The sequence below is a fragment of the Sabethes cyaneus genome, chromosome 2 (assembly GCF_943734655.1).
Source record: "Sabethes cyaneus chromosome 2, idSabCyanKW18_F2, whole genome shotgun sequence".
Taxonomy (NCBI): domain Eukaryota; kingdom Metazoa; phylum Arthropoda; class Insecta; order Diptera; family Culicidae; genus Sabethes; species Sabethes cyaneus.
Window position 1 is genome coordinate 77,441,519 of NC_071354.1, and position 144,179 is coordinate 77,585,697.

Sequence of the window (144,179 nt, forward strand, 5' to 3'; positions counted from 1 at the left end):
TATTATTATTTTTAGCAATTTCCTTCGGTTGACAAATTTATTACCTCGAGTTGGGTGGACAACGCAAGGAGTAAGGGAGGAACTGGCAAATGGCTATTGGTTAAATTGTCGGTATCGTAAATGTTGAGTCGCCAAAATTTAAACAATATATTTTACGTAACAATACGCAGCAGACCACAATTAATTGGAACATGAATAGTTTTTAATAGTGTCTCATTTAATTTTTGGCAGACCATACTTTTTATTTTTCGGTTTTGGTTATTAACCAATAGTACAATTGGATAATATTACCAGCAGTCATAGAAGGAGAAATTTATAAAAGGAATTACCATGGTATCAATTTTCCATCAGCTGTAATATTCTAGCGAACGACATTGGATGATGCAGCGTGTCAGTAACACACCCCGTCAGGAGATAAATTAATCCTCTTCGTTACGGTAACTTTAGACTCGACCGTTGTATTACAGCTGAGCTCTGGGCAGCCACCGGTGAAATCGGGTCAACCCGAGAAATTATTAATTAGTTAAAAATTACACACCTTGAACCTTTTTCTTTACCCCTGTTCGCGGAGAAGGGTAAAAGCCGAAAGGTTCGGCTTGGATTGGGTTCTTTAATTGAAGCCATTTACAGTGGATCTGGGATTTTCTTGTAAAATAAGATCTATATTGAAAATTGTGTGATGATGAAAATTCGAAAATTAAATTATATAGTTTTAACGCTAAAAAAAGTGAAAACCATTTGAATAGATTTTTTGATTCTAGTCCGAGGAAAATATACTAAACCCAAATGAGTCGAGTCGGCTTTTGCTTTTAGTTCGAAAGTTTCATTATCCTGTTAATGTTTCAATTTCTCGCCGGAAGGCTAAGCTAGCTCGATATTGCAAGAAAACAAAGGAGTTATCTCGACCAGATTGCCATGATTCTTCCGGCGATGGATGCGGATTTTTGTTTTTATAAGACGAAACGTGGGGAAGTGAAAATAGGAGGAATATTGGTATAACCGTTATTATACAGCGCAAAAACTCGCAGCCACAGTTAGCAATGTTCGTAATGGAGTTTATCTGGGCTAGAAACATGGCTGGTTTGCATAAGGTCAAACGTTGTAGGCAATTTTACCGGCCGATTTCACCCAGTTTTGATTAATGGTCAATTATTTTCTATTATTATTGTTCTATTAGGAAGCAATAAAAAATCCAAAATGATAGATGTTTTCAGACTGTGGGTTTTTGTTAAATGGAAGAGACTTTGGTAGTAAGTCTGCCTGTGAAACACACTGTTGATGACAAATTTTATATAGCGAAACCTTAGGCGTTTTCCATTCAATTCTAATATTTTCAGCTTCTACTAAGCCCCTGAACAGAGGAACTTTAGACAAATTTTACATTTTTATTGAAATAATTTTTGTTACTATGAAGCTTGACTTATGAATAGTACATTCATTTGGTTTTCATAACTTATTTTATTGACCCAATGAGAAAATTTAAAATTGAACTGGCACTTACAGCGGGAAGAGGGGTTTCGAACCATCATAAGTAACTGCTTCAGCTCCAAAAACCCCTTCATACAAATTTTCATGCCGATCAGTTCAGCAGTTTCCGAGTCTAAAAGGGTAAGACAGACAGACAGACAGACAGACAGACAGACAGACAGACAGACAGACAGACAGACAGACAGACAGACAGACAGACAGACAGACAGACAGACAGACAGACAGACAGACAGACAGACAGACAGACAGACAGACAGACAGACAGACAGACAGACAGACAGACAGACAGACAGACAGACAGACAGACAGACAGACAGACAGACAGACAGACAGACAGACAGACAGACAGACAGACAGACAGACAGACAGACAGACAGACAGACAGACAGACAGACAGACAGACAGACAGACAGACAGACAGACAGACAGACAGACAGACAGACAGACAGACAGACAGACAGACAGACAGACAGACAGACAGACAGACAGACAGACAGACAGACAGACAGACAGACAGACAGACAGACAGACAGACAGACAGACAGACAGACAGACAGACAGACAGACAGACAGACAGACAGACAGACAGACAGACAGACAGACAGACAGACAGACAGACAGACAGACAGACAGACAGACAGACAGACAGACAGACAGACAGACAGACAGACAGACAGACAGACAGACAGACAGACAGACAGACAGACAGACAGACAGACAGACAGACAGACAGACAGACAGACAGACAGACAGACAGACAGACAGACAGACAGACAGACAGACAGACAGACAGACAGACAGACAGACAGACAGACAGACAGACAGACAGACAGACAGACAGACAGACAGACAGACAGACAGACAGACAGACAGACAGACAGACAGACAGACAGACAGACAGACAGACAGACAGACAGACAGACAGACAGACAGACAGACAGACAGACAGACAGACAGACAGACAGACAGACAGACAGACAGACAGACAGACAGACAGACAGACAGACAGACAGACAGACAGACAGACAGACAGACAGACAGACAGACAGACAGACAGACAGACAGACAGACAGACAGACAGACAGACAGACAGACAGACAGACAGACAGACAGACAGACAGACAGACAGACAGACAGACAGACAGACAGACAGACAGACAGACAGACAGACAGACAGACAGACAGACAGACAGACAGACAGACAGACAGACAGACAGACAGACAGACAGACAGACAGACAGACAGACAGACAGACAGACAGACAGACAGACAGACAGACAGACAGACAGACAGACAGACAGACAGACAGACAGACAGACAGACAGACAGACAGACAGACAGACAGACAGACAGACAGACAGACAGACAGACAGACAGACAGACAGACAGACAGACAGACAGACAGACAGACAGACAGACAGACAGACAGACAGACAGACAGACAGACAGACAGACAGACAGACAGACAGACAGACAGACAGACAGACAGACAGACAGACAGACAGACAGACAGACAGACAGACAGACAGACAGACAGACAGACAGACAGACAGACAGACAGACAGACAGACAGACAGACAGACAGACAGACAGACAGACAGACAGACAGACAGACAGACAGACAGACAGACAGACAGACAGACAGACAGACAGACAGACAGACAGACAGACAGACAGACAGACAGACAGACAGACAGACAGACAGACAGACAGACAGACAGACAGACAGACAGACAGACAGACAGACAGACAGACAGACAGACAGACAGACAGACAGACAGACAGACAGACAGACAGACAGACAGACAGACAGACAGACAGACAGACAGACAGACAGACAGACAGACAGACAGACAGACAGACAGACAGACAGACAGACAGACAGACAGACAGACAGACAGACAGACAGACAGACAGACAGACAGACAGACAGACAGACAGACAGACAGACAGACAGACAGACAGACAGACAGACAGACAGACAGACAGACAGACAGACAGACAGACAGACAGACAGACAGACAGACAGACAGACAGACAGACAGACAGACAGACAGACAGACAGACAGACAGACAGACAGACAGACAGACAGACAGACAGACAGACAGACAGACAGACAGACAGACAGACAGACAGACAGACAGACAGACAGACAGACATTAGTATTTTTTGAATCGTATATGTTTTAACTCATTATAAACCCTTTATTAAGATCAAATAAATCCAAGCGATTTTAGAATTGTTACCTGCGCGTAAAATTCAATTTCCATTGCAGTCAAAATGTCGTAGAATGATATAGAATAGAATAACATTAATTTTATTGGAAAAGGTATGAATCCACCAACTTGTCCAGAACCAGATTTACGTACCATCGAAAAATCGAAAACCGTGACAGCTAATCCAACTCCAATTGAAAATGCAGTCCATGGTATATCCAGCAATGTGTTAAACATCGGTAGTATCAGCTCTTCAGACGAAGATCTTTTTGCTGCAATCGGCTGGACCTGAAGGACTTCCGACTATTGTGCTAAAATGATGTGCGAAGGCCTTACGTGCTCACTGAAACTAATTTCAATTACTTACTGTCGCAGGCGACATTCCCAACGCGTTGGATAAAGTCGATCATGTTTACCAACTTTTAAAAATCTTTTAAAAAGGCGACAAACAAAATATAGTAAATTATTGTGTAATTACTTCCCACTACGCGGGTTCTAAGCTTTTCGAAATATTAGTAGGCAACGTACTGTTGTCGGAGGAAAAAGTGTATATCTCATCGAACCAACATGTCAGGCAGATCGACAACTAAGAATTTAGTATAGTTCACATCGTATTGCATTAGGTTCATGGAAACAGGATCTCAAGTAGATAACGTGTATACAGATATAAAAGCGACATTTGAACTCTATCTGTAAAAATAGGAAGCCATGAATCACAAAGTTTTACTAATTGCTCGGGTGTACCACAAGGGAGTAACCTGGGGCCATTACCATTTTCATTATTTTTTAACGACTTCTGCTATGTAATACCTTCAGATCGATTTATTATTCATGCTGACGATCTTAAACTTTACTGTACAACACAGACGGCTGATTGTATTCGAACTACAACAACATCTGAATGGTTTCCTTGATTGGTGTGCTTGAAATGTGTTGGTCGTGAGTATGCCTAAGAGCCACTTAAGTGCGTTGTGATTTCATTTTCATGTGCGAAATATCCAATCTAATGAAATTACACTATATCCGAAGAGACAGTCAACAGAGTAATGGTAGATAGAGACTTAGGCGTACTCTTAGACATTCAAATGACTTTTAGAGATCATTATTCTGATATAATTGGCCAGGCGAATAGAAATTTTGAAACTTGGGATTTATTACACAGGTCTGCAAAAAATAATTTTTTTACAGATGCATGAGATACTTTAGGTGAATTATATATTTTTTGAGGTGCTGAATCCAAAACTGATTTCCGTTTCTCTCCATCACGTACAGATTTTTTGCAAATTATGCTTCTTATATGGAAAAGTCATAAATTGGGTGCAAAAATTATTACCACAGATTCGTAATAAAGACCCTAAATAAGGTCTTTTTTCTTGTTTTTGTAAATTTTTACTTAATAAATACAGGAAAAATACTACTGGACTGAAATATTTTACCTTTACTATTTTTTTCTCTTCAATTTTTTTCTTCTTCAGGGTTGCTTTACGCAGGTACGCTAACTTACGCATATTCAACTGCAGTGTCTCATAGAAGCAAAATCTGTAAAAAACATTTATGAAGCATTCGTATAGCTGAATGTAATCTACAATTTTGCTGAATAGAGTAGTGCGTTTTTTTTCATTTATAATAGAAACGGCCTTTAAACCTTATTATATAAATATAATGTTAGTTCGCGTTAAGGATGAAGTTGCAACACTATTACTACGTAAATACAACAGATAATGCAGTACTCCATTCAGAAAGATTGTAGATTGCGTACAGCTCTACAAATGTTTCACACATGACTTTTACCGAATTTGCTTCTATAAGGCAATACAGTTGACTGAGCACAAGTGGGAGTATTTGAGCGCACCAAATCTTCTACTTTAAAATAATATTCTTCATAGTTTCTCCATCATATATGGTTTTCTTCCAAAATATGGAAGGGTTTACATTAATAAATACAATTCTGATGTAATGTAAATGTAAATTACATTCGGGATATTTCTGCTGCTTTATGTCTAAAACCAACTTTCAAGATTATTCAACAAGTATTGCATGAAAACGTGACGTGATGGACAATTTTTGTTATTTTTTCTGAATTCAGTGGACAAAAATCTATAAGAATCAGTTGCAAAATCCCATGCAGTTTTTTGATGCAGACCTGTGTTATTAGTGTTGCCAAAGGGTTTACTAGCCCATATTGTTTCCGAGTTTGGAACGAGCAAATAGAATAGACTTCAATATGTGACTTTAGAGTTAAATAACAAATTGAAAGAAACTGTTTAAATAACCTAATGACATTAAATTACGTTGAAAAAGTAAAACCGTGAGAAGATGGTGGCCGGCACTTCTTCGTTTCAATATGGCATCGTATATGACTGACTGCTAAATTTGTTCATAACCAAGTAAGAAAACTTGCCCCTGCAAAAAAAACGTACAAATTGACAAACTTTTCCCATCAACACTTTGACTTTCTTTCGTCTATGATCTGCACTCTAAATCCCCGGTTCGCCTGCATTCTTCTGCGATGATAGCGGTGCAGGATGTGTTCTCAGTACAGTACTATTGTCTCCGATAGCTTCTTGCGGTAACGTGCCTGCAATAGACAATGACGAGAATCAAACTTTTCCTACTGCATAATTTTATCGCAGCATAAGTTCCTTAGTGCTACCAATTGAAACGAGATATCGCTAACAAAGGTATTGTTCGCATTGGCACATATATTAGTATTGTGCTGTTTGATTATGCATGAGCACTGATGATATTGCACTCCATGGTTGACTAGTGTTAGAAATATGAGTAATAATTTTAAGTACTTGAAATTTTTGTGGATGTATGGATACTATCACTGGTCTGCAATACTTCGGTGAAAATCGCTAGGGACACCTATACCCTTTATTAAATTAATATTTTTTGCTGCGTATAAATTTTTAAAACTTTTCAAATCTTCTCTGTTTTGCAGAACCCTCCATCAATCAGCGTTCGGTGAACCGAGCAGCGATAGACTAACCAGCAACAGCAGCAACGGTGTCAGCACGACGACGCAATGGTGCTGTACGAGAGGACAACGATCGACAGCTTTCTGTCACGGTACACGGCTGTCACCACGCTACCGGGCACCGGAACGACAGGCACGGGCACGGGCACGGTTGAGGATTTATTCCTTAACATCACCACGACGACGGTGGCCAGTACGGTCACCGTCGGAAACGATACGGACAACGGAGCGGAAACCGAACCCACCTACTCACTGGTACAAATCATCATCCTGGGTATTATCGCAACCGTGCTGAGTATACTGACGGTGGCCGGTAATGTGATGGTGATGATCTCGTTTAAGATCGACAAACAATTGCAAACAATCAGCAACTATTTTTTATTCTCGCTCGCAATTGCGGATTTTGCGATCGGACTGATATCGATGCCCTTGTTCTCGGTTACGACCCTGCTGGGTTACTGGCCGTTGGGGCCCCACATATGCGACACGTGGTTGGCCCTGGACTATTTGGCGTCGAATGCGTCCGTGTTGAATTTGCTCATCATTAGCTTTGATAGGTACTTTAGCGTTACTAGGCCTCTAACATATCGAGCAAAGCGTACAACGACCCGAGCAGCGATTATGATTGGTGCCGCGTGGGGCATCAGCTTACTGCTATGGCCACCGTGGATATACAGCTGGCCCTATATTGAGGGCAAACGGACGGTGCCGGAGAAAGAATGCTACATTCAGTTCATCGAGACCAACCACTATATTACCTTCGGAACGGCGATAGCAGCCTTTTACGTGCCAGTGACGGTTATGTGCTTTCTGTACTACCGGATATGGAGAGAGACGAAAAAGCGACAGAAGGATCTGAAAAACCTTACTGGTGACCGGAAGAAAGATTCCTCCAAGCGGTCCAATTCAAGGTAAGTTGCACTGCGATGTGTAGTGGAATTATTCAAATTTGCAGCAGTCAGGCGGGAAAGAGAAGCCAAAGCTCATGTTGCCGGTCCGTTCAGTGTTCTTGCAAATTCATGCGGAATGGCAGTCCATTTGCGCGTGGAATTGTTTTCCTCGAACCTGAGTCTAAGTGCCGATTAGAATCGTGAGGCTTGACGTGCTTCACAATAGTTCTCTTTCTCTGGTGCGGCCCGAAGGAAGCGATTCAGCATAATTGCTACCGTTTATGCTTCCGACCGATTTCGATCGGTCTAGGACGGAGGAAGCGCGATTAAAATTCTTCTCGATGCCGCAAGGTCCGTTTTTGTTCCGCCCATTTTCACCTACCTTTCTGGCTCGCAGGAGCTTGTTGTAACTGTTGTTGAACATTTTTGAAATTAAACTCTGACAAACAATGGCGGAAGCGGGCAGATGCCGCACCGGCAGTCGTAAAATACGGGATTTTTATTGCTTCGAGAAAGCTTGTTGTACAAAGTGTAACTGCCGGAAACGTAGTACCTACCTACCTACCTACCTCTTCGACCGGCTAGAGAGGGTGTAGTTTGTTTTAAATTACGTTAGCAGTATTTATGGTGCGACAAACGTTTCCGGTCAGCTGCAGATGTGGCTTGCAGGATAACGAGTTCACGGCAACAGCAGCAGCAATAAATTGAATATTTTGTTTTTCAAAGTTTATATATAAATATACAGGCGGGGTAATTCATTAACAGTTAAATGGCTACACACTTAAACGATTCGGTAAAATTTACCGAAATCTAAACAGCTGAACGTTCGGTAAAAATTTTTATTGCACCATACATTACTAATGATCTGTAAACGTCGATTGGCACCATCGAAATTTTTACCGAACGTTCAGCTGTTTAGAATTCGGTAATATTTTACCGAATTCGGTGCTTTTTGTTAAGTGTGTAACGAATGTAACGGTATGGCGTTAATGGTTGTTGAAGACTCTGTAGCTAAACAAACTTGAAGGAATAGAAAAGATTAATTTTCTTAGAGTTAGAGTAGTTAATAACCCACACAATGACGAAAAAAGTTTGAAAAAAAATCTGGTGTTCTCTTGGAGACTGGCCGGCCTTGAATTATTTAAGTACTGTTTTTGGATTTTAATTCTTTAACTATGACTGGTCCGTGGCACAAAATTTCATCCTCCGATTCAAACCTGTACGAAAATTTTGCCCTTCTTTCACATTTTATTTAAAAAATAGCGTTGTATTGTACCACATTCCAACCGTTAAGCTTTCTTTACATGATGGTGTGTCTAAAACCACGCAAGAATTTTTATCACTCCAGAACTTATATAAAGATGCTTAAATTAATATAAATGAATTTTGACTATAATAGGTGCCGGCTAGTCCTCTGTTTCTCGGAGATAGCCGGATCGCTTTTTGTACTAACAGTCTTGGACTTAGTTGTGACGCATGCTTTCCTCACTCGCAGTCACTTTTCCGAACTGAAAACTAAAGGATAGCCCACAGGTATCGGTAACCCTAAGATTTATTTAGATAAATCATAAGAAAAATTGCAAAAAAGTATTCGAAATTTTTATTTGTTCTGATGAATTGCTGTCTGCTATCTTCTTTTCAAGATGATTTCATTCAAACGTGGGTCTTGGTTAATCGTTAGGTGACTATTTCGCCTGGTATCTCACGAACGAATAGTGTATAATTGTCTTCCAATGCCCTAGTCGTGTCCCGTATAGACAAAAAAAGTCTGGAGGTATCAAATCACTCGACCTAAGAAATCTGGTTTGCTATGAGCAGGGATGGTTGTAACTTTTGTAGTTACGGCGCTACAATGCTAGTACCTCTTTAGTAACTAAATGAACGTTCATTTAGTTACTAATGAGGTACTAGCATTGTAGCACCGTAACTACAGCAACACTTTATTCAGCAAAATTGTAGATAATAACTTGTTGTACAAATGTCCCATACATCAATTTGTCAAATTTTGCTCGGCTGAGACGGTAATGTCAAATGAATCAAAATTGAGTCAAAGTGATCGAACCATCCCTACACTGATAATAAAACTTGGTTTATAGTACGAAAACAAGCGTTTGCTTTTACGAATTTTTTCGTTATTTTCGACCACGAAGTAGATTCGTAAAATCAATCCTGAATGTTTTGTACATATTAACAAAGCTACATTCGTACGAATTATTGCATTTTACAAAATGGTTCGTAGATTTTACGAATGCACGAAAAGGCTGTCGATAAAAATAGTACTAGATTTCACTATTTTCCGATAGGTGTCAGTATGCTACATTACCGACACCTGTCGAAAAATAGAGAAATCTTTATTATCTCTGAAAAAACTGATTTTATCGGGAATCGAACTGAGGTCGTTGCCGCAAACCACAGAACCACAGCTACTGTATACCAAGAAGGACATAATTGCACAAGTCTATTTTCTCTTCAAACAATCTTCGCATCCCGTTTTCGTCGATAATGATGCCAGACAACAACCGTGCACCAAATGGGTCTTGATGCTAGACAACCACGAATGTGCTTTCGTAAAAAATACGAACCATTCGTAATAACAACATTTGCGATAGACAATAAGCCTACGAATGTTTTTAAATGATATGAAATTATTTGTGCCAGCTATGAATATAGTTTTACGAATGTTTTTTCAAAAACAATACGAAACTATATTCTCAGTATATGAGAGATTGAAAACTCAACAAACTCGTCTATTAATTGGTCCATTATATATCGTATTGTGTGGCAGGTAGCGCCATTTAGATTGAATATTTTCATTTGGGGCAGAGCAGTACCCTGACTATTGATTCGATAGCGAGTCAACATGGTGGCCACCTTTCTTTCTAGTAAAATGCGGAACTTCAAATTCAGACCAAATTCTAAGTTCAGGTCCGGGGGGGGGGGGGGGGGCCTGTAGCCGCAAGGTTACCCAGCCTGCTTTGACAAGCGAGTGGTCGTGGGTTCGAATCTTAGTAGAATCAGGCCATTCGATGTTAAGTGTCTTTAGCATGGGTTTATTCTCAGGCCCCTCCACATCCTTCCTACTGCATTCTGCATTTACTAACAATGAAAGCCTCTTGCCAGGGCAAGTTATAAGAGTGGTACTTGCTTGAGGTGCGAATGAAGCCTCTTGTTCAAAGGCAAATTATAGCTTGTTCCGCTTCCTGGTTCTAGGAACGAGATTGGTAATGCATAAGTAGTAAGGAACACATACATACACACATACACACCCTCACTCTGTGCTGAACTCTGCTTTACTTTAGTCGGGACTGGTTATAAGAATGAAACTTACTCGAGGTGCGAATGAAGCCTCTTGTCAAAGGACAAATTGTAATTATTCTCCGCACTTCCTGGCTCTAGAGCTAGATTGGTTGAAAAGTAATAAGAAGCGTAGAAGGAAAAAGGAGTGAAAACACACCGACACTTTAAGCACGGATAATAAGCAGTTCGCTCACTCTATAGCGATACTGCAATAATAACGAAGTGCGGAACAACACCTGGATAAGATCACAATAGATCAAAATGCTGGTCGTAGTGATAATATCCACGCACACAAAAAAAAGCTCAGGTCCAAATGCAAGTTTAGATCCAAATCCAAGCTCAGATTGAAGTCCAACTTAAGAACCAAGTCCAACTTCAGAACCAAGTCCAAATCGAAGTTTGAATTGAAGTCCAAGTTAAGATCCAAGTCTTAGATGCAAGTACAACTTCAACTCCAAATCTACCTTCAGATCCAAGTGTAACTTCAGATCCAAGTTGGTGGATTTCAAATCAATTTCGCCGATTTTGCCGACTAATAAGCCGCACCATGTGGTGCATTTTTTAGTATGCATTGGCAGTAGTTGTGAGCCCTCACACCAAATGCGACCATAGACTTCGATTGGACTAAGACTTGGATTTAATGTTGAACTTGAATCTGAAATCGGACTTGCATCTAAGCTTGCACTTGTATTTGAACTTGAACTTGGAATTCGATCTAAATATGGAGTTGGACGTTGATTTGGATTTGAACTTTGGCTCAGATCCGAAGTTTAATTTACTTTTGAAGTTGAATTTTGATCTGAACTGGGACTTAGATCTTAACTTAAACTTGAGCTTGGATCTGAACTTGGACTTGAATTGGAGTTTGGACTTGGATCTGAAATCGAACTTGGATTTGAAGTTACACTTGGATCTGAAGGTGATTTGGAGTTGAAGCTGTACTTGCTTCTAATCTTAGACTTTGATCTTAACTTGGACTTCAATTCAAACTTCGATTTGGACTTGGATCTGAAGTTGTACTTGGTTCTTAAGTTGGACTTCTGAGCTTGGATTTGGATCTAAACTTGGATTTGGGCCTGAACTTAGAATTAGGTCTGAATTTGAAGTTGGACTTGGATTTGTAGTTAAATTTGGATCTAAAATAGTGCTTTGATCTGAAGGTGAATTTGCATCTAATGTTGGACTTGGATCGTAAGTTGGACTTCGATCTGAAGTTGGACTTTGATCTTAACCTTCCTAATGCATTAGAAAAAAGTTACATATTATGCATTAAGGGTCGAAAACGACCCAAGTTTTGAAATTGCTCTCATTCATCCATTTTCAATCCGAATTTCGTTTTCTTTACCTCGTTTGAAAGCTATGGCCAAAAACTAGCACCCAAAGTATGTTGGGGAATATTTGTTGACTGATGGCCACTTCTGCGTCGGTTCCGGAACACCCACTACCAGGTCCCGGGGAACATTTTTATATTTTGAGATAATTCATTTTGCGGCACATCAAATCACATTGGCTTGATAAAATAAGATTAATGGAAGTACAATGGGAACATTTTGGACCCAAGCGGCCATTTCCTCATTGGTTCTGGAACATCCGGTACCCGGTTTTTGAGGACAATTTTAAATTTTAGGATGATTTATCTTGCGACACGTCAAATTACATCAGCTTGATAACGTAAGACTATTGAAAGTATAATAAAGACATTTTGAAGGCAAATGGCTACATCAGCATTGGTCCCGGAACATCCGGTACCCGGGTTTTGGGGCCATTTTTGTATTTAGGATAACCCATCTTGCGACACATCAAATCACATCGGCTTGATTAAATAAGACTGATGAAAATAAAATAAGGTCATTTAGAAGCCACATGGTCATTTTACCATCGGTTCCGCAACATCCGGTACCTGGTTCCGCGGGATATTTTTGGATTATGAAATAATTCATCTTGCGGCTCATCAAATCACAACGCCTTGATCAAATAAAACAGTTACAAGAGCTATGGGGACCATTTGAAGACAAATGGCCATTTCATCATTGGTTCCGGAACATCGGGTGCACGGTTTATGAGAACATTTTTGGATAGGATAATTCATCATGCGCCACATCAAATCACATTGGCTTGATGAAATAACACTAATGGAAGTATAATGGAAAAATTTTGGAGCCAAAATTACCATTTCACCATCGGTTCTGGACTATCCGGTATCCGGGTTTTGGGGACATTTTTGGATTACAGGGTAATTCATCTGCCCCGAGTTACCCCGTTTTACGGTTCATTATAAATACCGGGTGCGACTGACGCCATTATACATTATATATTATATACTTATAGACATTATACTTCCATTGTTGTTATTTTATCAACGCGATCTGATTTGAGGTGCCGCATGGTGAATTATCTCAAAAGCCAAAAATGTCCCCCGAAACTGGTACCGGATGACCCAGTACCGATGGTAAAGTGGCCATTTGGCTTCTAAATGACATTGTTTTACTTCCATCAGTCTTATTTTATCAAGTCGATGTGATTTGATATGTCGCATTATGAGTTATCCTAAAATACAAAAATGTCCCCAAAAACCGGGTACCGGATGTTCCAGGACCGATGCTGATGTGGCCATTTGCCTTCAACATGTGTTTATTATACTTTCAATAGTCTTATGTTATCAATGAGATGAAATTTGACGTGCCGCAATAGAAATCATCCTAAAATTCAAAAATGGCCTCAAAAACCAGGTACCGGATGTTCCGTAACCGATGGGGAAGTGGCCATTCGGGTCCAAAATGTCCCCATTGTACTTCCACTAGTCTTATTTTATCGAGCCAATGTGATTTGATGTGCCGCAAAATGAATTATCTCAAAATATAAAAATGTTCCCCGGGACCTAGTAGTGGGTGTTCCGGAACCGACGCAGAAGTGGCCATCAGTCAACAAATATTCCCCAACATACCTTGGGAATTCGATTGAAAATGGATGAATGAGAGCAATTTCAAAACTTGGGTCGTTTTCGACCCTTAATGCATAATATGTAACTTTTTTTGCTGTGGCTCTTCTAGATGTCGCTGAAAGCTGAAACTCCCCCACAATGCTAATTTTCCAAAGTTAGGAAAAGTCAGAAAATTTCAAGTCTCTAGCTCGTACCGTTACTGAGTATCAAGCTTTGTAAGTATGCCGATGGGTCGAAAACGACCCCAATGCACTAGGAAGGTTAACTTGGATTTGGATGGTAACTTAGATGTGAACATGGACTTGAACTTTGACCTACACTTTAGAGATGGTCGGGTAGCGGAAAATTTGCCTGAAACCCGCACCCGTACCCGTACCCGCCGGGTCGGGTCGGGTTCGGGTATTGAAAAAAAAATAATTTGCGGGTTCGGGTCGGGCACGGGTTCTTAATTTTTGTTTTTGAAACCGGGTACGGGTCGGGTCGGGTATCTCTATTGACTACATTTAACACTAAAGATGGTCGGGTACCCGGGCCCGTCCCGTACCTGACGGGTTGCGGTAGGGTTCGGGTATCAAAAATAATAAATTTGCGGGTTCGGGTCGGGTACGGGTTTTTAATTTTTTTCTTGATCGGGTACGGGTCGGGTCCGAGTATTCAAATTTTCATACCCGACCATCTCTACTACACTTGTCTTTGGATTAGGACTTGGATCTAAAGTTGGATTTAAGTCGGATTTGGATCTCAATTTGGACTTGGATGACTTGGATCTGAACTTGGACTTTGACTTGAATTTGAAGTAGGACTCGGATTTGAAGTTGGAGTTGAAACTCAACTTGAACTCGGATCTCAACTTGGATTTGGCTCCGTCTTAGATATCGCTACTGGAAAGATTACCCGCATAAACTACATATTAAATTCTACTATATCATGCATCTGAAAGGATGGAGTTCATGGAATAGCTAACACCATATCCACGTCTAAGGTCCGTCGTCGAAGCCCGAGATAAACCCCTAACTCGAGTTCAGGCCCAAGTCCAAGATTTTGATCTAAAGTTGGAATTGGATCTACACTTGAACTTCGATCTGAAGTTGAACTTGGATTTGAAGTTAGACATAAATCTGAACATACATTTGGATCTGAATTTAGACTTGGGCTTGGATATGAACTTGTACTTGGATCAGAGCTTATATGAACTAGGACTTAGATTTGAACTTGAGCTTAGATTTGAAGTTGGACTTGAATCTAAAGCAGGACTTGAACTTGGTCTTCGGCTTGGGCATTGGGTTAGACTTAGACTTAGACGTGAACATGACCTTGGCCATAGCTCCGACGATCTCCTTCCTTCCAAGTGACTTCCAGGATGTAGTAGGAATATGTAGTTTGTTCGGATGTCTTTCTAGCAACAATATCTATGTCGGATTACCACTGGTGGGGTCAAATTTAGATCGAAGAAAAACAGCTAACGGCGGGAAGAGAGGCTTACTCACATTCTTGTCGAAAGATCACCTTTTTAAGCCAAATTATTTATCCATGTCAACGTTTGCTGCGTTCATTATAACAGTTTTTTGCTGCTATTATGAAGTATACTAAAGTTCAACACCAAAAACATTTTTTAAGCGTGGCCAGTTTGCCATATTCTAGTATTTGGTGTTAGCTCGTAGTAGTAGTAGTAGTAGTAGTAGTGGAAAGCCACCATCATTTCAAGGACTTGCCAATGTATGTGGGTAGAATTACAGTAGATCCAAATTTGATTATCAAATGAATTTCACATTAATGCTGTTACAGAAGGGCCAAAAGGGATTGGGCGGACCCACAAGCAGAGGCACTTGTGCGCATTCCGGGGTTATAAGAGTCGTCTTCCAGCATTAGGATCCTTCCATGTAATAATCAATTTCGCTATACCAACTTTAACCCACGTGATGATTTGTTTGTTTTGAATTGAGAAGTGCCATATTTGCTTCAGACCTTAAGGATTCAGGTTGGCAATCCACTCCGTCATCCAGCCTTCCACATTTATGATATCAATAATAATACTGTTAATATACACACTTAAAAAAAAGCGCCGAAGTCGGCTAAATTTTGCTGAGATTTGGACAGCCGAGCGTTCGGTAAAATTTTTTATGATGCCAAACGTTAGTAAGGATCCGTAAACGTCGATTTGCAAAACCGAAGTTTTTACCAAACACTCGGCTGTCCAAATCTCGGCAAAATTTAGCTGACTTCGGCGCTTTTTTTTAAGTGTGTATGATATGATATTAAGATGAAATGTGGTATAAATGATAAAAATAGAACAATCTCACCAGCAGTCCTTCGTATGGAATAGAGTAGCGTCCTTTGGGTTCCATAAATGCTTCTTATTTAATTTTAATTTTTAAAAGTTAATTTAATTTTTCATTCTGGTATCCATGTGCAGTATTAAAACTCGTTTTGGCCAGTTTTTACTATATAGCAGGAGATGCTTCATAAGCTAAAACGAAAAAAATAATTAAAATAACTTATTAGGCTTACCTATTAGCTAGGCCGTGTGGCTCCGCCGTCTGCCCAAAACCGCGGTTTTGAGACCAGGCAGCCGGGAACCACCCAGCAACGCACCTCCTAGCTTGGCTACTCAACAGAGCATTACCAGGTATGGCCACGTGGAGGCGCTAGGTAGGGGCTTGGGATGGCTAGAGCTATATTGGACGCTCATTTGCCTTCCCCATTTCATACCCATATTCTAGTATTTGGTGTTAGCTCGTAAACAAAAATTCATCAAAGTAGAGTGTTTCGCAGAATGAAAGTTATTATCAGTCGGTTTTCCTGTCACAGGAAGCAACTAAAATGATTCTACTATAAATTGAGATTGACTAACTGAATAGATTTATTTTGTTAAAGCAACCAGTTTCCGAAAATTGCAAAATTTCACTGGTGCGTTGATTTTCTCCACCATCATGCGCGATAAAATTTATTGCGCACATGCTGGAAACGAACTAGGACTGCTTAAAATTCAAGTTGACAAAGCTGGCGAACTGATTTAGCTTTTACCAGAGCGAAAAGCGCTTTACCAAATTATAGCGGTGACTGTCAAGCACCGAAAGCTTAATCGGTTTTATAGCTGCTTTCAGCAGAGCGTGATACGACTACTTGAGCTGATAACTCGATTCTTAAAGAGGTTATGAAAACATTCTGAGGAGTGGGCCACTTGCTCATAAAGCAGTTATAGCGGTCATCAGTAAGTTGTGGTAAAGCTCATATTAACGGTTTTATGGAATTGGTCATGCAAACCACTGTACAAACGTAATAAAACTTGTAATTGTTACTTGGGTTCTCAGTTTGAAGTGTGATGATTTGTGGTCAATGACCTAGAATTGTGAAACCACTGTGGTTATTTTTGGTTATTAAACTGAACCATTTTGGCTTCCATAACTTGACTGCAAAATCGTGTTTGTGTTTGTCAAATTGGTGTTGTTTGAGGTTGTGACTTTAGAACTTACGGAGACAAGCCGTGATTGTTCTTGCACTCCTTCACAGTACGGACGGAGAGCTTTGAGGGCAGTTTCCAGGGGCATTTAGATCGTGAAGTTCATAAAATTATCACAAATGTATGAGTTCAAAGATAGGCGTCAAAGTGGTTTCCGTCTCAACAATGGTACTGATGAAACTAAAAACATTGGAAAAACTTGCATAGATGCGACCATAAAATTGATGCCAGTAAAGACTGTACTTAAAAAAAAAATTGGCTCTCATAAGGTTTAGGGAAATTATGGTGGGTTTGTTCTCCAATACCTCAGGCACAGACAAACCGGTACCGATCAAATCGTTATTTCAAATTTGGGCTTAGTTGGAAATGTCTCCGTTTTGGTCAAAGTGGCGCTTTTTGACGAAAGAACGGGAATTCCCCATAAAAAATACTTGCTCCTTCGAGGAATACCCATGTTGCTATTTGATATTTGGGAATGTCGATCATAGATGGTGCTAGTGTTCAGGCTAAATGTGAGGAACGATAATTTTTGTAGATTTTTCTTCCAAGAGTTATGTTTGTTTGTCTGTGCCTTAGGTATTCAACGAAGTCTGGTTTTCATGATCGCCTCGGACTTCTTAATCGGGCGGAATTTCGGAGAGTTCGGTGGATTGGCGTCCTGCCTCGGCAACTACTTTGTGTCCGCCTTGAAAAGAAAAAAGGGTAAAAGAAGTAAACTGGAAAAAGAAAGAGGGCAAACGAGGAAATTGAACAGAAAAGCACGAAGAACGGAATAGAAAAGAAGAAAAATGAAATAAAAGAAGGAAGAATCCCAAATAAGACGAAAAAATGAGGATAAACTTGACAGAAAAAGAGAAGAAAAACGAGATAAAAACGAGATAAAAACGAGAAAAAGAGGAAAAGAAAACAATGAAAAAATAAAAAAAAACAGAAAAGCAAGACATAATAAGAGACAGAACGAAGCTGATGAACGAAAAAGAAACGAACGACGAGGAACGAAAAACGAAAACGAGTTGAAAATCGAAAAAAGACGAAAACCGCAAACGAAGCAAGCAAAAAATCGAAAAGGCACAGAAAATACCAAAGAACGAAGATAAGAGAAGAAACGAAGCAAAACACGGGTACAAACCGAAGAAGAACGATGAAAGACAGAACAGATAAAACTTGGGCCTTGGAAAAAGGGCGAAAAACAGAACAGAAAAACTAAAAAAGGAACTGAAAAAGACGAAACAGCAGGCAGAAAAAGGAAAAAACGAAAGGGAAAAAGGGAGAATAAGAGGGAAAACTAGAGTATAAACAGAAAACGGAACAGAAAATAAAAAAAAACAAAAAACAAAAAGAAGAAATGCAAGAGAGGAAAAAGACTACTGATAGGGGAACCGCCAACAACGGGAAGAAGAGATCAGACGGGATATAAAGGGTGAAATAAGGAACAAAACACGGGAAAGTGGAATAACGAGGTCAGGCATAGAAGAAAAAAGAAGAGAAAAAGAAGAAAAGAAAACAGGAAAAACGAACTGAAGAAAAAGTTAAAACGGAAGAGAAGAAGACGAAAAACAAAAAATGAAAAGGAAAAAGAGCGAAAAGAGCAAAAAGTAGCAGCAAAAAGAGGAAAACGGTGTTGACGAAGACGAAAAATGAGAAGGAAAGAAAATAAAGAGATAGAAAAATATGAAAATTGGAAACGAAAGAAAATGAAAAAAGAGAAGAGAAAAGACTGAAAACGGGAAAAGAAATAGCAAAAAACAAGTGAAAAGCAAAGAGAAAAACAGGACTGAAAATAAAAAAAAATAGAACAGAAAACGTAGTAAAACTGAACAATGATACAGAAAACACGGGATAGTAAATAAAGGAAAAACGAATGAAAAATGAGAGCAAAAATCAAGGAAACGGTATAAAAACAAAAAGTGAAAAAATTTACCAGTAAAGGGTTTACCCCTTAACAGAAAAGTATAACAGAAAAGAGGTAAAACGTGTATGAGAGTAAAATGAAGAATGCCTTTTAATTGTCTTTTAATTAGGGCATTGAAGGACATTGTCGGAATGCTTCTAATTAGAATTATTGGGCCTACTCTGTTTTCATGTTACCTGTACCTAAAGAACCATTGTACTGTATATTGGTAAGAGTTATTGATTATTTCTCCCCTAGGGTAGGCCCAGAGGGTAGGCCCAAAATAGAAACATGCCGAAAAACTAGTGCCGCAACCTTGCAAGTAAAACTTCGTGTCCATACCCGGTTTGAAGTAAAATTTCAAGTTCCAATTAGACCAAATTCAAGTCTAGTTTAATGTCCAATGTCAAGTTCAATTGCTTGACTGATTTTAAACCCAATTTTAAGTCTAATTTAGTTCCAATTTAGGTTCAATTTTAAGCCAATTTTAGGTCTGATTTCAAGTTCAATTTCAATTCCAATTTTAAATTCAATTTTGATCATAATTTCAAATCTGCGTCAATCGTCTGAAGTTTTTGGAGTGTCTTAGTAGAATACGAAATCTGAAATAAAAGAAAAGAAGAAAACATTTCCAAATTAAATTCTACTCTTAATATGCGTCAATCGTGCCTCCACCCGTCTGAATTTGCGCTAATTTTAATATTTAAGACATCGAAAACGGTTTGCCTGCTAGATAGTCCGTCGCGTTTTTCGTGGAAATAATATGATACTACATTGCTGGTGGGTATTTTATCTATTTGTTTTCATCCGTGTTCGATGCTTCGGTAGGGGATGTTTACATTCGTTTTTTATACCTACCTAATTATATTTTGCTTAAATTGTTGCTGTGGGGCAAAATTCCATCGCACGTGAGAAGAGCCTGAACTGTCACTGCTTCTATTCTCATTTTTATGATAGATGTTGAAAATAGAATGGCCAGGTTATATAGGTGTAAATAGATATTTGTTTGCCCGACACCTAATAATAATCATTGATTTCTATCACGCATCATGTTGACAGACAGTGTCTGTGCGTATGTGTGCATGTGTGCATTGCGATTCTATTCTGTTCGATTCACCTGCGGCGAGAATGTGTTTCAATAATAGATCGTCTCATAGATATCAGAATAAAATACCTGCTGAACAGTGGGCGTCCCGCAGATTCGAATTTATCCGACTGAGCAAACATTTAGTGATCTGAATAATATTCACTGCGTCGTGGGAATCGGCAATTGCTGGTAGATGTCTTTTTTTTCTCTAGAAAACTTTTTAAGAAGTTCGCATGAAAATGAGAATAATTACAGTTTTTTTGTTGTATTTTTTTTTGTTGGTTTTACGCTTCATAAAATTTCATATAATTTAAGTTTGGTATAACACTGCATCGATTTAATGCAAAATAAATAAATTCGGCAAGCAAAATATGTACAACATTCACCCACTGGAAACAACATTACGCAATGCTTACGAATTCGGTATTGTTCCTGGCAGCTCAGCCACCCGATTTGACCCGAAAAATGAGCAACTAAGAGGAAATTTTTGCAATTTGAATTTACAGCATTTAATGCTGAATAGTGTTTCCTGATATTTACGCAACGATGAAGTTATTGCAAAATGTATGTGTACCACATCAAGCGTGATGTGCAGATGAGTCAGACGAATGGAAATCAGCAGCAGCACATAAAGGTTTCCATGGGGTCATGAACATTAAACTACCATAGTGTGTGTGTTTTTTCATCTATAAAGTGCATTTATTTTCCCGCAAACTATCTCTATAATGCTATAAAATAGCGTAACGATATCCGGAAGGAATGTTTATCGTTTCATTAAGATTATTTTACGCGTTATTTGCTCCAGCACCACCCTATATCATCAGTGTGTTGCAAGCAGGTTGTGACCGCACAAGGGGGTGAAGCCTTTGGCTGATTATATGGTAAATTTAATTAAATTTGCAATTCCTGTCTGCTGATAATAATTTATCGATCCCATGTAGAGAGTGCTATCAATTTATCGAGCTACTCGGAAACAGTTGCTGTAATTCGGAACAGCTGTCTCCAGATCGCTAAGCTTTATGTGTAATTTTAATTTCAAATGGGGGTAGAAACCCATTATGGAATGAATGTGTGACTTTAAACTGCAGAATGGACAATAACGTGGGACATTAACATTCGTAACATATGTTGCGGTTGTATCATAAAATTTTAAAATAGTGGACAATGGTGGCCTTTCGTCTTCCCAGGTCAACACTGGAAACAAAAGTATTGAGTACAACCCAAGTAGTACACTTTAGGTCCATTTAGTTGAAGTAACCGAATTACGACTGAAATTAGTCATATTTCGGTTACCGAAACAACTTTATAACAACCGTGCTGGTAGGGATTCTATACCTATACCTATACCTAACTATACCTATAAAAATAGATTTCTGTCTGTCTGTCTTTCCGTACGTTCCTTATAGAATCAAAAACTACTGAACCGATCGACGTGAAAATTTGCATGTAGGGGTTTTTGGGGCCAGGGAAGGTTTTTATGATGGTTAGAGACCCCTGCCCCCACTAAGAGGGAGGCTCCCTTACAAATCTATACCAATAAAAATGGATTTCCGTCTGTCTGCCTGTATGTTCCTTATAGAATCGAAAACTACTGAACCGATCGGCGTGAAAATTTGGATGTGGAGGTTTTTGGGGCCATAAAAGGTTCTTATGATGGTTAGAGACCCCTCCCCCACTATGAGAGGGGATACATATCTATACCTATAAAAATGGATTTCTGTCTGTCTGCCCGTATGTTCCTTATAGAATCGAAAACAGAACCGATCGGCGCGAAAATTTGCAAGTAGGGGTTTTTGGGGCTGGGGAAGGTTCTTATGATGGTTAGAGACCCCTCCTCTAAATAAGAGGGGGGGCTGCCATACAAATAAAACACAAGTTTCTGCATAACTAGAGAATTAATCTCGCAAATGGAATCAAATTTGGCATGTGGGTGTTTTTGGATTTTTTCTATAGTGAATTGAGATCCTCTTTAAGAAGGAACTATGACCCTCCCCCTTTTAAGAGGGGGAGCTTCCATACAAATGACATACAAATTTCCTCATAACTTAAGAACTAATCAATCAAATAGAACTAAATTTGGCATGTGGGGGTTTTTGAAGGCAAGAATCGTTTCTATGATGAATTAGGACCCCTTCCTTTTTCAGGAAGGGGGGCTCCCATACAAATGAAATACAAATTTCATCATAACTCTAGAACTAAACTAGCAAATGGAACCAAATTTGGTATTTGGGTATTTTTTGAGGCAAATTTTTTTTCTATGGTGAGTTGAGACCCCTCCCCTCTTTTGAGGGCCCCACCTATAAGAGGCTTCCATAAGCTTCCATACAAATGAAATACAAATTTAATCATAATTCGAGATCAAGCAAATGGAACCAAATTTGGCATGTGGGGGTTTTTGGAGCCAAAATCTTTTCCTATGGTGTACTGAGACCTCTCCCTCCTCTAAGAAGGGGTTCCCATACAAATGAAACACAAATTTCTGCATAACTCGAGAACTAATCAAGCAAATGGAATCATATTTGGCATATCCCCCATATGAAAGGCATAAATTTATTTTATGATGGTTTGAGACCCCTCATCCCTGTGGTAATGGGAGCGGACTCTCATACAAATGAAACAGAAATTTTTGCGTAACTCAAAAACTAATCGACTTCGAGAAATTTTAGACTCTTCCATAAAACATTAGTCAATAACAAGACCACCAGAAACTACCTATAGTAACACTAGATGATTCAGGGCGAGACGGCCGCAGGCCACGAGTATTGTCCGCGACCTACCGTTGGAAGCGCAGGTCACTGCGGGGGGTAGCACCCAGGATTTATATACAGCACAGTTTCATTTTTGGCAATACGAAGTTTGTCGGGCCAGCTAGTGAATAATAAAAGTTTTTCAGCGTGTTGTTATTAAACTGCACAGAGAAATATACGGGAATATGAACCATTGTTGTGGGTTGCACAATGTGTGCTGTTATGTGTTTTTATTATCGAATGTTTTTAGAACGTCAAAATGATTAACTTTTGTTGGACTTCTCATCCAGCAATGCTGACATTTTATAAGTTATTTAGAATAAATTTTTGGTAAAATTGAAACCAAAGAGACTGCAAACAAGGATGGAAGTATAGCGGTCGGTTGTTGATTATCTATTTATCTTTGGCGGTTTGACAAAACGATAAGGTTTCAAGTCCAACTGGTTGCATTTCAATCGAAAACTAATGTTTTTCCATTAATTGACCTTTCAACTTCGCTTCTGCATTTTCCCGTCTCTGGCGCTTCGTTGTTCTACCCATCTATGTGGGATCATGTTAATCAATCTTATTCTACTCCACGTATATATCCATGTTTCCATGTCTTCGACACTGAAACTTCGATATAGTGGAAAATGCTACCCGCAACGTGACAGACACGTGGTTTGTTGGTCGTAATGTTCTTATGGCATAAAAACAACATCCTACCAAATGTTAAAAAAATTCGCTAAATCTTTCCGGGTGGCATTTGCTCAGAAAACTTCGGTTGATGGTGTTAAAATTCAAGCGATAATAAAAACCAAGAAAAATATATTTCTTTAAGGGTAAAAAAATTTCGGATGGTAAAACTTGACGAAGTGTGGGAAAATTGCGAAAAAGTTTCCCCTCTTGCGCTTCCCACCACCGAAGGTGGAAACTGTTTCCACGTGGCACTGCTTGTGAATGTTGTAAAACGTTCCCAACCAGGACCAGAGGTAATTTATCGATGCTCGGGTTGCATATATTTCTCCCGGTTGCTTGTGCTGATAGTACCCAGAGAGTTTTGGTTCGCCCACACCAACCGAACCAACAGACGACCGACCGCGCCCCATAACTTGTTTTCCGGCTCGGCTGCATGTCGACCACTACACTAGCTACCTACCTACCTACTGGCTGGTGATAGTGCTGCTGGCAAGCACCGACCGATGACGACCGGCGCTCGTTTTGCTTTTATGCAAAGTGAAGATTGCCATTCCTTGCAAGGCTACCGTAAGAACGTGCCGAGTTCGGTGGTAATAAATGTGGAATCGCCAGTGATTCTGAAGTCGAGACAAGTGTTCGGAATGAGAGGAAATTTGTTTGAATTACATATTGAGGTGTGATGTTTCGTCGTATGATGATGTAGCGAATAACTTTCAATGTGATTGGTTCGCTTTATCATCATTTGAGGTTGCTGAATAATTAGATGTTTAAATGTTTCCTGCCTCATTGAGTTCTAATTAGTGCTCTAGTTGTTTTGCTACCACATTTGTCAAGTCTAAATACTGGATACAACATGGCCAGGGCCGCTGTTGGAAAGCATACCACAGTAAGAGACTAATTAGGGAAACAACAAACAGGTTGCATCATCAGAATTTTCACCCAAGTTAGTTCATTCCATACCTAACTATACAAAACTAACTAAATAAACCAATCCAAACCTGTATCTAGAACTTATAAGAAGTTATGGGCAACCCGAAGAAAACTGCGCACTGAATTCCACAATATTCCGGGATTTGAGAATTGGAACATTCGTGTCCAGATGTTTCTAGATGCGGCGTCTGTGTTGCAGGTGCTAAGAGAAGCTGTTCCTTCAGCGGGAGCAAAGAACAGATATTTCTAGATGCGGACGCGAAAGGTAAAAAGTTGGATAGTTGGATTTTTAGTTGATACAGTTTTGGAAGTAGTCCGAAGGAATAAGCGCATAGCAAGAGAAATGTGGTTAAGCTTTTATGAAGCTTTTGCCAAAAAGTCGGTAGCCAGCCAAGCGCTGGCTGTTGGCAAATCAACTTGCCAAGACTGCTAATGAAGGAATGCAAGCCCACATTTCGGCCTTCGATGATTTGGCGAGCTGGTTGAAAATGGTTGGTGCAGAGCTTGTGGAGATTTTGTGTCACAGTTTTTTCTGATACTGTCAAACTAGTATGAAACGTTCAAGGAGGAAGAGGATCTTACGTTGGATACGGATAAACAAAACTTCCTGGCTGAAGAAAAGAAACGTGCTAGTCGAATGCAAGTTTCAACTGAAAAAAAAAAAAAATAAAGCTGGTGGCATTTGCAAGTACCTAATCAGCAGAACCAGTGTAGTGGCAAATTCAAGGGAAAATGTCACAAATGTAGTAATAGGGACCACAGGAGAAGGAGTTATTGGAAAGCAAAACATGGTCAGTTTCACGGTAAGTCGTGATGGTGTGGAGGAGTTCCGCAGGAGATTCGTAAAAAATGTCTTGCTTGTAGAACCAAGATTCTTGTATGAAAATCCCACAGTTGGAATCCCCGGGGTTCCTATAACTCGGTATAGGCATCGCCTTTACTTTAAAATGATTCAAAATTCAAACAACAACAAACCACACGTCAAAACATTTGTCTAGATTTGTTTCTTGAGGTAGTAGAATTCTGCATCGACACCAGTTTCTTCAAATTCGATGGTCACTGTTACAAACAAGCTTTTGGTATAGCTATGGGCATCGCGCTATCACCTGCAAAAGCGGACAGAGATTTTATTAGACTGCGTTTTAAAACAATTCAATGTATAACTACCGTTCATCAAAAAGTATGTGGACGACTTGGTTAAAGTTATTTCACCGGACAAACTGGATCATGAGTCGACACTTTCAGTTACAAATTCAATTCACTTGTGAGATTGAGGAGAACAACCGGTTACTCTTCTTGGACATGGTGGTAGTGGAACACGAACACATCTCTACCGAATGGTATTAATAACCTAATGCGAATGACCGTTTCCTAAATTATTTGTCAGCCCATCCTTCACGTCAAAAATAAATATGGCCATCAATTTCATCAACAGAGTCGACAAACTGTCACCCGGTCTGTCAGAAGCTACGAAGTTGGAGATAATGCACCGACATTTGGAGCTGAAAAATTATTCGAAAAGGCAACGCAACCGTTTCATCAATAGAACGAATATGACAAACTAACTACCGGTCTGATTAGCGTTTTGTACATCGTCAGCTCTGTGCGGCGGCGTATGCTCCTTGATCGAAGCGTCTTGCGGAGGGAAAAGTAGACTCGATTTCCAGCTTGAATGCGTCGTTGGATCTCCTTACTCGTATTGTTGTCGGCGGTGACCAGAGATCCCAAATATACGAACCCATCAATCACTTCCAGCTCATCGCTGTCAATAGTCACTGTCCGTGGGAGGCAAACATTGCTTTCTCTGGAGCCTCTTCCTAGCATATATTTGGTTTTCGACGCATTGATTTGTAACTCTATCTTTCTAGCCGCCGTTTTTAGTCTGACGTAGATTGCCTCTGCTGTCCCAAGGTTTCTGGTAATGATGTCGAGGTTGCCTGCAAAGGCTAGGAGTTGGATACTGTTGCTGAAGATCGTTCCTCTCGTTTCGATGCCCGCTCGTCGGATCACACTTTCAATAGCGATATTGAATAACATACAGGATAGTCCATCCCCTTATCGCAACTGTCTGAGCGATTCGAATGGATTCGAGTGTGTCCCCGAAACGCGCACCTAGCGCATCACTCGCTCCAGGGTAGCTTTGATCAGTTGCGTCAGTTTGGCCGGGGAACCGTGATCGTGCATTATCTGCCATACCTGTTCAACTGTATCGTATGCTGAAATTCACGAAAATCCACGTTGTACTGTCGACATTTCTGGAGGATTTGTCGGAGAGTAAAAATTTGATCCGTAGTAGCAAGGGTCCCAAAAACTTATTAAGTGAAGTGCCGTTGTCAGCGGTTCATGGTCATTTTTGTAGAGTTCTGTTGAGAGTCGGTTCTTTTCGGCGGCACTATTATTCTTCAGCTGACTGATTTCTCGCCGGATCTCTTCGAGATCGGGAGCCAGCACGCTGTTGCCGTTTGTAGACACTCCTAGGTTAACTTCCGTGGCGTCTCCTTCTGTTATATCGCCGTTGCTTATCGAAGAACTGCTTCCACCTGTAGACCACCTCGCGCTCGTATGTGATTAGATCCTCGTCCTACACATATCAGGTTTAGGTGTGTAGCTCGTAGAAGTTTGGTTCACCTTCTCGTAAAACTTGCGCATGTCATTAGTCCGAAATAGTCGCGATCTCTGTTCTCCATCTGGCACTTTTTTCTCGTTAGGATCGTGATCGATTCATTCCTTGCTGGTAGATATTTGGCCAAATTCTTTCCCGTGGATATGCTTAGATAGTTTTTCCAAGGACTTTCTTTTCCTCTCAATCGCTTGTTGGCATTCCCCGTCAAACCAATTATTTCGTGCGCTCGAGGTTTCCTCACCTAGCACCAGAGGTGGCATAAACCACAGCGCAGACCAAAAGACACACATTCTTAAACAACACAACACTCGCCATGCGGTGTGTGTTCGCCCACAAATTCCCTTCAGTGTCTCTTTTGCTAAACACGCTCTTTCGTGTTTTACGCGCACCAAGAAAAGGCAGCCGCAAACGCAGAGTAATAAATTTGCTGCGTGCTTTACCACACCAAGAGCCGCACTCTGCGCGGCTGGATTGTACACCCTGCGCTGGGTCAGTTGAAGTGGTGTGATTAAAAAAAAGCATTTTTACTGTTGCGGTGCCTGATCCGTACTAACTTAACATAGACCATATTAGTTGTTCAGTGCAGCGTGTATTTTCACTTTTAAAAGGGCAGAAAATTTGTAAATACAAAACAATTTTTTTGCGCAATTCCGCACGGAGTGTGGCAAAGGGCAGCACCAAGTGCTGTTTGTCACTCACTGGGCGATTTTCACCGAGTGCTGTTGTTCGCTCCCACTCCGCTTTCGCTCGTACGCTGTGTGCATATTAGCTGTAGAGGTGTGTTGCCGAATCGCTCTGTGCGACAAGGCATAATATTGGAACATTGGGCGCATAGTGTGAGCGAATGACAGCCCTGCCTAGCACCGGTGTTGAGGCCTCATTGACGGCCGACCATATCATACTCCATACGTTTTCTAAGGTCAAAGCATCTAGCTCCACAGAGAAAGGTAGAGCTTCATCCAGTGCGCGCGCGTGGTTCTGGACAACTCGTGGGTTGTCTAATTGCCGAATTTTTAACCGAGGAGGGCGGCTTTGTCACGGGGTATGAGCGTACGTTGGTGATGTTCGAGAAAAACCAGCCCTCGATGCGAATATGGTTGATTTGGTTCGAGGTTCGTTGGTCAGGTCATCTCCAGGTTGATATCTTTGTGAGGAAAGAAAGTGCCTCTCATCACCAAACCTCGGCAGGTTGCAAAGTGGATATATCACTGGTCGTTATCGTCCATGGCGGTGTGCAGGCTATGGGGCCCGTTTACCGGTCTCTACGTTGCTTCCCTGCCAACCAGGGCATCCGATCCGATCGTATTCTCGATAATGATCTCGAAGTCCCGTGGTGATCAGCTGTTGTATGTAGCCTCCAGTCACATCTACAGTCACATGCTAGTCGAATTCTGTGCTGACGAGTTCATAATTCAGCTGGACGTACCTATAAACCAATGAACTCAAAACCAAGAAAACAAAAAAAAAAATACAACAAGAAAAAATCAGCCTTGTAAGTGAAAATTGAAGAAATACAAAGAATAATTGCACTTTGTTTCATCATTCTTCCAAACGGGGGTGACGTTGCATACAAAGCATAATATAAACTAATAGCCTACGAACGGTAGCGTAGTGTGTAAAAAAAATATTATCGAATGATAGAACTGTGTCTCTTGCGTGTAGCTTTGATTACCTCTTTGCGCATTGTACCGTTAACAAAAACACCTACTTGCTTCCACATTTGATCCATCTGTCCTGTTAGCTTCGAGGTAGGGTATTGTCGTTATCGTCGGGCCACTGTTATGGTCGGGCCATCACGATTTTACAGTTTTAGTAACTCATGATATCTATGATACAACCGTTGTAAAATTTTTTAATGTGATAGCTAACTTTTCACAATATTATGAGTTGCAATCGTGTATTCAAAACACCCGTACTGAATTCAGCGACTAAATCTTCAAAAAAAGTTTTCTATGTGCCATGAACTTTTCTTCAAGAAATGATTCATGAAATGCAATTATCGAGATAAATTTTAAAAATGTATCAAGTGTGTTGTGCTGTACACGAAGACTATACAAAAATCCCCTCGAGTAAGGTGTTTGGGAAGGCTAAGGTGAAATACTAACAAAGCGCTATTTGTAAAGGTCGGGCCACTTGAGTAGTCATGGTTGGGCCACCATAATTTTAAGCGCAGAAGCGCAATAATCGCTAGAGAATGTCAGTCACGTAAAATGTGATGAAATAAAGCAAAATTAATACGATAAAAATCTAGATTTTTGTTTTTTTTTTCATTGCAGTTGTAAAGCGATTGTAGCATTATTGATTTTACAAGATCGCCAAAATTTCGCAAAAATGCAATTAAAAATGGGGTATTTGTACCTATATGAGCCGTTGTTCACGAAATTCATTCTTTTCATGTCTCTATATAAAATTTCAACACGTATGTCTTAGATTTTCTGCGGATTTTCCAACCTGTACAATATGGCCCGACTATGACAACATTTTTTGCCTTCACATAAATGCCTACAACTTTTTTATTTTTCAAGCAAGCAGTTCAAAACTTTCCGGAAATATACCTTATTCTTAGACCTTTGCAACGATGTATTTAGATTTCCAAAATTCCTTTTGAAACGGAAGTTATGGGTGAGTTCCGAAACGTGGCCCAACCACGACACTTCCCTACTGGTCTAACAAGCCAGTCGAACTCGAAGTCAAGTACGAATCTTGGCTGGGCGATATTGCTAGAGTCAGTAGGATCGTTGCACTAGCCCTGTAACTGTCCTGTACTTTAAGAGCAGGCTGCAAAGTCTGACGCTAAAGAAAGGTCAAGTCTTAAAAGACGTATGAGCCTAATGCTTTGCTTTGCTTACTCGGACCGACCCCATCGACCTATGGTATTTTATATTTGTGAAACTAATGCTTTTAGTAAGCTGGTCCGTAGATAAGATACAATGCATTCTTTTTCTTGTTAATTTTTAGATGCCATCATTAAAAAAATCGGTGCATTTCTTTCAGATCATTTATTGCACGCGATAGTAATCTCTAGCTCTCTGTGACTGTGCTCGAGTAAAACGCATTAACAGTAGCGGTTTATGTAAATGATATAATCATTTAACCAGCGATTAGATTCTGCAAAAAATATTTTGTTCAGATTTCATCGCATCTCGAATCTCGATCTCTGCACAAAAATTAAATATCATTCTAGCTAGTAACTTTGTTTGAATTTAAGTTAACCAGTAAAGGCACTTCGCTAGAAATGTTGCAGCGAATGTAAGACATTGTATGCTTTCGACAGATATTCCAAGCAGAACTGCAATAATTCAAACCCTGCCAGACTTATGTATGTCTAGAAGGAAAAGTTTAATTTATTCATCATCCCCTTCCGCTGTTGGCTGGAAACCGGCTTCCTGTTGCCTTCGAACCGAGAGCTGGAAGAAGCTATTTCGAAACATTTGCAGAATCATCCGCTGATGTCAACATAAAAGTGACGGTGACAAGTGATGTAGGTTGTATTCATTATTTTTCCAAAGGGGTCTTCTCGTTCAAGCATGCAAACCACATTTGTGACCATAACGATGCAAATTTACGAGATACATTGTAGAGCATGTTGTAGCTAGCTCAGTGACTTGGTGATCTTCTCGTCTTCAGACAGGAATTAACGCTTCAGATGAAAACTTTGGCGTTAACACTGTTTCTGGCTAAAACAATGTAATGAACTGTGATGTAAGGTTAGTATGGGTTATACACCCTTATTCTGTATTTCGACGGAAGTTAATTTCGACCGAAACTGTTTTGATCGAATAGTGTGTCCATTTGATTTTGCTTTCTTTATTTGAAAAACCGATTGGTAAAAATAAGGGTAATAGTTACTGAACCTACACTTCAAAAACAACTGTCCTCACTTTCAGAAGTGAACATTTCAAACAGTACAGTTCTTAGCGCAATTGATTAACTTTTCAGGAAATTGGGTCCTAATTCAACCGAACAATCACTATAACAAGGAAAAAACCTTAATAATTTTCGTCGTTTATTTCTTTCTGCACGTTAAACACACTCAAAGAAAAATTTTTTCAGTGAAAAACTTCAATTCAAGAAATTGGCAACTGGTGCATAGCTCCAGTAGAGATAAGCGTAGAATGCAATTCAATTTTTGGAACGCTCTCGAACAGATTCCCCCCACAAGCTGCCAATGCCAGAAGTGGACTTAGATTTTGTTTTTTACAATCTACGTAAACGGTATATCGTGTTGCACGGTTCATTGCTGAAATCTGGTAACAACCAGTAAAAGGAACTTCGGTATGGTGAAACACATCCTTAGCAGAGACAAAACCGCGAAAGTTTTTTCCTGTAACCGCAAGCGAATGGAGCCATTTGCATGCATCATTCTGCTTGAAGGCGTCCTCGTTACACTGTAATAATGGAATGTAGTAGAAAAAGTTTTTTTTCAACAAAAACATTTTCTTCTTTGTTTAGTAAAACAAGAAGGTAAATCGATTTGAAAACAATTGTAAAATTTGGAATGGTTGAAAAACATCAACGCAATCATTTTTATCAGTGCTGCAACAGTCAAGTCTGGTCGCCGAACGAGCACTGTACAACAATAAGAAGCTTTATTGAAACCAAACCACGAGAGAAAGTATAAATGCTGTTATCCCAGGCTTCCTAATTGGATGGGGAATGCATGATACGTATGTAGGTACATAGGTATCCCCCCGAATGCACAAGGAAACTACTGGAAAAGGAACATTTCTTTTACTCTTCCCAGAAACCGACGGATTTTTTTTGTGGCACGTTTTCCTTTCTCTCGTCCAACCTCTCGAAGCCAAATCATTTCGCTGAAATAATTTTTTTAGTCGTTTTTACGATTTTTAGTACGTTATTTCTGCACTCTGGCAATAGCAAAATAGCTGCCGCCGAAATAAGTGATGAAGGCGTTTGTGTCTGCCCAACAGCCATTGTTTTTTTATCTTATTTTTTTTATTTTTTTGGTACAAAAGATCTCCACGGAATAATTATAATAGAACGGACGTTGTTTATAGGCTGACGGTTGCCAAAACGGACTCCAGGCTGGCAGCAACTGGCCTACCATAAAGAACTGAATTTACATGACGTTGTGATTGGGGGATGGAAACTTTTTGTTCGTTTGTCTGCGAATGTGGTGGGCTCGCGATTATATAGTCAAAATAGAACCACATCGTCTCGCACTTGTGAAATGATGATACATGCAAGGCAAAGCAATATAAGGCAAATTATTACTTTATACTGTCATAATGGTAATGATCGTATCATAACATTTCACATGAGTAATATTTCGATCAAACGATTAGTTAGTGTTCCATGAATGAATTGTTCAGGTGTTACATATCAATTTTACTCGTTTCAATTAATATAGAAAGGCAATATTCACAGATGCACGGATGGCACATATCCATTTAGAAAATATCATCTAAAAAGATAGTATTAGTATGGGACTTTAATTAATTGTTCATACAAATATCATAGGTTGGTCTTGAATTGATTTCAAACTTAAATAGTTTACCCGCAATTCCGAACTGGTACTGTCATATGTAGCTGTTTCCTTTCGACTGTATCAAATGCTGCCTTGAAATCGACAGCATATGTTACAGTCGAAGGGGAACAGCTATCATGAGCACAGACATTGGCATCTATACCTATAAAGAAGGATTTCTGTCTGTCTGTCTGTCTGTGTGTCTGTCTGTCTGTCTGTCTGTCTGTCCGTATGTTCCTTATAGAATCGAAAACTACTGAGCCAATCGGCATGAAAATATGCATGTAGAGGTTTTTTGGGGCCAGGAAAGGTTTCAGTGATGGTTAGAAACCCCTCCCCCCACTAAGAGGGGGGGCTCCCATACAAATGAAACACAAATTTCTGCATAACTCGACAACTAATCAAGCAAATAGAACAAAATTTGGCATGTGGGTGTTTTCGGTGACAAGAATTTATTCTATGGTAAATTGAGACCCCTCCCCTCTTTATAAGGGGAATTATAACTCCTCTCCTCTTTAAAAGGGGGGGCTTCCATACAAATTTTCTCATAACTCGAGAACTAAACAAGCAAATGGAACCAAATTTGGAATGTGAAGGTTTTCGAGGGCAAGAATATTTTCTATAGTAAATTAGGACCCCTCCCCACTTTAATAGGGGGGGCTCCTGCTCCTCCAAAGAAACACAATTTTCCTCATAACTCGAGAAGTAATTAAGCAAATGGAACCAAATTTGGCATGTGGGTGTTTTTGGAGACAAAAATTTTTTCTATGATGAATTGGGACCCCTCCCCGTTTTAGGAGGGGGGGATCCTATACAAATGAAATACAAATTTCCTCATAACTTAAGAACTAATCAAGCAAATGGAACAAAACTTGGCATGTGAAAGTTTTCGAGGGCAAGAATATTTTCTATGGTAAATAAGGACCCCTTCCTACTTTAAGAGGGGGGGCTCCTATACAAACGAAACACAAATTTCCTCATAACTCGAGAACTAATCAAGCAAATGGAACCAAATTTGACATGTAAGTGGTTTTGGACGCAAGATTTTTTTCTATGGTGAATTGAGACCCCTCTCTTCTTTAGAAAGCGAGTTATGGCCCATCTCCTCTTTAAGAGGGTGGGCTTCCATACAAATGAAATGCAAATTGCCTCTTATCTCGAGAACTAATCAATCAAATGGAACCAAATTTGGCATGTGGGAGATTTTGGAGTCTTGAATTTATTTTACGATAGTTAGAGACCTCTCACCCCTGTGGTAGGGGGATATGGACTCTCATACAAATAAAACAGAAATTTTTGCGAAACTCAAAAACTAATCGAACTCGAGAAATTCGAGACTCTTCCATAAAACATTAGTCAATACAAGACCACAAAAACTATCTATAGTAACACTAGATCATTCAGGACAAGACGGTCGCGAGTGTTGCCGGTGACCCGCCGTCGGAAGCGCCTTCCACTGGGGGTCTTGCAAAACTCGAGATTGTGACAAAGATCATCCGAGATTCATGATTTATGTACAACACAGGTTAATTTGTGGCAATACGAAGTTTGTCGGGTCAGCTAGTAATTTAATAAAGCTGTTCACTTTTCGTTCTGGTCAAAGCTAAATAAGTTTTCAACTTGAAAATACATCTGTGAGCAGCATAGTTCAAGTTTTACTGTCAGATTATTCTGATCGACTTGATCGATTTGGCTTATAGCGACCACAATAAAATATCCCATAGCAAGCGCGCATTTAATTTTATCGTGCATATTGATATGATAGGTGTATAAAATCAACGTGCCACTGAAATTTTGCAATTTTCGAAAACTGGTTATTTTAATAAAATAAATATATTCAGTTAGTCAATCTCAATTTCTAGCAAAATCATTTTTGTTGCTTCCTCTGACAGGAAAACCGATTGATAATAACTTTTTTTTCTGCAAAACACTTTGCTCTGATGAATTTTTGTTTGCTAGCTAAAGCGAAATACTAGAATATGGCAATAAGGCCTCGCATAAAAAATGATTTTGGTGTTGAACTTTAGTATTCTTCACTATAGCAGCAAAAAACTGTTTGGTAAGTGTGTTACCGTTTCAATAGCTCTGTAAAACTAACAGATTTATTGCGGTTTGACAACAATTTTGATTGGTGCGCCATTTTTGTATTGCTACGCCACACTTATGGTAAGTTAAGGGGGCATAGTTCTTTTTACACCACATTTTTGGCCTTATTTCAAATATTTTTTTCTCGATAACGCGAAAGGCGAATCGATTCGGTTTTTTTTTGCATTGTAAACATTGTATTTTGTACTAATATTTACAATTTTGTTTACATATGGGAACCTCTTCCCCCTCCCTTACGGCTCCTTGAACATTATCATTCGAAAAAAACATGAATTGCGGTACCATGGATTGGCGCTCGGGGGCTTATCAGAAAAGAAAAATTCCAAAACGACATGAAAGTACATTAAATTATCTTGTCTTTGACCCATCCTTTTTTAAAATTCGAACGCATAACAAAATGGCGGATATTCAAACATAAAAGTCAGTTTTTTAGCCGAAAAATTGACTTTAAACTTTTCTAAAAAATACATAAATTGCAACATCGAAAAAAGGATGGGTCAAAGACAAGACAATTCTATAAGCTTTGAAACAAAAAAAGAAGCTAGAGAATCGCTTGAGCTGTTTTTGAGATATTTATGGTACCGACTTTGTAAACCTGGTTCCGAGAAAAACGGCATTGAAGTTTTTATGCGCTATGCAATCGTTCCAGACATGCGCGGTACAAAGAACTGTAACTTTGTCATTTTTTAAAATTCATTGAAACGGCTTCAAACGCATATGCTAAAAATGTTAATCTTTTGATATAAACAATAAAAAAATTTTGATTTTTTAGAATTGAAAAAGTACTATGCCCCCTTAATAAGAGACGTGGTGCAGCCAACAAGTTTTAACGTGGTAATATAAGCATCTATAAACAGTTTTATTATGGTTTTATAGCTAGCTATAACTGTGTTTGGACCTCTATCCTCTTGGTATTGCGCAATACCACAATAAAACCAGAGGTAATGATTAATACCGCAATAAAACCTTTCAAGTAAAACCGAGTGGCTTTAGAATTGTTACTTGGGAGAGCTATTCATTTGAGAATGCTATGATTTCTAATGAAAACATGCGGTGCGCAGAGTTAGGTGCATTTACGGCGTGCCGAAAATTCCGACCGGACGATTAGGTTAAAATTCGGACCATCTGAGTTGCACCATAAATATATTTTTAAAATGAATTTTATAAAGAAGGCCGAAAATGTGATCTTGGTGGCGCGCACTGATGTTGAAGTCCAATAATATTAAACCTAAAATTGGACCTGACATTAGATTAGAATTTGGTTTTGAGTTTGAATGCGAACTTGAACTTGATGTTTTATTTAAAATTGAAATGTGTATTGGATTTGATACTGGGTTCGAAATTGTACTACAAATTATAGTTGAAATTGGAACTGAATTTAACTGGAAATTGGCCTTGATATCGGTTAAAATAGGTTGTGTTTTTTATCGACTCGATTTAATTGTAACTATTAATATTTGGCAGGGCAGGCTGCAGAGAAATTTATCAAGACTGAGGTTTGATGTTTTCCCGCCGTCTCGACATTCTGTTGGTGTCTTTTTCAAGGGGTAATATCATTTACGTCTTTTGTTCTATTTTAGAGAGTGTACATATTACGGTCATGGAGGGTAGTAGTTGGTACTTAAGCTTGAATTATCAAAAAACTTTTTCCTGCTTTGTAACTGTCCTGAGAACACTAAGCGCTTCTTTTTGAATCTGATATTACCTCTTGAAAAAGACACCAACAAAGTGTCGAAACGTGGGGAAAACATAAAACCGCAGTCTTGATCAATTTCTCTGAAGACTGCCCTGCCAAATATTAATGGTTAAAATAGGAATTAAGTTTAACTTGAAAATGTCCTTAAAATGGTGCATTAAATCGGACGTCAATTGGGCTTGAAATTGCATTTGAAATTGTACTTGGTGGAAGGGTTTGACTTGAAATTGGAATTAAAATGGTACTTGAAATTGAACACGAGATTGGACTTGAAATGAATGACTTAAAACTACGTGAATTGTCACAGGTTACAGAAAGTTCAAACGATTTTTATTGACATTAATACTAACATTAAAATTCGTCATTAAAATTCGTCAAATACCTGGTTAAACACTAAACACATGCCTCTAACAGGTTCGTTTTGCGCGTTTTTTGCTGTTCTATAAATATTCAGTCTAAGGAACCATCGAAACCGTAGATTTCCTGGAGCATCATTAATATTAATTTGACTCAAAACTTGAGCAGTACCTATCTATTTCACCTAGAAGTACTACGAAAACTGCCTTGGCAATGTTACGCCTTTCTTCTAGAATATTCATGCCAAGTAGCGCGCATCGATTCAGGTAAAGTGGCATGTCGCTTGGGTTATTCTAGGGTAGAAACCTAAAAGCGTATCGTATAAATTTCTTCGGAGCTGCTTGAATTCTTTTATAACACTCGTCATGGTATAGACTCCACACTACAGCTATCGCTTCAAGCGTCGACCGTACCAGCGAGTAGTACAGTTCCCAACGACAAACGACAGTAGATCGTTAAATTCCTTAGAAATTCAGAAGATGAATCCAAGATTATGACTGGCTTTCGCTATGATGTAACAGTAATGCTTCCTAATCGATAATTGTGCATCAAGTAAAATTCCAAGGTTTCAGGGCTTTTTACGAATGAAAGAAATTACTACACATTTTTTACGTTGATTACAATGCGATTTGCAGAACATCAATCTGCAAACAAGTCGACCATCCATTGTAGGTGGTTACAATCCTCAATGCAGGGATGATTCCTCCTCAGAATAAAAAAAGAGAAGAGAAAAATTCACACTTTACTCAGTCACGATTTCTGTTGCTCCGTTTTGTTTGAACTTTTTTCTTTTTTACTGATCGCGATTGCTCAGCAACCTGCTCATTGTTCTTCTCATTGAGGAATAAACAGAGCAACAAAGTTGTTATACACTTTTTGGCTGCCCATGATATTGCACTAAAAAAACTGTTTAGACTTCTCGCAGCGGGAACAGTGCAAAAAATGTTGCATATGACGATGGTGGATAATAGATATGGCAACAATGTAATTCCCGTGCCGTTGCTTGCTGCAGTACGAACGCACAATGAGAATCTAAAGTTTGATTATATTTCTCTTTATTTTTGGTCTGTTTCTCATTGTGTGGATGTATTTCTCATTTGTGGCAGCAGTTCTGCTCATTGTGTTGAATGAAAAAAGTTGCGCTTTTTGCACAATGAGTGAGGAAATGGCAAGCCTGCCTCAATGGACCACACACGCAAGAAAGTTTTCTGCGTCATCTGCGTAGAGCAGTCTCCCAAGCAACACAGCTTGTTATAGAATAGTATAATATTACATACATCAGAACTTCTCTATTACCAGAAAAGCGCAAAAAATTGAAGCCTAATGAAACAACAATTGAAAGAAGTATGTATCAGGTTATTTCATACCATTATAAAATGTTATTATAGCATAAGATACAACTTGTTCTTCCAGTAGTTTAAATTTAGTAATGGAGACGTAATAAAAACTTCGTGTTGACATGTTGACAAAAACAAACATTATTCATTTGATATGAGCTGTCAAATAAATTCATGTTATCACAAAACACCTCGAAACCTTAATAATAACGACACATGTTTTCAAAGTATGCTTATAGTACTCTTAAACGACTACTTTCCATGAAGATTATTTTCTAACTTGTTTTGTGTGTTACTTGGGCTGCATCCGTCGGGTATTACGAAGCAAACTTCATTGAGGAATATGGAGAAAAGCAACGGTCCGAGATTAGTCCCTTGTGGCACATCAGAAAGGATATCAAAACCATTCGATTTGCGAAATCCAAGTTTCACACACAAACGGGTGCGTGACATTAGGCATACGGAGGCTAAGTAAAATGGATGTTAGGCATAAGGGACGAGAGGCATATTGGATGATAGCCTTAATGGATGGTAAACATAATGGATAATAGGGATAATGGGTGGTAGCCATCCTTTTTCCCCTACTAGCGGTTACAATTGTTTTTAAAACTGGCAATTAAGTATGAATTGTGTTTACGTATGACGAAGAGGGTCCTCACCCTATTAATCCTCAAACTACTAGAAATCAGTTTGCCGACACCGAAGATTATGTGCTATCAACCTATTCAATTCGTTCAAAATCGCGCCCAAGCAGTTATTAGATACCGATAAACATTTGTTGTTATACGAGAAAGCCGTCCTGAGACAAACGGGTTTATTTTCGAAAACCACAGCTGCATGAGATATCTTTTACTCCCTGGCTACTTTATCAGGGAGCTGTTCGAAAGCTATCTAATGCTTGATATTCAATAATCATATAATGGAAATGACGCGCACGACGTTCCTAGGTAACCGATTTCACGACTCCAATGCACAAGATACCTCGTTTATAACGCTTCAATATAAGTCTCGGTTTGTAAGCACGTCATTGACTAAAGTTTTTAGTTCGAAAACAGTCACTGAGGAAGCCTGCAAATCGTAGGCGAAATACGTAGCTGTCAAGAATAAATATACATAGTAGAATTTAATTGGATTAGTTTTCTTTTTATTCAATTCCAAGTACGTCATTGTTAAGTGCCCAAGTTGATTCAAACTTTTAAAAACAAGCACTCCCGGAAAAATGCAACGAGTGAGGCACGAAGGCAAACGATGCCGAATTGCCTTACGAAACGATACTATGTAAGCACCAGTTATATGAGACTAGGCTGGATATTCGAAAGTTTTCTCATAAAGCCAGTATTACGAAAATTTAGATATAAAATATAAATTTAGTAATATCGATCCGTCCCTGCGCTTTTATCAATTCTACCAGATTCTACCAGACGCATATCACGAGTCTTTTGCTTTGAAATACCAAAAATCCGTAGGACAGATACAGGACATACTAAAAGGTTCTGCAATATGATGCAAAAGTTTGTTATCCTACCGCATTTGTCAAAGTCTGGCACGTCACACGAGTCTGCACTCGATTGATGGCAAGGGAAAATCTCCACTACACGGTTTTGTGCATGGAGCATTCACACGTGGTTTTGCATTGTCCCAATCTGTTGCTCCCCTATCCTTAATAGCCTTTAGCATGAACGACTGTAACCGGGGAGGCGCGAATCTATCGCGAGTGCAGTGATTCAGTCTCGTCACTGATGGTCGTTGGCTTCGCGTGGGAAATACTGATGCTGTAACCTCCAACAAGCGCAGCAGTGTCGATGTTGTTTTACCTCCAACGGCTGCGTTGCGTTGCGGCTGGCAACTTGTCTTCTCGAGAGCTACATATGCATATGCTAGCTCAGGTTGTATTATAAAAGGTACGAGCATGAGTCGGGAGAAAAACTTCGCATGGAGTCATATTTGTGAATGAATAACATGTAACCTTCCAACTTATCATACCTGACATTTTTATTATTTCGTGTTCATTGTTACTTTGGTGGTTTGCAGCGGGTATCCCTTACGTTGAATGTCATTTATTTCTTTTTATTTAGCAATAACTGATGCATGGGAATAATGACCTTCAATTTACGTTTCAATATTTACTAAACGTATTGCGTGTTGCGTCCCTTTTTAAGAGATGACTGACACAGCGTTACAAATGTTTCATATGACAGTTGATTTGTTAGCTTCAGAAAGGTTAGACATCAGTCAATAATTTTCAGTTTATTAGTATCGCTTTTTGTTTCATGGCTAAACCCTGTCGAATGTTGAAATGTTTAGTTTTGTGGAAACTAAGCGGCATTTGCGGGTCACACAGCTAGCTATTCCTGTGGGATTAACATTCCTTTTGGAATAATCTAGTTTTTGATTTTGGTATAATTTATTTTTACTCCCAATAAGATTAAATTTTTTACAATTTTTGCCTTTGTTTATGATATGGATCTTAAGAGCATACAATCTGTTCTGAATATGAAAGATTTATTGTCCGGAAATAGGGCATATTCTAATAAATTATGGTGTCACAGAATATTCTGTAGCAAACACGTGGAGATGTTTCTTAATAAGGGAGATCGACGAGGTTAAATTTGCCATCTACGTGTTGTATATTAACGCAACAAAATAGAGATTTAGGTTAAAGATAAATCTCATTCGGTAACTCAGTTTTAGCAACTTCAGCAATCTTCGATACAATCATAAGCTTTGCTAAAAAAAAATAGTCTCATCGAACTTTAAGAGGGTCGATGAATAGGAAAGCCTATAAATCAATCTGTTGTAGTGCCCTCCACTAGTTCTAGTTAATATGTAGGTATCAATTGTAAGGGAGGGATTCCTTCGCATTTCCTTTCCCACCGTCTAGGGTGTTAACGACAAACGAAAGCTTTCCGCTGTCAGAAATCAGTGGGTGTAGTGTAGATCTTAAGCTGAATGTCAATGAGCGATACTCGGAAATTGAGAACGCTAATACGGTCAGCTTACGATGCGGTTTTTCGTTCTAGGAAATTTGTGTTAACTCGACTGTCTAATATTGGATCCAGCCACGCACTTACATCGAGTTTATTTATGAGATGGGCTGGGTACTGCGAGAACCTGTGAATTGCCATGGCGATTGGCAGTGCTCTCACCGCCTTTGAAACCGCCTCTGAAGGATATAGACTGCTTGAGGAGGGTGCTTCGAACAGAGCGTCAATCTGCGTTTTTGGAGTGGAGAAACATGTTTAAAAAAATTGTTGGGTTGTTATACATGACACATTTATACGATTTTATGTGAAAACAACAAACGATTAGAGGTTTTGGTTGAAATACCTTTTTTATGAGCAGTAATTTGTTACCACAGTCTGTCCGAGTTCATTTGATTTAATTAACGTTCATCGATTAAAATTTTTGGGAATTTAGATTTGTTTAAGTTGAACTTGTATCCATGAATAGAAAGTAGGAGAATAAAAATTAAAATAACATTATGATTTACCATACCTAACAACCAGGTACCTACAGGGAACATTGAGTGTTTCTGTTTTCAATGCAATTAAATCTTTTTCAACCTGAACCATTTTCTTTGCCGTTTACTCAGAAGCACTGCTTCCCGTAGGCATCAAACCACTTAGGTATGCTTTGTACAGAGCCAAAGCGGATCATATACGAACCAGCAGTACAATAGCAAAGGCTATGGATATGAAGACTATGAAGACTAACCGGTGTGTCGGAAGAGGTTGAATAACTGGTTCGTTCCGGGAAAGCAAAAAAAAAAAACGAAGAGTGCTTCTACCGATTTTGTATGGGTTCACCTCAGTTTGCACAAGTTATTCACTAAAGCTACTGTAATATCATATTGTATTTTCGAATGGGTGGATTCAATTGTAGTTGGGGATGGTTGGAAGTCTTTAGAGAGGAAGATATTTTGTTACATTATGTTATGTTATATTTTACCGTCATAACGTCATTATGATATTTTACTTTTTCACGCTATGAAAATGAAATTAAGAGTGTATCGGAAGCTATTCTGACACATGATTTTGACCCATCCAGCGTCGCTCGAATCAGCGTAATTAGTTTCGTCGGAAAACCCTGTTCTAGTATTATCTGCCTCAACTCATTTCGTTTGACTAAATCGTGCGCTGCCTTAAAGTCCACCAACAGACGATGAGTCTGCACGTTGTAATTCCGGGAATTTGTCTAGCAATTGAAGTAGGGTAAACATCTGATCCGTCGTCTTTCATGATGCCATTTTGCTTATCGAAATTCATCCTTTAAAGTATATTTTTTTCAGTTTTGTTCGGATTTATGCCCAATCAAATCATTCAAGAATCAGTCAACATTTTTGCATCGTAGCACTAGTCTCGCAATTATTCTATAATCTAACAATTAGCTGCAAAGTTTGTATAATAAAAATAAAAGTCAGATTCGAGAGTCTGATTTCATTCCTAGATAGTTAACATAATAATATGTTTTCTATAGTCATGATGGCCTAAGAAGTGCTTTGTTCTATTCACAAAAAATGGCATCGAATGATCAAGATTGAGAGATTGAATAGGACCAATATTGCCCACGACTCGTGGGCCACGAGAAAATTGAATCTTCACTGGGTCAAATCCATACCAGCGATGTGATGGATGAAAATTTTCATGCTGCGACTGCATACATATGAAGTGATTCCTTTTTCAAACAAAACCACTTCCTCTCCAGTCAAGATTAATCCCCAATTGTATTGCTTCGGAAGGAAACCTTTACCCATGGAACGACCCCCCGGACAACGTTGGGCCTTTTTCTTTCCCTTAACTCAAAACCATAATCCTTTCCACGAGTTGTGAACGCCGCGCTGGCTGTAACAACCAAAAGAACGACCGTTGGCGAGGGCGCTCTTTCTGGTGATGATGATGATGATAATGATGATGGTGATAGTGGCAATGGTGATGATGTTTATGATGATGATGGTAATGACGCTAATATTGTAGCCGATTGAATGGGCAGATGGGAGTGTTCTGTGACGATCACAGCAATAGCAATAATAATGTCATCAAGAAGCTCTAGTTTTGTAGCGCTTTTTTTCTTGGTTTTTCTTCAGCACTATTGATGCGTCACAAATGCGTGCCGGAAGCCGAGTGTGCACTTGGAGCGTGAAATATTGGCCATCATTTCAAGTGGGTGATTTTGGCACTTTGATAGAATTCATTCTCGTGAACATGTTGGTTATCAGGGGAATTATTCTGGTAATTGGAATTGCGATATATGCTGGTTTTAAGTTAGTTTCAGTGCCAATCTGTTTTGAGTAATTACCAAGTCAATTGTAACAAGAATGATTGGTAGAAAATGTTTCTTAGGCAGGTGTCATATATATTCATTGGGTTTTAATTTGATTTGAAAATCCAATTTTCAGCTATCTGCATTGAATTAATGCGTTAACTATTAAGGATGCACAACTTGATCGATTATCTATTAATTTTTCAAAAAATGTTTCTATATTCAGTAAACGTCCAAGATTTCTATAATTCTATAACCAAGATTTCTTACGTGGCGTTTACATTATTTCAAATAAAAAATTGATAGAGTTGCCATTCCTGTTTACAGCAAGACATAAATTGGGTTTTCTTTCCATAATTATTTAGATCTTAGAAACAACATAGGTTTAAAGGTAATAGTATTTATATGAATATACACATATAGTCTCTCAACAAATTTAAAATCAATAATTTTTTTAAGTTTATACCAACAAATTCACTCTAGCATTTGCCAAAGTTTTGAGGAACTTTGTAATATACCTCTCCATATACCATCTTGCGCCCTGAGTATGGTGTGTATGATGTTGGCAAATGATTTTCACAGTGTGATGGTGCTCGGTAGAAGCCAAATTTGCCCCGGAAACCATCCAGTTGGAAAATGTTCTTCTATCCGGCTCGGCTAGTCTACTACTGGAGGTGGAGAAATCTGAAACCAATCTTCCTCTACCAGTATCCTTCGTACGCACGCATCAGTTAGTGGCTCTAAGGCGAACTCATTCTGAGTGTTTGAGCTAATCTACCCACGCGCGATTTTCACGCACACGATAGATGAAAGAACGCACTGAATTTTGCGTACGTAGATACACATATATTTATCAAATATCAGCAGCAGCGGAAGGAAACAGCCTCAGGGTACGGTAGGATGGTGCAACAACCACCGTCCGCATCGGTCAAAGTTTCTAAAAAATGATTCCGATAAAATTTAAGATCTAAATTGGGTTGGTACATCTTTGGAAGTGAACTTCTTTTAAAAACTTTTTTTTGGTACTGTGTCGATAAATAATAATGCGCCTCTATTATTTATTCACATGCGATGGAAGTGCACTGTATGTCACAACTCAGTAGTGGGTAAACAGTAAAAATAGTAGCAAAGTTAAGTCTTGGCGCTACATTCTTAATGAAATTTAGACTTTTGTTCGACGGACTTCACCACCAACTGTTAGTATACAGGACAATTGCGGGACTCGCGCGATGATTCTGTTGACTCTAACAGTTTCTTTCAGTCGAGATCCGAATATACGACGGATGACCTGTCAGATCAGTGTCACATCTCGAGGTCAACTGGGAGGCCAAGTAAAATTCATTTTAATGGCAATATGGCACGCTAGTGGAAGAGTGTACTTTTAATGAATGGGTATTGTAGAACTTCCCGAGCAGGAGCGAAGAGCAAAATAATATCAAAATGTGTTATTTGAAATCGAATAACTCATATCAAAATTTGGTCTTGTTTTGGTTGACATAGTTGCTAAATAACAAAAAATAATATCAAAATTTTACTCCTATAAGGCCAAAAGAATAACTACTTGTGTTATTTGAATAACAAAGCAATAACATGACTGTATTCAGAGTTTAGAATAACATATTTTAGTATTATTAAGGTATTGAATAACAAATGCAGTAGTATATGAAATATTAAAAAATCATTGTATAAAATATTTATAATCTAAAATCTCTTTAATCAATAAAAAAATTGTATGAAATATATCGAATTCATTTTAAGGCCAAAATAAGATATGATAACAAAATCAGTTATTAAACTTATCTTACAAGCACTGCTTTATATATCTATTCAATAACAAAATGTGTTATCAATGTATCTCCATATCTATTCAAAAACAAAATATACCATTATAACACAGTTTGATATTGTTTTTATATTATTTTGCTCTTTGCTCCTGCTCGGGTTTAGTTACGTGCATAATTCGTTAATAATAGAAAATAAAGCTGGAAATCACTCTGCTGCTATATTTTTATTTGAAAATCGGCTTTGATCCCGCTATCCACTGTAAAACCTGTCTTAGCTTAATCTATTACATTGAGGAAAATATCGAATATGAACTCACAACTCACTAATTTCTATGTAGATTGCTTTTTCAGCTATTTTTACTTCATATTTGTATCGTTAAGTAACATTAAATTTATGGTATTACCTAGAAGAACTCGCATTAATCAAGACTATGAAGATCTTTCTTAAGTTTTTCTTATTTATAAATTAATTTTTAATTACTAAATATGAGGAGAACCAAATCGCCTAGGGGTCAGTCCCGGTGTAGTGGTTAGCATTCAAGGTTCTTACGGCGAGGACCCGGGACCGAAGGACCGAAACTATGTTTTTCCTAGAGCATTAAATGAGCATTAAATTATTTTCATACATGGGTAGCTCTATCTGCACCTATGAAACTATTTCCTATGAAACAATGAAGCATTAAATTCGCCGTTTGGAGCATTATAATTAGCATTAATTCAGCATCAATTAACTGAATGGTTCAGCTAATGTTCTGCTAACTTTGTACTGCCAGCTTAAGGGACATAAAAGTTTAATTTAGATAGTATTTCGCTAGACTGTACCCGTTGGGAAATAATGTCATTGATGAAGCCAAGCATTGCAAGTTCACGGCGTTCTTTGAGTGTTTGTATATTTATAAGCATGCAGTGTGCTTTATATGATGGCAAAGGAAATACTGTCCAATTCAATGTACGTAGTGCGTACAAGAAGAATAGTTTTTGGACAGATTCGATGCGTTCTTCATGTGTGATTGTGTATGGATTTCATACGACGTTACAATATTCCAGAATTGGTCGCACGTATGTTGTATATAAGAGTTGATAGCGTAAGGGTTTTTGAAATTATAGCTGAAGCATTTGATAAAGCCCAGCATGCTATTTAATTTGTTGATAATTGTGTTATAATGTTCAATAAATGTTAATTTCGAGTCTAAAATTACACCTAGATCTCTTACAATTTTACAGTTTTCTACGCGCTGGTTTCCTATGCCTGTTGAATATGTTTGTGTTTTCCGGCTAAATTCAATTGTATTACATTTTTTGACATTTAGTTGGAGCAAGCTTTTATTGCACCACGTGTAGAATACAATGATTTCATTGTGGAATGGTTCGAAGTTTTCCGCATTAGTTATTTCCATGAACAGCTTCATGTCGTCTGCGTATTGAATTAAGAAGTAAGGATATGTCATTTACGTACAGGATGAAGAGAAGAGGGCCCAGATGAGAACCTTGTGACTTGTGACTTGTACTGGTTTGGAGTAGGTATTTTGAGAGCGAACTATTTGTTTCCGTTTTGTGAGATATGACTGTAACCATTACAAAAGTGTTTCTTTTATTCCTTTTTTTCAATTTAAAGATTAGTGAAGGTATGTCAATTTTGTCAAACGCTGTACTGAAGTCAGTGTAAAGAGATTCTACTTGGTTACCATTGTCCATTATCCATTGGATTCAGAGTGAATGTCATAAATTTTAAATATTTAAGGCAGTTGATCGGCCTTTATAAAAGCCATACTGCTGAGCAGTAATTTGGTGTTTTATTTACTGGAAAATTTAATTATTGACTATTGATTCAAATAGTTTCGGAATACATAAGATAATGGCAATTGCACGATAATTTCGTAAGTCAGCCTTAGTACCAGATTTGAAAATTGGTACCAAGTAAGAAGATTTCCACTTCTGATAAAAATCCTGTTTTCAGCGATATGTTGAACAGTTGTTGTAGCGGAGCAGTTAATTCTTCTACCAGGCTTTTCAATAATACATGTGATGTTCAGATATGTGGTCTACAGATATATTTTTTTAATGAATTTCACCGCGAAAAATTAACAAAGTAAATTAATAACAACATTACGCTGACTTGAAAATCATGTCTCTTTTGTTTTAAATTCGGAGAAATCAACTTGCAGACTCACTATTTGTTTATAGACTTCAAGGCGGTGTACGATTGAGTTGAACGAAATAAACTGTAGCGCATTTCATTGTTGAGCCTGATATGTGCTACCCTAGAAGATTAAAAACTTCAGAATAGTAGTTGAGATATCGGACTCGTTTGTGACGTTCGAATATCGAATTTGCTGCTCAAAATTGCAATTCGAAGTGCAGGTGTGCAGAGAAGCGGTACCATCATCACGAAATCTCACATGCTCCTAAATATCGCGGACGATGTCGTTATGATCGGTATTAGCAGTAAAACTGTGGTTGACAAAGTGGATTCTCTCGTACTTGCATAACCAAAGTGTGTTGAAGGCACTTTATAGCCGTCGTTTAACATTGGCTCTGACGTCCCACATGGCTGCAACCTGGGGTCACTTAAACGCGTCCAAAACTAATCGTTACCGTCGGTATCGATGAACACGGTATGCGAGCTCCATCGCCGGTATACTTACACCGGGCATATTCCCGATGGTGATCTTGTTGTTCTATTGCAAACAGCTCTCGTACGGTGCCTTTTGCTGCTCGAAACACGTTTCCTCCTCGTAGTCTTGTCTATTTTCATGTGAGCAGTGTATATTAACGGTACTGTAATTGAACAAACGGCCTTTTATCGTCAGCATACCGCCTAATACCAAATTTTTCAGATTCTAGCAGCTCGAGCAGTACTTAGCCACTACTAGGGCTGTCTAACCGGTCGTACCAAAACCGGTGATATCGACCAATTTTTGGGTTTTTGCTTTTTGCTTCGAAAATATGTCTGCATCGATATTGAAGAAGAACTAAGTTTGATACAAGATTGTAAGACTCATGCCTTAGCAGTGATCGTTGAAATGTGTTCGTTTGTTGAATCTGGCTTTGGAATCAATAGTAACGCCCAGGTCCTTTATGGTCTGCACTCGGCGTATATGACACAGCACGATAGAGTATTCGTTTCGCAGGGGTCCAAGTAGTTGGTTAAAGGATATGACGCAACATTTCGTGACACCATCGTGAAAGACTATCAATATCGCTTTGGAGAGTACAGCAGTCAAGTCAGGTTTTAATTTCATGGAATATCTCTAAGTCGTCGGCGTACATCAGCTTAGATGAGCTCATAAGGCTACCCAGCTCATTAACGAAAAGTAAAAATATCAAAGGTCCTAGATAGCTCCCTTAGGGCACGCCAAATGGTATCTCGAAACAATACGAATTAATACCCTTGAAACTGACAAAAGCGGAGCGTTCGGTAAGATAAGATTAGATCCACAGTGTCGCCCAGTTTGGTAAGCCCAAGCATCTCAGTTTTCCAACTGCGAGTACGCGTGGAACTTTGTTGAATGCCTTAGTCAATGTATTATGCATCAACCTGGCTTCTCCTTTCTATACTCTTACTCAGCGAGTTGACGAATACCATCAAAGTTGTGGTTGTAGACCGTTTTTTCTAAAAGCCGTGTTGGTGTTAGGAAATTATTGGGGACACTGCATGATCACAATACCGTAGGCCATTTTTTCAAGAACTTTATTGGGACAACTTAGAATTAAAATTCCGCGATAGTTTTCAATGTCGTGGATATTTCCCGCCTTGTGTATTGCGGTAATTGATGCAACTTTCCATACCGTTGGGAAAATGCCACTATCTAGTGATCGATTGAAGATTATTGACACTGGCGAAGCGAGGGACGTAGCAAATTGTTTAATGAACTAGGGTGGCAAACTATCAGGGTCAGACCCTTTTGAGGTATCCAACGAAAGTGCTTCTTCCACATCCTGGATGGAAACGATCAAGTGTGGCAGATACATGTTGTGATACATGATGAAGAGGATGACGCTATGCAACGGTGTTCCGGTTTAGGGATGGAGGAAAAATTTCGTGAAGAGACTGTAGGAGACCAGGGCATTCAGGCAGTTTTAAAAATAAAGACATTTATTGAAATACAACCGAAACCAATTCCGACAACCCTAGCCACTACCCACAAACTTCAGCGATCCGCTCTTCCAGGTATTAGGCTTTCATTTCCTTGTGTCCTTATTTCTTTACCTGGGTACAGGTCAAATGTTCTTAATCGAATTAGTAGTCGTTATATTTGGGGCTTTACTTGGGCCACACTTTCGTGATAGTGCAGCCATCTTGATTTTAATGTAAAAAAACCATGTTTTTTTAATTCTAGCTCCGGGTCAGACGCTATCGTGAGCTTCTCCTAGCATAGAGTTCAATCGCTCCAACCTAGTTAAAAATGTTTAATCGGACGTAGTTCAGTGCAGTTCGATGGGCCTATGTCCTTGGGGATAAAATGCACCGAATTAGCCTCACACCATTCAAACACGCTTTTAGAGTAATGACATGAAGCTAAATTCAGCTAAAATGGCAGTTTTTCTTTGTGCTCCTTTGACAATATGTTTCGTCGTTTATCACACACATTGCACATTCTCGGCAAATCCTCTATGGTATAAACACCAGAATGCCGCAGTGGCAATAACATTTTTTATGTTTAGTTCTACTAGATAACAATGCAAGTTTGATAGTTCAAATACATGTGCTAAAGGCTGACGAGATTACCCGAAGAAATCGCAATATGAGAATCTGTAGAAAGATTTGTAAATTGGTCTGTTTGAAGTATTTGTCTTACCACATTTGATGGCTAAATCTTGTAGACTCCCATGAAGAAATTTTGCATGAGTTAGCTAATTAAAATGTATTACCAATTAATATTCGCTCCATAGAACGGAAAATGTGACTCTCATTAAAATACATTAATGCCCGGAGATGCTGGTATTCCAATGAACTGCTGCGATTTGATGCCGGTTGTTAGCAATCAAAATGGTACATATTATAATGGTATTCATGGAACAAATTAAAAAAACAAGCTTCAGGAAAAGCAAACTGTCATGCTCTGCTCTGTTCAGCTCGGTCGGTAAGGCTATGGTAATAGACGTGTAAAATTAATTAATTCAATTGTTAAACTAGAATGATGCAACCAACCTGACAGCTGTTCTGAGCTTAGTGCCTCGAGCCCGAAATCATCCTAATACTGTCCTCGCCGAGATAACACAAGATCGTAATAGAGAGTTCACTTTAATTCGTTTTCATGCCCATTTAACATTGGAATTGCATAATGATTAGAGTATGTCAAAACAAAGTGAACCATAAGTTGTTTTGCAGTCGTGCGTGTCCTCATATACGACTCATGACTGTGAATTATAAAGCAGTATAGATGATTGCAATATTTACTTATATTTCAATCATGTATTCAGGAGTATTAAGTTGCGTGTTATAAAAACCGCTGTATAAAATGCAAGATAGAATTAAAAATAATCGTCAAAATTTTCGCACGTATATTGCTTCCACTTTGGTACATATATGCTCTTATCTGACATGAAATATAACTTTTTCGTTCAGATATGATGTCGTATTTGTCAGTTGCAATCGAGATATATCAATCAAATGGTTTACTGGGCGGATATTTGTTTCGTTCAATACGATTAAGTCAACTGCAGTTTTTTTTCAGTTGCGTAATTAGAATACATTTTATTCTATTGCAGGAACAAATCCATTTTTTGTACGGAGAATAATCCTAGTTTGTCTTGTTACGAAATTCTTAACGAAACCGAGATTCAATTTGTTTTACAACTTGGAACTCTTGAATCAAATTGAAATACCCATGTTTGATCTTAAATGCTATATAGAAAAAAAATCTTTAGAGCGAGTGGGAAGTTAATATAAAATAAATCCCATACCTTTGCTTGAGAAACAACTCAAGTTTGATCAAATGTTTACCATCTGAAATCGTTAAACTGGAATCGGTGAACGACCCTGTTAACATCCATATCATATTCTATTAAACAAACAAATCGCCTGCCAGAAAGCCCAGTGCTTTTGAAAATCCTTCTACCAATACTTCTATTCCATTTCATTCCATCGATACCCGGTTTACCTTTCCGTCCGGATCGGATGCAAACGATGGCACACCTGTTGTTGGCCTGTAACTGAAACGGTCGGTGGAAGTTTTCTTTCGATACAATTCCGAAGCCTCTGCCATCGCCGACAGCACGTGGGCAGAACATGACGTCATTTTTTCTATCTCATACGTAGTGCCTCCTCGGCAAGGATTACCTTCCGAACATGGCTGGGGAGACTATATCCGGTATAATTTATGCAAAGCATCACCATCACCATCAGCATCATCATCGGCAACCGTTGTTGCTGTATTTCCGGTCGTAAAGTAGCCGCAGATGGTAGAAATTGAATATTGCCCCATACCGACGGCATTCATGAAACGTAGTGACAATGAAGATGAGGCCGTCTCCATGGATTTTCTCAGCGCACGGGTTGCGGATTCTCACAGTACCTATAGCTGGGACGAAAAACAATAAACATCAGGCGAAGGATTTCCAAGCCATTTCAAATTCTTTGTCTTCACAAACCGTACGATCCCTGAAAGCCACCGTCCCGCTGCTGCTGCTGCTGTACACAATCCATCTAGTTTACTTTGTGTCCCGAATCACCAGAGCAACCACACCTCAGTGTTGGTAGTAAAACTTTCGCCTCCGAGAATACTTCTTAGTGGTGTGGTGCTATTATTCACCACCACCCTGCTGGTTGGTGCAAAGCAGGTTCGAATGAAGCACAAATCTTCATTTTATACAGAGTTGCACTTCGATGAATGGGTGCACATAAAACATCTAAACATATGGATGCTTTTGCATAAAATAGAAGAAATATTATACGTCCAGAGCTGTTCAACCGCATGACTTATGTGAAGAAGGTACGAAAACTTCGTTACATATAAAAACTTTATTTTCAGAACTATGGGGTAAAGCTACAACGTTATTTTATAGTAGACTAGCTAACTCGACAAACTTCGTATTGCCACAAATTAAACTGTGTTGTACCTCCTGAATCTTGGATGACCTTTATCACAATCTCGAGTTTTGCAAGTTTCTGAGGATTTCATGGGTGTTTTAATATATAAATTCTTCTCACAGTACAATAGAAAACAATTTCCCGCATTGCTTAGCCTGGTAAAATAAAGCGGATAGCATTTAAACACTCGCCATCATTACAAACCATTTCGCTGAATACCATTTTGCGAATTCCCGGTTGACCATAAGGCGGAATATAAAGTTTCGCAGAATACCATTTCGCGAAAAATCTTACGCGGGCTGTACCTTTTCACGGAAAATCTTCTCGTAGAAAGTACCATTTCGCTGGGGTGATCCAACTGATAGTAATAGAGGTCAGTAGATCTAGGAAAATAAATAAACCTTAAGGTTTATTTTAAGGTGATCTCTACGGGGGGCTACCCCCGCAGTGGCCGGTGCTTCCGACGATAGGTCGCCAGCAACACTCGCGGTCTGTGGCCGCCTCGCGCTGAATCATCTAATGTTACTATTAATAGTTTTTGGTGGTCCTGTTATTGACTAATGTTTTATGAAAGATACTAAAATTTCTCGAGTCCGATTAGTTTTTGAGTTACGCAAAAATTTCAGTTTTATTTGTATGAGAGTCCTTATCCCCCTTCCTCAAACCATCATTAAAAAAATCCTGCCTCCAAAACCCCTACATGCCAAATATGGTTCCATTTGCTTGATTAGTTCTCTAATTATGAGGATATTTGTATTTCATTTGCATAGGAGCCAACCCCCCTATTGAAGGAGGGAGGGGCCATAATTCCCCTCCTAAAGAGGGGAGGGGTCTCAATTCACCATCGAAAAAAATCTGCCTACAAAAACACCCACATGCTAAATTTGGTTCCATTTGTTTGATTAGTTCTCGTGTAATGAGGAAATTTGTATTTCATTTGTTTAGGAGCCCCTCCCTCCTAAAGTGAGGAGGGGTCCTAATTCACCATAGAAAAAATTCTTGCCTCCAAAAACCTTCACATGCCAAATTTTGTTCTATTTGCTTGATTAGTTCTAGAGTTATGAGAAAATTTGTATTTCATTTGTATTGAAGCCTCCCTCTTAAAGGGGAGAGGAGTCATAATTCCCCTTCTAAAGAGGGGACGGGTCTCAACTTACCATAAAAAAATTCTTTTCTCCAAAAACACTCATATGCCAAATTTTGTTCCATTTGCTTGATTAGTTCTCGAGTTATGCAGAAATTTGTGTTTCATTTCTATGGGAGCCCCCCTCTCTTAGTTGGGGAGGGGTTTCTAACCATCATAGGAACCTTCCCTGGCCCCATAAACCTATATATGCAAATTTTCACGCCGATTGGTTCAGTAGTTTTCGATTCTATAAGGAACATCCCGACAGACAGACAGACAGAAATCCATTTTTATATATAAGCTATTACCCTGCAGTATTGAAATTCACAATATCTGCTTTCAAATAAAAACTGTTAAAATCTTCTTGGAAAATACTTCGATTATTATTATCATCATCATTTTCTTCAAGGCAGAAATTAACCAAATTTGGTATTATTTCTCTTTAAAGTATGTTGTTTATATCCTGTGAATTTCAACTGGCTTGTTAGAGCAGCATCGTACCTCGAAGCTAACTGGACGGGCAGAATAAAACTTTCCAAATTGCGACAAACGCCAGTAAACTATTGCCAAATCCCGTGTTAAAAATTCTGAGAGAAGTTTGGCTGTTATTTTCTCGCGGGTAATTCTAGTCAGTTGCGCAGGATAGCAAATCATGAAATATCACATTGGCGATCTACTGCCAAAATTTAATTTTCGTTGTTGCTGAGGTAAGAAAGATTAGATATAGATATAGATTTAGAGGAAATGGAAAATGGTTTGGATTTGTGTTGTTTTGCTAGAGAATTTAGGCTGCGCAAAAGGGCAAAAGTGGATCATTAGTTTGCTGTTTTTTCAACTGATGTTTTGTACAGATTTTTAGTTGTTCGATTCTCGGTCAATCGGTGCGTTTATTCGTGCTACTGGTGTTCGACTAGCAATCGTTTGGTTGTTTTACATGTGTTATTGGATGCGTTATTTCGTTCGACGGGACGAGACTGGGACGAATATACGTGTCTTAACAAAGATCAAGTACTAGTAGAACAAGAACAAGTAGTAGTGTCCATTTTAGGCCGTCAAATTACAAAACGGAGAGCGATTTCCGCACAGGTTGTGTACGCGAGTAAACGAATTTCAATATAACAAACAAGAATATTTTGACGACTGTACCAACAATGTAGATAATCTAAAATTGACTCTAAATAATATCATATACTGAATTGTTAATTTTTCTTAGGGGGAGGATGTAGCACCCCTATTTATACTGGTATTATTTGAATGTATAATGTGTGTTTTTTACATATAATTTCGGTAGTTAGCAGTGGCTGGCACTGAGAAAGTGACAGGAGTTTGGCTGCCAGCTCTCCGCGAAAACGGGTGAATGAGACAGTCGCATCAAAAGATTCAAGATTAGTCGTAGAGTAGTCGTAGGTATTTCCATCATATCCAACATAAATTATTAAAAATATCCGCGTTTTATGACATACAATGCTAAATTAATTATTCTCTAATATTTTAGTTTGTTGACTATCATACGCGATCAATCAAAGTGAGCTAAGAACTATTTGAATGTTTCTTTTCATCAAAAAATTCCTAGCAGACAAATTTGCTACGTTTTTTCGTGCGACGAAAAAGAAAAGGTCGACTAATCGTTTCAATTCCCGTCATTCATAGAATGAAAATAGCTCACGCAACGCATTGTCGTTATTCTACAGCCGGGAAAATTTGCATGACCAGCAGAAATTTTTGCAGAATAACATTTGTCATGTCGTCCTGCACAAATACATGCGCGCTAATTTCGTAAACATTGTTGGAATTTTTAGTTCGGACGAAGAAAAATTTTTATGGACGGATTTCAAAACGGTACGACGAATTTAAGAAATAAAGTCAGCTGCGTAATTTCGATAAATGCTTTAATAATCGCTTTTTAGTGAATTTATAGTGCATGGATCGGAAGGTGAGTGTGTTTGAGTGAAATCAGCACAAGAACTTTTCTAGTATTCAGCAAATCCATCCAAAAAATAATGAAAATTAGAGTGGCTCTACTTACTACGATGGGAATTAGAATTAAACCCTAATTCGATCCGCTGTTGACTCGTTAAATTACGATCATGTTACTTTGAGGGAATTTCAACTCAATTTCAATTTATTTTCAAGCTAGGCAGCAAGTCGATTACTTACTATTTTACCCGCGATTTGGTGAGTAAAATTTGATTCGCTGACTTTAATGGAGAATTGTTTTGACAGTCACGTGACGGTTCTCAATCGAACATAACACGTCATCGGTCTGTTGTGTCAATAATAAAAAGAAGGATATCTAATTTCAGTACGGAAATTGAAACCGCCAGTCCTATGTCACTGGTAAATCACCTTCCCTTCTTCGCCGTTTGCATCGAATTAAACTAGCTTCTTATTATAATGGCTTGGTAATAAAAAATTCACCACCGGTTTCTGCAAATATGACGCAAAGTAGATACGACAGTGATACCGAGCGTATACTACTAATTCGAGTTTATATTTCTTTTATATTGTATTTGCCGTGGAAAGTATACCGCCTTCTAGAACATCGCTTCGTGGACGAAGAAAAGATTCAAGTTCTGGTTTGCTTGTTTCGTATTTAAAATTATAATCACGTAAAGTTTCTCGTTTTGCTGAAATACCATTCTCAAATGCGTCATGTTTGAATTGTCACATGAACGGATTGTCGGACTACGAAATAAGCGCAGTGATAAAAGCATGAAAGAAATTGGATAACTCGAGCTATCTGATTCCATCAGTGCCAAGAAAAATGCCGCCGTCTCAAGTGCCCAAACCTTCTGCTGCGGCAAACAGCGGCTAGGCTAGGTAGAAACAAAAATAATAGGAATCATTTTTCTGCTTTTTTGTCAAAAAACGCTAAGCAGATATCTTGCTAGTGGAATCAAGGCAAGACGAAAAAGTTATTATGTCACTTGTTTAGCTAAAATTCGTCTGTCATGAGCCATCTCTGACAGTTGAAATAAATTGCGAAGAACTTAATTGTGAAAAATGACCAAATGTGTCGTTTCTCATACTTCAGCTGAAATTTAAAACAACTAAATATTCTTTGGAACTTCCCTGATCCCGTGACATTTCAATTGATTCCTTTGAGATTGTGTTCTGGTGTTCTGTGAGTGTGTTGTATTAGCGATGCTATTTTCACATCCACACGGAGTAGCACGCCGACATGTAGGATCTTCTCGAACAAGTGAATAATACCCCGGAGAAATCTATAATCACCCTAAAAGCCTGTTGAATTTCGATGCTATCGAAATATGTTCCATATCTAAGTTCAATACCGCCCGCCGCCCCCGTTCGTTCATTCGCTCGTTTCACCCCTCAAAACAACAGCATCGAAAGCAAAACAAGCCAAAGTAAATGGTTTGTTGCCGAAGGAATTTACATTGTCTCACGTTCGACAGGCGATCGCACTGGCATCTTTTCGCCCTCACGTTATTTCCTTTGCCGTGACCCGAAGGGGCCCCGTGTCTTGCCGGGGAGAACAATTTCAATCGAATTTTTCCAAGCGTCGCATCTCACTTTGTATTCCGGACAGTTTCAAGCACTTCGCCCGGGGACGGTGGTGATTCGAGATGTACCCTGGGAGAACGAGGCGAAGAGGACACCCAATGAGTGATTGATGGCAGTGAACTTCATTTTAGAAATTTACTTTTGGGATTACCGCCATTAGCATTTTCCTTCTGCTGCAGAGACGTGGCGGCTGGTTGGTGAAATTCCTGTGCTATTGCGAAATCGGTCGGGTCGGTTGGATTTCGACGCTACCAAGCAGTACCAAGAGCAGCGCCATTGTAATTACTACTACGGCCACGATTGCGCCACTTGACAGAGACTGCCCCCCAGAGGAGGAGAAGGCTTCAAACGGCTCAGCGTTTGAGGGTGGACTAATGCGCTTCGAGATGCGCTCTTTACACAGTCATCTAATCCTGCTGAAATTTGTGTCGATGTCGGTGATTGAGGAGAGTCTTTGGTATGAAATGAGGCATTTATTGCAGTTGTCGTTTTCGTAGCACTAGATCGAAATTGCGGAAGGATTCCTAGTAGATTTTTATCTCTTCGACCATTGCGGTTAGGGCGTTTCACTTTGCGGGATGTTTTTCACTTCTATGTCTATGTCTAACATTGTACTGGAATCTTAAAAGATAACAAAGACATTACGGTGTAGATAGATATAGGTAATCTTTAATTATTAATTATTAATTTAGTAAGTGTAGAAGAGAAATTGATGACAATATCTTTAATGTCAACTTTGGTCTGTATTGCGCTGTAATCCAGGGAAAGAATACTTACGTGTACCGTAAAATGGGCTAACATTGATCACCGGGTTAACATTGATCGAAAGGACCATTCGCATGAATAAGTGAAATAATCAACTTCTGCCAACTTTCCTGAATTGATCAATGTTACCCCTTGAAATTTGTATGGGAATGTGACTCAATGGAGGCGCATGGTAAATTGTGAATATCCTGAACACTTGAGTAATAGTACAAAAAAATGATGTTGCTTGAAAATTCTGTGCAATAAGCGTTTCTAAAATCACTTTTTTGTCCGCCTGGAACTGACAAGTTTAATCCTACTAATAATTTATTAATTGCGGTACAAGTTATTCGTTTACGATATAATTTTCTCTCTACTAGATGCTGTGGCATAATTGGGGCAAACTGTTTACAATACGTTTGCTGCTAGAAAACCGAATAAGGATTTCTTCTTTATTTTTTCTTTGCTACGCATCATATTGTATAACACAGCAAGAAACAAAGTTTATGATAATTTTTATGTATGAAACTTAGTTTTGTGTACGAGTTAGGTGAAAGTCAAACTCAGCTGACACTTGGCTGAAAACTCGTTGTAGCCTGACGATGACCCCGACGGGTTTTGTACAGTGAGATTAGTAAACTAGTTAGTTTATTATTTAAAAAATTTCATCTAACCTATTTGTGGTCTTAATGAATATAATAAAGATATAACACTGGATGAAAACTATCTACGCCAAAGTTGCTCTTTAAAGGCAGTACTCGTCAAATTAAAATCGAATAGATCCGCAACAGAGTTGAAGCTAGATGACATGAAGCAAATGGGGGCGTGTTGTCCTTAGGTGTTATTGCGTTGCGGTACGTGCAGGAAAAGTCGTGGTCTGAGTGATCTAACATGAGCGTATATATTCAAACAATGCAGTATTTCCGGGGAGTCGATTTCGCTGATTAATACTTTTTCGATGAACACAGCATGGGCAATGAATCTTCTTTGTTCCAGTGTTTGCATACCCAGAAGTTGACAGCGATCACTGTAAGTTGGTAGCTGCAAGAGATCACTCAGGAATCTCAGAGCAAAACGAACGAATTTTCGTTGCACCGATTCTAGTCTAGCAATCCAGGTACTCTGGTACGGACACCAAACAACAGTACTGGTTTCGAGTATCGGTCGCACTAAAGAGTAGTATAACGACTTAAGCCACAACGGATCCCGGAACTCATTGGCTATTTTAAAAATAAAACCAAGCTGTCGGTTAGCTTTCGTAATGATTTCACTGTAGTGCACTCTAAACGAAAGCGCATCATCTAGAGAAACTCCTAGGTCACGCACCTGCGTGACTTTTTTATCCGATGAAAGGAGATGACGCAACACTTTTGGATGCTGACGGTCAGAAAATTTTGCGAATACCAGTTATGAAAAACCTAAACGAGCTGCTGAAGCTCATCGCAATCCAGCCTATTTCGAACGACTTTGAATATTTTCACGTCATCTGCATAGAACTTTCGGCAACCATCCGGAAGCAGCAGCGATATCCCAAGTAACAATTTGAGTTTTATTGCACGCTCATCATAGTATTTATGACCAATTTTGGTCATAAAAACTATCATAAGAGTGTAATAAAACTTTTATTGTTACTTGGGATATCACTGATGAACAACGTAAAAAGCAGTGGTCCTAAGTTGCTACCTTGCGGTACTCCTGAGGTATTTGTAAACTGTGCTGAAAGTTGCAATCCGATTTTCACACAAAGAGTGCGGTTCGTCAGGTAAGATCGGAACCATTCCACAAGAGCAGGCGGGATTCCTAGTTTCTTGAGTTTTGCTAGAAGAATTCCATGATCAACTCGTTTGAAAGCCGCTTTCAGATCGGTATATACTGCATCAATTTGAGAACCAGCCAGCACTCATGTTCAGCAAGCAGGTTGAGCAGTATTTCACCAAGTTAGTGGCTGTCGAACGTTTGGGATAGAACCCATCGGCTTCTTCCGCTCCAGATGCCACAGAGCGAGAATGCATATGTAGAGAGCCCGAACCAATGCGGATGTCGAAGTGCCTGTGGTTGAGCTTAGAGCGGCCAATGAAGACAGCGCCCGGTCTTAACGGGATTCACGAGGCATTGAATGTGGCGATCTAAGCATATCTTGATATGTTTGGAGAGATGCTTCAGAACTGCCTAAAAGTATGCGAATTTTCAGACAACTGCTACCGAAGCCGAGGAAACCATGAGGGGATCCTTCGTCGTACAGGCCGATTGTACTTGACACGTTAGGCAAGTTACTAGAGCAGGTAATCCCAAACAGGCTAACGCCCGTTGTGACAAATGATACCCCGCTGCCGAGGACGCAGTTTGAATGCCGCAAGGGGAAGTCCACTGTCGATGCCATCAAGTCCGTCATAGAGAGTGCCGAGAATTCTATGAGACAGAAGAGGCGAGGCGACAGGTAATGTGCCATAGACACGATTGATATCAAAACGTTTTTAACAGCACTATTTCCCGTTAGCGCTGCATAGGATGTGGGTATCGGACCATCTATGCATGTTGTTTAAAAGCTACTTCGAGAACCGGACCTTAGTATATAACACGGCGGCGAAGATGCACAAAGTGACAGCGGGTGTTCCGCTGGGCTCGATTCTCGGTTGAGGCTCGAGCTGCCTACTGGGGTCGAGATCACAGGCTTCGCCGACGATATCACCCTAACAGCGGTAGGTGAGTTTCTCGAAGAGGTGGAAATGTTGGCATCAGACGATGTGGAAACAGTTCTAGATGTTTCCCGTATTCAAGAAGGGAGGAAAGCGAGACGTAAGGAACTACAGAGGCATTACAAGTCTTTCTGCTGGATCAAAGCTTTTTGAAATCATCGTCAATAGTGTAATCCTGAACAGCACCAAAAACTATATTTCAGTTGACCAGCATGGCTTTATGCCGGGTCGTTCTGTGTCGACTAACTTGATTGAATTCACCAGTACCTGCATCTCACAAATGGATGCCGGAACGCAAATCGATGCTGTGTATCACAGATATTACGACCGCGTTCGACACAGTAGATCATCAAATACTCTAGCACAAGCTCTCTAAACCGGGTGTTTCTGATAGACTGACTTCGTGGTTGAGCTCATATCTTACAGACCGTACTTTGCGTTTCAAGCTGAATTCGACAATTTCATGTGAATTTTGTAATACTTCTGGTGTCCCACAAGGTAGTAACTTGGGGCCTTTGTTTTTCGCCTTGCACTTTAACGATATTGCTATTCTGCTGTGCTCTGGATGCGTACTGGTATATGCCGATGATCTAAAGATCTATCTAGTTGTGAAATCTGTTGTCGATTGCCGCCGATTTCAAACACTGCTGGACATCTTCGCTGATTGGTGTAACAGAAACAAGCTAACAATAAGCATTACCAAATGTGTTGCTATATCATTTCATCGTTGCATTTGACTATTCGATTTGATTTATTTGACTATTCGATAAACGGAGTTGCTCTAGAACGCGTCGATCAGATTAATGATCTAGGAGTTTTGTTGGATAACAAGCTCACGTTCAACCAACAAAATACTGCTGTCAATTCAAGAGCTTCGCAGCAACTGGGATTCATCACAAAAATCGCTCGTGACTTTAAAGATCCGCATTGCAACGCAACGAAGATTTGTCCGTATCGCTCTAAGATATTTACCGTGGCGTCTACCTAATAATCTTCCCCACTACAAAGACCGTTGTCAGCTTTTAGACTTAGATACGCTAGAGAGTCGTCGGAAGAATCAACAAGCGACTTTTGTAGCCAAGCTTCTCAATAATGAGCCCCGGTTTTATTGTCTCGAATTGATTTTAGAGCTTCACGTAGACAGCTTCGTTTATCGAGTCTACTGACAATTAGATTCCATCGGACCATGAACGGATTTTATGAACCACTGACGTCATGCACTCGCACCTCCACGCTAGTCGAAGACTTATTTGACTTCGGAAATGTTACCTCACGTGTTTTCAGTAGAAGAATAACAAGGTCCAGGATGCTGCATTAGACTTAGTTTTAGATTTAATTTTTCATGTAGGTAATGTCAATTGCCAGATGAATCGACCAATATACAATAGAATACAATACAGTACAATACAATACAATACAATACAATACAATACAATACAATACAATACAATACAATACAATACAATACAATACAATACAATACAATACAATACAATACAATACAATACAATACAATACAATACAATACAATACAATACAATACAATACAATACAATACAATACAATACAATACAATACAATACAATACAATACAATACAATACAATACAATACAATACAATACAATACAATACAATACAATACAATACAATACAATACAATACAATACAATACAATACAATACAATACAATACAATACAATACAATACAATACAATACAATACAATACAATACAATACAATACAATACAATACAATACAATACAATACAATACAATACAATACAATACAATACAATACAATACAATACAATACAATACAATACAATACAATACAATACAATACAATACAATACAATACAATACAATACAATACAATACAATACAATACAATACAATACAATACAATACAATACAATACAATACAATACAATACAATACAATACAATACAATACAATACAATACAATACAATACAATACAATACAATACAATACAATACAATACAATACAATACAATACAATACAATACAATACAATACAATACAATACAATACAATACAATACAATACAATACAATACAATACAATACAATACAATACAATACAATACAATACAATACAATACAATACAATACAATACAATACAATACAATACAATACAATACAATACAATACAATACAATACAATACAATACAATACAATACAATACAATACAATACAATACAATACAATACAATACAATACAATACAATACAATACAATACAATACAATACAATACAATACAATACAATACAATACAATACAATACAATACAATACAATACAATACAATACAATACAATACAATACAATACAATACAATACAATACAATACAATACAATACAATACAATACAATACAATACAATACAATACAATACAATACAATACAATACAATACAATACAATACAATACAATACAATACAATACAATACAATACAATACAATACAATACAATACAATACAATACAATACAATACAATACAATACAATACAATACAATACAATACAATACAATACAATACAATACAATACAATACAATACAATACAATACAATACAATACAATACAATACAATACAATACAATACAATACAATACAATACAATACAATACAATACAATACAATACAATACAATACAATACAATACAATACAATACAATACAATACAATACAATACAATACAATACAATACAATACAATACAATACAATACAATACAATACAATACAATACAATACAATACAATACAATACAATACAATACAATACAATACAATACAATACAATACAATACAATACAATACAATACAATACAATACAATACAATACAATACAATACAATACAATACAATACAATACAATACAATACAATACAATACAATACAATACAATACAATACAATACAATACAATACAATACAATACAATACAATACAATACAATACAATACAATACAATACAATACAATACAATACAATACAATACAATACAATACAATACAATACAATACAATACAATACAATACAATACAATACAATACAATACAATACAATACAATACAATACAATACAATACAATACAATACAATACAATACAATACAATACAATACAATACAATACAATACAATACAATACAATACAATACAATACAATACAATACAATACAATACAATACAATACAATACAATACAATACAATACAATACAATACAATACAATACAATACAATACAATACAATACAATACAATACAATACAATACAATACAATACAATACAATACAATACAATACAATACAATACAATACAATACAATACAATACAATACAATACAATACAATACAATACAATACAATACAATACAATACAATACAATACAATACAATACAATACAATACAATACAATACAATACAATACAATACAATACAATACAATACAATACAATACAATACAATACAATACAATACAATACAATACAATACAATACAATACAATACAATACAATACAATACAATACAATACAATACAATACAATACAATACAATACAATACAATACAATACAATACAATACAATACAATACAATACAATACAATACAATACAATACAATACAATACAATACAATACAATACAATACAATACAATACAATACAATACAATACAATACAATACAATACAATACAATACAATACAATACAATACAATACAATACAATACAATACAATACAATACAATACAATACAATACAATACAATACAATACAATACAATACAATACAATACAATACAATACAATACAATACAATACAATACAATACAATACAATACAATACAATACAATACAATACAATACAATACAATACAATACAATACAATACAATACAATACAATACAATACAATACAATACAATACAATACAATACAATACAATACAATACAATACAATACAATACAATACAATACAATACAATACAATACAATACAATACAATACAATACAATACAATACAATACAATTTCCACGATATCCTGGACTAGCAAAATAATCAATGCCTACTATCATATATTGAAACCAATGCAAGGATTATTCGTTATAAAAAATCAATTACTCTTAACTATGTTAATTGCAGAAAGTTGAAGCCAAATTTAGGCTCAATCGTTTCCTTACAAGTATACCTGTAAATAAGGGCTGGTACCGAATGGCCGAAGCACAAATGGTCGAATCACGAATGGCCGAATTTCAACAACAGTCACAGAAGGCCGAATCACGAATAGCCGAACCACGAATGGCCGAATCACGAAAGGCCGAATTTTTTCGGAATACCTAAATAACTATTAAATAAAAACAAGAATTCGCAACTAGCTAACCAATAACTTTAATTAAACAAAAAAAAAAAAACAAAATAAGCAACACAACTGTTTACTGTAGAGTATAGATGATTGATAGTTCTTTGTTTCCCTAAGCGCAAATGAACTTCGTTCATTATAAGGTGCGAGACCTATTTAACGAATTAGTAGCAAATGTTTCCTAGACGATTCAGGGAGAGACTGCCGTAGGCCGCGAATGTGCGCCGGAAGCGCCGGAAGCGCCGGTCACTGCGGGGAGCAGCCCCCCTGCAGAAACCAGTTCTATTTAGGTGCATGCATTTTCCTAGATTTACTGACTAGTAGGGATTATAGGGATTATTCTTTAGTTAAGTCCGAACGAGCGACAGCGAGTAAGGTCAGCATGTACCCAACGTTTTTGCAGGTTGAAGGCCGTGAATATTTTTGGCCGAATATGACATTCGGCCATTTGTGTTTCGGCTTTTTGTGATTCGGCCATTCGTAGGCAATCCGTAAATAATGTGACAGCGGAACTCGACGGGGTCCATAAGTTACGACCGTCTATTCGAAAGAGTTTAGATGTTCGTCCTTATTTTTATCATAATTCAGCGAGACTTGGTGAACCAATAATATTTAAATAATATTGAAATAGGTGGGTTTCAACCAAATATGTCATTATTTAAATATGTCATATCGATAGGAAACAACCATGCGTGTTTTTGACATGATTTTACCGGCTTTAACCTTATTCAACATGTTCAGAAGGCCCTAGCTTTTAGCAAACTAAGAAATTAATAACCAAAACTGGGATTTAAGCTCATATGGGTATGTAGAAGAACACTTTTGAGTTATTTGATCAATTAAAAATACTTGCAATATGGGGTTTCTGCCAACTTTTTTGATTTTCGGACCACTGTGCGGTAGCTGAGCAAACTCCGGAACACGTGTTTTTACACTGTCCGCTTTTCGACTTGCATAAAAATATAAAACGAGATAACCCAGAGAGAGAAAAAAGTCTGATCAGCGAGCGCGATAGGGATAATTTGAACTTGAAAGTTTTTACACTACAAAATTGTTGGGTATTTTATGAACCAAATGGTCTGCGAACCATCGAAGTCTATTAAGAATTGGAAGAGGTGGTATTATCGTTCAAAATCTTCCTTTTTTCTTGCGACGCGAACCTGTATGAGGGTTACAAGATTGGGATCGATAAAGCACATCAAAAACACTGACTGTCAAATATAAGAATGTTAAAAATCGACTACGTTTGGCTCTCTGTCTACGATTAGACTGCCTAAACTAATCTTTGTTATCAATATTTCTGAACCTCATTTTCAGTCTTGTTGTTGTTTACCATTGCTGTCATTATTTTTTCCTCATCGTTGTTTTTTTCCTCATAAATGTTAACGATCTGCTTTTTCTCCGGTTTTCAGTGACGAAAACACGGCGGTTAATCATTCGGGTGCGATAGCACAATTGGCCAGCGCCGAATCGGACGGTTGGCGGAGGCCCCGGAGTGAATCGTCGGCTGACGCGGAGAGTGTTTACATGACCAATGCCGTCATATCGGACTCGGGTTACGGTCACGGGATACTTTCACGGCGCTCTAGTGTAAGTGTAGAAAGCTTCATTTTAACTATAATCGCTGGCGGAGCGGTACCGGCTTGGTACCGAAACTAATCGAACGGATTTAATTTCAGATTACGACCAATGGACTACCGAGGAAACCGACGTCATTCTTCGGTGGCATAAAAGAGTGGTGCATCGCGTGGTGGCATTCGGGCCGAGATGATTCCGATGACTATGGGTACGAAGTCGAGGAACCGTCGGATCTAGGGTATGCAACACCTGTATCCATAGAAACTCCCTTACCAAGCTCAGTCACCAGGTAGATTACCCGTGAACCCGTGCGGGACGGAACTTGCTTCTTTACTTTCAAATTGAGTGTTTTTTATTGTCCTAAGTTGAAAATCGATGGATTAATGAATGGTCGTTTTATGTGAATCTTTCCATTTTGAATGAGTAGATATTTATTTTTAATAGATGGCCAACAATACGTCCCGATAGTCTTTGATCGGTATTGTAACATTAATATGATTCTTCTCCATTTCACCAGATGTACATCGTTGAATGTCATTCGAGACCCGTACGCGACGACGGGTCGGGGCAATGTGGTCAGTATGATTCCGGACATCTCCCCGACGCCGATGCGACCGATTTTGCCGCCAATGTCGCATCTACAGGATATTCATGGACCAAGAGATTCACGCTCACTACCCAACAGCAATCGACTAGGCTCGCGATCAGTGAGCCAAGATTCTGTGTACACTATTTTGATACGTTTACCGCCGGAAGGTGGGTCCGGCGATGAGCGGGCGCCATCGATTAAAATGATCCAAGATGACGTACCGATGTCGATGACGGTTCCTCCAAGGCGGCCCTTACCATCCCGCGATTCGGATTACATCCTCCCGATAGGAAGAAGACAATCGACAGCCACGACGGATATACGGCTTCCACTGACGACGAAAATTATTCCGAAACCACTATCGAAGCAACAGCAAATACATCAGGCCAACTTGCAGCAGACGGCCCGCCAGGTGAAGAAGAAAAAGAAATCTCAGGAAAAGCGGCAGGAAACCAAAGCGGCCAAAACGCTGTCGGCCATCTTGCTTAGCTTTATCATCACGTGGACACCGTACAATATCCTGGTACTGCTGAAACCGCTGACGGCCTGCACCAAGTGTATACCGCAGGAATTGTGGGATTTTTTCTACGCCCTCTGCTACATTAATTCGACCATCAATCCGGTGTGCTACGCACTCTGCAACGCTTCCTTCCGGCGAACCTACGTGAGGATACTGACGTGTAAGTGGCACACCCGAAACCGGGAAGCAATGACGCGAGGCGTTTATAATTAGATTTGCTTGGTTCGTGCTTTCGGTGCGCCTCGGTGAGTAGTTTTTAAAAGTTAGAAGAAGTGGAAAAGTGCTTGCTCGTTCGGCAGGGGTTTCGCAGACGTAAACGTGATGTAATTGAATATTGTTCATTGTGCATCCATTCCGACTTTTTTTTTCGTTTTCCATTTAACGTTGTAAAAAGTGAAAAATTCTCATCGATCAATGATTCGGAACATCCGCAGGTCTGGCTCTGGAGGCAGACCCCCGTCCCTCTACCTGTTGATGTGTAATCACCCTAAAAATAGTTCATGTGCTCCATTTTGTGCGTAGTTGGTCCATTTTTGGAGGGAGGCAAAGTGCTATCACTAATTGCACCGTACGAAACTCTCTCTCTAGGATTTCATTCCATCCATCGCCCAGTGTTGGTCCAGTGTTTCGAGGAAACCATTTTGCAGCCCCGGCGTGCGTTGTTCACAGCTGGCGATGACAGGCCATTGTCAATGAATCATGAATATTGAATAAAATTTGTGAATGGCAAATATTGCGCGCTCGTCGTAATGGCGTATTCTGAGAATTGATATGCGCCGAAGGGAATTTTCTGTCCTGTCGGTATGAATGATGCATTCCGAACGTCCGAAGGCCTTCCTTCGGTTTGTTTCCGTGCTAATTGATGCATAAATTAGTGACGAAGGTTCGAAATGACGGATGATCTCCGGCAGATGAGTATTCGGATCAATGAAATGCGAAATGACATTGGAAGGCTTGTTCAGTTTTGGCATTAATGCCTAGTATTTCAAACTACCAAACATCAGAAAGTATCAATGGAAAAATATCAATACAACGTGATTCAACCTGTCACCTAGTTTATTTCAGATGGCATTCAATCTTAATATGTCTTTGAACAATCGCAAATATGGAAATAACCTTCAATGTATCGTTCAACAACTTGATTTGGAAGATTCAGTAAGGTCAACTCAAATTCTAGCGGCACGCTCGACCATCGTAACAGTAAATATTTGCTGCTGTCGCACCGTAATGTCATTCAAGTTTACGGAGTAAACAAAACGAAGAAATATGAAAACACAAGATAAACGACCCCTTCCTCGAGTCCGATTCAAGGCGGATAGTGTGATGTGTGCGAGCAAAAATGTTGAAATCACTTTTCTTCATTTCGCTAACCGCTCTGGTGGCATTATCCTTCTCGAGTCGTCCACACACTACTGCCGCCGGTACACCGGCCGGCCCGGTGTCCCCTTCTACATACCGCATACACACTTGCTGAACCTGTTAGAACGGATGAATTATCCGAGAAAGCGAGCGGACACCATCACCGTCGTTGGCTGTGACATGGCTGGCAATCAGAAAGAGAAGAAATAAAGCTACTTGAGCAACAAACGGCGGAAAAAGCTTTTCCCCTCGCGTCGTACCGAGTACCAAGTCGGCACTTACACCCCACCCGGTGTACCTACTCGAGTGCAAACTGAACTGAACGGTCGAAGTGAAGCAACATTTTGCTCCTGCTGGCTTCCGTTGGTTCTCGACGATTTCCTGCCATTCCGGTTCATTTTTCTACGGAGTTGGTCCGAAAACGAACCGGGCGGAGGAAAAAAGGGGAGGAAATGGTAATCACTTTTCGTTGCTGCGATTTAAAGCACTATCCATTGCATTGTCGATGATATGTTTCTCCAGAGCTGCGACGAAATGTGAGGCATCTGACGACGTTTCTTACGCAAAAAGGATGAAATTGTATTAATGTTATTTTTCCACATGCTTTAATTAGGATTGATGAAATTTAATAGCACGATGTGTGGTTTGCTCAAGCTGTGGGTCACTCGCCAGCTCCGTCCGGAAGTGACAATCAACAGTCAGGCTTGGAGTGACTAGTGATCGCACACAGGCACAGCCGGATTTTAGTCGAAAAGGCAGTACAATTTCGTCGGTGGACGGTAGGTACTTTGCTGGAAAGATTTACACAGCAAGTAGGCTTCGTTCGTGAAACGTAAGATACTATTTCGGTGCTGGCCAAACTGGCTGGCTGGCTATATTGCTATTTCGTGCTTAATTAAGATTAATGGCAACAATTTTCCTGAAACACATTGAGCGTTGAGATTTACATTCGGCTTGCACGTACCGGATGAAACTATATAATGGCTAATTAGAGTAGTTCGGCTAATGTGCAGAAACCGGCTCAGAAACCGCAAAATAGTTGAAAGTAACGAAATAGTATGAGCCGCAAATGGTGTACCGGTATTGACCAAGTTTAATAAATCCGAATGCGAACCGTCAATTATAGCAGGTCATAATGGTCCAGTTTATTTTATTGCATTCGTTTGCATATTCGAAAATTTTCGCTTATCCGTACGAAGTTAGTCACATGGGAACCATTAATCACTCGAAAAAAAGCATATTTATTAGAGTATGAATTGTGTCTCGATTTATCTCTACTTTCAAATAACCAACAGCATAGAGTGCTAATCTCTTACAGGTTCAGTAAAATAATAAAATAAAATTTCACATGATTTCACAAAAAAAAATTTGTGATTTAATCGTGGAAAGCAAACCTAATGCTCTAGACTAGTCAACCAAGTCAATCAAAATTATTATCTCTTTCTATTTATAATTACACACAAACGCTTGTTGAAGCCAACTCAGCCGCTATACACCATGTCTTGATGGAATTTGTCTGCGTCACGCAACAAATGTTCGTTGAAAGTATCACTGGATAAGCTTTTCGTGTTTCCTATACGTTGCAGCATATGATTTCGGAGGAAAAAAATTGAATCTGTTGAGATCGTGTGAAGATGTGATTCTAGGGTAATGATAAAGTGCTAGAGGTTTTTTTTTTTCAATAATACTCCAGTATCTTCCATGCCTTTGAGCTGGAGCCAACCACTATCAGAAATTGTTAGTACCGTTGCTGACCGTGTAGCTTTGAAGCCGGAGAAAGCATATGAAGTGGCTCCTTAAATTATCGCTCGACATTTTTTGATACGGTTTAATATTCAGTCTGTTTGTTTTCTAGGCACGGACGACCATTTCATACACCAAGCGTGTAGCTGAGGCTGCTGCTTAGTAAAGTTATTATCGTCATTCATTTGCTGCTCGATCTAAGTTTAAACTCCATCAGTTTAATTTCGTGTTTTTTGTTTGATAAATAACGCTACATACATACAACATATGCACTCATGGACTGGTTAATGTGAATTAATTTTCGTTCCACGATGGTTGCAGCCGCATTTTAATAATAAGTAAGTAGACCAGAAAAATCATGTTTAGATGGTACGGAATAGAATTAAATGGCATTTTTTTGGTGTGCCAGAAGGGTTTACTTACTTTACTTTAGTGGCGATGGTCCGCTAAATATTCTGAGCCGAAGGTAATATGGACTTCCAGTACTGTCGATCTGGGCTGCCGTTCTCCAATCCCCCCGAACACCAGCTGAACCTGCGTCATTCTCAACAGCGCACATCCATCGGGTGCGCAGTCAGACCCGAAATCTGCGACCTAGTACCTAGTTCTCTGCTGAAAATAGTTATGGCTACTCTTTCGTCAAGCATTTTGGTCTCGTGCCCTGCACAATGTACTACCTTAACTATATCAGCATATTTGTATACTTGTATACTTCAGATGGCTACATAATTCGTAGAAAGCTCAATACGTGGCTGCAATTCGTCATCTCACTTCGCGGCTTACGTCGTTGTCACATGTCACGTGTGGACCAAGGTATATGAATTCCTCCACCATTTGAACACCAACGGCACCAACTTCATTTAGGCTCCCACATTCCCTGCTACCAACCATGTACTTCATTTTGGTGGTGTAAATGGTAAGCCCAATCCCGCTGCTTCCCATTTAAAAGACCCCAAGGCCTCTTCCGCTGCTCTACGGTTGATTCCGATGATATGAACAGCATACGCAAAACCAAGAAGCATGTGAGATTTAATGATGAAAGTCCCGTTCCTTTCCACGTTTGCTCTTCGTATTTCACCTTCCAAGGCAATGTTGAACTGCAGGTTAGAGAGTGCATCGCATTGCTACAGTTCAATCAACGTCACGAAAGCGCTATACTGACGCATGATTTTCACCCACCCAGTGTCACATGAATCAGCGTAAATAGTTGCGTCTGAGAACCATGTTCAAGCCTTATCTGCAACAGCTCATTTAGTTTGACTAAATCGTACGCCGCCTTAAAATCCACAAACAGATCAGATGATGAGTATGCAAGTTGTACTCCCGAAACCTGTCTAGTAATTAATGCAGGGTAAACATCTGAACCATCGCGAGGCGACCGTCACAAAAACCCGCTTGGTACTCACCGACGACAACGACATGGCAACATTCCTGCATTTCACCGTTTTGTTGAAATTCCGTGTATCATTGCTGGCGAATCTCTGCTCTGCTCCGGCAAGCGCGTGCTTTTCCTACTCGCCTTTTTTGGACGGTGGGTTCTTTTTCCCACAGCTCTAGTCTCTCTATACCTTTCTCTGTTCTGACGTGTAGCCGCAGGATGTGGGCGACTCCTAGCCTAGTTCTTCTCATCTGCCTATCTATCTGGCATTCCGTATTCAAACCAGCTGTTACGCTGTCTTCCATGTATCGTGTCTACTACCTCTCTAGCAGCTGTTTCAATGGTACCATGTTGTGGGTTCGAATCCGGTTTCAATCTCAGATTATAGCTTGGTTCGACCCATGCACCTTTCAGCACTGGACAAAAGGTAGGAGCCACAACGACAACTTGTTAAGCGTAGCTACCTATTACCCCTCCCCCTTCTTTTCCACTCTTTCCCCTCCATTCACAAAAAAAATCCTTCTTCATTACTTTCCCTTGCCGTCCCTTCATCAATTGTAGAACCATCGTTTCAAAAAAAAATATTAAAAGAATTTAGACAAAGACGATCAACACTTTAAGCCCTGATGAAGATCCAAATCCGGATCGAAAAAATTGGTGTAAAAAGGCAAATATAACGTCTACTATAATTTAATGACTGAACGGCCAAAATCCCAATCATTCGTAACTTATTTACAGCAATCTTTTTTACGTTTAATAGTGAAAATGTATGTAAGATCAAATACCCTCGTACATTTTCTTCATGATTTGCTTGCTTCACAGGCAGGGACGACAGTTAAACACACCATCTGTTTAGTGTGGTTTCTTTTAATAAAAAAAACTTTTAAAACCTCCTCGTCCCAATAAATAGAAGATTCTTTAAACGACGTTTAAACCTATACCGATTTAATATCTGTGCTTGGGAAGTACGTCAGAGTACAAAACCACCCCTCTTCTTCAACCGATTTTTTATCTTTAAACATTATATCTAGTCCAATTTGATGTCCTGAAAGTGAAACGTCATAGAAAGGTTTGCCTTTCGCCAGTTTGCATCCATACTGCAAAAACTTATTCGGAAGTGTTGTCTTGCATGGAAACAGGGCATTTGTGCTTGTGACGTAACGCAGCAATTGCCAAAGCGAGCAAAGTCAGCGACTGTCTTATCAGTAGAATCAATATATATAGAATGCCAGTGTCGCTGTTTTTGTACAGGACTCATTGTGGTAAACATGATTCTAACAATCTGTATCAAGTTTGTGAATCGGAAACTTCATTGTCAAAGTTGCTCATTGTTATTTATCTGTGCGATGGTTGGTGCTGTCATCAGTGCGCTCATCGCTGTGTTTTTATGCCAGTGAAATGTTTTAAACGTTCTTTTTCTTTTCGTCCGGATGAATTGAATCCCACAACTGCGCCCTTTTGCGCCGATTTTTTCAGAAATTTGAAGCAAGCGAAGTTTCCAATCAAATTACTTGGCAGCCATATTTGAAATTGTAAACTGGGCAAAGTTTGAAAATGAGATTTCCCTTTTGATGAATCTCAGACACACACACTTATGCATATATAATGTAAATACATTATCTGAACATGTGTGATGTTTACCACTAGCACTGCAGTGACATATATTGATTATACTGTCTTATCCCAGAATAATTTTGGTGCGTTTAATTTGCTGCTTTGCGTCAGTTAGTTGCTTGCAATTCAAGTTTCAATTGTATTTCTGTCAAGTATGCAAATAGCTGTGAGTAGAGTGTCGAAAGGAACTAGCAAGATGCAGGCAGAGGCCGTTAGCTAATTAATATTCTAACTGGCTGTCCACAACAATTTCGTGGAAATTGACGAATGCGAATCAGCGTTGTAAATCATAACCCAGATTAGTTATCTATTTTTTTCGGTTTAATCGTAATTGTAAGCAAGCTTTTTAAGTAAGCTACCTTCGTCAACTGCATTCCAGTTTCAAGCCAGTTACTTAAAGTTGTCTAGGGTTACAAGTCATGCAAAAATTACAGTGCATTATAAATTTTTGTAACAAACTACTTAGCATTTTCAAATTGTCAAACATTATCGAATGGTACCCGCATTAGTAGTCCTACGTGTATTCCTCGTTCGTTCTCCTAGGGATAGACCTCCATACCTTTTTTCTGTTATTCTGCGATTCGTTGATCGAGCTTCCTGGTGCATCTCGCCGCTGAGCCATCTTTCGTCAACCGCTGAAAGTTGAAACGTAGTGTTTTCTCAGTGCGAGCCTTCGCCGCGTTCGCTAACCTTGCGCGAGTCTTTCATACGATGAAATAGTGGTCAGAGCAGGGATCGAAATGATTACATTTTTTCTTTACATTTACCAGCATGCAATGCCATGTCAGACTCTAACCAATACCAATACCAGCCGACCATTCATACAAAATGTCATATAGAAATGACATGCATTAGTCGCTTTTTGCTTACAGTTGTAGTTGGAATAGTATGGAGCAGTGATAGAGAATAAGGTGTATTGGGGACCTTCTCATTTAAAACCTCATTTAAATTTAAAATGTTTGGGGGAAAGCTGTATGTTTGGTTTACGTGCGCAACAGCAAAAGAGAATCTCCAGGACTGGTGACATGTTCTTCCCGGTAGTGTATGACACGTAGACCAAGATATGTTTTCGTTGTTCTTGCATTTCTTTTCGGTGCTTGTGTACCAGTAACATGTCGCAAGACTGGTAGCAACAAAGAATGGTAAATGTCTTCAATTTTTTGTCACCAATCAGTACATTTTACGTCCCTGGGTCAAAGTCGATATTGGGTTCCAGAAAAGTTCGTACACCGATGACATCCGCAAAGTGTCGACCGTCAATCAAGACATTATCGATCTGAGACTTAGAGACTCTATATGGATGTCTCCAGGTGTGTTTCCGATGTGGGAAGTAGGTGGTACAAATGGCCATTACTCTGACCGCAGCGGTCTTTATAATTTATCGACAGATGAAGGTTATGCCTTCCAATTAGAGGATGGAAGAATTCCTTTCTCCCGATCTGCGCATTTGCATCTCCAATGATAGTTTTTACGCCATGCTTTGGACTCTCTCCATCGGTCATCTCGAGCCTGTCGTAGACCACGTCCTTAGCATTTTTGGATGTATCATACATCGGTGCGTATACGTTGATCGGGCTGTAGTTAAAGAATTTGCCTTTAACACATATACGGTCATCTACGGTCCCGTGCCTTTCCCGTTGCTTTCCGAACACTGCGAAATCAACTACATGTTGTGTTTTTCTACCGCCACTGTAGTAGATGTGGTACTTTACATAAGTGCCTGTAAGAGGGTCCACTGAACGAAACTTCCTTTCTTTGGAATGCGGCCACCGAACTTTCTGAATAGCAGCGATCTTCACTTCGGGTCAATGTAGCCCTCGGGCTAGCACGACAGCTCGTGCCGGTTCTTGAAGAATTCGGAAATTCCTGATACCAAGTTTCCAATCGTTATCCATTAATCGTTTCCTTATGCTTTATCGTATTCTATACCGATTGTTTCGTTCCGTATTTCCATTGTCGTTGTTCGTGGTAAATGAGAGTTTCGGTATACTACCTTACGGGATGAGGTATCCGTTGATGTGTCTGCCATCTTAGGTTCACTTGTACGCAGCGAGTGCTGCTTGTTATAGATGAAGTTTGCCGTTCTTGATAGAGTCGTTATACTCAGAGACTAGCGGACGGCGGCTAGTAACCTGTTGATTAACCTGCTCGTGCACATTAGAGGGCTCAAGATGTTGCAGGCGACGAGTAGAGATGGTCGGGTTTCATATTTTCCATGCCCGAACCCGACCCGAGCCCGAAAATTTTTTTGCTGTCAAACCCGGACCCGACCCGAACCCGAATTTTTATTTTTTGTCAAACCCGAGCCCGACCCGAACCCGAAATTTTATTTTCAGTCAAACCCGAACCCGGCCCGAACCCGGATTTATTTTTTTCGCTAAGCCCGAACCCGACTTGAACCCGAATTTTTTTTTTCGGCTAAACCAAAACCCGATTCGAACCCGAATTTTTATATTATGTTTAATTTGATCCCGCCCTGAACTTGAAATTTATATTAATTTTTATAAAACTCACACCTCGATTTAAATCTCGGAAGTTTTCTTTTCGTATTCTATATAACGTTCGAGCTCTAATATTCATTTGAAATTATAGGTTTTTATCACCCTTCTATTTCTTTTGGAACTGAATTGAAAATTCAAAAAAATTAAAGTATACACTAGAATCGTTTCTATTACTTTTCTCGAGAATATCTCTTAAGTTTTCTATGAAACCTGTAAAAAGCGAAAAGAAAAATTTACATGAAATATTATTTTGAAATACTTGGATCTTGTTTCATTATGTTACACCGGTATCTAATAGCCGAAAGCTAGTTCTTAGTCTAAAGCACTAGCACCTTAGTTTAAAGGTAGCAAACATAAAAGGGATTGATTTCAATACTAAACATATCGACTTCACTCTACAAATATTCGCGAGAAGACCGGAAATCCCGCGATCCTCCTTCCCGGCAGAGCTGCCATAAATACAGATATTTGTGCATGCATAAATTTGGGACTAAAGTTTTCTCGGGAGTATTTTATTTTCTCGATCTAATTTTTAAAAAACATAAATAGTTTATAAAGTACTTTAAAATTCAGGAACATTAGTTAGAGCCAGAAATCACAGCTATTGAAATAATTGATGGGTCCCAAATTTATGCATGCACAAATATCTGTATTTGTGGCAGCTCTGCTTCATGGTATGTTCAGTGTTCCTGAACAGTTCAGACAACTAAACTTACAACTATTCCGAGGCACGAAACTTTTTTAAAATCGGAGTAGAAACCAATAATTTATGATAGCCGACAATTTTAGTCTTCTGTCAGTCCGCCCTATCACTAGTTTGGGCGCAGTTATGACATGATCCAACTAACGAATTTTGGCGAATTCTGGAATATATAACTTTTGGTCTAAACTCGATCTAAAACTGAAAACACTAAACCGTCTAAAATGCAACCAGTCCAGTGTAGCTGATATCTGAGTCATGCTAAATATCATTAAAGTGCGGTTTCTCATTACCCAAACCCGAAACCCGGACTTATATTTTTCACTAAGCCCGAACCCGAATATTTTTTTTTTGGCCAAACCCGAACCCGACCCGAACCCGACACCTGGTAAAATTGTCAAACCCGAACCCGACCCGAACCCGACGGGTTCGGGTTTTCTTCGGGTTTCGGGTCTGAAAACCCGAGACCCGACCATCTCTAGCGACGAGGTATCAAAATGCGACTGAAAGTTGACTGTATGATTTTCGATTCGTGGTTGATGCAAAGCTCATTTACGGGAACCCTCATTAACCTTCGCAAACATCATAGACGTGACAGGCACCGGTTATTGCGGAACTTCCTCGGAAGGTTGGTTCACACGTATCTTCGCTGCTCCTGACGCAGAAAACCCTAACTGGTTGTTGGCCCCGCTTTGGCCAACCAGTTGCATGCGAGCCTTGCCGAACATGTAATTCAGCAGGAAGCTCTGCTTGATAATTTAGTTAACCGATTGTTGGTCTACCTCCAATGCTAGTTCGACGGTGTTCTCTGTCACGCTGCGTCGAAGTACTCGTCCGCTTGTGTAGAGAAGCAGTAATTCTGATATTGGAGTAAATGAAGGAATCTCTCGCTCGAAGAATCAACGCTGTTCAGAAAATATTTATTCCATGAACAGTAGGGGACTCGGGTGGTCCTTCAAGAGAGATGTTCGTAGTAGTGCTTTATTTCATTGTTTCATAGTTGATGCCGTAGTCTCCAGCCATGTCTCTCCTTATCGGAACGAATGAGTAGTAGGTAGCCGTTCTTGAGCTGGTAGCACCTTTGCTCGCATGGCTGGAGAATCCTCTCTCGCAATGCAGTTCAGGTAATCACTGTACATGGTGTTCAATAAGTTCGAATACACTTTAAAAAATGTTTAAAAAATGGAAAATACAAGATATTCTTTTCTGAGTAAATTTTTATTGAAGCAGTATTTATTCAGAACCTTTACGACATATTTGGTGGAAGCACCCCCCCTTTGTGCTTTATGACGAGCTTGAGACGTTTCGCAAAAGAATCACACGCGGCACCTACCTGGTCCATGGGTATCTCGTTCCAGATCTTGTAAATGAGCTTCTTAAAGTGACCCATAGTCCTCACTTTATGTTCGCTCTGCTTGGCCAGCATGTACGACCATACATAAAAGTCCAGAAGATTAAGAATCGGGGAGCTGGGAGGCCACAAAGTCATATCGAGAAAATCAGTCAAATTCTCCCGCCACCACGCTTGAATGATATTTGCCGCGTGGGCCGGCATTTGGACATTGTGCGGCTGTTGCAAAATGATGATTTTCTCATCAGAAAACACGAACTCCTCACCAGCGTGCCATGAAAGCATCAGTTTTGCTCTGTACAGACTCTGCTTCGTTGTAGCCTCCGTTACCCCGTGAACCTTGCGTTTCTTGAACGGCTTACATCCTTAGGCTTAGGTGCTTCGCCATGATGGTGTGGGCAGTCCCGATCGACAAATCCAGGTCAACAGCGGTCTTCCGGATTGAGCGGTTCATTTTTCGACGAACCCGCTCCCTCACCAGCTTGATGGTTGCTGGCGTCCTCACCGAACGCGGCCGCCCGGATCTAGCACGGTCCTTAGCCGAGCCTGTCTGCTGGTACCGACGGATGATACCGACCGTTATAGATAAATTCCGCTTCATCCCGTGGGATTTCAACCACCGAAATATGTCGCCGGGTCGCTCAGCTCTAGCAAACAACCTTACTACGACGTTGCGGTACTCCTTCATCGCGCGCGGTAAACAAATAACAAATGACATCAAGTCGACACCTTGCGCGTCGGTTAGCCTATATATAAGGCTAAAGCTGACACCAATACCAATACACAGAATGCACATGACGCGCACTAACACTACGATGAAAGGTTGAATTCGAACTTATTGAACACCCTGTACGAAACCCTTCATGAGGTTTGAGTGCAGACGGCTTCTTGTTTTTCACACTCTAGGGCGCTTGGTACTTGAACTTTTTGCGCTCGGTGACAATAGTTTCCGTCGATTTTTACCGCTTGCTCTGCCCGACTGTGTGTTGCGGCGAGTAACTGTTGTGGTTGAAGCAGTCCTCCGACTCTTGATGCTTCATTCGATGTCTTCGGATTATGTTTTTTGGCTTTGTAGGGCTGCCGGAGCCAGAAAGCTTAAGATTATTGTTTATGGGAAATTCATATGAAGTCCCATGAGAGGCTAGGGAATGGGGAGCCGCCGCAACAGAACCCCACTTGATACGGTAAGGGCAAATAGGGTGCCGTGGTACTCCGCAGGCACCATCAGTAGCTGAGTTTTTTTGAGCCCTCCCAGACATTCAACTCTCAGGACGAATCCCATAACACCTTAGCTTGGGTTTTTTTTTCATTCAAGTCTCTACCTAGTTGTCATAGATAACAGCTATTACAACCATCCTGTTTCCAAGGGCTTTCCATTTGCTCTGGTTTTCGGTCAAATTTCGGTCACTTGAGCCACTCCTGCAAGGGTAAGACAAACAGCCGCTGTTACTGTGTGCAAACATTCTGCTACCTACACACTCGCAAACACACAACCTCATACCGTCCTTCTAAATAGCCCACTCGCGAGTCCAACAACTCATGAGCAACCAGCTGCCCGTTAGGGCTAGTGGTGCACTGTGATACAGATTTTGCATTAATTCTTCTTTTTTTCTTCATCTTTGCCCTTGATTCTACTCACGGGCGGGAGTGCAAGCCCTCGAGAGTGTTCGGTGTCAGTAGTTCGGGCTGCAACGACGAGCGAAAGCGACGACCGTAGACTGTTAGCTAAATACACAATCGCAAAAACTCGTCGCAGTGCATGAATAAATAACAGCGAAAGCCCAAAAGGGTTACTTATGCCGGCATGTTCGTTAGAACGAGTACGCGTGAGTAACAAAAATTGGACCACACCTAAACCAGATAAACAATACGTAATCAGTTGGACATCGGCATCGTTCTGATGACAGGCTTAGAATGCCTGAAACCGGTCCACGCGTAGGTAAAAATAATTTCTTTTAATATTGTTTTTATCCTTAAATGTTGTAAGAGCGATACGTGTTTGTGTCTTGTCCACCAATTTTATTATTTCATTAATTTATTTCTTTTTCTAAAAAATATGCACATTTTAAATGTCAAAATCGTAAAAAGTGCTGAAGATGTGCAGATCAACTTTAGTTTGGATATTTATTAATTTAAATCGAATCAAGCTAAATAGTTAAATCGTTTTATATGATTTGATCGCACAGTTTTATCGCATTTGCCCATTTTTTACACTGTAATTTTTGCTTCATAAGAAGTGAAGTCGTTGAAAAATGTGATGATTCTTGGTGCTACACGTGGCAAACGCATTAATCCATTCTGGACCCCTTTCCAGGAGAAAGTTTTCCGGATATTGAAGCCCATTTGATCATGCTTCATTTCCTCGCTGGTGGGATCCAATTTGCTGGGCGTTGCTTCTGCGAACTTCACTGGGTTACCGGTGCGATGTATCGCACCTTGAACGGGACACGTTTCTGCACACGGCAAAATGGAACGATTAGTAACGCGCAAACGAACACATAAACAATCACTTACCAGAGGAACTGGATTGGCCTGTTTTGTCTTCTATGTCCGATTAACTTCGGCTTCACGCTTCATCTGGTAGCCGTGAGGTAAAAGGCGTTCCTGCAGCACCTTTCACCTTTCAAAGAGAGAAGTTTTCAGTTTCCACGACACGTGCCGAATCAATTTGTTTGATTTTTTTGTGCGCTATATTGCTAGTGATCATCTCTTTTGTTCTTATTTAGGGGACGAAAACGACGCCAAAGTTGAAGCGTAATCAAAAAACTTTTTTTGTCGGAAAGGATATTGGAAGAAGAAAGAGCGCAGAACTGGATTACAATTTCTTTCGAACGAGCAAGCAAATCCTTACAGCTAGATTAAAGTGAATACAAAAAGTTCAAAAGTGAGATTAAATATAATTTTAGCATAGAACCAGGAAGGTCAGAGTGTTTCGTGAGGAAAATCCTTGTCTGATTGATGATATCATTAACAAATATATATGATAGAGATTATGGCGACGCAAAAAGATAACTATAATTACTGAAGTTTATGACTTCGGTGATAAAAGTAGTCAAATAGTAGAATCAAATATGTGAATGTGCTAAAAATTAATTTCCTAGATCGTGTTAGGTAGGTTGTAAGGTCTCACGTTTATCATCATGATGGCACCTGTTTTTGTATTTTGAATTTTCCACCTTCACTCCTAAAGGCGATTGGTTGTTTTACGGCCTAAACATTGTTCAATCAAACTCATGAATTCAATCGCCTCTCATCACTCAGTCCTTTTCTTTTGAATGTGTAGATATGTGTTATTTTGCTTGAGCAGAGGCATGCAATGTTTGTGTTTTGTTGAGTTTTGTCTAGTTTGTTGTGTGGTGGTTCATGTGAAGAGATCATTTATCATTGAAGTTACACTTGTTGGTTGTGTAAGTAGTTTAAAGTTCGTTGGAAAGTATTTGAAATTAATTAGGGTGCAATATTAATTAGGACTGAAACACAAATTACGTTGATACAATGTGTTCTATATAAGCACGAAATTCCATAGGTCACGTATTTATTCAGCTGTTCATATCTAATGATTTCATGAATACAGTCTAAAGCTTTTGTCGTCTCTCACGCGTTGACTATTGTGTCCCTTTGGGAGTTGTCACAAGTTAAAGCCGTTCATATTGTGTTGTTGAGTTGTAGTCTGGTTTATTCTTCATTGACCAGTCTGTCAAAGCTATCAAGTGATTATTATTGATTTGGTTAGATTATGCGTTTCGCTTAAGAACAAAATTCAAGAAATTTCTGTGCGACTAACAGAATGTTTTGGCCAAGCAGGAACCTTTTTGTTTTTATCCTTTATACTCATTATCATGAAATATTTTTTTGTTTCAAAGTTTCGTTCCATTATACCTTACAAAATCGATCATTTCAAATTTGTATTTACACCCAAGTGAACAGTCGTCATTGAGAATTGATGACCACTTTAACAAGAAAACTGACAGTACTGCCAATATTGTAGGTAACACTGACAGTGGGTTGATCTTCCGGCTAAGGAGGCGTCGTGTTTTGAAGAGAACATATTTCGTAGCACCGCGGTAACCTCACGACTTTCACCAGGTGTATAATGGATATGTCTCCAATGATTACCTGCAGTTGGTTTATGTGCCTACACCACTCTCCGCTTTCCGTTTGTATTCCGTCAAAAATAGTCCACAAAAACTTTCGTTCTAATACAGAAAGTGCATGTAACATGAAAGTTTTGTAACTAAGTTACAGTCTGAAGAGCGTAAAGGACCATCGCTCAACTAACGGTTTTCATTTCAAAACCAGCCAAAATAATACCACAATAAGACTTCAATAAAACTGAAATTCTTATTTGGGATCATGCATGCGTTTTGAATATCGTTAATTTTGTATAGAGGCCAATGTTTCTTGTAAGGCTGTGCGAGATTTCGCGAAATTTCGTGTTTATCGAAATTAAAATAAATCCCCTGAAATTTATCTTAGATTTTATGGAATCACTATTAAGTTACGGTTAAGTTGATGTTGAAGTCTGTTAAGTTGATGCGGCGCTGGTTATTATGGTTCATATACTGGCTATAGGGCTCTGTTACTGGTATATCCCAAGTAACCAAAAGTTCGAATTTTACTTAAGGAACGCACTTGGAAGTTCAAATTTGGTTTAAATTTAGTTCCGCAGAGCTTTCTTGCTGAACAACCAGACACTACATTTGTAAACCGAACATCATTCTCAAAAAAGTACCGTTAATATATGCAGCAACTTGAAAGTTCAACGCGCAGCTTGAAAGTTCAATGTGCAACTTGAAAGTAACTAAGAGTTCGGATAATGGTGTCTAAGGAAGGTTAACAAGCTTTATGTCTATAGATAGCAATGGATCTTTCTAAGCAGCTTTAAGTAACCTGTAAGTAACCTGTAAGTAACCGGCTGATCAAGCCAAAAAATGTCCTTTTATCGAAACTTTTGGTTACTTGGGATTACATCATTCGCTATCAGCCTGAACGGCCATAATACTTCAGATGTTGACCTTGATGGGCTCAGAATGCATTGCGTCTACCTTCGTGTGAGCTGTGAGCAGTGCATCTTGATGGCACTTCAGTTTAAGGATTTAAGGAAAAGGCTTTTATTCACAACAGACCTATCATCTCGTTGATCGCCTTCCAGTCCATTACGCGATGTTGTATGAAGTCCAACACTACAAAGCCTTCTCTACAGTTCCAGGTAACAAGTTTTCCTTCCATTACTTTCGTTCGTTGTTCGTGGTTTTCATATTTAAATAGATTGCCTTACTAGGACTGCGCAATCGAGTTTGAGACAACACATCTTAATTCAGTCGCACGTGCCGGGTCAGACGTTATCGTGAGACGCTCCTAACATGAAATGCCAGTGTTCACTAAGATGGGCAAACGATATTTTTTGCACTGGAATGACCCGCAAGAGCCGCTTGTGACTGGCAAGTCTACTCCTCGTGCGATGTTTAAACTTAATGAATTCATTAGCATAAATGGACTAATTTCAAGTGGCGATAAAAAAACTACAAAAGATAATTCAATTGAACGAATTATCTTTCTATCTTTCTTAAGCGTTCGTTTTCTATCAGCCGCTGCTGGGGGACATTGAGAGGATGGCCGGTCTTCGGTACAATGCCGGTCCATCTCCTTCAGTGATGATCTTGGGACCCGAGGCCAGGTCCGGACGAAAATCACACCCTCTCACTCATGATTTTTCATAATAAAGGCAACAACCTGCTATATAGGCACACTGCATATCCCCGGTTCACATATACATATATATATATATATATATATATATATATATATATATATATATATATATATATATATATATATATATATATATATATATATATATATATATATATATATATATATATATATATATATATATATATATATATATATATATATAACCCCTCTCGGAACTACCGTTAGGTTTTACTTCAGGAGGAAGGACGTGCATAAGCACTCCGTTGTATCCGTTGCTTGTGTGGATGCACACAACACCCTTGTCACTTCATACCGCCACTACCCTTCACCTAGGGCCTGGGCTGCCCACTCAGCCCATTACTGATCCTAGCTAAGCTATGTCAGGCCCTGTCGTTGCAATCGTTCTAGCCCTTGCAACGCAGTTATCACGTCCGTTGCCGCGCTATCGACGGTACCCCATGCGCGCTGTTCAGCGCATAGAACCATAGCCGTTCGGCATGGTCTTGGACAACGCAGTAACCGTAACCGCTGTTGACGCTTTACCACAAGAATAATCCACATGACTGGTGAAGTTCAGCCTGTTGTCAGCCACAACACCCAGGTACTTCGCACTTCGTTTGGAGACAGTCACTTGTCCTCCAACGATGTTTTTGGCCTCAAAAGCCGACTTGCGGTTACTGATTATAACCGCTTTCGTCTTATGATGGGCCAATCGTAGATTGACGCCCGCCATCCAACCCTCTATTATGCTTATAGCGTCCGATGCCAGCATTTCCACCTTCTCTAGAAACTCGCCTACCACTTACTTACTTATGTGTCCATGTCCGCCGGTCCGGCAGAACAAAGGGATGAAATCAGAGATCTCCACTGCTGACGGTTACCCGCCATGGCTTTTACCTGTCGCCAGGACAGGTTCTCGTCTACAGCCCGGATGTCGTTGGCTACGCTCCGTCGCCATGAGCCTCTGGGTCTGCCTCTTCTACGCTGTCCTTGTGGATTCCAGTCGAGTGCTGCTCTGTAAACCTCGTTCGCTCTTTTCCTCAAGGTGTGTCCGATCCACTTCCACCTACGCTCACGAATTTCTGTGGCTATCGGCCGTTGATGACACCGACGATGGAGTTCCTCATTGGATATCCAGTTATCAGGCCACCAGGCACGAATAATATATCGCAGGCACCGGTTAATGAATACCTGCAGTTTTTGCGTTGTCTCCGCTGAGACGCACCACGTTTCGCAGGCATACAGCAGTACGGATTTAACGTTTGAATTAAAGATTCGGGTTTTCGTATGTAGAGTGATCTGGTTTGAGCGCCAAATGTTTCGCAGACCTGCAAAGGCACCCCTGGCCTTCCTGATCCGTGTGGCTATATCAGTCTTGGTACCACCATCGGGCGTTGTTTGGCTACCAAGATATTGAAAGACGGCTACCTGCTCAACTTGTTGTCCCGCTACTGTAAAGTTGGTGGAATTGTCAGTGTTCACTACCATAGACTTAGTTTTCGCTACATTGACTGTGAGACCTGCTGCCTGGGAGCTCTCGGAGAGGTCGTCTAACTTGCTCTGCATATCGTTTCGGCGTTGTGCGAGCAAGACAATGTCGTCGGCTAGGTCGAGGTCATTTAGCTGCTCCATCGTTAGAGGATTCCAAGGCAATCCTCGATTTGGTCTACTGTCAATTGCTCCAACTAATACCTCATCCATAACGATGAGAAACAGAAGCGGTGATAAAATGCAGCCCTGTCTCACGCCAGCAGTAACCCCTAATGGGGTCGGACAAGACGCCGTCGTGCAAAACCTTGCACGAGAACGCCTCGTACTGAGCCTCGATGAGATGGACTAGCTTATCTGGAACTCCTCTACGCCTAAGTGCGCCCCAGATGTTTTCGTGATTGAGTCGGTCGAACGCCTTTTCGAAGTCAACGAACACCAGCAGAAGAGAGTCCTGGAATTCGTTGATCTGCTCCAATATAATGCGGAGCGTTGTGATATGGTCTACACATGATCGGCCAGCACGGAATCCAGCTTGCTGCCGCCGGAGAGTAGCGTCGATCTTCTTCTGAATCCGGTTGAGGATTACCTTACAGAGTACTTTGAGAGTAATACAGAGCAACGTGATGCCACGCCAGTTACCGCATTCCGTTAGGTCTCCTTTCTTAGGGACTCTGACCAATATGCCCTGCATCCAGTCCACCGGAAAAGTTGCGGTTTCCCAAATATTGCTGAAAAGCTGATGCATCATCTGGGCTGACAAAGATGGGTCAGCTTTGAGCATTTCGGCTGAAATACGATCTATCCCTGGCGCTCTATTGGATTTCATACTCTTGATGGCTGCTACAATTTCATCCAGCGATGGCGCCTCCGAGTTCACGCGATTTATTCGACGAACTGTAGGCGTCGTACGCTGCTGGTTTTGTTGGTCTCTGGCATTTGAAACTCGGAAGAGTTGTTCAAAATGTTCAGTCCATCGCTTAAGCTGTTCTGTACGGTCAATCAATAGCTGACCAGCTCTGTCCTTTAGCGGCATCTTTGTATTCATCCTGACACCACTAAGGCGGCGAGAAATATCGTACAACAAACGGATATCACCATTGGCGGCGGCGGTTTCTCCTTGTTCGGCTAGGGAGTTAGTCCAGGCTCTCTTGTCCCGCCTACAAGCACGTTTAACAGCTCTCTCCAGTTCGGCGTATCGCTGACGGGCAGCTGTCTTAGCCGATCTGGTCCGCGCTCGCTCAATGCCGGCTTTCGCCTCTCTCCGCTCGTCGATCTTCCTCCAAGTTTCATCCGAAATCCACTCCCTCCGCCCACTGCGCGCCTACCACTGTAAGGACGTTATCATCGGCGAAGCCAGTGATCTCGACCCCAGTGGGTAGTTTGAGCCTCAGTACCTTATCGTACATGGCATTCCAGAGCGTGGGGCCGAGAATCGAGCCCTGTAGAACACTTGTTGTCAGTTTGAATTTCTTCGTCCCATCCGCCGTGTCGTACACTAGCGTCCGGTTCTCGAAGTAACTTTTAAGCAACCTGCATAGATGATCCGGTACCCTCATCTTGTGCAGCGCTAGCGCTATTGCACCCCAGTTAGCGGCGTTTTTGACGTCGATTGTGACTATGGCACAATATCTGTAGTCTCGGCTTTTCCGTCTCATAAGCTTTTCGGCTCTCTCTACCACGGACTTTATGGCGTCTACAGTGGACTTCCCCTTACGGAAGCCAAACTGCGAGCTTGCCAGCCCGACAGCATTCTCAACTACAGGCGTCAGTCTGATTAGGATTACCTGATCTGGCAATTTGCCCAACGTGTCCAATAGGCAAATTGGCCTGTACGACGAGGGATCACCGGGTGGTTTCCCCGGCTCCGGCAGCAGTACCAATCTTTGGACTTTATAGTTGTCTGGAAATTCGTATACACTCCCTCCACAATTACGGATCACCCACAATTATGGATCACTTTTGTGTTTCAAGTTAAATAACTCAGTTAAACAAACTGTTTGAAGGTATGAAGCATTTTTGCAACAAAATATACCATATTAACTAGCTGTTAACACATAAAACATCCTTTAAATCCCGACATTGATGCTTTTTCAATGAGCGTACAAAGTTGTTATCGAGAATCTATCAAAATGTCTGACGTGTTTTCCAATCAGCATAAGCAGTACGTTCCTCATTCATAAGGTTGCCATGTGACATAATCAACAATTTTCGAGCAAAAAATGACTCGTACATAAAGATCTAGCTAAGTTCTTTACGATTCAGCGAAATGTTGGTGGTTGCCAATGTAATTTCCTGTAAAAATAAGTAATTTTCAAAGTGATCCATAATAGTGACCAAAACAAGGTAATTTTCCACAATTATGGATCACTTTGATTCCAATGTAATTTTTACAAATTCAAAGAGTTTAGCACCTATCATAAACATTTTTTAAGCAGAATCGAAAGCTGCACAGAGCTGAGTTTTTGGAAAATGCTATTTCTGAACTACGCAATACAGGAAAGCTACGTAAGGCAGTAAAACGCTATGATGGTTCATATGCAACGGTTCATAGCAAAAGTTAAGCGAATGCTAGCTCTCATGCAACAATCTAAAACGTTAATTTTCCCCTTTAAGTTTTTAGAGAGTTTGAATTTACTGGTTCTTAGAGCTTTCGGTCACATACACGCGATTTCTTTCTATGTTTATTTTTAATTTTTTCGGTTTACTGTTTTATTCAAAGTCGCGTCATAGCAGGGATTAAATTAAACTCTTGCAACGATTAACTTTTCCGAGAGTCCACTGTACCTACATCGTTAATAACAATTCGGACAAAAGAAAATTTCATCCTATACTAGCCTTTTCGGAGCCAACGCAGCTGGTGAGCCTATGATTCTTTTTCCAGGACAAAAAATCTGTTGTGAAATATCGAAAAGCATTCCCAAAAGCTGATCGGTAGGTGTCTTCGAAGAAGGACGACAGGCATCTAAAGACAGACCAAAATCCACACAAGGTCTTTCATACGATTTTAAAAATGTTATTTTTATGTTATTACATGATTTGAATAAAGTTCATTGAGTGAATTCGCTGCAAAAAGTGTATTTTTATTTTGATCCATAATATGATGCAAATTGTTTCATAATTGTGACCGCTTCCAAAAGTGATCCATAATTGTGTATTTGATGAGTCATAATATAAGCTTAATTTCCGTGAAAAACTTGCACTAAATGGGTTTAATAACTGAATCAACTGAAAGATTACATATTTCTGTAACTAAAAACATTTATAAACTGCTTTTAAACAATAGTATGCGCTACAATTGATTGATTTAAAATCATAACTCTGCTTAAATGGTCCATAATTGTGGGGGAACTGTACCTTTAGGCAGTTCTGAAGCGTCGCTCTAAACATATCGAGATATGCTTGGATCGCCGCTTTGAGTGCCTCGTTTGGAATCCCGTCAGGACCGGGCGGTTTCGTCATTTTTAAACCCCGGGAAATTACGACCGTGACCGGAATGAGCACATCATTCGATTGACCGTACAGGGGCGGAGGCCACCAAACTGGATCGTGTTGCGGGAAGAACCCTTTCACGATGGCTTTCAGTTTTTGGGGGCCGGTTTCCTGCGGCGTGGATGCATCCATCATCTTGTTCATCACCACCTGGTATGCACCACCCCAGGGGTTCGAATCCACATCGCCGCATAGCTCCTGAAAACAAGATATCTTGCTACATCTAACCTCCTTGTTGAGCGCCAACCTGTCCGCTCTAAGTTCGACCCCCCAGAGCTTCAGTATCTGCATCGGTCCGGGCCCTCTGCGATAGCCTTCTCGCTATGTGGCATCTGGAGCGGAGCTGAGCAATGGTCTCGCTCCACCAGTATGCCGAGCGACGTCCGTTCGTTGGCTGCCCCGTCCTGGGCATAGTGGTATCACATGCCCGTATTAGGACGTTGGTCTCACGGACACTCAGGTTCGAGCGGTTGATCTCTGCGCTGAGTGCTTCAGTGAACAGGTCTTTATCGAAGGCGTTCACTTTCCACCTCCTCCCAGTCGACTTCAACCCGCGTGACCGTGGCATCCGTCGTTCTATCGTGTACCGTATAGCTTGGTGGTCGTTATGCGTGTACTCATCGGACACCCTCCAACCCATGTTGGCTAGCAACGTTGGGCTGCAGAAGGTGATATCGATGATCGATTGTTGTACCCCCCTACGAAAGGTACTGACGGATCCCACGTTTGCCAGACTTACGTCCAGCTTGGACAGTAAGTTTTGTCCCCTAGGGGTAGTGCACCTATTACCTCATTCGACAGCCCAAGCACTGAAGTATCCTCCAATAACAACCGGCTTGCGGCCAGTGAGCTCGTCGGTAAGCACGTCTAGCATCCGGTCAAACTGCTCCGGCGACCACCTAGGTGGAGCGTAGCAACTGCAGATGCAGACGCCATCGACCACAGCAATCACGAACCCTTCTTGGTCGGATGAAACCACCTCCTGGATGGGGTATCTACCCATGACCATAGTGTGAATGCCGCCTCAACTTCTTCGCTCCGGGGTGGAGTTGACAGTGCGAAGAAAGCATCGAGCGTAGCTGCTTGACCGCTTTCGCCAAGGCTACTGCAGTTTAAATGATGACACTGTCAAATTTTTTCTGTACTCAACAGAGTTGGTATCACTGGCAACGCATAGAAAGATACACCACCAGGTGGCAGTTTAATCGCATTCAAAATCGCATAAATCTGTTCATTTTTTTAATGCACACGTTCGGTGCGAACTGTTCTTTGCATCTTGCGGGTTGTTGAGCAGAGAAGAACGATTTTTGATGAAAACTGGTTGGCAGGTTGCGATCAACCTAGGCGTTCAGAGGCATGAGGATGATTATGCTGTGCGTATAATCTTTCCTTCTCATAATTGATCTACTTTCGTGCGGGCAGTGCACCTTGATGGAGTTTCAATTAAAGAATAATAATTTTATTCTCAACAGGCATATCATCTCAATGATCACCAATAGACATTATAAAACTTGCTCTACAATTCCTGGTACCAAACTTGCATTCCATAATTTTATTTCATAGTCTGGATTGACGTAAAACCTTTCGAGTAAATTTTCTCGGTTGCTCGTATACATTTAGCTTTAGGTTGCCTTAATAGGGCTGCTCAACTGATTCTTGCGATGGGTTTGAGAGCAACTCGTTTCTTAATTAATTTGAACGCTTCAGGTCAGATGTTGTCGTTAAGCGCTCCAAGCGCTTAAGTGCAAGACCTCACTAGGATGATCAAATAATGTTCCTTATAATCAAATCACCGGCAAGAGACGCTCGATGCTGATCAGTCTATTCCTCATGCCAATTCGCGTAAGTGCTTGCTTCACTGTCAGCATACGGCCTTGGTTTCTATCAGTTGACTAACCGATCTCCTCCAAGGTTGCTTGAGATGGTAGGAATCGGAGCTCCTGTAACTTAGGTGGATGGGCACTGCTAAAGTTATCCTAAAGCATAGTTTGAGCCGACGTCTTTAAAAACGATTGTCATAATAAAGTGAAACTCGTTCTCGTTTCAACGACGCTTATCGAAGACAATTTTGATATAAACCGATGCTCTTCAGTTGAAACCGAAGCTTCAGTGCTTCCTTGTTGAGTCATTGAATTGGCTATTAAAGCCAATGAAGCTCGATTGTCAGAAACGAACTTTCTCAAAAAAAAGCTCTGCATTGTTTCAATAAAATGTATCAGCCATTGATCTCCTAATTGGTTTCGAGGTACGATGATGGTCTAATAATCCAGTCGTCGTGCTTTCGAATCTCGGCTGGGAGGGGTTGTTAGAGTCAATAGGATCGTAGCAGTACTAGGATCCTGTACTATAACAGCTAGCTGCGAAGTCTGTCGTATAAAAAAAGAAGGTCAAGTTTCAAGAGCAGAATGCAGCACCCAGACTTTACTTTGCTCTGAACCGTTAGAGCTAAGAGCTGTTTTAAAATATATCATTTTTCATGTTATTTAAAAAGTTTCACTGGTGTTATTTATAAGATCTGTGATGAATCGAGTGAATGCTTAGTATTTGTTATTTATTATATTATAAATTACGATAAATTTTCTCTTCACTTTAAATATTGACTGAAACCATTATTTTTATCATTTAATTTAAAAATAGTTATTAAAGACCCGCAACCCTTCGGAGTAGAATTCCTCCAATTTTCACCTTAGTTTACTTTGTGATTCCAATGATACTAGATCAACTAGATCGTTTTTTCCGATATCCAAAACCCCCCCCCGTTTCCCATTCGATTCGATCAAATATCGGAAATCTGACCCATTTCAGCCCATAGTCAGTAGATTGTACTAAGTGTAAAAGCCAATGAACCGGATTCAAAAACGGAACTCAGACACACACACATTGAAATATTGCTCAATGTTGGTAGGATAACCCGGAATAGGTAATAGCTCCTCCCCCTCCTCCACGAGTGCCGAGTAGGGAGTAGTTGGCCTAGTCCAGGTGTTGGAGAAGGAAGTCATTACATAGGATCTAGAACCTACTGTAGGTTGAAAATAAGAGAAATCAATTTGAGTAGTCCAATGTACCCATGGAAAAGCGAACAAGTTCAACAGGCAACAGTAATGCGAGGATTGCGCGTTGTATTACGGTTAGGGATAAGAACTTCAGAAAGGTAGTCGACGAGGAACAACAGAAAGTTCGATGAAATGTTACTTTCGGCAAACAAAATGCCCTGCAGGGACTTAGCAAAGCTTGAATGTTTAGGGCTTAGCATTAAGAATCGAATCGTTTGTTTATAGGAAAGTTTGACACACTTGATAGGTAGCATAAATGGTCATATTTTGTGTTCGATGCAACTCAGTTTTTAGTTCATCATTACGGGCAGTGTTGGAAGCGCTGCATTTTCTTATGTTATTGAAGGCTGGTGCAAGCACATCAAATTATAGGGTGCTATTGCGTAAAAACTTGCATGCAATTTTGTTCAATTGGCAGGACAGTCGCTCTTGGATCGAAAGCATCACAAGCTATGAGTAGCTATAAATAAGGAAATGCGGTGCTGCCATAATCTACTTCGTAACGATAAGTAACGCTCATTCTAGCTCGTGAAACTGATATGAATAATTCGAGATCAGTTATGGCTCGTAAAACCAAAAAATGGTGGTATTCACTTTGCCAATAGGAACTTATATTTTTACCTGTTTATTTGTAACATACATAGTTATCATAGGATGATGTACAGTAAAACAGTGAACACTTATTTACGGTCATTAAAACGCCGAGAGAATATTATTTGGGTAAAATCATTATTATTCTGCAGACAATAATAAAAATAATATAAATGTAAAACTATTATCGTGAAAACAAGCAGAGCTAAACCTAATCTTGTAAATGCAAGTCGACATAAAGGGTAGCAAAAAGTACTCTATCAATGAAAGTCATTGATTGTTTATTGGTGTAATTGTTCTTTTATTGAGACAAATTTTTATACGCGGAAGTGTTACTTAGTTGATGTTCGATACATTTATGTTCGGTAATTGAATAACCGTTTGTCGCTATAGTGAAGCGACAAATAAAAACCCATCTTCATAAGTGCATATAGTCTTTTGTAACGATATGTAAGTGTAACTGACTAGTGAAACAGAAAATATCTTCTAAAAGCAAAGTAGTTTTGTAATACTATTAGCCCGTAAGAACGTAAATATGCATAAATAAATTTAGGCATAGAGGATAATCAAGTTTCGTACGGAAACTAGGATGAAAATATAAGTATAAATAAATGACTAGGGCATTTGGAATATTTCATTGTGGCAAAAGGTGAATTGTAAGTTTGAAAACAATTGGAATTACATATTTTCCCATGCCGAAAACCGGCAGCAAAAAGTCGTTAGTTTTATCACTTTTAAAAACAGTACTGAATATAAACCATTAACAACCACTTTTTAAAAGATATGTTCAACTGTGTTCTTATCTAGGAAAACAATGCCTGTCGCCCGTACGAATTGATTAGAATATTGACATTCGAAACCACTAAACGAATCTAGCAAATCAAGAAACTGAATACAAAAGCGAATTCGCGACTTTCGTTCTAGAACCAAGGGCACCCCATTATTCCACTCCTGCAACATGTATTAAACTTATATAGGTGTTGACAAACATAAAATCAGCATAGAGGGTAAGAAAAAATACAACCAAATAAACGCACATTTTAATGTATCATATTGAAGAAACAAAACAAAAAAAAAAACAAACACAAGCGAAACTATTGAAACAATACCAACAGTCACAGTAAGTCGAATCGGCATACCGCGCACGACAGCAGAAGAGATTTTACGCAAACTAGATCGAACTTTTTCAAATTAAACATTTGTATACCTGTGTCGGTTAAAGAAGAAGCAGAAGAAAAAGCAAGTAGCACATTTCATTCGACTAGGGCTAAACTGTCATCGTGCTCACCTAAATCTAGTGCAACGCACGGTGTGACTGGAGGAGAAACCATTGAAAATGAGAGAATCAAATATTTATACAAATGAAATCTTATATAGAGGAGAAACATTATTGCATAGTAGCTGCAAGGCTAAGCATTTGGGTTGTAATCAGAATTGGATTTATTTTCTCTTGGAGATCCTAGGATAAAAGAATAAAGAATGAGGACAGCGAATGTTAATAGCGAAGAGTGAGGTATTCGTGCAAGGAAGGAGCAATACTGTTAAGGAAGAGACTAAATTTGACCACTTTACTACACTCGTAGATGTAATTAAACGAACGTTATAATACAACAAATAAAAAAAAACAAAACAAAACAAAATGAAAACAACCAAACAAATAGATATCAGAGAAGCGTATCGGAGAATCAGTGCACGTAGAATGCTCGGTTTTCAGTTATGGTTTTTGTTTCGGATTAACAGCACTAATGCTAACAGGCAAACACCGGTTAGGTTTCGATTTTCGTTTTTGGTTAAAGTAATATTTCTTATTACGGAAATTCACGTATCTCATTTGTCATTCAAGTTGAACAGAATGAAATTATTTGTAAACTGGTATTCAAAATTATGTCTTTTAATGTCGGTAATCAGCTAGGAGCATATGAGATTTCGTGGTGATGGGACCGCTCCTCTGCACTCCTGTCCTTCGAATAGTACCTTCCAATGCAATGTTGAACAGTAAATTCGATAGTCCGTCACCTTGCTTCAAACCATCTAACATCACAAAGAAGTCGGATGTCTCACCCGCTATCCTGACGCTTGATTTTGAACCATCAAGGGTAGCACGTATTAGTCTAATCAGTTTGGTTGAAAAACCATGTTCAAGCATAATCCGCCACAGCTCATTTCGTTTAACTGAATCGTACGCCGCCTTGAAATCTATAAACAAGTGGTAAGTCTGCAAGTTGAACTCCTGGAATTTATCGAGGATCTATCGCAAGGTGAACATTTGATCCGTCGTAGAGTGTACCTCTCGAAATCCGCACTGGTATTCGCCAAAAAAGGTTTCCTGCAACGTCCTCAGTCTGAAAAACACAATCAACAGGACAATCAGTTCTTCCCTGCAACGTGTCGACAGCAAACAGAGCTCTTGCGATGTTCCTTCGTATCTGTAGTGTCTCCAAGTGTATTAATCGGCATCGACTTTCATAACACGGCAACTGGAAAGGATTGCGCCATGGTAGACGACGGAGAGCGAAACGTAAGAAGCGGCGTTGAACTGATTCAATCCTTTGCATCCCGTTTTGGTAATATGGATGTCAGACAACGGAACCGTACTCAAGAGTAGAACGGACGAGTGCACGGTATAATGCCTTGAGGCAATATAAGTCAGTGAAGCTCTTAGCGATGCGGAAGAGGAATCCTAATGTTCTGGATGCCTTGTCTACAATGTAAGAAATATGCCGTTTAAACGATAGCTGGCTATCTAAAATAATGCCGAGATCCTTTACCTGGTCGATTGGATTTCTGTACCGCGTAGCTTGCAATTAAAAATGACCGGTTCTTTGATACGGGCAACAGAAATAATGGAACACTTCTCAGGATTGACGAGCATGCAGTTCAGATTGCACCAATTCGTAAAGGTCTCAAGCTCTTGTTGAAGACAAATTGCATCGTTCTTGGAACGTATCTTCAAATACATCTTCGAATCGTCTGCGAAGGATAAACGAGGACCTCTGAGTACATAGTTGTCATCATTGAAGTACAATAGGAAGATGAACGGTCCCAAATGATTACTCTGTAGGATTCCAGATGAGCCCGGAAACGCATTTGATTGAATCAGTTGGCCCCAGCTAGCATTTTTACATGTAGTTAAAAAGTAAAAATCAGCATTACGGACATATATACATGCTAATAAATCGTATTTGATGCGCGAAATTGACATATCCGTGGTATTTTGGAGGCGATATACGTGATGAGGAATAAACATACGCATTTCATCGATATAAGTGATTATATACGACAATATCCGATTAAGCCCGAACCGCTCCGTACTGCTATACGATTCTGTGCTGAATATCGTATGTATGTCAGCTATTATCATTATATTCGACTGAAAATCAACTTGGGCGGACTTTATGGAGCTTTAGTTACGATTCCGAGTTTATTACGAGTTATTTACGATAATTTTCGGTTATTGATGTACGATTTGGTGCTAGCTGGGGCGACCTACGAGGTACGAACTGAACCAACGCAACATGCTGCCGCTGATACCGAGTCTTTCCAATTTACCAATTTAGTTCGTAGTGGTTGATCTAGCTACGATGAATCCATGTTGGTCGTCACTCAAATAATGTTTACAGTGCGACAGCAGCGGAGTCATGACTGCAAGCTCAAACAACTTGGAAATGGCACACAATGATGAAATTCCTCGGTAGTTGTTGACATCTTTCCGATCCCCTTTTTTGTGCACAGGAAACATTTGGGTGGTTTTCCATGCAAGCGGAAATACCCCGCTTGTGATTGATAGACCAAACACGAGCCGGAGAGGGATTAACAGGTCTTTAATGTGCTTCTTTAAAAACAAAGACGAAATACCACTTGGGTCGGATTTAGTCGATGATTTCAACGTTGATGCGGCTCGAGACAGCATTCACAGTCATTATCGGAACATTGAAAGCAGCTTGGGTAATTTGGTCGTCCGGGATGATTTCATCGCAAAAGGTTCTGGCGAATTTATCGGCAAAGAGTTGGCAGACATGCTGGGGCTCCGAAGCAACCTGTCCATTGAGGATCAAAGTTGATGGAAGGCCCGATTCCTTGCGCTGATCGCTAAGATACTTCCAGAACGTTTTTGGTTTCACCTTCAGATTGCGCTGGATTCTCTGCAGGTGCGCTGGATTCTCTGCACGCGTCGTCTAAAGCATGTCCGACTGATTCTTTTGTATACAGTGTTAAATATGTTAAATAAAGTATAAATATGTATTGATCACGCAGTGAGCGGGTGCGAAACTTGGAATATATCCTAAGCGCAACCCTTTTTTCAGTCTTCAACATGCGAAGCTCGCGGGTCAACCAAAGCTTGCTGTTTGACGAATGTACTACCTTGGGTACGTGACGATCGATTGCGTGCACAATTATGTGCGAAAGAGTCAAGGCGGCGTTGTCGGCATCGTTTCCGTCGAGAACCACTATCAAACCAGTTGATAGTGGCGAAGAATTCGGCAATGCTTCGGTGATCAGCATTTCGAAAGTCATACGAAACAGGGGGGATAGTTTCTGTTAGATTCGAGTTGTGATTGCTGAGGGTAAGCATTAGTGGAGGGTGATGCCTCACTTGCTTTACAAGTGGCGACGGGTCGAGCGAAACCACTGGAGCAACATCCTGTGCGCTGGTGAAGCAGAGATCCAGACAGCGAATCTCATTGGTCACGTGGTTGATCTGTCGCAACATGGCAGAACTGTTGCAGTCTAGAAGCCGTAATGCTGCACTGTACACAGTGGAGTGATCGGGAACCGGATGGAGAAAACCATCACTGGATGGTTGCCATAAAAGTCCTGGTAGGTTGAAATCTCCGATAATAATGAGCTCGTCGGTAGCTGTTGCCAAATCGATCACTGACATTACCGACCGGGAGTGAACGTCGATCAGACCTTCGTCTCGTACTCGATCGGGGGGAATATAAATTCCACACAGGAACAACCTGCAGTTAGTGAACTCGATACACACATACACTTGATCAATACTGCTCTATTGATCATTCTCGATCAGTTTTGCTGTCAGTCTCTGATTAACCGCGACAAGCACGCCATCGCTCATTAACTTCCGGTTATTTCTAGGCCCACGGTCGCATCGAAAAACTTCATATTCGGGACCAAACACCTGACACGAGAGAGTTCGAGAGTCAAGCCAGGTTTCGGTTAGTATAATGATATCGTAGCAGCCATCAGATGCAGCCAGGAGGTAGTCGTTCACGTCGCAGTTCATCTCTCCAGCGTTTTAGTAGTAGTTGAGCACATCGTCATTGGCACCACCGCGTGCAAGGTTCGGCCTTGATAGCATATTGGACAAACTAAAAATTGGAATATCAGGTACCGGAAGATCATTACTTGAGTTGCAAGGGTACTCGCTTGAGGCTACGGAATGGAAGACTCCCACACCACAACCAACCGCAGGATCGGGACGACTGTGAAGAGCGCAGGCTGCGATTAGTTCGACTGGGTTGGGAGGGCCGGGAGCTTCCGTGGTGCTGTCCACAGTGCGGCCCGGTTGTAGAGTAGGACGAAGAGGAGGATAGGAAGAGGAGAATAGTACTCTGCAACAAATCCTTTCACTGATTACCGCCGAATGTTCAGTCGTATCTTCCTCGTTGGTCTGGATTTGAATACGTTGGACAACCGGACGCGTCCGAGTTGATGTTTAGTCCCCGGAAGGACTGCACGTCTGCGACATCTGAGAAGTTCTGGTCATAAACCAGAATGTGGTCGATCTGACAACAGGCCTCTTTATTAGGGTGTTTACAGGTGTACTTCCGAATGTTCCATCGTGCAAAGTAGGTACTACAGATAGCCATTCCTCTGGCTGTAGCGAAATTGATTAGCCTCAGGTCATTGTCGTTTGTAGTATGATGCTGGCTTTCTCTACCAATAACGGGGTGAATGAATTCTTCGCGTCCGATCTGTGCATTTGAATCCCCGATAACTACTATATGTCATGTCCTGGGCACTCTCCATATGTTCTTTCGAGAAAATCATAGAACTCCTCTCTCACGTCATCGGGTTTGTCGTTCGTCGGGGCGTATATATTTATCATGCTGTAGGTAAAGAATTTACCCTCAATCCTCGGCACGTATAGACGGTCAATAATAGGGGTCAATAATAGGGGTCAATAATAGGTCTCCACCTAATGACACGCTTCATTTGTTTTCCATGGATTCGTATTAATCCGACTCCATGCTCTGCTTTGTTGACACGACTGTAGTGGATGTGATACTTGAATGTCGTGCACGCAATAGGAGGATGCGTTCTTCCTCATTTTCGTCCAAGTGCACTTCCTGGATGGCTGCAACATTGACCTTCATCTTCTGCAGTTCTCTTTCTGCGTCAGCCACCCGCTCCGGATCAACCGCATACGTGGTAAAGAAACCCTAACCTGGAGACAGAGGCTCACGGTTGGTAGGGCTATTCCGTTTGCCAACACTCAGTGGAAGCATGAGTTTCTCCTTCGCTATCGGTAAACGGTGTTAGTTTCCACCGCGGTTGGTTACCCGATCTCCGCTAAGGTTGCTCGTATACCAGCTGGTACCACGAGGAGGTAGGGATAGGAGTTGCTGGATAAAATGCCGAGGATTACTGCGGGGCCTTTTTTATGTCTACAGGTACGCGAGGCATTGATAGTACACGGTGTTCAGCCATTTACCAGCCACACTATTAGGTACCTAGGACATAATGTAGATGGGCTGGGCAGTACAGTTTAGAATTATTCCAAGGTGTTTGATTCCCTTTTGACATAGAATTGGAATGACTGAAGCGAAGGACTTGTTATCGAAAGCGTCTTCGTTATCAACAAAAGCACAAAGTGCCGTCTTTTGATATTGGAGTGATTTCTTAATTAACGTCAGTCAACAGTGCAGTGAATACACACCGAAGTCTGTTATGTGAAGGGATGATTGGCATCTCAATGGCGATAAAACCGATGGAAACGGAACGGAAGTTATCCTGACAGTACCTACAAACGACAACAGTGTTCCGGTTCCCGATCTTGAAGAAATCCGACGAGGCATTGGTCAGTAGAAGAATTATGGAGCCGCCGGCAAGGACTGACTCCCGACAGAACTCTAAGAAAATGACAGAGAATCACTTGCAATGGCGTTTCACTGGATAATTTCAAGAATTTAGGAGGAGGAGAGGCTACCGGAGGAATGGATGGAAGGTGTGGTTTATATAAAAAGGGTGATCAGCTTGATTAAGCTACAAGGTGCTCTCGCAGATTTTGTTACGTCATCTATTCACAATGGCAAAAAAAATCGCAAGGCAGTTTCAGGTGGGTTTGGGACTCGTACTACTACGGATCAAATATTCACTCTCCGACAAATCATACAGAAGTGTCAGGAGTGCAACGTGTCCATGCGTCATATTATCATGGATTTCAAAACAGCGTACGATACCGTCGAGCACAAACAGCTATGGCAGATAATGCACCAGAACGGTTTTCTAGAGAAACTGACGCAGCTGGTCAAAGCTACCCTGAAGCCAGTGATGTGTTACGTGCGTGTTTCGGGGGCACTCACGAATCATTTCGAATCGCACAGAGGGTTGCGGCAAAAGGATGAACTGTACTGTAACTGATTCAACATCGCTATTAAAGCTAACGAGCAGGTATCGAAACGAGAGGAACGACCTTCAGTAAAAGTTACCAACTCCTAGCAGATGACCTCGACATCATTACTAAAAGCTTTGGGACGGCGGAGGCAATGTGCGCTAGACTAAAAACGGAGGCTAGGAGGATTGGGTTAAAAACCAATGCGTCGAAAACCAAATGTATGGTAGGAAGAGGCTCCAGCTCCAATGTTTGCCTCCCACGGACAGTGACTATTGACGGCGATGGACTGGAAGTGGTTGATGAGTTCGGACATTTGGAATCTCTGGTCATCGCCGACAATAATACGAGTAAGGAGATTCAATGACGCATTCAATCTGGAAGTCGAGTCTACCTTTCCCTTCGCGAGATGCTTCGAATAAGGAGCATACGCCGTCGCACAAAACTGACGATGTACAAAACGTTATGCAGACCGGTAGTCCTCTACGGACTTGAGACTGTAACTTTGCTTGTAGAAAAGATACGTGCATTTGCCGTATTTGAACGAAACGACTATTATTATTGGAGTACAAACGGAAAACGAAGAGTGGCGTAGGTGTATGAATCACGAGCTACAGGCACTGCATGGAGAGATTTTCATCGTTACTTACTTACTTACTTACTTACTTACTTACTTACTTACTTACTTACTTAGGAAAAATCATCTCCTTGTCGATGTCCCCTGCGAGATTCGAATGGATCTGACAATCCACCCAGGATTCTCCCACAGCACTGAATTCCATCCATCGTAGCCATGAGAAGTCTAGTAACCTTACCCGGAAATCCGTTTTCGTCCAGAATTTTTCATAGCTCTTGTCGGTTTATACTATCATGAGCGGCTTGGAAATCAATGAACAGGTGCGTGGGGACTTGGAATTCGCGGCATTTGTTGAGGATCTGCCGCAGGGTCTACATTTGGTCCCTTGTAGACCACCCTTTCCCTGACCTGATAACTGATAACACGAATCTATTGGCTAATGTGAACAGTCGATGGAAGATGACCTGGGAAAGCACTTTGTAGGTGGCATTCAGGAAAGTGATCGCTCGGTAGTTCTCACAGTTCAGCTTATCGTATTTCTTGTAGATAGGGCAAATAACCCCGTCTTTCCACTCCTCCGGTAGTCGTTCCGTATTCCAAATCTTGACAATAAATTGATGCTAAGAGCTGGCTAACTTGTCCGGGCCCATTTTGATAAGTTCCGCTCCAATGCCATCCTATCCTGCTGCTTTGTTGTTCTTCAGCCGCTGGACGACTTCTTTAACTTCGCTAATCGATCAGGGTGGCACATCTCCGTTGCTTGCTACATCAATGAAATCACTTCTTCCATTATCACGGTCTTCCATCTGCACGCCTTTTAGGTGTTCATCGTAGTGCTGCTTCCACCTTTCGATCAACGCACGGTCGTCAGTCACAATACCTCCATCTTTATCTCTGCACGGCCCGCGGTACAAAGTCTTTGCGAGATACGTTGAGTCTTCGATAGAACTTCCGTGTGTCGTGAAAGCGGTACAGCTGCTCGAGTTCTTCGTACTCCTTCTCCTCCTGGTGGCGCTTCTTCTCCTGGAAGAGTCGGGGTTGCTGCCGGCCGCTTGTGTTCGTATCGTTCCACATTCTGATGGGTGGCTCTACCCAGCATTTGTACTCGCGCTGCGTTCTTCTCATCCAATATTTGCTGGCACTTCTCGTCAAACCATTCGTTACGTCGGTTCGGTGCCATACGGTCTAAGACGTTCTCCGCTACGTTTTCACGGCTCTCTAACATTCCACAAGAGGGCTTTCTCTAGCTTCGGTCGCATTAGATTATACCGTGGCGGGGGCCGGTATCGTATGTTGTTCACAACAAATAGTTTTTGACGTATCTTAATCAGCACTAGGTAGTGGTCCGAATCAATGTTAGCGCCCCGATGGGCTCTGACGTCGATAATGTCTGAAAAGTGCCGACTATCTATCAAACCGTGGTCGATTTGTGATTTCGTCTGCTTCGGTGATCTCCAGGTGCTACGTTTGGTCATGTTTTTGGAGGCGGCAAAGTCGACCAGTCTTAGGCCATTTTCGTTTGTTTGCGAGTGTGCGCTGAATTGTCCAATCACCAGTTTAAATTCCTCCTCCTGACCATCCTGAGCATTATAGTCATCGCTGAAGACGTTCACATCATGTCTAGGGTAGCGGTCGTATTCGCGTTCCAACTGCGCGTGAAATTCGTCTTTGTCATCATCGGTACTTCCGAAATGAAAGATGCGCACATTAATATTAAAGAATCGGCCCATGATTCTTAATCTGCACATCTGGTGGCTGCTCGCCAACCACTTTATCACTCGCTTCTGCATCTCGCCCATCGCTATAAAATTGTTCCCAGGTCATGTGTATTGGCGTAGCTCTGGTAGATGGCGTGACTATCACGTTCGTACGTACGTACCATATTACTGCGACTATTATTTTAATCTATTCTGGTGTGTCCTCTTTTATTTTATGCCGTGTCTTATCAGTGAGCTATCAAAGTTTAATAAACTTCCTCTACTACTGTGGACATGTATCCGAATCAGGTGATACGTTCCGTATGAAATCTATCGCCTGATTAGGAGTAGCATTATTATTAATTAACGTCAATGGTTGATGGATAAAACGTGATGACTAAGACAATTCCGCTCTTCATCATTTTGTCGCTTTCTTTACAAAACCTGGATATAACTGTAGTGTTTCCTGTCAGCATTGTGCTATAGTTTAAGTTTTTTGTTTATTTCAACCCAACACCAACGAGATGCTTCTTCGAACCTATAGATTGAAGGGAAATTTTGAAAACATAATAAATAGAGAAAAATCGTGTTAAACCAAAAAAACCTACACCACCATTCCACCATTCGAGAAAGAATCAAACATTTCAACTATAATTAGTAACCATTGAATATACCACAAAAATAGAAAACTGCAGCACCAGTGCATAGCAAAGTCGGCATTGCATTTCCCACTTACGGATACTAGAGTAATCACACAAAACGGTACTGCTAGAAGAATGTAAAGAAAATATCGCAGAAAATCACTTATTTAGATGGATGTTTAGATAATCGATATTTCGAGAACGCTCTTTTCTACAAATTTCAACTAACAGAAGAAAAATCATCATAAAAATCATAAGATAAACGATAAAAGCGCATAATCCAAAACTCAGCCGAATCATGTAAGTAGTAGTACATCAGTAATAGCGAAAAAAAAACAAACCGAGGAAAACACTTCGGAAAAAGATGGTTGTTTCTTTCCTATATATAGAGGTATTTTGTCGTCGACCATCGCGTCGGAATGTAACCTATTTTTCGTAAGACGAGCAAACGCGGTAACGAAACTGGGACGGGAATGCAAAAGCGCCCGCCCCCCAGATACTGCTAACTGACATACAGAGGAAAATTTTATATTAAAACATGCCTAAGTATCCTAAGAACGACGAGAGAATTGAGGTTATCATATAGTATCTGTGGATGAATCTTGTTTCTTTTAATACGAGTGAATTTTTCCTAATCAATCGCCACACAGTGGGAAAGGATCTAGCGCTAGGAAAGGCAGTAAGATTGTATACACATTGTTTGTGGAAGGAAGGCTAGAAAATATACACACACAGAGAAAAAATAAATGGAAGTGTTTATTTTATAAAAGTATTATACGGGTATGCCAAAAATATTATTATTAATATCATTATTATTATTGATTATTGATTAATATAATTGATAATGTGACAAATTAGGTTCAAATGATCTATATATGAACAAAAAAATAAAAGTATATAATGAAAAGATTAATAAATAAATGTATGTTTAATAAAAAATCTTGTTTCATTCGCCACCCTCAACCATTTTTGCATGTCTCATTTCGTTGCTCTTCCTTCTCCACGCTAACCTCGGTGAGGTCGGTAGCACCGTTTCCGTCCGCTTCCTCGGTTTCGTCCTCCTCTTCGATCACCGACGGGACGTAGAAATTTTCCTCCAGCTCGGAGTGCTCCAAGGTTGTAGTTTTCTGAACACGACTAGCCAAAAACTGAAAAATCATGTCAAGGAACAATAATAATTTTCTAGGTCAGCCAGCCGAAAAGCATTTATACTGTCGGACTTCGTATCGTACCTGCTGTCGTCTGATTTCGGCGGTGGCAAGCTTTTCCTCAAGGTCTTCAATGCTCGGCGGGTCGGACGTCTGCTCTTCCAGTCGCTTGAGACGTTTCGGGGGGTGCTTTTTGATAAGGCTTTCCGGATTGTCGTCATCCAAGGGAATTTCAAACGCTTCCGGCGGTGCTGTTGGTGGTAAAATGAAGCTCGGCATTACGAGGCTATTTGTTACGGGAAATCATAGTGACAGGTGTAACTTTCATCGGTTCACTCATTATTACTGCTCGGTCAAGGTGCCGGCCTGTGATTTGAAAATAATTGCAACGAAGTCGGGCTTCGCTACTGGTGTGGTGAGCCCGAAATTAATTGGAAAAATTAGGTAAACAAATTTGTTGTCCAATTAAATGGGTGATTTGGATTTAATTGAAAGCAGATTTTCTAAACTACTAAATTGTCACGTGAAATAATGTCGCCAATTTGAAATTGATATATTATTGAAGTCGAATTTTAATTCGATTTTGGTGACTTTATCATTCCAAATAAACTCTATGGAAATAAACGCTATCCGAGATTCTCATTGAAAAGTAAATGTAAATAAAAAAGTAAATATAAAATAGTTTTAAAATCAATATAGAAATAGAACGGGCTCTTTCTCATTTAATTTTCTGTTTGTTAATAAACGTTGGATGGATAGAGCTTAAAAGGTTGTCCTCGCCAACGTCATCTTATTGTCAGTCTTACCTACTATAATCAATCAAAAACTAAGTGTCTGGCCACCTTTTTAGCATATTTTCAATCGAATTCAGCAGGTTGAAATTGGTAATGTGTTAAAAGGTTTCGCAGCATTTGCTAAAATATTCAAATTAAGCCCTGTTTTGTATAGAGCCTCCTACTGAGCAATGGTTTTGCACACGCATAGCGTGCTGGTTTTAGTTAAATGACTGATTGTCAAATGTCGTGACTGATATTGTTTAGTTTTTTTTCTTTAAGTATGGATATAAGCAAACAGAATGATTTTCAATTTAAGTTCGCAACGGGAACGGGAATGTTATTTGGACGCCAAACTTTAACGTGAGTATTTGTTATGAAAACATAAATCGAAACACGAATTCGAACCCTAATTGATGACCTTTTTGCTACTTGAAGAAATAAGATCATTGATGGATTTTTTAAAAAGTTGAAAATTTGTATTTAAGTTTCATATACTGCTATTTGGGTTGAATCTGAGGAAAAATAAAATCCGGATTCCCTGCTGGAAAAATGGAAAAATAAAATCCGGGGCACCTGCTGTGCTGTGCTGTGGGTTCAAATCCGGTTATAATCTCTGATTACAGCTTGGTTCGACCCATGCACCTTCCAGCATTGGACAAAAGATAGACGTCACAACGTCAACTTGTTAAGCATAGCTACCTATTACCCCCCCCCCCTTCCTTTCCACCCTTCCCCTTCATTCCCGGAAAAAAATCCTTCTTCATTACTTTCCCTTACCGTCCCTTCATCAATTGTAGAATCATCGTTTCAAAAAAATATTAATATATGCCTGACCGCATTTCAAGGTCATGACTAAAGTCACGAGTTTGGTCAATTGAGTAATTCTTGTTGAAACGGGGCCACTACTGACACGAGGTCTTCAAATATTGGAACTTTTGCACTTAATTGGTTAGACTAATCTCATATGTTTAGTCTTGACCTTGAAATGCGGTCATACATAAATATTAATATTTTTAGTAACGGTGGTTCTACAATTGATGAAGGGACGGTAGGGGAAAGAAATGAAAATTTTTTGGTGAAGAAGGGGAAAGAGCGGATAGGTTACGAGGGGGGGAGGGGGTATTGCTAGCTACGCTCAACAAGTAGTCGTTTTGACTCCTACTTTTTGTCCAATACTGGAAGGTGCATGAGTCGAAAATTTTCATTTCTTTCCCCTACCGTCCCTTCATCAATTATAGAACCACCGTTTCAAAAAATATTAACTTAATTGGTTAAAAATGGTTAAAAAATAAGAATTACACTCTTAATACCTCGAAAAAATGCTATAAGAAACATTCATAACATTAGGTGTGCAATGGCAGTAACTGAATAAAACAACCAGTTATTTATAGCAAGGTTCACAATTTTCTTTCACTTTCGTATCTTCGTGCAACGTAAGAACTATTGAACGGCTAATATAACGTATATACTGCACGGTGCTCCCCCAGACCGTTATTATAAAAAAAATGCTCCATGAAATCGGACCTCACCAGTAGATTCGTGACCTTGTACTGCATCTCTGGTGAAATTTTCAAAATCCTCTTACGGTGGAAATTTGAGTTACGCCCTTTTAAGTGCCATAAGTACTAAAAACAATGTGAAAACGACGAAACACTCATTGAAAACCACGTGTTAAACCACCAGTTCACGAAAAAAGTTGTAGAAAGTGCTCTACACATTTCAGATACAACATTACATGATCTTTACAGCTGCATGGTAAGCCTAATTTGAAAGTTTAAAAGGCGTAAGTGCATTTTATTGAATATCTAATATGTTAAATGTATAAATTCGACTACCATTAACGTTAATCAGTTCTGTATAGAAAAGAACAGTACAATTTGTCAAATTTCACCTTGTAGTAGGTGTACAACACTGGCACTAGGTTGACGAGTATCACCAGTTATAATCATACCCTGTAAATTGAATTGTTCAATTAAACAATTCAATCAATATTTAAAACCATGGCAATGCATGACTGGCTAAGTACGGATTTCTTCAGAACAAACTCGCAATAAGTGTTGGTATTTTGTTTTAGCATAATAAAGCACTGTTCGTATACCTTGCGCTGCCCCTCCATCATTAGGCATCGTAAACGCAGTTTTCAAAGTAGTAGGAAAAGTAAATAAAGATCTGGCTGACTTGTGGATGAACCACAGCCATGTCAGAAATCAGAAGACATTCAAAAATGAAATTCTCTTTCCTGATTGATGGATCGATTTTATGATTACTAGCACAAATTACACAGAAATCATGAAGGTTCAGTTGCTTGACAAGTCGTTACAAGAACAACACGTTTGTTTACAGCAGTTTTAGTGCGGTGTTTACTACAAACGCGGTGTTTCCTTCAGATCGCGTTTAATTTTGGGTTAATATCCCAATAAACTCCAATAAACTAAACTAGATGATTAACATAACGTTTTGATTTGACTACCAAATTGAAGTATAATTGAAATAGGCTCCAGTAAGAGGAACAATTCTCGGGTAAATTTTCAAATAGACCTAAGTGACAATGAGATATTCTCTTCGCGTCTCCTCTCTTCCGCTTTTTACGGCGATCCTAATGCATTTTAACACATCAGCTTGCATAAAACGGTTGCCGGAGTCACTAGTTAGCTAAATGTTTTTAAATTTTTTTTATATGCATTTATGTAGCCGTGAAAGACGGAAGAGAGGAGACGCGAAGAGAATATCTCATTGTCACTTAGGTCTATTTGAGAATTTACTCGAGAATTCAATTAGTAGAATATGACTATAACTAGTATACGTGCTAACCAGAAGGTGGAATTTGACAAATTGTATTGTTCTTTTTTATATGGAACTAACTAACATTAACAGTAGTCGAATTTATACCAGGGTGTCGACTCAAATCCAAAAATAAAATTCCCTGACTTTCCCTGATTTTCCCTGATGCTTCAAATATTTTTCCCTGACCCTCAAAACTCGAATATCAAGCTTATTTGGGCGATTTCTGGCTTAAGTTTTTAACCCTTTAGCATGGTTTATGCGAGCTGCTGAAAACTAAAGCTAGATTTCTTCATGTTTTAAGAACACATATCAAAGATTCTTAACCTATTTCTTACCAGCGTTTCGAAAACGCCCTCTTCTTCCCTCTTATGTTTGAGGTATCAACTTGAATCCAAAGAAACAAAGATTGAGAAATAATCTAATCGATCTGTTTTTGCACAAAGCTTAGATGTTATATACAACAAAATTACAGCCGTGTAAACATAACAAATCTTGCTAATTTTCAGTCAGCTCAAACTAGTAACTTTGCCGCTGGAAGGTGGACACATATCTGCGGTTTTTCAGTTAAACTAAAACAAAACTTTCCTGGAAGTTTCAGCTTGTTATCTTTGCTGCAAAAAGTGTGGGGTTAAGGAGATGATTCCCCAAAGATTTTTGGTACAAAAATGTGCGTTTTTCTGGCTTCGAGGTACGGCAAAACTTTAGCTAGATATATTGTTAGAAAATATCCAAATGGCATATATTTTAACCCTCAATGGTGGACAGTATGCGAAGTTAAAACTAAAGCTGTGTGTCATGATTTCGGATTGCAACTATCGAGGCTTGAGAGCAACATTGACTCGAAGGTAGTTCGGTGGCCGGCCGTTCGGTGCGATGACCGTATATGGGTGTTGAGAATTAAGGCAAATTCTTCAACTACAGCTTAATCAACGTATAGTCACCAACAAATCATAAATTCGATGATACTAGGGACGAATTGAACCGCCCAGTTAGCTTCGGAGACGATGCTGATCTAACAAGCCAGTTATGTTCGAATCTCGGCTAGCCGGTTTTTGTTAGATAGAATCAGTAGGATCGTTGCACTGACCCCGTAATTTTCCTGTACTCTAATAGCCAGCTGCGTAGTCTGTCGATAAAGAAGGATAATGTCTAGTAACGGTTAATGCTCAAGACTTTGCTTTGCTTTGCTAGGGACGGATTCTATGACAGGTTCGAAAATAAATCCTTTCGAACCTGTCATAGAATGCGTCCCTAGCCCCCCTAGGGGTGCGCACGATTTGAAAATTCAAGACTCTAGCTCCCAGATCGATCCTGTTTAACGGTCAATACTTTTTGGAAGTCACAATATACAGTCTTTTCTTAGCGACTTTGACCACTATCTCGTCGTAAGATCCACGCAAGGTTATCGAAATCGGCGAAGGCCCGCTCTGAGAGGATGTTGCATTTCAATATCTAGCGGTTTACGGCATATGACGTTGCAGTGGAGTAACCAGAAAGCTTGATCAACGAATCGCAGAACAGCAGGACGAAAGGGAATAAGACGTAAGTAGGCTGTGGAGGTTCCGCCATGGCGCCAACAACTACGAGGGAAGTGATAGGCACGACGTGGGGAATTCTGCGAGTCACATGACTCAATACGACAATTGTCACTCGCCGTGACTCGCCACGGCGAGTCGAATTGAGTGCTGTCACCTAGGTGACAACCGTGTCACCTTGGTAACAATCCCGTGTCACCTAAGTGACAAACCGTGTCACCTAGATGACAAAGCGAGTCACCTAGGTGACAAAGCGAGTCACCTCATTCGCGATTACTCCAAATTAGTAACGTCACTCGCCTCGCAGAATAAGGGTGAGTGTAACAGTTTGATGTCGAATGCCAGAAAACGACAGATGAGAAGAACCAGGCCAAGAGTCGCATGCTCACTGTGGATCACGTCAGAACAGAGAAACATGTAAGCTTTCTGCGTATTACGTAACCAGCTGAAGCAGTCCCGAAGGTTGCCAACTTGCATAAACGCAAATTCTACAGAACGTTATTGCTCCCGGTAACCCTTAACGGACATGAATCATGGACACTGAAGGAAGATGATCAATGCTTGGGGCTTCTGAGTGTAAAATTCTGCAATTGGTGAAAACGCTGTAGATCGCGTGTAAATAACAGTCTGCATCACGCTTTGTGCTCTTGATGTCTGCACCGTGAAGTGCGTGAGGCCTGCCATTGCCGATTTCGATTTCGAGCACTACAGCGAGTGAAGTCTGACAATTGTACGGCGCAAAACAAATAAAAAATTTACGGCAAACTGAAAGATAATCTAATCGCCACTAGACAGGTAACAAGTTTTAATTCAACCGATCAATCTGCGTATATTTTACACGAAAATTGATTTGATTCCAAAGTTGATCAACAATATTGCCGGATAAACAAAATTTCCCTGATTGAATTTCGAAATTCCCTGATATTCCCTGATTTCCCTGATCCAAAAATGAATTCCCTGATATTCCCTGATTTTCCAGGTTTTTCCAGGAAATCGACACCCTGTATACGTTTAGCATATTAGATTTTCAATAAAATGAACTTACGCCCTTTAAACATTCAAACTTGACTTACCAGCAGCTGTAAAGATCACGTAATGTTGTATCTGAAATGTGTACAGCATTTTCTACAGATTTTTTCGTGAACTGATGGTTTAGCACGTTGTTTGAAATGAGTTTTTCGGCGTTTTTACAATATTTTTAGTACTTACGGTACTTAAAAGGGCGTAACTCAAATTTCCACCGTAGGAGGATTTTGAAAATTTCACCAGAGATGCAGTATAACCTCACGAATCGACTGGTGAGGTCCGATTTCATGGAGCATTTTTTTGATAATAACGGTTTGGGGGAGCACCGTGTACTGGATACTATCACTTATTGTTCTTACAAAATGAAAATGAGCATTTACCCATACTCAGGCTCAGGCCCGTATGCAGAATGCACTCAGTGATAGTGTCTAGTATATATGTTACGTTACGTTAATTTGTTATGAAACAAACTATAAACGATAACGTTTTGTGATGAGGAGAGATAGGGCTTATAAATGAAGTGGAAAAGAAAGTTAGCGGCCATCTTGGATTTGGCCGCCATGTCGGATTTTATCAAAAAATCGCCGTTTTCGTCATGATTCCCTCAACCGATTTCAAATTTAAGACCACCATCGGAAAGCTGAGGAAAAATTCTATAAGGAACTATGTGAGCCTCCATGAAACCGGTCTGATAATTGCCTTCGAATCTTTGTGCTATCGATGACAGCCGACGTAACAGCGTCTAGAAGAGTACCTTGTAGGCGGCATTTACTAGCGTTATGCTGCGATAGTTGCAGCAGTCGAGCCGATCAATCCTTTTTTTAGATGGTACAAATCACTCCTCTTATCCGTTCTACGAGTAGCTCCTTCTCCTTTTCCCCAATCTTCGAAATAAACCAATGTAGCCGTTTTCAGCGTTTCTCGGCCATGTTCATAAAGCTCTGATACTAAGCGGTTTTTTCCGACGGCTTTGTTGGTCTTCAGCAACCCGATTTCACGTTTGACTTCATGTAGATCAGGGACCAGGCCATAACTGTCTTCTATGGGCACTCCTAGGTTAAGTTCCGGTCCAGCTCCTTCTGCAACTCCGCCGTTGAGGTATTCATCGAAGAACTGCTTCCACTTGTCGACTACTTCGCGCTCGTTTGTGATCAGATTTCCTGCCTCGTCGCTACACAGGTTTCTGTGTGTAGTCCTTATGAGCATGATTCACTTTCTCGTAAAATTTACGCGTGTCATTAGCTTGGAATAGCCGTTCTAACTCTACACTATAATCGTCCTTCTTCTGGCGTTTTTACTCTTCAGAAACGTGGTTAACTGGTTCCTTGTCCGTCGGTATTTGGTAAAGCTCTCCCTAGTGGCAATGCTCAGATAATTTTTCCAAGCCATTTTTTTTCTTTGCATCGCTTGTTGTCAGGCCAATCATATTGTGTGCTTCGGGCCATTTGACCTAGTGTTCTCTCCGATGACTGAATGTATTCATCCCAGCAGCCCAGGAAGCACCTAAATCCTCGAAAGACGGCAATGCCTCATCCAGTATTTGCTCGTAATTCTCGGCAAATTGCGGGTTATATAGCTTCGTAATGTTTACGTTCATTTAATTCTATCATTCAATCTAATTGATCCCAATGATCCTCGGGCGGGAAAAAGCCATCTTAATATTATCAAGAGGCATAAAAACAGTATAAAATGACATGAAAAATTACAAATAATATACTAGTTATATACAATTAAATTAAAACGTCTTGCACACTACATAAAACACCACTATGCCAGTTAAAAAATTTTGTCTTTAGCTTGTATTTGAAGGATCCAGTAGTTTCATGTAAGTTCTACGATCTCGCAAATTGTTCGTTGGAGCTTGGTGATTGGTTCGTTAGTGCCGCATTGGCTACTATGGAATGGTAAGTTGATTAAACTACGTTGACGCAACGGTCATTCGGGCATGTTGAACTGAAAACGTGAATTTTGCCTTTTAGAATTTTGTCTTCAAATGTGTCCTGGACAATTTTACGACGTATAAGCAGTGTGCTTAAATTAATGAGTTGACACCGATCTGGATACGAGGGCAAATCAGTGGTATCTCTCCAAGATAGCCGTTGTAAAGCAAACCGAACGAACCGCTTTTGTATTTGTAAATATAGATTTACAGTCATTCCTGTACTCTTGATATGGGCCCCAGATAATGTAAGCAGTTTCTAGGAGAGGTCTTACCAAAGTACAGTACAACGATCGAAGGCACAATGCATCACTGAACTCGTTACAAATCCCAGCTGGCAGTGTAGTTTCTGTACGATGATCGATCGATACATATCAAAAGTTAATTTCCAATGTAACGCCTAGGATTTTTACTTCATGAACTCTTGCCAAACAACTTTCTTCGATATAATAGTCGTGAAGCACTGGATTTTTGTTACACGTCAATGATATAGCGCAGTATTTCCCGACGCTCATGATGATACGGTCCCACTTGCACCTTTGAATGAAAACATATAGGATTTTCTGGAGCTAATGGCAATCTTCAGTGTGTTTAATAACGAGTAAAGATTTCAGGTGGTCAAAAAGGCTAGCGGCATGCAAAGGGAAGCAATTCTTCTTATTATTCGTATTACTTACGTATTTCAAAATATCTAGGGACCAAGATTATTGTCTTGCGATATCTCAGATATGTTCGTGAACGGCCGGGATTCAACATTTTCGAGCTTAACTCGAAGTGCTCGATCAGACAGATAAGATCGCAACCATTGGGTTAGGAACATGACGGTTCCGAGCTAAGAAGAAATCGCGATCGATTGTATCAAATGCTGCTTTTAAATTCGTATTGATAATATCAATCATTTGGTGGTTTTCCATGACGTTAAGGCATTTAAAGGTAAACTCTAGTAGATTTGTTTTATCCGGGCGATTGGCGTTGAAATCGTGCTGATTGAACGAACGCATACACTTAAAGAACAGGTAGTCATAGACAATCAGTTCTAACAAATCGGCGGCACCAGATAGTGACGTAATTTATTGATAGTTTGCTATGTTTCGCTTTTCGCCTATTTAGAATACACGGAACATGAAAGATTGTCTCCAAAGAGTAGGCAAAATTTCGCTACACAACAATTTGTTGAAAATCCCGGAACGCGGATTCGACAGCTCAGAACAACAGTTTTTCGAGATCAATCTGGGCCTGCTGTAAATGATGATTTAAGATTCTTCATGGATGCCACGACTGTGTCTTCTTTATAGTGAATAGTAAAAATTTCTCAATCTACATAGTCCTTCGGTACAAGCGTCGACGCTATTGCTGTTTTCAGTTGGGAGGGAGGTGCCGCTGGATCAAACACACTTCAAATCAAATGAGTGGCGAAGACATTGACTATGTCCACCGGAGAGGATGCAACCGTTTTCCTTAAGTTGTCTTCCGCCCGTGCCACGTATCTATGATAGCAAACTTTGTTATATTGTTGATACCTCCTACTAGCATCAACAAAGCTACGTTGGTTAATATTATTTCGACTACGGCGATATTTGCGGAAGGCGAAGTTTTTCATATATATTGCAAAAAACTTCAAAATACAAAACAGGGGTAGAATGCATCACAGCGGGATCGAACAGTTATAAAATATTTTAAATTTGTAGTACATCTTTTGTTTCGGATTATTTATTAAAAATGTAGCAATATTATGTATTGTATAGGGCTTTGAATTTGCCTTAAACCTAATTGTACATTGTTTAACTTACAATATTTCATCACACATCAGTTGGAGAAAAGTAGATGATTAAATTTTATTGCCAATTATGTTGAGATATGAACCCATTATATTCCAGCAAACAAGCGTATGTAACAAATGGCGTTTAACGCCTAGCTGGTCAAACTTGGTGCGTTTTGGTCACGGGTTTTGGCGTTTTGCCCCATATAATGATTTTGACTCTTGGCAAAAATCGCCAAAAATAACAAAAAATACTGGTTTTTGTTAAGAAATTTCACCAGGAGTAAGTGTAAAAAAGATCCCAAAGCCTTCTAGAAGTTGAAAAACGTGGAACAAACACGCCGTTGATCTGCAAAATGATGTTTTGCTTAAGCGGTGCATTCTGCATCACTTTACCCTAGTTGGTAGTGCCCCCGCTTTGGTTCGGACAGATTTTATGCAGAGCTATGATACTGACTTTGCGGGGTTCTAGTTGTTCGAACAGCACCCGATCGTCACTTGCGAAATTCAGCGATCTACAGTTCCAACTATCGAGTATACATTCGTCGTCCTTACCTAGGTTGTTGTCAAATATTCTGATCCAGATTTGCTTGAATGTTCCTAATAGTTCGGTTTAGGTTTAGGCAGGCTGCCTTACTACGAAACCGAGCCTCGTGTTGAGACTGCCATTTTACTTTAGTATCGAGACCCCAGGTTTCTGGGGTACAGCTGAAGTACAGCTGCTCACTTGGTAGAGGAATCTTCAAGCCATCAAGAGCCGCTCCGGATGTGAGAACAGATGCTCAAGGCTGAAAAGGCTTCCTCGTTGCTACACTCAGTGTTCGCATGAGTGCCTCGTTCTCTTTCCGTATACGACCTTTGTTTCCACCGGGGTTGATTACTCGATCTACGCTAGGGTTGCTCGCATTCCGGCTGATAGCACGAGAAGGTAGGAATAAGGGTACTAAGGATAACTGTGGGATTTATTTTATACCTACAGCAGCTATGTTGTACAGCTGATGCTATGCATTATCCAGCCGTTCACTAACCAATTATCACCAAACTATTAACACGACACTGCATATTTACGTGTAGATATTTTTTCAAGTATGGACTCAATTATAACCACCGTCGAACGCAAAATTCAGACTGATAAGTACCTATTTTCCAACTGAAGTTATGATGTCATTAGTATCAGATACCACCGTAATGACTAGATTTGCTTTTCCACCACCACCAAAATTCGTTCTATATGTAAATGATATGGCAGAACCCCTCTGTTTTCGGTTTATTCGTTTTCTACTACTCCTCGTTGCAGTGCAGTTCACCCCATCATTATCACATCGTTATTGTAGCAGGCACTTTTATTTAGGAAGGAAACATAAAACAATCATACTGAAGTGGATTTTTATAGCTGCATAAAGTAAAGCAAATTTATATTCGTAAATCTTTTTAATTTAATCCAAAGGTATTTCATATACATATTTAGTAAATAAAAACTTTAGAAATTGTGACACATATGACATACTGGCATATAGATCTAAATAGTCTTTTTTAATCAAAATTCTTAGTTTTAAATGCGAATTAGACAAATTGCAGCAAACCGGAAAGACTAAAATGTAAAGACTGTAAGCAAGCACTTACGATATGTTTTCGTGGTAACGGATAGAGTATCACCTTCTGCAGGAACTGCCGTCGAGTTTGACGGACCGCATCCCATAGCTGCAGCGCTGGAAAGTGTCCGAATATTTATACCAGATAATCTAACGGCGGTCGTACATCCAAATTATTGTCCACTGCTCCCCGAACGGTTAATGTCCAAGCAATAAAGATTACACCACTGAACACTTCTGCACCGGCGAAGGACATTTGTGTACCGTTTAGCAAGCAAGTTTCCTCCGGTGCAAGTCCTTGCTGGTCGAAATCCCACGGTCAACTGAAATAGTTTTTGTTTTCGTTGTTTACCGAGCAGCACAGGCAACAGCCCAGACCAGACCCGGTTGTCCGCTTCGAATTCCTTTGTCCGGTAGGGCAAGCGTTCAATTAGACCATAATGTTATCCGATGAAAAAATAATGAAATCCAACGTGCTGCTCTTCAATCATGCGCACCACCTGTCCGAAAAGGGCTGCGGTTGATTTGATGGAGAGCTAAACCTGCCGATTAAAGTGGCGAGATGTGAAATATATTTGCGCTAAGGAAAAGAGCTGTCGTGGGCGTAATGCTGCTACCGGCCGGTGGTAGCAATCAAATGCTAGGCACAGGAGCTGCCCGTGGCAGCAGTACTAGCCACGGTCAAAGTTCATTATCGGTCGAACTGATTGGTGGCGACCGACCGAACGAAGTTCGGCAGGATTTTTTGGTCGTTTGTTTTGGTTTTTTCTCCCTTGGCTCGAGGCGGTTAACCCCTCATTTAGTTTCTAGATCGTTAAAGTGTAGAACTATTCGTGTTTGAATAGTGATTGAATTGGTTATATATGTACTAATAATATTGGTTGAACGGAACTTTAACGGTTTCGGATTGGCCTTGTTTTGGTCGCAGTGAAGCGTTGATGTGGCGCCATCAATTATGCGCTGGGGAGTGTGTAGAAAATATATTATTCAGTGGCTAACGTGCCTTAGATTGGTCGATCGAAAGGGCTTGTAGGCAGTCACTGGCGTGCCTAGGCTGGGACACACTTGGGTAATTGCTACACCTTCTCTGTAAAATTTAAAGTCAAACAAAATAATTTCTGTAACCTGGGAGTTCAACCAGTAGTTTTGCGATACGTAAATTAATTCAATTTCAAGCCTACGCTCAATTTCAAGTCCAAATTGAACATTTATTTCAAGTCTAATTTTAAGTCTATCTTCAAGTCCAATTTAATACCATTTAATTGCCATTTCTATGTCTTATTTTTTAGGTAAGGGAAATCTCCAAAGAAAAGACGGAAAACTTTGTACTGTCACAGGGCAATTTTTAGAAATAATTTTATCTTGTTTGTCAGTTTCTAATCTTTTATCGATAAAATTTTTAAGACATTTTCTGTTCTGTTGGAAGAAAAATTCGGTTTTTCTAAATATTTACCTATTTCAAAAATTCGTATCTCATGAACCAAACAACCGTAGAAACCATGAAACAGAGCAAACCGTTTCTTATGAAAATGCTAGTAAATTTTCTTAACATATTCACAAATGGATTACCGACGTATCTGTAGGTAGACCCTCTCATTTTCAGAAAACAAACAAAACCAAAATGAGACAGAAGGAGAAAAAAACGGAAAAGAGCACAAAAGAAAACGTTAAAAACAGAACAAACTGGATCGAAAAAGAGGAAAATATGCGAAATGGAAATAGAATAGAAATAAAAAAGATACCGAACAAAACAAGAAAGAGAATGATGATAAACAAGGACAAAAAAGAGACAAAACGGGACAAAAAAGGAGAAAAAACCAGAATAGAAAAGAAGGAAAAGAACAGGAGATAATACGGGAGAAAGAAAACGGATAAACGATAACAGGAAAAGAGAAAAAATGGGATAGAAAAAGAAAAAACAGAGAGAAAAAAATAAGAAAACGGAAGAAACTAATGACGAGATGAAAAAGAAAAACAGACCGTGATAAAAAAAAGAGGAACAGTACTAATAAGAGAGAGAAAGGAACAGATGACAATGGAAATCGGGACAGAAAAGGATTTAAAAGGCGAAAAGAGACGGAAACCAGGACCAAAAAAACTGGGACCGAAAGTTACAAAAATTGACACGAAGATGGGGAAAATGAGGAAAACAAAAATGGCGAAAAGCGAAACAGGAAAAGAAGAGAAACGGAACAGAGAAGATGAGGCAACCGACTGATAGCCTAAAACGTGACAGAATGGGAAGAAAAACGGGACATAAAAGAGAGAAGAAGAAAAGAAGAAACCCGGGAGAGAAAAAGAGGAAAAATAAGGCAAAAAACGAAGAGACCGACTGAAAGAAAAAAAAACAAGGAAAAGGAGAGGAGAAAACGAAAAGGAAATGAAGCTAAACTGGACAGAAAAGGAAAAACTAAGCTAAACTAAACAAAAAAAACGAGAAAAACGGGATAGAAAAGATGGAAAAGAAAAGGAGAAAATATGGGAGTATGTAAACGGAGAAACAGAACAGAAAAAGAAGAAAGCAGAATTGAGAAAAAAAATAAATCCGCAGAAAAAAGGAAAAGAAAACAGAACGCGATAGAAAGGACGAAGAACGGGACTTAATAACAACGCAAAACGGAAAAGAAAAAAAACCGTATAGAAAGCGAAAAAAAAAAACGAGAAGAAAGCGGGTTCTAGAACGAGAAAAAAAGGAAGAAAAAGATTATAGAACGGAACAGAGGAAAAATAGGTGTCAGAAAAAGGGCGAAAATGAGATTGGAAAAGGGAGAGAAAAAGAGGAGTGGACGGAAAATAAAGAAAACTGGCATAAAACAAAACGTGACAGAATGAGTGGGAAAACGGAACATTAAAATAGGAAAAATTGAACACGAAACAATCAGAATAGAAAAACAGACAGCCTTGGTGCTACGTTTCGTTATCGAAATTTGACCTTCTGTTTTTATACGACAGATTTCGCAGCAAGCTGTTAGAATACAGGACAATTGCAGGGCCTACGATCCTATTGATTCCAACAGCCTCTCCCAGCCGAGATTCGAACCTACGACGACTGGCTTATTAGGCCAGCATCATACCTCGAGACCAACTGGGAGGCAAAAACAGAAAACAAAGGCAAAAAAACAAAGTCTGTCTGAAAGAAAAAGAAAACAAGGAAAAAGACAGGAAAACGAGTAAAAAATGAGAGGCAAAAAACGAAAAGATATCTGAGAGAAAATGACAGGATAGAAAACGAGAAAGTAAGGGAGAATAAACTGGACAGAAAAGGAGAAACAACAGAACAAACAAAGGAGGAAAAAGGAAAAAATATGGCACAAAGAAAATAAAGAACAGAAAAAGAGTAAAAATGGGACAGTAAAAGAAAAAAATAAAGAGAAAAAATAAAAAAACAACGTGATAAAAAGGAAGGATTGTAGGATATAATAAGAGGAAGAACGGAACAAATAAGAGGAAAAACAAACAAAGCGAAAAATGGGATAAAATATATAAAAAGTATATATAAATATAAATATATAAAAGACGAAACCGGGACCGAAAAAGAATCGGGACAGAAAGTGACAAAAAACAAGACAGGAAAAGACGAAAGTTGGGCTTGAAAACACGGAAAAACGGAAGAAAAAGACAACGAACAGAATATAAGAAAATCTGGACTCAAAAAAAGGGCGAAAACCGGGACCGGGGACCTTAAAAGGGATAGAGAAAAAGGAGGCTGCGGACAGAAAATCAAATATTAACTGGAAAATAAAATAAAAAAAGAAGAAATTAAAAGAAGAAATAGAAAACAAGAAAAATGAAAGACAAGAAAACGCGGAAGAAAAGGCTATTAAACTGGTCAGAAAACGAGAAACAACTGGACAAAAAAACTAACTAACTAACTTAACTAACGTGATAGAAAAGAGCAGAAAACAGAACAATAGAAAATACAGAAGAATGAAAATGGAGAAACGGGAAAGAAAAAAAAAGGAAAAATGGGACAGGAAAAGAAAAAATAAAGAGAAAAATATCAAAACACGATAAAAAAGGAGGAAAACAGGACATAAAAGGAAGAACTAAACAGACTACAACAAAAAAAAACGTGATAGAAAAGGGATTGAAAAATCAGGACCTCTGGAAAGGGCGAAAAACGGGACAAGAAAAGAAGTTAAAAGGGTTATTGAAAGAGAAGGCAGCGGACCGGAAATAAAATATGCGAAGAATCGAACAGACTCAGGAAACCGATGAAAAATGGGACAAGAAAAAAAGACAAAAGGACTGTTAAGAGGAGGCAGTCAAAAAACATGACAAAATGGGAGGGAAAACGGTACATAAAAAAGAAGAAAACGGGAGAGACAAATTTCCCTCGAGGCAAAAAACGAAAAGACTGACTGAAATAAAAAGAATACATACATAGAAAATGACAGAAGTAAACAAAAAAACGAGAAAGACAATGAGGCTAAACTGGACAGAAAAGAAGAACATAACAGGAAAAATATAACAAAAAAAAAAGACAAAAAAGCAATAGAAAAGGTGGAAAAGAAAAGGAGAGATTAGATTGAATTAGAGAAAAAATAAAAACGGAAGAAACAAGGATAAAACTGAAAAGAAAAACTGAAAAGGAGGATAGAAAGGACGCTATACGAGGAAGAATGGAACAGACAATGAAAAACGGGGTCAACGATTAGGATTTAAATAGTGAAAAAAGACAAAAACCGAGACAGAAAGTGACAAAAAATGAGTCAGGAAAAGACATAAAAAAGTCTTGGAAACGAGGAAAAACGATAGAAAAAAACGAAGAACGAGGAGTATCAGCACTCAGAAAAACGGCGAAAAACAGGACAACAAAAGAAGGAAATAGGACAGAGAAAGAGAAGACAGCGGACAGAAAAGAAAATAGAAACTGGTATGAAAAACAGAAAAACGAATTATAGAATGGGAGGAAAAATGGGACATAAAAAGAGGAAAAAAGTGGAAAAGAACAAAACGAAGGCGAAAAGGGGAGAAACGAGGCAAGAAAACGAATACGGAACAGAAAACAAGAGAAACCAAAAGGGGAAAAAAGAATAGCGAGAGGAAAAAGAAAACCGATAAAGGAAACGAGTTAAACGACAAAAAGCTCAAACAGAAAACAAAAAATAGGAGAAAAACCGTACTGAAGGAAATGGCAAAACAGAAAAGAAAAGTAGAGAAACGGGATCGGAGAAGTTAGGGAAAACAGGGAGCAAAGAACCGAAAAATTCTGTTGATAGCAAAAACGGAGCATAAAAAAAGAGTAACGGAATAGACGAAGATGAAAAAAGGAGAAGGAAAGCAGATAAAAAAGAGTTGGAAAAAGACAAAAACTGGAAACAAAGAAAAGGGTAAAAAGAGAAGAGAAAGGACAGAATATGGGAAAGAAAATAGCAAAAGCCAGTAAGAAACATAAGGGAAAACAAACTGAAAATCAGAAAAAATAGGATAGAAAACGAAAAGAAAATTAAAAATTAAACTGGAAACATGGGACAGAGAAAAGGAAAACAAGAGAAAAAGAGTAAAAACGGAAGGAAAGTGAGTACATACACTAAGAAAACAGATCAGAAATCTCTCCGGAATGGAACAAAAAGTGTAGAAACAGAACTGGAAAAGAAAAAAATAAAACAGGTAAGAGATAAAGACGAAAATGTCAATTCTTATTTCAAATTAAATTTCATGTTTAATTTCGTGTGTATGTCCGGTTTGAAATAAAACTTCAAGCTCAAATTAGTCCAAATGTAAGTCTAATGTAATGTCCAATGTCAAGTTCAATGTCTGATTAAGGGCCCAATTTAGAGTCGAGTTTAATTCCACTTTAAGGTTCAACTTTAAGTCAAATTTAAACACAGATTTTAATTCTAATTCCAATCTCAGATAAAATTTAAGTCTAATCTTAAATCCAATTCAAGCAAAAGCAAAACCAAAAGAAAAGCAAAGCCTTCGGCTTAAACGTCTTTTCTAAGACTTGAACCTTTTCAATCTACAGACTTCACAGCCGGCTATTAGGACAGCTACGGGGCTAGTGCAACAATCCTACTGACTCTATCTAGCACCGCCTAGTCGAGATTCGAATCCAGTTTCGAGTCAAATTTCAAATCCAATTTCAAGTCTAAATATACTCAAAAAAAAAATCTATGTTAAACTATATTTTATGACTAATTCCGAGTAAAATTGGCTGTCCAAATTACGCTAAATTTAAGTTCAATTTCAAATACAATTTCTCATTTAATAATACTGAAGTAAAGTTTCAAACCCAAATTAGCAGAAATTGAAGAATTATTTAATGTCTAATGTGCAGTCCGATTACAAGACCAATTTCAATTTTAGTTCTAAATCTAATTGGAGCCGAAAGTCCGCAGAAGTTTTGTAGTAAGTAATCATAGATTCGCCATCCTTCGATTACTCTGTTTTTTTTTTAGGTTAAAACATTCTTCTGAAAGGTCGGGTGCCCCATCTTTTGTCTATATCTGGGCACGCTAGTGCTTGCAGGGTTCATTAGAAGGTTTTCGACCAATCAATAACAGAATTTAAGCAGCAAATCCTGGCAGCCGACCATATAATTGTATGCCATCGTCGTTTGTTTGTTTGTCTGTAATCAAGAGAAAAAAGCAGCACACTTTGCCTGCAGTAATTTTATTCAATCGTTACTCACGTGACGTGCTAGAATAGATCTAGATGATAGAGATATTATCGGCGAATGCATGCAGGTGCCGACCGACCAGCGAACGCTTGTTGTATGGAATATGACGTGCATCGGCAAAAATGGCAACATGATAATGATAGCATCATAAAAATAGTACAGCATAGATTAAAAAATCAATAACTGTGCAATTACCTGCTTTTAGAATATGTGAGAATTTCCCGCATGTGATATTTTCAGTTTCAATACGATGTTTCAAAACGGTGAAAAAGATTATTTTTAATAAACTTTATTACGAACGCTTTTTTTTTAATTTTATTATAATAAATTACGAATACAAGGTAAATTATGCTAAATGTAAATTACAGCTCATTTGGCTGCTTCAATGGAGTAAAACTGGAAGGCAAGAAAGTGTATAGTAAAGTAGTCCATCGTAACAGAAGAAAACTAATGCCGCTACGTGGAGTTGGTCACCCATGACTTAAACCTAAACAGATGAAGTTTTGTTTTTTTTAGATTGCAGAATTAGCTAAAAATAAAGAACTTAACAAACTCGACTGCTGCGCTGTGTCAAACTTTAACCGCAGTCAATCGAGGGTGTTACATATATGTTGTAATAAAAAAACGGGCTTAACCTAAGGGAGTCAACTTCAAACTGGCAACAGCGGTAAAATCGTACTTTACAAAAGCTTCACTCGAGTCCTACGGGTTTGTGGTTGCTTGATCCGTGTTTCGTATATTTTTAATATCATCAAACATGGTTTACCACTAAGTTAATTTCCTACCAACTGTAAATGTATCGTTTTTGGCGCTTCTTGATTGTTATATTTATGTTTTTGAATTGCAATTTCATTTGTATTTGATGTGGAAAAAATGTATGGTCCTACGTCTTACAGCAAAACGTGCATTTGTTAGATAAATAAACTGTGTAGTCAATATTAAACGTAAGTGTTAGCTTAAACTATATTCCCGGGCTTCATTTTGGGATTGTTGATAAAACTTACGTTTGTAGATGGATTAGCAGTGAATTGATTAAGCCATTAGTGTTATTATCATCATTAATGAATGCAGTAGAAAATTGTTTGCTCCGGCAGTTTCGCGCAAAACCTTTCTTAACTTTCAAAATTAAGTTCATAATTTTAACAAAACAATCTAAGTATAAAAGCAAAATTACACATAACAAAAGCTGTGTCATTAAAAGAAATAACTTTCACTTTCAATCATTGACTTCCGTTTTGATGGTGATATCCTTCGACGATGATCCCGATCCTGATGGAGCTTTTCGTCTGGTCGCTGCGATGACATTGGATGATGACGATGCTGCTGCTGATGATGATGACGGCTGGGATCGGTTAGGCGTGGTGGTGGGGTTTGGTTTGGCATTTTTGGCATTGGTGGCACCGTTGGCGTTTTTCGAATCGGGCGACGACATCAGAGACATCAACGACAGCGGGATCGTTATGTACTGCTGGGCGCCCTCTGGAAAGGAAATGGAAGAAATATTTATGTCATTATGCTTGGTCTAATCGGCTGATGTCGATCGGGATTTGAATGTACCTAGGATTTTCAAAATTTGTTCTCAAGTGAATGAATTGGCTCACTTCATTTTATTTTTGATTCCGACATTTGACTATAACACCTACAGTAAATCAGAAAACGTAAAAGCGAAAAATCTAATTTACATCACTTTCATCACCCTTTCTTACAAGACAATTTTAAACAGCACAACAAGGCCATGGAATCGATCAAAGTGATGGTTTCGTTGCGTACTTTCCCAGACCGGTTTACTTTCAGGACATCATATCCAAAGCAGTTAGTCTCTTTGGAGTGACCAACCACACGTTTATAAGAGAACACCTCCAAGGATTTCTTACAAAATATCAAGAGAGAAGACTTTCTTCTTCTTTTTCTCGTAAGATATTGTCAAATGAGCCAGAAGGTGCTTCTGCAAGAGTGTTTTCTGGTAACATGACCAAAGATGGCATGTAATCAAGATCCGTTAAAATGTTTGGATTAAAGGCCGAAATCCCTGAGGCTTGAAAACCGGACTTTATGTAGAACTCAAGCGTGCTGCTAATAATGCCCGGCAAATCGGAGATCGTCATTGCTCTTCCCGAGTTAGCTAAAGTTTACGAGTCACATTCGCTATAGAATGCACGTTTGAACGGTTAGAAAACATTCGCATCGAATGGTTGCGAGCGATGAGAACAGTGGGGTGAAATGGTAAGAAGGTATATTCCATTCTCTACGCAAAAGCTTACCTCCATTTCGGCCTGTATAGCAGGCGAACGACGGTACAACGACTGCCAACTGGGTTTTACCTCCTCTCTTAGCATAATTTCAAGCTGCAACTATGACGTTCTGCCTAAACGATTTTCAGTCGCACACGGAAACATTTTAATCGCTTCCACCGACTCTTTCCGGTGTCGTCTTAGAGTGTTCGGGTAACTCCAGCGCCAGAATGTCCAATGTCTCATCGGGTCCCGATTGCTTCAATGCAGACAGTGTTGCGATCGACGATATGGCAATCGGTCCATTTTGCATGCTGCAGACGTTTGGTACGGTTGAGTCGGCAGTGGTAACTAATTCGCTCGAATCCATTTTCTCCACGAATCACAGGCTGGATACCGAACTGCTTCCAGAAGTCGTACCCCAGAAATAATTTCTGCGAAACCTGAGAGACAAGCGTTCGGAGTAGCTTTGTTACTCCCTGAAATCGAATAGGCAACGGAACGTATCTCAGGCTGTCGTGGACAGTATTATCAGCGGTAACTATTTTCAGGGGACTGATTTGAAGAGCTAATCCATTCCGTTTTGCAATATTCAATTATTTATTTAGTGTTTACAGTCTTCAGTTCAGTACAGACTATAGTATAAGCTTGAATTAATTATTGTGTTTTTAAACCTACTCTTACTGATATATTAATGTCAAACATGTGGTTTACTTTACTTGGTTTAGCTGTTTGAGGCGATAATTACAATACACAGTCCCCGTTAGTAGGTCGAAAATGAACAGCAGCGTTCCGACGTATGAAACCAAGGATGGCGTACGCTTTAGAGGTAGGTAATTATACTAATGGTCTCGTCAAACCTTATCTTGCTGTTGAGCGTAACACCAAGATCCTTGATAGAGCTGCAGAGATTTATGTTGTTTTCATGCATTTTGTATGCGAACTGACGCGGGTTACGAAGGCGGTAGAAAGCAATTATCGAATGTTGCATTTCGATAGATTCACTTTCATACCGTTTACGAGGCACCAATGCAGTAGGTTGGTTATGTCGCATTGCAAAGCATCGCAATCGACAGAGGATGTAATAGTTCGAAAGATTTTTAAGTCATCCACAAATAACAATTACTAATATCATTAACAAAAAGCACGAAAACTAATGGCCCTAGAATACTACCTTGGGGTACTCCAGATGGAATAGGAAAGCAATTCCTTGAACATTTACGGAAGCAGTCCGCTCATTCAAGTAAGAGTGTAGCCAGTTATCCAATCAGGTATACCTATACGCTTCATTTTCTCAATTGCTACCATGTGTGGCATCTTATCGAAAGCCTCAGTGAAGTCCATGAGATTGCATCTACCTGTTGGCGTTTCACAATACTTCCATAATTTTTGACGATGATCAAGTTGCCAGATTTGTAAATAGGTGGCATCGAGGCATCCTTCCAAGCACGGGTGAAGACGTCAGTGGTGAGGAAGCTGTTTAGAATCATTCTGAGTGGAAGAGTAAGTATTGCAGCGCATTGTTTCAAAAATAGCTCTAGTAGTCCATCAGGACCAGGCCCTTTAGAACAGTCTACTGCCGAGAGAACCGATTCAACATCGCTTATCGATAACCTCATTGGAGGATAGCACAAGTCGAACATTTGTATGTTTCTGACTGCTTCGTGTTGGTTTGTCGGGGATCGTTGCAATAGACCGTTAGAAAGAAATCCGCAAATCATCGCTATCACCCAAGTCCTCCGAAAAGTTCTTCATCGCCATCACCCAAGTCCTCCGAAAAATTTCGTCGCCCGACCCTGTCTCTCCCGTATAAATTCGCTCAACTCCCGTCTCATCTTATCCGATTTCATATCCGGAGCTTGGCATCTAGCTAATCGCATAGCATAATGCTTTAGTCTAGACACCACCCTATCATTACTGCCAAGCTCCAACCTTCTACTCAAATCGTCAACCTAACCCGCAATATAATCGAATTCTTTTTCCACCGTATAAGGAGATGGAGACATTCACTTGAATAACCTTCCCGTAGAGTGCAACTTTCTATATAGTCTGCAGCACAAAATACAGCCTCTATAAGAATTCTACATATACATTAGCGCCACGTATTTTTGTCGAAGACAACAACCTTCTATACGGTCAGGATCACGAGTTATTCCATGATGGTTCCATTTAAATCAATTTCCTTATGCTACGTAGACTCCATTAAGACGGTTTCCATTAGGATTTCCATTTCTTCTTCTTCTTCTTCTTCTTCTTCTTCAGCAGCATAGAGCCGGGGTGGCTCGTGCTGTTTCAAGCACTCGTCTCCATTCAACTCGGTCTTGGGCCACTCGTCGCCAATTTCCTAGTCATCTCAGAAGTCGCAAATCGCTTTCGACCTGGTCGAGCCATCGTGCACGTTGGGCCCCCCCTGTTTCTGGTTCCGGTGGGGTTGTTGAAGAGGACTCGCACTGTCGTCCGGCATCCTTACGACGTGTCCGGCCCACCGTAGCCTGCTAACTTTCGCTAGATGTACGATGGGAGTCTCTCCAAGCAGTGCCTGTAGCTCGTGATACATACGCCTCCGCCACTCTCCGCTTTCAGTTTGTACTCCGCCAAATATCGTCCGCAGCACTTTCCACTCGAACACGGCAAGAGCGCGTATGTCCTCCGTGAGCAGCGTCTCCTCGGAGGAAGGCAGTGCCTCATTCAGTACTCGCGCGTAGTTCTCGGCAGCTTGTGGGTTGTCTAGCTGCCTGATGTTCAGCCGAGGAGGGCGGCTTTGACGTGTCCGGTATACGATGGACACCTTTGAGCGCACATGTACTGCTACTAGGTAATGGTCAGAATCAATATCCGCACCCCGACGGGAGCGTACGTTCGTGATGTTAGAGAAAAACCGGCCATCTATGAGAACGTGGTCAATTTGGTTCATTGTACGTTGGTCAGGTGATCTCCAGGTGGCTTTGTGGATATCTTTACGTGGGAAAAAGGTGCTTCGGATCACCAGGCCTCGGGAAGCTGCGAAGTTTATACATCGTTGGCCGTTATCGTTTGTGTCGGTGTGCAGGCTATGGGGTCCTACCACCGGTCTATACATTTCTTCCCTACCGACCTGGGCGTTCATATCCCAGATGACGATCTTGATGTCCGGTGACGAGCAGCTGTCGTACGTTGCCTCCAGCCTCGCGTAGAACGCTTCTTTCTCATCGTCGGGTCTACCTTCATGCGGGCAGTGCACGTTAATGATGCTATAATTGAAGAAACGGCCCTTTATCCTCAATACACACATTCTCGCGTTGATCGTCTTCCAATCTATCACGCGATCCTGCATTCCGCCCAGCACTACAAAACCCGTTCCCAGTTCGTTGGTAGCGCCACCGCTCTGGTAAAACTGGGCCTTTCCGCCACGGATCTTCCATGCCTTCTCTCCTTTGCGACAGATTTCGTGCGGAGTTACGATGCCGAGTTTGCGGGGTTCAAGCTGTTCAATCAGCACCCGCTCGCAACCTGCGAAAGTTAGCGATCTGCAGTTCCAAGTACCGAGTCTCCATTCGTCGTCCTTGTTCCGTCGCCTAGGTCAATGCCGAATATTCCGCTCCGAATTTGTTTGAATTTTGTGAGTTTTTGTTTAATTTAGGTGTGTAGCCGTTCTGGGGCAACACTACCGAGTCTCGCGATGGGGCTGCCATCTTATAGTGCCGAGACTCACTATACCTCCTTCCCGGTTAGTATACGACCTTAGTTTCCACCGGGGTTGGTTACCCGATCTCCGCTAAGGTTGCTCGTATTCTGGCAGGTACCACGAGGAGGTCGGGATCGGAGTTGCTGGATAAAAGGCTAACGACCACTATGGGGTCTATATTCCGCATTATCCAGCCGTTTACCAACTAGGACCGCGATTAAACCTAGACCAATTTGATGTCTGTGTTGGGGAAGTGTGCCAAGAAAAACGACAAAAGTTCCTCGTCCCAACGGATCGCAAATTATTTACGGCGAGACGATGAAACTTAGCCGCATTTGATATCTGTGTCGAAAAAGTGCGCTACAGCTTTAGTGATCGGTTGTAATATGATTCTAAATGTATGCGCACGTTTGCCATTTCATTAAAAGAGTAGTGAAATAAGAATGTGTTGTGTTGTGGCAAGGATGTGCTACTGATAAAAAGGGATCGAAGCATAGATGCCATGATGTTTTCGCACGCGTAAACTTGGGACCCACCAATTATTTCAGTTCCTGTGAGTTCTGGTTCTACCAATGTGTCTGATAATTAAAGTACTTCATAAACTATGTACAGTTCCCCCACAATTAAGGACCATTTAAGCAGAAGTGTGATTCTAAAACAATCAATTGTAGCGCATACTATTGTTTAAAAGCAGTTTATAAATGGTTTTAGTTACAGAAATATGTAATCTTTCAGTTGATTCAGTTATTAAATCCATTTAGTGCAAGTTTTCCACGGAAATAAGGCTTATATTATGACTGATCAAATACACAATTATGGATCACTTTTGGAAGCGGTCACAATTATGAAACAATTTTCATCATATTATGGATCAAAATAAAAGTACACTTTTCGCAGCGAGTCCTCTCAATGAAAGACCTTGTGTGGCATTTGGTCTGTCTTTAGATGCCTGCCGTCCTTCTTCGAAGACACCTACCGATCAGCCTTTGGGAATGCTTTTCGTGATTTCACGACTGATTTTTTGTCCTGGAAAAGGAATCTTAGGCTCGAAAAGACTAGTATAGGATGAAGTTTTCTTTTTTCCGAATTGTTATTAACGATGTAGGTACAGTGGATCTCGGAAAAGTTAATCGATGCAAGAGTTTAATTTAATCGCTGCTATGATGCGACTCTGTATGAAACAGTGGAAAGGCGACAATAAACCGAAAAAATTAACATAGAAGGAAATCGCGCGTATGTGACCGATAGCTCTAAAAACCAGTAAATTCAAACTCTCTAAAAATTTAAGGAAAAAATTAACATTTTAGATTGTTGCATGAGAGCTAACATTCGCTTAATTTTTGCGATGAACCGTTGCATATGTACCATCATAGCGTTTTACTGCCTTACGTAGCTTTCCTGTACTGCGTAGTTCAGAAACAGCATTTTCCAAAAACTCAGCTCTGTGCAGCTTTCGATTCTGCTTAAAAAATGTTTGTAATAGGTGCTAAACTGTTTGAATTTATAAAAATTACATTGGAATCAAAGTGATCCATAATTGTGAAAAATTACCTTGTTTTGGTCCCTATTATGGATCACTTTGAAAATTACTTATTTTTACAGGAAAATCATTGGAAATCACTGAATCGTAAAAAACTTAGCTTAATCTTTATGTACGAGACATTTTTTGCTCGAAAATTGGTGATTATGTCACATAGCAACCATATGAATGAGGAACGTACTGCTTATGCTGATTGAAAAAACGACAGACATTTTGATAGATGCTCGATAACAACTTTGTACGCTCATTGAAAAAGCATCAATGTCGGGATTTAAAGGATGTTTTATGTGTTAAAAGCTAGTTAATAGGGTATATTTTGTTGCAAAAATGCTTCATACCTTAAAACAGTTTGTTTAACTGAGTTATTTAACTTGAAACACAAAAGTGATCCATAATTGTGGAGGGAGTGTATATTACAGAAAAAATAATATTGGAAAAATTAAATATTGCGGAGGAAATGATAGGGTCCCAAATTTAGGCGTGCGAAAAAATCTGTGTCAATGGTATCTCTGGATCGAAGTGGTCAAATGTCGAAGGGTTGGTGCTGAGCGAAGGGTTGGTAATAAAACAATCTTTAATTTCTGTAAGTTAACAGGATAGCAGTAGCACAGAGAACAGACTAACAGGCTCGAAGGAAGTAATCGATTTTTTGTGTGTAAAATCTGTCGGTAGCGCCCTCCAGAAATAGTTTGTCAAACGCATCACAAAATATCTATGTACCTTTATCAATATTTATTTGTGCTGGAGTTACATAGCAGCGACGGCAGCGACATCAAGATTTAGTTTGCCACTTACTGCTCGGGGGGTACTCTATTGAAGGATTACTCGTAGATTACATAAAAACCTTTTACACACTTTTTGTCAATTACCAATTGATTTTGGTAAATTGTTTCTAAATAGAGATTTTCGCCAGGACAACTATGTTTTCTCGTATTTTGGTTTGAAAGATGCTTTTATTGCGTCGAGTCTGTTCCTCGTGGCACTGGAATACTGGCCTATGGCCCTTTTTCAGCCAATTCCGTGATCGGACCATCACAAAATTAGTATCAAAATACACATTCAAGTACTTTGTTTACACGGTTTAGTTTTTTGAGTATTAAGAACGGGGTAACTTAGAGACCATTAATTTATTTCTCAATACATTTGGGAGCAGCTCGACATTCCTCACGTAGATTGTAAACACACTCAAGTCGCTTTTTACGCGCAGGATACGTCCCGCGTAAATCAAAACCGCGTAAAAAAACCGCGTAAATTCCGAAAATCGCGTAAAAAAACCGCGTAAAAAAACAAAATTTTGCGTAAAAAAAACTTTGTGGATTTCAACACTACGCGAAAAATAGACGTTTTGAGCACATCCGCCTAAATTCTGAAAACCGCGTAAATTCCGAAAACCGCGTAAAAATACCGCGTAAATTCCGAAAACCGTGTAAAAAAAACCGCGTAAATTTCGAAAACCGCGTTAAAATAGTCGCGTAAAAAAACCGCGTAAAAAGCGACTTCAGTGTAATTCCTTAGCTGCACCGTTTTCGAGAAATCGGAAAAAACAAACCGTGTAAAAAAAGACTTGAGTGTTAGCGAAAAAAGTCTGTAAAATAAATCGGAAATTCAGGGCCCTATTCTGTAAGCCGACTAGTCCACGTTTGGTATTATGTAAGTCACATGCGACGCGATTTTGTCGAGTAACTGTCGACTGAGTCCACCACTAAAAAGCTAGTTTCTAAACGGTTAGAAAGTGACGCCTGAGCTTGCTTTGTTTTAGTCGTGCATTGCGCCGCCATGCTACCCGTTCTCTCCGCTCTCGACACTCGACAGTGACTGAGTCGAGTCGAGTTGCTCGACGTGACTTACAGAATAGGGCCCCGAAAAATAGTGTTTTCTTTAAAAACTTTAGTCGTCCATATTTCCATAAGTGCGCTCTTATGGATAATACGGGTTTATTTTGGACAGTTTCTAGGGCATTAAGCTTTAAATTTGATAATTTTGGAGAAAGCTGTGTGATTCATATCTCATTTAGACGTAAATGGATGTGAAAAAATTAATGAAATTCACCAGTAGATGCTAACTTACCCTCATTGTGTAGCTGAATTTGTCCGGATTGCAGCAGGCTCACCAGCATATCCTGAGGTAAGTTAGCTAAGGCTGTTGCTGGGTAAATAACGTTGTTGGACAGTTGTGATTGTTGTTGTTGTTGATGATGCTGTTGAACTGATGACGATGGTGATGAAGATGACGAATGTTGCTGTTGTTGTTGTTGTTGTTGTTGTTGTTGCTGATGATGTTGTTGTTGTTGTTGATGGTGATGTTGTTGAATTTGTTGCTGGAGAGCCTGCTGTTGTTGTTTGATCTGCTGCTGGATGGCTGACAGTGCTATATTGGTGTTGTTGCTTCCGTTGCCATTGCCAGTGCCAGCTGCTGCCGTTGCCGAAGTTGAAGTTGACGTACTAGAAGATGACGTTTGCGGCGCTATACTAACACTGTGATTATTACTATTATTGATTGCATCAGTATTTATGTTACTATTACTACAGCTAGGTCCAGGTGAGTCTGGCGGCGAATAATCGTCGGTATCGCTACCGGACGACATCGGGGAACGATCATCCTGAAAAGGCAGAGAAGAACAGAAAAAAAGTGTTACTTTACAGCCCGCAATTAGTATAGGATCGGTCGTTTATAAAATGGAGTACCAAGGAGGATTAGCGTGTGCCAAAGGCGAGATAAATTGTTTTTGTCCAATTTCAGTTTGACTGAACGACGAGGGCGCCGGCTAGCAATAGGGAGATACACTTCTCGATGTCGCTACCATATTGGACAGTTTCATTGAGCGGCGACACTTTTAGCTAATGTGCCCACAAGACGAATGAATGTGGAAAATCGATCGCGGTGAAGCATAAAAAACGATCACCGATACTTACAGCAGATTACATTATTGTACGGAACCAAAATAGGATGCTGCGAGTGGAGGAACCGAAGCATTCGCTCCAAGAAGGTAAGAAATTTCATTAATAAAATATTCTATCCGGATTTGGTAATCGCGCACTAGTGAGGGGGTAGTCGAGATCAAATGCTTCGGCCAACCGGAATGCAATGCGATAAGTTCGGAATTCCTTTTTTGAGGTGAACTGGTGGCGTACCGTTGCGTTGCTGCGAGCTGTGCGCTCGGAGATCCTGGCGAGAGTATTTATTAATGAAGCGAAAAATTATTACGCGAGATTCATGATTTTATGAGGTCGTCCCTGTTTGGTATATACTGGTGCTATGAAGATGAAGCGGGAGTGATAACAGGCAAAGTTGCCAGATGGATGGAAATAAAATCTTATCTTAAAAGCACGTCCAGTACGGGTTAAGTCGGTTGGAAAATGTGTCTTCTGAATGCAATCATTTTCCCGCCTCGCAGCAGTCCCGTGATCTGCCAACGCTTTTCCATCTTTGTCAATCATCGTTATCATCATCAACATTTGGCCGAGCAGCAACCGCACATCCAGCATACATACCGTCAGCACTCCATAAGCATCGTTCACCTGCTTTGCATTACACTTTGGCAAAGCGAGAAGACGTGCGCTCGCCATGATGAGGATCCTGATATGGCCGCTCGAAATGTATTCCAAAATGGACATCGGCATCAGGTCGATTGCAAACTCTCGCAGCATACGCAACAGCAGTCCGTCAGTCTAGCGAATGTTTGCAGCATACCGAAGTTCCTCGCAACAACACATCGACGGTGCCAGCCAGCGCAGTGCCCTCTCGGAGGGGCGACGGTAACATGACAACTGGCCGCGATGGGTTCTCTATTGCAATATGTGCTGCTCCAATATGACAGGCTCTACGTGTAGCTGCTGATAGGAGGGTTCCGACCGAATTTGGATGACGGTAGCAGAACGCAGTTTTCTTCTCCCACCACTCGCACTCACCACCGCCCAAACGGAATTGGAAAACATCATGTTTCGTGACGGCAGGTGAAAATCGACCGATCTGATAACACGAGGTAGTCCGAAGGGGAACCGAGCCGGAGATGTGGAACACCGTGGGCCTCTGATAAGGCTGTGAGATTTGCCGGTTTGAAGACTTGATTTTCCATAATTTCCACAAAGACAAATTACAGATTCAGAAATTTTGCTGTCTTTTGCGAGCGAGCTGTGCAAAGCTACTAGCCTGCGTGGTGTTGCTCGGTTGCTCGGTTGCAGGGACGGAGATGTTTTTGTTTTGCACTTGGTGGCAGTGGAATAAAAAAACGCCATTTGGTAAGGTTGTGTGCTGATCGGTCTGATTGAACGAACGGTAGACACGTTAGTTACGACGGATGATTCCGATGAAAGTAGGCACGGAGAAAAGTTTACATTTGCTTTAGTAATGCGATAAGTTGGATCATTATTTAACTCTTGAAACTATTATAGTTATAATTATAAAAACGAAGTAATTGGTATGGGAGCAAAAACAATGGAAACAGAAAGGATGCATAATGTAAAAATAAAAAGAAGAAAATACAAACAGTAATGCACAAGTAATGCAAGAATTAGAATACACGGAAAGAAACCGGATTCTGATTCCATAAATAAAATCATGAAATTATAAAGTTTGAAATTCTATGAAACCATGACTGAACCGACATATCAGGCAACACATGAATGATGAATAGTAATGTACGATTTTGTGTCGTTTTTGTGTCGCTAATAATTCGTGATATTCATGGTGTATTTTTAGAAAAATTCACTAGAATACTGAAATGAAGAGTTATTTTTCTCATTATGGGAATGTAATTTGTAAAAAGGAGTATCCGAATTACGAAAAAACCAGAAAAACAAATGATACAGGAAGCGGTAAAATGCAATAGGAAAATAGTTAACAGATCGCTACAAACAACCAAAGGCAGTGGACATACAGCGGTGATAAATAACGAAGATTAATTTCGAATAATTTATTTTTGTTTATTAAACATTTAAAATTTTCTGATGATGGCCGAATGATTTTTTATTAATGTTCATCGAAAAGCAGCAATCGAAATAAAAAAAAAACCATATATTTATTTTGTTTAAATAACTGGTTTTCAAAAGTTGCAATATTTTGATGGCGCGTTGTTTTTAGCCACTTACCATTTCAATATCATTTGACAAGGTTCCACATACTCTGGCGGTTGAGAAGTTTAGGAGAATGGGACTACCTGAGTGGCTGACAGTCCGGAGTTCCTCAAGGCAGTGTCTTGGGACCTTTGCTGTTCGTTCTTTTCATCAACGATCTTTGCCGAAAATTGAAATTCTCGAAACTGTTATAGGCTGATGACCTGTGCGTTGACTGCTGTGCGCTCCAAATGGACATTGACGCGCGCATTGAATGGTGTAGAGCGAATGGGATGAAAGCTAATGTCAACAAATGTTGCATAATCTCATTCACGAGGGAACGTGTGCCGATGGTTTTTGATTACATCATGGGGACAACAAGCTTAAAACGTAAAGGCGTTGTGAAGGATTTGGGGATTCTCATCGACAGCAAACTGAAATTTGTGGAACATATCTCTGCCGTTACGGCTAAGCAGGCTTGTTATTTCCTCACTCATTGTGCAAAAAGTGCAACTTTTTTTTTTCAACACAATGAGCAGAAGTGCTTTCAGAAATGAGAACTAAATCCACACAATGAGAAACAGACTAAACATAAAGAGAAAAACTGACGCGCGGAAAAACTTCTTATTGCGCTCTTTAAATGATAAACTTTCGGTTTCGCTCTCGGTCCTCTCGGTAGCTACAGCAGTAACCGTGAAAACGAAGCAACCGGTGCGCGTACTGAAACTATAGACTCAGAATTGTCACGACAATCAAACGTCGTTAAATTTTGAATCTTAGCGGAGAATTACCTTTGTTTATAATGGGAATTTCCTGTAGGTGCGCGTCAAGAAGCTAGTACATGGGAATTCCAATGTTGTCATATCTATGATGCAGTTGCATTCACGGGCAGCCAAACTCAACTGAATATATTAAATGTAAGAATCATGATTCAACTGCATTAATGGATTAATATTTTTCTGATCGCAATGACCGCTATTTACAATCGGAGTTTTTTCTCAACGCACTACCCATGTTAAAACTACCCGTAGTTGTCATATGTCGGCGCATCGCATCAACGTATTCAAAGTGTAGGTATTAACATTCTGTAGTTGCTCCTCAATGAGTAGCGCAATGTGCGGATGCTCATACAACCGCGTTCAGCAAGAAAGAGAAAAGTTAAAATGAAACGGAGAAGAATAAATCACGTTAAAGATTGAGCTCAGTTTGAAATTTTCTCTTCTCTTTTTTTCTTCTGAGGAGGAATCATCCCTGCGGCTAAGGCATATCCAATGTTAGGTTTTCTGAGAAGGAACACCAATTTCTTTGATGATGTTTATAGCCTCAGAACACTTTACTGCTCGCTCATACGCAGTGTTCTAGAATATGGAGTGCAAATTTGGGCACCATATCACGCTGTTCACGTCAACAGACTCGAACGAGTACAAAAGCAGTTCATCCGATACGCTTTGCGGAATCTTAATTGGAGAGACCGAACAAACCTGCCACAATATGTAAACCGGTGTATGCTGACCAACCTACCGACGCTGGAAAGTAGACGAATACTTCTACAACGTATGATGATATTTGACGTGTTAGCAGATCGCATTGACTGTCCAGCTATTCTTGAGGAACTACGATTCAACGCACCGTCACGAGTGATGCGCCAATCGAAATTCTTTCGACGATCGACTCACCGCACGGCCTACGAAAATAACAACCCGCTGTGTTTAGATTAGCGGTTATTAGTACTACGTAACATATCTGTGCGATGTTTTATTATATCGAAGATGAATAAACAAATTAAATTAAACCACTAATATGCACGATAAAATTTAATGCGCATATGATGTACAACCACGAAAACTGTTGACAATTTATTATATTTCTTCGAACATTTTATTATGGTAGCTGCAAATCAAATCGACCAGGACAATCTGACAGTGAAACTTTACCTTTTTTGCTCACGGCTATATATTTTCAAGTAAAGCTGTGTGGGTGATTTAACTTTTTACGCAGTAAGCTTTATGCTTTGGCTGGTGAACGGCCTTTTACTCAGCAACTCATATCCCTACCTCCTCGTGGTACTAGTCGGTATCCCAGATTAGGGGCGGCATACAACAGCGACTAATCCAGAGCGGGCGGCTGACTCATGAAACGGTGTATTTCGTCAGCTATACCCAAGACGGCAGTTCTGTCCGCGAGACTAGGTATCGCAGCTCTGGTAAGACAGCATGCACAAAAAACTTATGGTAGGAAAATTTAGGAAATGAACTACGACGGAATAATCGGTATGGACCCAGGCAAAAAAAAGGACAATGATTATTGGAAATTTGGTACTTGCAATGTCAGGACTCTACTTCAACCAGCATGAGCGGATATCCTGGCAAGAGAGCTGCAGTGGTTGAAGGTCGAGGTTGCAGCCAGGAAGTACGATGGACGGACTATTGCGAGAACGATATTCAAGTATCATATCTGCTACAGTGGTGACAATACAGCAGAGCGTGGAGTTGGATTTGTATTACAAGGAAAACGTGAAGCGTGTCATTAGGTGGAGGCTCATTAATGACCGTCTATGCGTGTTGAGGATTAAGGGTAAATTATTTAACTACAGCCTGTTAAATGCATACGCACTGTAAAAGAGAAGAGAAGTTGATCTTCTCAAGAGGACATGTGGAGTTTGCCCAAGACAGGACATACAGATAATCATCGGGGACACAAATGCACAGGTTGGACGTGCAGAGTTCTTTCGTCTCGTTATTGGTAGAAAAAGCTTCTATTCTTACACAAACGACAATGACCTGAGGTTAATTAGTCAGAGAAATGGCTATCTGTAGTGCCTATTTTGCACGTTGGAACATTCGGATGCACACCTGGAAACACCCTATTGGAGAAGCCTCAGATTGACCACATTCTGGTTGATGACCGGCACTTTTCTTTTACTTCCGGGGACCAAACGTCGAATCGAACCACTATCGTAGTAAGCAAGACTCGCGCCCAGTTGTCCACTGTATTCAAATCGAAAAATTTGGCGGGTATCAGCGGAAGGAGTTTCTCCAGAGGACTCTCGGAAGACTGATGAGCGGATCAGTGAACAACTTGGAGAGAACCTGAACGAACAGTGGATGCATATTCACGACGTGATCAGTACTACAGCACGCGAAGTGTTAGGCTGCAGCCACTTCTAGTGAGTGGTTTGACGCAGAGTGCCAACGAGTGACTGATGAGAAGAATCGAGCCAGAAGGTACATTTTGGCTGCCACTGTAACACCCCATAGCAGAGAGATACCGAGATGCTAGAGCTGCCGAAAATAGACTTCACCGTCGTAAGTAACGCCAGCACTGCACTGGGATCGCGTTCTTGCGGAGGCGGAGAATAGCTTCGAGAGACACGATACGAGAAGCATCACCAGTACGATCAACGGTATCAGGAACCGGACCGTACCAACTCCTGTTATGTGCAACTTCAACGAGGGGAACCTGATTACCGAAAGATCGGTGGTTAGGGGTTGGAAACAACCAGATGAATGGAACAAGATGAAGCGGTTAACAGAAATAGGATAACGGTTGAAGATGATGGACAAGCTGGGACCAACTTTAAACGAGGTTAGAAAAGCAGCGGGATAGCTGAAAACGGCAAAGCAGCTGGAAAGGACGGACTTTTAAAAGCCGGAAGCGAACGGCTGCAAATAATGTGCAATTCATCAGGTTATACTAGAGGTATGATCCCGCATCCTGTTTTTCAGACTGAGGTCGTTGCAGGAAACGTTTGTTGGCGAATATCAGTGCGGGTTTCAAGAGGGACGCTCCACGACGGACCAAATGTTCACCTTGCGACAAATCCTCGATAAATTTCGGAAATTCATCTTGCAGATTCACCATTTGTTTATAGATTTCAAGGCGGTGCACGATTCGGTTAAGCGAAATATGCTGTGACAGATTATGCTTGAATATGGTTTTCCAACAAAACTGATTAGGCTGATACGTGCTTGGTTCAAAATCAAGCGTCAGGATAACGGGTGAGACATCTAAAGTAACAATTATGTAGTTTTAATACGATGATCTAGTGGTTTTCAGGACCAATTTCATAAAACTGGTAATAAAACTATGAGCTCCACCAGAACTTTCTGATGACCACTATAAAACTGTCTTCCGACCAAGTGGCCCACTCTTTAGAAGGTTTTTATAACCTCTTTAAGGGCCAGGTTACGAGTATCCGTATCATGCTTTGCTGAAGGCAGCAATAATACCGATTAAGCTTAACAGCCACCGCCATAATTTAATAAATCTTTTCGCTTTTCGCTCTGGTAAAAAGCTAAATCAGTTCGCTAGCTTTGCCTACTTGAAAGTACATCCGTGAGCAGAAAAGTTAAAGCTTTACTGTCAGATCACCCTGATCGATTTGGTTTCTAGTGACCATAATAAAATATAGAATATTAAATATTATTTCAATAAAATTCGAGCAATCTTCGTTGGTTTATAGCATATGCGTATTAAAGCTTATCGTGCATATTGATATGACAGATGGATGAAATCAACGCGCTATTGAACTTTTGTAATTTTTCAAAACTGGTTGTTTCAACAAAATAAATAGCTTAAATATTAATTTCTAGCTAAATCATTTTAGTTGCTTCCTGTGACAGGAATGGATGGTAAATGGTTGAATAATGCGCTCCAGAACCACCATGTGGTTCCACAGCCTCTTATTCAGCAACTCCTATGTCTTCTCGAGGTACCATCCGGGATACGCTCCTTAGTGGAAATCGGACAACCGGTGGAAACTAGGGTCGTATGCGGACAGAGAAGGGGGCACTCATGCGAAGGCTGAAGTGTAAAATCTCCTGCAGGATGGTTCTCTTGACTCCCAGGAACCAAACAGCGGATCCAAAGCCCCTAAAGGAGACGGTTGTAATAGCTGTTATCCATGGCTATTATGTAAACACTTGAATGGATAAACCCCTAATCCAAGGTGCGACGCGACCCGTGCCGAGGGATGAATGGTGGAGGGGGTTCTATAAATTCTCTCGCCGCAACGGAGCCTGTGAAGTACCAGGGCGCCCTGCCACAGCAATTTGCCCTTGCTCCATCAAGCCGGTCACTGATGCAGTGGACGATTTCTCCCGAAAAACAAAGAAACGAATGAGGTGGAGAGGAGAGTAGGGGAGGAAGAGGACTTGAACGATGCGCTAGCTGAGGTTCGGTTCTGATCCTCGTCTATCCTCTACACGCCGACTTGTTGTGAGTTGACAAACGAAGACGTGGCTCCAACTCTCTACTCACGGGTCGAGATTCACTCTGCCTGATCTCTGACTGTGTGCTGGAGGGTGGGCTGAAACAAAAGGAGAGCCGAACAGTTATGGCCAGTAGGGTGGCTGTGCAATCGCTCAAACAATCTAAAAATATATAACGTCGAGTATCCACCCCTGGGTTACTCAAAAGTTGCTGAGTCTCAATTAGAGAGATCTCAGCAAGCTTACCGGTCTTGAGACAGGACATTGTCCGAGTAAATATCATCTTCGGAATCTCAGTTTCGGAACACTTGCTCTGCAATCGTGGAGCACAAATAGTACGCAGACTGCAGTATCTCAAAAAGGGGAGATCTGGTTGGCGTCGCCGATCAGGGTACTAGGTCCATAAACCTAGTCATCCCTGATTGGCACATGTCTCGCTCCAGCCTGTCACTTCCTCAATAAGTGATAGGTAAGCTTGAAGCGTATAGTAACATAATAAAACGGGGCAATACCATCATCACGAAATCTCATATGCTCTTGGGGTTTGCGGACGATATCGGTATCATTGGTGTTGACCGTAGAGCTCTGGAAGAAGCGCACACGCATCTTAAGGAGGAAGCTTCAAGGATAGGGCCTAGCAAAACATAAGTAGGGGAGTGTCGTCGTGGTCGTTTTGGAATTCGCCCACAACTGTCGTTTCCAAAGGAATTTAGGAAATATAAATACATCGTTGCAAAGGTCTAAGAATAAGCTATATTTTCGAAAAGTTTTGAACTGGTTGATTGAAAAATAAAAAAGTTATAGGCATTTACGTGAAGACAAAAAATGTTGTCATAGTCGGGCCATGCTGTGCAGGTTGGGCCACCGCAGAAAATCTAAGACACACGTATTGAAATTCTGTCTCTATATAACATGAAAAGAATGATTTCCGTGAACAACGACTCATATAGGTACAAATACCCTATTTTTAATTGCATTTTTGCGAAATTTTGGCGATCTTGTAAAAACAATATTGCTACAATCGCCTTTTCCGAAGTGTACAAGTTTTCATTGTAGAAAAAAACAACAAAAATCTAGGTTTTCATCGTATTAATTTTGCTTTATTTCATCACAGTTTACGTGACTGACATTCTCTAGCGATTATTGCGCTTCTGCGCTTAAAATTATGGTGGCCCAACCATGACTACTCAAGTGGCCCGACCTTTACAAATAGCGCTTTTCTAGTAATTCACCTTAGCCTTCCCAAACACCTTACTGGAGGGGATTTTTCTATAGTCTTCATGTGCAGCACAACACACTTCATACATTTTCAAAATTTATCTTGTTAATTGCACTTCATGAATCATTTCTTGAAGAAAAGTTTATTGCGCCTGAAAAACTTTTTTTGTAAGTCACTGTTAGTCACTGAATTCAGTACAGGTGTTTTGAATACACGATTGAACCCCATAATATTGTGAAAAGTTAGCTATCACAGTAAGAAGTTTTATAATGCTTGAATCATAGATATCATGCGTTACTAAAACTGTAAAATCGTGATGGCCCGACCATAACAGTGGCCCGACGATAACGACAATACCCTATATGGTGGCTGGTAGAGAGCGTGGTAGCCCTTCGGGTGTTGGAACTGCGGTGGTGATACCTTTGAAGTGGTCGACGAACTTGTTTACCTTGGTACGTTAGTGACATGTGACAACAATGTGAGTCTTGAAGTAAAAAGGCGGATAGCGGCTGTCAACAGAGCCTTCTATGGATTACGTAGCTAGATAAGGGCCCGTAGCCTGCCACTCTGCACAAAACTCGCACTCTATAAGAGACTAATTCTCTCGGTGGTACTCTACGGCCATGAAGCGTGGACATTGAAAGAGAGCGACCGACGAGCTCTTGGCGTTTTTGAGCGTAAGATCCTGCGATCAATTTTTGGCGGCATATTAGACGAAGGGGTATAGCGGTGAATGAATCATGAAATAGACCAAGTATACAATGATGCGGATATTGTGAAACAACTAAAACACGGCAGGCTACAATGGACTGGCAACGTAGCTAGGATGCCGGTTGAGAGACGAGCGAAACCAATATTTAGCAGAAACCTGACAGAAGCCAACGACTTCGAGGCAGATCCCGTACCCGTTGGATGAGCGCTGTTTATGTGGATTCTAGAGTAGCGGATGTTAGGGACGACTGGAGAGCGGGAGCCTAAGACCGCGAGACGTCTCCTGAATTCGGCATGGATTCAATAAACGGATTGTCGTCAAGAAAGTAAAAGTATAGTAAGCTTTATGGTTTATAGCTTTGTCGAATAAAGCGGAAAGTTTCATTAGATTATGGCTGTTGCCATCAAGCGGCGAAAAGCATTATCGGTTTTGTTAGTGCTTTCTGCAGAGCGTAACAAACCTATTTGAGCTTATGGTCTGACTCTTCAAGAGGTTAAAAGTTGGCCTTTTGGTCCGAAGGAAGTTTTATAGCGGTCCTCAGAAGGTTCAAGTGAAGCTCATAGTTTTATTAGTGGTTTTATAAATCTGGTCTTGAAAACCACTAGAGGAACATAATAAAACCTAAATTGCTGCATGAGAAGGAAAATAGAGATAGGGGAAAAAGCAATAGTGGAGAGACAGTGAGAGAGATGGAAAGGATAAGAAATAGAGGTAATAAAGAAAGAAGAAATAGAGGAAATAGAAAAACATGAAATAGAGCGAATCAAAAAAGAGGGTAAAAAGGAGAGGTAAATAGAGAGTAGGGAAATAGACAAAGAGTGAGTAGAGAAAGAGGAGGTAAAGATAGTGAGAGAGGCAAAATACAACAGGGCAAATAGAAGAAACGAACGTAAAGAGGGAGGTATGTAAACAAAGAGGTAGGCGAAATAGAGATTAATATGGAAAAAGTCATGCATAATCAAATTTAAGTGTTCCGATTTAGTTCAAATTGTGTATACTTATTCCGTTGAAGGGTTATCCGTTAAGGGCCAAAAAGAATGCTGCGTCAATGCGTCCGTCAGCGTTATTCTGACAGTTTTCTCATGGGTTTACTGTCAAATTGACACTGATGGATGCGTTGACGCAGCATTCTGTTTGGCTCTTTAGAGGATTAAAGAACAGAATTTAAAAAAGAAAGACATCAACCAACTAAATTACCGTTCAATTTATTTATTTAGTTTTAGTTTTGTTCAATTTTGTTTAATACTTTTTGAGTTCTAATTCAAAGTGCAGCAAAGATCAAAAAATTTTCCTTGGTGCTCAAAGTTGATACCACTAAATCCTCAGCTGTCATTGCGTGTTGAAGCCTCTCTCTTGGTAGCCTCAAAAAGGGTGCATCTGCAGCAGCAGCAGCAGCAGCAGCAACATCCGCATTAATTGTCAACACCAGGCAGACAAACTATTGCCACGGTGCGTGTTGTGTGCTATAGGCTTGCTGTCTCATCGTTCGCTTCGACCCATTTGACGTTTGTCACGTACTGGCTAGCTTCCCGAGAAGATTCGCCGCCTGTGGACATGAGAGACATTTCGTCTATCATCGCCACGGCGAAGCCGGCTAGAGGGCATTTTCATCACCAGAGCCGCGTTGGCTGCCACAGCCGAACGGAACGAGGTGCTGCGAAAGCGCGCTGATCGGTTTTGTTGCGGCTTGCAACCTGCCGGTTGTTGCCAGGTTGCCATTTCGGGGACTGGACCGCACGTTTTGACCATATCGGACAACCCTGGCATGGAGTGCACAGACCGCTGAGGGACTTGCGATAGGGCACTATCAGAAGTGTACTTGATTCTAATCGCTGATAAAATGTTGTTTGTCATAGAGCACACCATTTACGATGACACTATTTGCTGCTGAACAAGATTTTGTCTTTCCAAAGAGATATCTCAGGCATTGTGTAGTATTTTATCAATCATCACACGGACTTGGTGATGTATCGGTTGCAGTGATGACACGATGATTACCCTGTAATCAGAGTCACCTTCACTACAGTGAGGCGTTTACTTTCATGATTTTGAAGTTAACAACTTACATTTTTGACGGGCTGACCCGTTTACGGTACAATTTTGGAAATCTGAAAATCTGATCAGATCAAAAGTCATAAAACCACACTAATAAACATCAAACTGTACTGCACCTTTCAACTAGTTTTTTTTTTCAACATCACATAACCAGTTACATACCGATAAAAGAAATGCAACCTCGGTGGATTGCGGCCAGCTTTGAGCTAGTAAATCTCTCGTGTAAAATTAATCTATTAATTATGAGTCCCAAGAATCGCTACTCCCGAGACAGGTTGGCAACAAAACGGAACGTCGCTGATGATCGGTGCTCAAGAGGAATCCGATTTCCCTGTTCGACTGCAAAAAATGTGTGCTCTACGGCGCATCACTTTAACAACCCTGTTTTT

The 144,179-nt window shown here is 40.1% G+C and overlaps 3 protein-coding genes across 3 annotated transcripts in view; 1 reads left to right on the forward strand and 2 right to left on the reverse strand.

The window, feature by feature from the left end:
• The first annotated feature begins 6,733 nt into the window (after positions 1–6,733).
• On the forward strand, positions 6,734–67,661 carry LOC128735613 (muscarinic acetylcholine receptor DM1). Its single transcript, XM_053830096.1, has 4 exons — positions 6,734–7,596; positions 66,174–66,351; positions 66,441–66,577; positions 66,857–67,661. The coding sequence occupies exons 1-4, from the start codon at positions 6,734–6,736 to the stop codon at positions 67,659–67,661; spliced, it is 1,983 nt and encodes a 660-aa protein (XP_053686071.1).
• Positions 67,662–103,883: 36,222 nt separating this feature from the next.
• Positions 103,884–104,351, reverse strand: LOC128735614 (uncharacterized). Its single transcript, XM_053830097.1, has 2 exons — positions 104,157–104,351; positions 103,884–104,072 (listed from the first exon to the last, which is right to left on the reverse strand). Exons 1-2 carry the CDS (start codon positions 104,349–104,351, stop codon positions 103,884–103,886), a joined length of 384 nt encoding a protein of 127 aa, XP_053686072.1.
• Positions 104,352–122,543: 18,192 nt separating this feature from the next.
• Positions 122,544–144,179, reverse strand: part of LOC128735096 (serum response factor homolog) — a 416,200-nt gene continuing 394,564 nt past the window's right edge. The window contains exons 3-4 of the mRNA XM_053829584.1: positions 131,611–132,142; positions 122,544–123,587 (exon numbers count right to left, since the gene is read on the reverse strand). Coding sequence (XP_053685559.1) covers positions 123,325–123,587; positions 131,611–132,142 — 795 coding nt within the window. The 3' untranslated portion in view covers positions 122,544–123,324. The remainder of the gene's footprint in view (positions 123,588–131,610; positions 132,143–144,179) is intronic.

What these genes read in the sequence shown, in the direction of transcription:
- LOC128735614 (XM_053830097.1), bottom strand. Translation starts at nt 104,351, where the DNA reads ATGCCGAGCTTCATTTTACCACCAACAGCACCGCCGGAAGCGTTTGAA. An exon ending in CCGAAATCAGACGACAGCAG is followed by an intron (nt 104,073 to 104,156) that starts GTACGATACGAA and finishes ATGATTTTTCAG; the next exon opens with TTTTTGGCTAGTCGTGTTCA.
- LOC128735613 (XM_053830096.1), top strand. Translation starts at nt 6,734, where the DNA reads ATGGTGCTGTACGAGAGGACAACGATCGACAGCTTTCTGTCACGGTAC. An exon ending in TCCAAGCGGTCCAATTCAAG is followed by an intron (nt 7,597 to 66,173) that starts GTAAGTTGCACT and finishes TCCGGTTTTCAG; the next exon opens with TGACGAAAACACGGCGGTTA. An exon ending in GAGGAACCGTCGGATCTAGG is followed by an intron (nt 66,578 to 66,856) that starts GTATGCAACACC and finishes CCATTTCACCAG; the next exon opens with ATGTACATCGTTGAATGTCA.